This window comes from Amblyomma americanum, chromosome 5 (assembly GCF_052857255.1).
Source record: "Amblyomma americanum isolate KBUSLIRL-KWMA chromosome 5, ASM5285725v1, whole genome shotgun sequence".
Lineage (NCBI taxonomy): Eukaryota > Metazoa > Arthropoda > Arachnida > Ixodida > Ixodidae > Amblyomma > Amblyomma americanum.
This window is the reverse complement of record NC_135501.1, coordinates 209,960,202-210,102,263: the sequence shown is the minus strand read 5'-3', so window position 1 is coordinate 210,102,263 and position 142,062 is coordinate 209,960,202. Positions and strand designations below refer to the sequence as shown.

The 142,062-nt window shown below is 48.4% G+C and overlaps 6 protein-coding genes and 1 long non-coding RNA gene across 16 annotated transcripts; 2 read left to right on the top strand and 5 right to left on the bottom strand.

The window, feature by feature from the left end:
- Positions 1 to 32,414: 32,414 nt before the first annotated feature.
- On the bottom strand, positions 32,415 to 34,775 carry LOC144135549 (uncharacterized). Its single transcript, XM_077668190.1, has one exon. It carries the CDS (start codon positions 34,612 to 34,614, stop codon positions 32,626 to 32,628), a length of 1,989 nt encoding a protein of 662 aa, XP_077524316.1. The 5' UTR covers positions 34,615 to 34,775; the 3' UTR covers positions 32,415 to 32,625.
- Positions 34,776 to 53,233: 18,458 nt separating this feature from the next.
- LOC144135547 (uncharacterized) lies at positions 53,234 to 91,064 on the bottom strand. Of its 2 annotated transcripts, XM_077668188.1 has the most exons (17): positions 90,802 to 91,063; positions 90,677 to 90,722; positions 87,189 to 87,382; positions 86,182 to 86,229; positions 85,221 to 85,379; positions 82,466 to 82,504; positions 80,314 to 80,433; positions 75,962 to 76,021; positions 73,400 to 73,711; positions 71,800 to 71,892; positions 65,680 to 65,817; positions 61,969 to 62,210; positions 57,056 to 57,153; positions 55,358 to 55,487; positions 54,070 to 54,225; positions 53,546 to 53,656; positions 53,234 to 53,486 (listed from the first exon to the last, which is right to left on the bottom strand). In XM_077668188.1, exons 1-17 carry the CDS (start codon positions 90,809 to 90,811, stop codon positions 53,349 to 53,351), a joined length of 2,094 nt encoding a protein of 697 aa, XP_077524314.1. In that variant the 5' UTR covers positions 90,812 to 91,063; the 3' UTR covers positions 53,234 to 53,348. The 2 variants fall into 2 exon arrangements, with proteins under 2 accessions (XP_077524314.1, XP_077524315.1); XM_077668189.1 differs by lacking the exon at positions 75,962 to 76,021 and having other exon boundaries at positions 90,802 to 91,064.
- A 369-nt stretch (positions 91,065 to 91,433) lies between these two features.
- On the top strand, positions 91,434 to 122,807 carry LOC144133583 (coiled-coil domain-containing protein 85C-like). Of its 7 annotated transcripts, none has more exons than XM_077666775.1 (9): positions 91,434 to 91,559; positions 93,468 to 93,762; positions 96,778 to 97,029; positions 101,549 to 101,873; positions 102,992 to 103,071; positions 108,418 to 108,582; positions 112,793 to 112,843; positions 113,880 to 113,981; positions 116,254 to 122,807. In XM_077666775.1, the coding sequence occupies exons 2-9, from the start codon at positions 93,517 to 93,519 to the stop codon at positions 116,287 to 116,289; spliced, it is 1,257 nt and encodes a 418-aa protein (XP_077522901.1). In that variant the 5' UTR covers positions 91,434 to 91,559; positions 93,468 to 93,516; the 3' UTR covers positions 116,290 to 122,807. The 7 variants fall into 7 exon arrangements, with proteins under 7 accessions (XP_077522901.1, XP_077522896.1, XP_077522900.1 ...); XM_077666770.1 differs by having other exon boundaries at positions 102,992 to 103,080; positions 116,254 to 117,271; XM_077666774.1 differs by having other exon boundaries at positions 91,516 to 91,559; positions 93,465 to 93,762; positions 102,992 to 103,080; positions 116,254 to 117,271.
- On the bottom strand, positions 122,701 to 122,966 carry LOC144133587 (uncharacterized). The gene is made up of 2 exons (XR_013315074.1): positions 122,906 to 122,966; positions 122,701 to 122,799 (listed from the first exon to the last, which is right to left on the bottom strand). It is a non-coding gene; the product is annotated as an uncharacterized LOC144133587 (long non-coding RNA).
- Positions 122,967 to 123,344: 378 nt separating this feature from the next.
- Positions 123,345 to 126,144, bottom strand: LOC144133586 (uncharacterized). 2 transcript variants are annotated; one of them, XM_077666781.1, is made up of 3 exons: positions 125,856 to 126,144; positions 125,145 to 125,273; positions 123,345 to 123,624 (listed from the first exon to the last, which is right to left on the bottom strand). In XM_077666781.1, the coding sequence occupies exons 1-3, from the start codon at positions 125,898 to 125,900 to the stop codon at positions 123,508 to 123,510; spliced, it is 291 nt and encodes a 96-aa protein (XP_077522907.1). In that variant the 5' UTR covers positions 125,901 to 126,144; the 3' UTR covers positions 123,345 to 123,507. The 2 variants fall into 2 exon arrangements, with proteins under 2 accessions (XP_077522907.1, XP_077522906.1); XM_077666780.1 differs by having other exon boundaries at positions 125,823 to 126,093.
- On the top strand, positions 126,102 to 127,547 carry LOC144133585 (protein dpy-30 homolog). 2 transcript variants are annotated; one of them, XM_077666778.1, is made up of 4 exons: positions 126,102 to 126,241; positions 126,540 to 126,628; positions 126,751 to 126,911; positions 126,975 to 127,137. In XM_077666778.1, the coding sequence occupies exons 1-4, from the start codon at positions 126,232 to 126,234 to the stop codon at positions 127,066 to 127,068; spliced, it is 354 nt and encodes a 117-aa protein (XP_077522904.1). In that variant the 5' UTR covers positions 126,102 to 126,231; the 3' UTR covers positions 127,069 to 127,137. The 2 variants fall into 2 exon arrangements, with proteins under 2 accessions (XP_077522904.1, XP_077522905.1); XM_077666779.1 differs by having other exon boundaries at positions 126,103 to 126,241; positions 126,763 to 126,911; positions 126,975 to 127,547.
- On the bottom strand, positions 127,546 to 140,228 carry Polr3F (RNA polymerase III subunit F). The gene is made up of 10 exons (XM_077666777.1): positions 140,018 to 140,228; positions 139,785 to 139,902; positions 139,619 to 139,686; positions 139,489 to 139,556; positions 139,305 to 139,417; positions 139,053 to 139,196; positions 138,884 to 138,991; positions 135,041 to 135,250; positions 129,307 to 129,412; positions 127,546 to 127,615 (listed from the first exon to the last, which is right to left on the bottom strand). Exons 1-10 carry the CDS (start codon positions 140,074 to 140,076, stop codon positions 127,608 to 127,610), a joined length of 1,002 nt encoding a protein of 333 aa, XP_077522903.1. The 5' UTR covers positions 140,077 to 140,228; the 3' UTR covers positions 127,546 to 127,607.
- Positions 140,229 to 142,062: the final 1,834 nt, after the last annotated feature.

Below are 142,062 nucleotides of genomic sequence, written 5' to 3'. Positions count from 1 at the left end.
GTCGGGTTCGAACCCGGGTACTCCGGATCAGTAGCCGAGCGCCTAACCACTGAGCCACCGCGGGTCAAAGTAGTAGTAAAAACATTTATTTGGGAAGAGAAAAGTTCGGGCATATAGAATGTGGAGGAGAGATAGATTTGGAGCTTCAGTGTTTGGTCTTCCCTATTCCAGGACCCCGTTCGCCTCCGCCGCTGGCTTGGCCCTCGTCGCCAGCATAAGCTGCGTGAGGTTCGCCTCCATCGAAAAGCGGCAGCCGCGGTCGCTCCCAATGGGGTTGGGTTGTAGTAGATACCTTAGTGGGACGGTTGCTGCGCCTTTCATTTCCTCAAAAAATGATACGTTACAGGCTGGCACTGAATGTCTGAAAGCATCACGCACTCGTAGATCACTTTCAGAACACGCAGAGAAGCACTGTATACTCTCGTCTGTTTCCGCGCTCTATAACCTAAGAGTTATGGCACTGCTGTCCATGCTGAAAACTTGAGCCCAGGTTGTCGGTACTCGTATGCAATATATATATATATATATAGCCGCTCTCATTCTGTTTCGCCGGAGCACAGATCTCGCTGTACAGGCCTGCAGTGGAGAGAAACAAAAGGCGCGCAAAAGCAACACGGAAAAAACATACGGCGCAGAGAAGAGCCGCCACGCACAGCAGGGAGGAAAATAAATGAGGGGGCCGCCCCACGAAGAGTTCGGGCATTGTCTGTTCCTCCCGGCGGCTCTGCGAGACGCGTCGTCGCAAGAAAAAAAGAAAAAAAAGCAAAGCTTGGAGGAGGAAGGCGCGGACGGCCTGTGACGTCCTTCGGGCCGGCCGCTGCTGAGTCCAGGCGGGGGCAACATGGCGGTGCTGCGGGCCACCGCCGACGTCAAAACGGGCGACGATCCATCAGCATTAAGGCTGGCCCGTGGCAGGCATTACGAGCTGGTACACGCCCATGCGACGGCTAATGGGAACCCGGTGCAGCACGCCGCGGCAGCACCGATCGGGCAGAGCAGCGCTGTCGTCTGTCTCCCTTCTTCATCGAGGATCGTCCATACATCGTCCACGGTTACCTCCAAAGGTGCCGTAGATAAACCATCATCATCATCGCCAGCCTGACTACGCCCACTGCAGTGGAAAGGCCTCCCCCATGTCTCTGCAATTAACGCTGACCTTGGCCAGCTGCGGCCACCGAGTGACCGCAAACTTCGTAATCTCATCCGCCCACCTAACCTTCTGCCGCCCTCTGCTACGCTTGCCTTCTCTTGGAATCCTCTCCGTTACCCTTAAAGGGACTATGCAATAAATTATTTGAGATTACGTAAAGCAGGCGAGAGATAGGCATTTCATCACTCGTCACCCCAACGCAAGAATTTTTAAGCTAGCATCAATAACAACGAAGAAATAGACGATTAAAAATTACGCTCCTCATCTCCCCCCTCAACTCGTACACGCGGGGCACCAGAAAAAAAATAGAGAAAAGAGGTCTGGGACTGGGCCCCGCCCATGAACCCGTCATCCGCTGATGTTCGGTTTGCAACTTCGGTTGTCGCTCCTAGCACCCCAGCTGCAGCGTCGGCGGCGTGATTGCGACCCGCGTCGGGTTTCTTTGCTTGTCGTCTGTTGTAGTTAGCAGTAATGGACCCGGACCTCGAGGCGCGACTGCTCGCTCACACGGCCGCGATGGGCATCGAGCACTATGCGTTCACGCCGTACCGGCTGAACGCCAGCGACGACAGTAGCGGCTCGGCGAGCCACTGCGAGTGGCTCCGGAACTCCCGACAGAAGGAGGCGGCAGAGGAAAATTGAAACCATATGCGCGAAGGCAATGCCCTGGCTCGCGCTTGCCCGAGAGGGTAGCGCGGCGGCACGAGCAGACGATTTTCACGGCTACCGGAAGTGTGCCCGTGACGTCGTGGCTGCCGCGGCTCCAGCGAATGACAGCGTGTGGTGGCCTGGTGACGTCATGGGTACAGTGACGTCTTTTTTCGCGATTTTAGTTTAAAATCGGTCACTACGAGTACACCATTACCCCGCGAATATTGAAAAACACGGTTTTTAAAAATTCATAATTGCCGGCTCAGTTCTAAAGACTCATACTTGGTGTGAATGCTGCTTAGCATCATTTCTAAGCATTTACAAGCGACTTTTTATTCATTGCATAGTCCCTTTAAGGACCAGCGGTTATCTTGCCTTCAGACCAATTACAGAACGATCAGCTTACTGTCCGTTGCCTACATGGTATTTGGTAAGGTAATCGCTAATAGAGTAGAGACAACCTTACACTTCAATCCACCAAATGAGCAGGCAGGCTTTCGTAAAGGATACGCGACAATAGACCATAGTTTCACTATCAATCAAGTGATAGAGAAATGCGCAGAATATGACCAACTCTATATATTGCCTTCATTGATTACGAGAAAGCATTTGACTCAGTGGAAACCTCGGCAGTGATGCAGGTATTGCGGAATCAGGGTCTAGAAGAGCCTCATGTCAAAATGCTGAAAGATATATATAGCAACTGCTAAGCTATCATAGTCCTCCATAAAGTCAGCAATAAAATTCCAATAAGGAAGGGCGTTACGCAGGGAGACACCATTTCGCCATTTCTATTCACCGCCTGTTTACAGCGGGTGTTCCGAGGCCCGGATTGGGAACAGTTGGGGATAAGAGTTAATGGGGAATGCCTAAGTAATTTGCGATTCGCTGATGAAATTGCCGTGCTAAATCACTAATAATAATAAGAATTGGTTTTGGGGGGAAAGGAAATGGCGCAGTATCTGTCTCATATATCGTTGGACACCTGAACCGCGCCGTAAGGGAAGGGTAAAGGAGGGAGCGAAAGAAGAAAGGAAGAGAGAGGTGCCGTAGTGGAGGGCTCCGGAATAATTTCGACCACCTGGGGATCTTTAACGTGCACTGACATCGCACAGCACACGGGCGCCTTAACGTTTTTCCTCCATAAAAACGCAGCCGCCGCGGTCGGGTTCGAACCCGGGAACTCCGGATCAGTAGTCGAGCGCCCTAACCACTGAGCCACCGCGGCGGGGCTATGAACTTCAAAGCATGATAAAGGAGTTAGACAGGCAGAGCATAACTGTGGGTCTAAAAATTAACATGCAAAAAACAAACGTAGTGCTCAACAGTCTCGCAAGTGAACAGCACCTCACAATTGGCGGCGAGTTGCTGGAAGTGGTAAGGGAATACATCTACTTAGGACAGGCAGGGACCGCTGATCCGGATCATGAGAGGGAAATAACCAGAAGAGTAAGAATGTGGTGGAGCGCATATGGCAGGTTCTCTGCGCTCAAGAATTTCAGTGTACCAGTATCCCTGAAGAGAAAAGTGTACAAGAGCTGTATCTTACCGGTACTCGCCTAAGGAGCAGTAACGTAGAGGCTAACGAAAAGGGTTCAGCTTACGTTAAGGACAACGCAGCGAGCGATGGAAAGAGAAATGATAGGTGTAATGTTAGGAGCCCGCAAGCGGGCAGAGTGGGTGAGGGAACAAACGCTGGTCAGTGATATCCTAGTCGTAATAAAGAGGAAGAAATGAGCTTGGGTAGAACATGCAATGCCATAGAAAATGATAGTCTTAAAGAATTACGCCCAGATAGGGTCTGTACGTGTTTGCTCTTCACCGCCACCCATCTCCTTGAGCTTGCATTTAGGTATCTGCACGTATTTAGTGACAGGTATACATTTCCGTCTAGGAGTGCCTGTGCAGAGTAAAGCTCATTAAAATTTAGATCTATTCAAAGGAGAGCCCTGACATTTTGAACCCTAGTACCACCCAAACCGGCCTCTAGAGAGCAAATAGCCACGTAAAGGATTCACCACAATGCAGTCTTGAGACACGGTCAGCCAGAGAGCTTCCTAAAGTACGTGCAATGTAATTGGCCGATTTCAAACCCTTTTCGAAGGTGAAACTATGTCCCATATATGTTGCTCTTGTTGATGATCTTTGTGTTGCGTGCATACATCACGCATGATTTTCTGACGTGACTGCTGCCGTTTGTGGAGCGCTGCTTCTGCCTTCCATGCCCCTCTTTTTTCACTGTAGAGTTTTAGACCGGGAATAGGAAAGTTAAAAAACTGTCTTTTTGTTCGATTCTTTTCCTTAGAAAATTAAGAAGCGAAGGAATGATGATCGTGATGATGACATTTTTTAATTGGACCTAAAGTTGTTGGTCGGTCCCTCTATTCCGGGAGTCCACTGGATATTGCAGCTGCTCAAGCCCTTTTATAATCAGAATCAGAATTGGAACGTTTATTCACACGAAAAATATTACAAAAATGCTGCATAGTCATCTGGATCCTTAGCCGCTATGCCTAGTGATATAGATATTATTAAGCACAAAACAATCAGAGTATGGACCAAGCGACAAACAACAACATATGCTTTGTTTGGTGCCTTGAATTCCCTGCTGAGATAGTGCCGTTTTAGTGAGGACGCAAAGTTTGACGTTTGTTTCAAGTTACAGGGAATGTTATTTCATAATTTATGCCCCGGTGGAAGATATTGAGCGCCGCCGGTGTATGTTATGAGCTATGGATGAATTGAAGTTGTTGCGCCTGTCTAGTGTCACGTTTGTGAGAGATGAATATGGCAGAGGGATGCGGAGTGTTCGTGCTAATTGGCAGTTTTGTAATAGCTTTTGTAATAATGGCAGTTTTGTAATGGCTTTCGGTTAGCTCTTGCTGAACTGTCAGGTCTGAGCTGGACAACATTTCCTCCCACCGCTCAATCTCCCTCTGTTCTTTTACCCTTTCTATTGCTATGTTGCCTTGGCAGGACCATACCTAGAGGTACTGGTCCGTCTCGATGCCACAATGTGTGGCTCATAACCCTGTGGGTGGATTGCGTGAAGTTCTCTTTGGGCTTCAGATACGTGTTCGCTTGCATTCTTCACAGCGTGCATCTTGTCTGGTTCTTCATCTGGATGCGCGTGTTCCCTTCTTCCGATAAACGACCCTCGGGAAAACCGGTTTCCTGGGCTGCGGGGAGAACGTGGGGGAGCTTAATGCTCTTTTTTTGCGCCCAATGAAGTGGCACCTCTTTGTGAAAAATCCTGTAGGTACGTCTCTGAGCAGGGAGTAGTTGTGCTCGTTCACGGGGCCCGAGGTAGTAGTGCTCGGCTTCCTTCGCCTTCCTTGATGTCCTTCAGAGCCTGCCTTACCCCGCCCCACGTGTAATTCGTGCACGCTGCCTGCGACCATTTTATTCGCGCGTTTCTCGAGCTGCCTCCTCCGCCTCTCTCAACACCTGACCGATGAGCTGCTTCTTCTCAGGGTGCCATAAGTGCTGTGGGGTTGACTTGGGGAGATAGGTACGTTCTCCCCACTCAATCGCGGCTGACACGGTTCAAAGCCGCCCGGACCACACCCCGTGATCGCGTACGCTACCGAGCGCACGCCAACCACGGCGGGCCTTGCTCTGAGGGAACAAAGGAACGACACATTGGCTGACACAAACAGGCATTTATTGCTACAGCAACAATAGCGCCAGCTAGAAACAAGATATGCTAATGAATCGAGGTCGTCCGACTCATTAGCAAGGTTCCGAGAGAATGTTCGCCCGCGCTAGGGCAAGGGATACTCCGAGGCCTGGACGGGACGAGTACGGGAGCCAGTCTCCCCGCCGCTTCCTCGCCCCGCCGGGGAAGAGCGGCGCCGCGAGCGACACGTCCGCTCGCGCCGCCGATCCCAGCTCAAGAGCCCCCTGCCCCCTCTCCCGCGCGCGGGCTTCAACAGTCTCACGCGCAGCGACGCTGGCGCACTCCCTTGACAGTTAATGTAACTGACAAGGGAATGCGTTCCTCCTCGAGGTGAGGCTGCTGCTGCACGGTGCCACGCGGGAAAGCCAACACAGGGGATTGCAGGGCAGGTCCCCACAGTGCTGTAGCCATGTTGCGTCTAACCGACCCTGCGTGTGCATTGCGTGTTTCTCTCATTATTCCATTGTTGTAGAGCGACAGAAGTCAGAGTCCCACTCACCAATTTCGGCAGTGTGCCTGAAACCTGCTTCTGGCAGGCGGCACACCTGCTACGACGGTCGGCTGGCGGCAACCTGCCCGCCGTGGTTGTGCCAAGTGTTCATGTATACTTGGCCGCTTTTGATGGCCGCTGTTGAGGTCGCGTGACCTTGTGACGGGACAGGTGGGCCACCTGCTTTACCGCTCACGTACAACTTCGCCGCCGACAAGGCGACAACGCTATAACTATCCGCAGAACGGGAACCGTGACTGATTGCGTGCATAGAGTGACTGCGATAACCATGTATCTTGATGGTGATGATGATGATGATGGATTTTTATGGCGCAAGGGCATCTGTGACTAAAGGGCGCCAAGGCACAAGGTTTTTTTCTACTCAAGGCGGGGTCAAAGAACGATTTCCCAAGCATTTCAGCCTAAATTAGCCGAGCCTAAATAAATAAGCTCGTACCCATTGTATCACCGGTGGGTACCCGGCGGCACTGGGAATCGAACCCCGCACCTCCCGCATGCGAGGCGGGTGCTCGACCACTTGGCCACCGCTACGATGTGTCATGTATCTAACGTGATTCATCCATGTGATGCAGACACACACAACACACAGAATACTTGATAAGGGTCGCTGTTTGGGCGAATTGGCATAGCACGACGAGAAAAGTATAGCGCTAGAAATCAGTTGGAAGTTCGCGCATGGGGTGTCCTCTTCATTGGGTCCTGTGTTTCGAGAGCTACTTTTGTCGTCAACACAGAGCGCACTTACTTGGCATAGCACTTTAATCAAATAGCAATATCACGAATAACAAGTCATAACCACTATAGAGAATGCCAAACCGAGACAAACAATGGAAAAGAATGGTCACTCTGCGCTAGCGCACCCAAGTCGCATTTGACCGAACTATGCAAGTCGAACGTCAATCTTTTCTACGGCTTGAGCTCTGTCTTCTCCCTTCCTCCGTGGTGTACCTTTGTGTGTGTTCCTTCGCATGGTTTCTACTTGCAGTACGCTGTCCAGAACGCTGCGGGCCACTGAAGGACATTTCCAATGAATGACAACACGGGGATAGAGGTAAAATACCCTTCTCAACCTAGAAGGAGATTTAAGCAGTGTGAAGAGGTTTAGTATGAGGACATGTGCCGGGATCGATAGATAATCTGCAATACTCTGGTTCCACAAACTTGTCCTTATATTTTATTTTTGTCTACCACAGCTTCCTTTGTTTTTCTTGCTACATTAGATATATATTGTTATTAGATATATATTCTTATTAGATATATTCTTATTACCCTCCTCAATACCGGCATCATCGAAACATATGCCACGTGCTGATGAACAACTGCATAGGTACGCGCATCTACCCGTGCCCATTTTTTCCCTTTGCAGCGACCTTCGAAACGGCGACAGCTTCAGGCCGTCGGTTTCCCCTCATTACCGCGGCTGTTTTTCTTTAGCTTGAAGTGCCGCCATTAATTGCTCCTCGTCACCGCGGGAGGCCATCCTCCCGCCTCAGTGCGCCCTTTCGGATTCCCCTCGTGGGCCGACGCGCTAAGAGCTCGGCGCCCCGCTGCGGACCCTACGGCAGGCACATGCGGCGCGCTCCGGCAGCTCGCTCCTTAAACCATGCAGTGCTGTGGAGGGCTCTGAAACAGTCGGCCACTACAGCGTGCGGCGGTTAGCATAGCGCTGTGCACAGAGGAAACTGCAGCCGTAGTTGGTTCTTAACTATTAGACAGGAAATACCCAAAGGCCTCCTCACCGGAACAAGAGACGTGCAGTGCCTTCAGATGAACAGAGAACCCTGCACACGCATGGGATAATTTTTCCTGGATCCCGCGCAACAAAATCTAGCTGTCTTGGCTACAGATTCATTTTAGTGCGAAAGCCCTTCCTCACGACCTCTAAACGAGACAACGAGCTTCTGTGAAGCTTGACTTTGAGGATGACTTAGGCCTAACCACAAATAGACGATTAAACGAAATATCCATCCCCGCGACTCGAATCCGAACTCGCGACAGCGCCAACAAATCAGCTTGGCCACTGCACGAGGGCACTATGCTATCGCCGCAGCAGACCACGCCTCGTGTTACATTGCCATGCATTCTCCCGCTGTGCATCGTCGCACATCGTCGTCCTCATCAACTAATACCACTATCGAACCAACATCGTCGCCAGACGTGCCAATGACCCAGCAAAGGAAAAACATGCGCCAACCAGGCTAAACACATGCATGCCTTCGTACGTGCACTCGGTTTAAGTCCGTTACAACCCTACTACTTTTTTATGTATATTTATTTGCCCATGTGGGCTAGCAAGGCACTGTGTCAAAGCGCTTCTTTTTGGCGAAAAAAAAATTGAAGAAAGCTTCTAAAACTTCCCTGTCAGCCTAGGTATAAGGATAAACAGAGCTCGGAGAAACTTTTGCACTGCTTCTTGGCTGCTTCCCCGAATTTCGCTCTCACGCTGCGCGTCTCTGCAGTCGCTCACTCCTTCGACGCCGTGTCTCGATCGCTCATTCCTTGTGTGGAGGAGACGACACAGCCGCGGAAGAATGCTTGTCTGCACTGTGCCTAACAGCGGCGCCTTGAACTCCGCAATCCCTCTGTGCGAGCCTCCCTCTCCGCTAATGCGCTTTGTTCGCTTTCATCTGTTGCTTTCTCCTTGCACTGTCTCTTTTCTCTCTCTCCCCCCCTCCCCCCACCAGTGCTGAAACCGGTGTCGGCGTGCAGTGCGCGCTCGTCTACTGAGCCCGAGTTCTCGAGTTCGAACCCGACCGCGGCGGCCGCGTTCCGATGGAGGCGAAACGCAAAAGGAGCCCGTGTGCTGTGCGATGTCAGTGCACGTTAAAGATCCCCAGGTGGTCGAAATTATACCGGAGACCTCCACTACGGCACCTCTTTCTTGCTTTCTTCTCTCACTCCCTCCTCTATCCCTTCCCTTACGGCGCGGTTCGGGTGTCCACCGAAATATGTGAGACAGTTACGGGGTCATATCCTTCCCTCAAAACCAACTTTAATTTTCCGCGTAGCCCACCTACCCTTTCCAGCTAAAAGCCTGCCTCACTGCGAATGCTATGCGGCTGCAAGTCCGGCCGGTCGCCAGAACCAGCGCACAAACCCGTTCTTTCGTGTCACACATGCGTTTTGTCGCCAACTCAAGAGGTATCAAAGCACGTCACGCTACGAACAAAAATTGCTGGATGAAGCGCATTCTCGAGCACATTAAACGAGAAATAAGCGCGCGAAGGATGCACCGAAACTCCGAAACTGTGAAGAGTGTCTATTCTAGCCGTCCAGTTCGGTGGAGAGTTGAGCTTGCCGGATTTGGTTGTGCATAGAAATGGAGGATAGTAGACGGGCCCAACGTTGGGCCAACCCAACGCTTGAGAATGAAGCACGGTAGCTGCACGTTACCAGGGTTGATCCCGCGTACTTCTATCGCTCATGCTTATTTCTCCAAAAAATGATCTCTCTATTGCGGCCGCTTGAGCCGTACTGAGGCTCCTAGCATCCCACAGCGGTGCACGCCTTCGTTAAAAACAGAGCGATCAAGCGCGCATTCCTCGGCGTTGAAGCTCGTGCGCCGCTCCCTGCGCGTCCGTCTGCACTCGAAGCCCTCGGAAAGAGCTGCGCTAATAAATCGGCGCTACCCGCTGAGCGACGTCGATGCGAACCTCTTTCTCTGCCCATTCCCTCCCCGGAGCGATATGCCATTACATTATACGTCGGACCCCTCGAGCGACCGCCGGGGTCCGGTGTTCAACGTTCGGCGCACACGCAGGCGTGCTGACAAGTAGAAGGGAGGGAACCTCAGTAAGGAAAAACCGAAAACATATCGCTCAACTTAATTTCCTATCACTCATTGTTGCACTTTATTGTTTCCTTTTCTTTGGTGCAAGGTCTATTTCTTTTCTCTCTCGATGATTAGCAGGCCAAAAAAAAAAAAAGATCTTTCGACAGAGTTCCCCGACGAAGCTGCGGTCGGTATAGATGTGCAGAATGGGCGCGGAGGTGAACCATCGTCGGGCCCTCGCCTAAGCTTTAATCGAGAAGTCTCCACCGCTCTGCTGTTCCTGCTTTGCGTTCAGCGGAGAGGGGTTCCAGGTGGGGGCGCTGCGTGACCGCTGCACGCGCCATAACCTTCTTCAGATTGGCGCTTTTGAACACTTCACGGAGGGGCCACCGTCTATAGTAATGGCGGATCTCCGGGAGTTCTTTCTTTGCCTGCGCTGTTGCCGGCCGCGGAGGAGGTCGAAGGTGAGAGACGGAAAGCATCAATTTCTGCAGCACGCGCCGACGTCTGTGCTTAAAGAGCGAGGAGTACTTTGCACGCTCAGGAATTGTGGAGTTTTCAGCGTGCGTCCCATGAAACGCCTCCTGCGCTTTTCAAAGCCAATTTATAGCCGCAATAGGTTATACGCTGTTATTGCGTTGGTGGTGTTGCACATCTTTAGGGCAGTCCCATATGGTTCTCATCGCTCTTGGGCCCCAACTTTTCCCTTCCTCCAAACAGCGGGGCAAAGCTAAGGAACGCTTTCTTGCAGCTGTTGCTGAGTGGACGACTCTATGCTGGGGTTCATGACGCCTTTCGTTCACGTCATCGCAGCATGTTATGAGAAAAACCTACTCGCATTGATCGCCTTATGGTCCGAATTGGTACCTTGAAACTTGGGCCTGACTCGAACGTGGGGAGTGGCCAGCTGGAGCCCTGGGTAGTAGTCACTGGAGGACATGTAATCCATGACAGCCTGGCAGTGGGTGCACTTTTTGGAAACGAGAGGGCGAAAACCAGCCATTTTTCTCCCTTCTGGGTTCAGGTAGATGCCGTGAAAGCTCGGAAATGCCGGCCTTTGGCTGCTGCGCCCAACGTCCCGAGGTCGGATCCCCACCCCGCATTTCGATGGGGACCAATGCAAATCCACCCGCGTCGTGTGCGTTGTAAGCGCACGTTAAAAATAACCACAGATAGTTGAAATCAATCCGGAGTCCTCCAATACGGCAGGCCTAATATCCCGCGTGTCGCTTAGGGACCGGACGCGAAACACGGTTGTGCGTTCCGATCCCAACGGCGGTGTGGTCGTTTTTCTTCCGATTTATAATTAATTGTCTTCAAGCGACAGATTAATCACAGTGTTAATGCGCCATTGACCAACAACACAGATGAAAAAAACATTGAAACATTCCTATACGCACCGTGGTTTCTGTGGCTGTTGGCTTCCTTCATATGTATGTCAAACGAGCCCCTCATTTTCTCTTCTCTGGCGTGCTGCACATACCACGTGGGCATTGTAATGCAGCCGTAAATACCAGTGCAATAGTGTGATTGCAGAAATCTCCATAAGCCCGTTTTTCACGCGACAGCACCGTCACGGAGGTCGCGTCGCAAATAATCCGGCGTCGTTGGCCACGAGTGACAAATTCGCGAAAAATCCCCTGAGATGCAACCTTGTGGCTTTATCACAATCTGCCCCCCGGATTGTGAGCAAGCTGACCACCGTGGCAGGAGACAGTGGAATTAATGATTGAGTGCGAGAGATTGCTCGGGAAGAGCAACCAGGGTCTCACAAGCCCCAACGGTGGCAGCACCTGCCACCGCAGGGCGCACGTATGAGGACTCCCAGCGACCTATATATGAGTGTTAAGTAGAGAATGAGACTGAATCTGCATGCATTAGGCTATCGCGTCATACCCTTAAGGCGGAGCGTAACTCTAATTTTTGGGGAAGAAATGAGGCTCGGCGATCGAGAGTTCGGTAATGCCGCGAGTCCGCTTCCCGTTCACGCATTGTGCTGTTGCTGCTAAACTTCAAAATGCACGAGTATAATAGTGTGACATTTTGTTTCGCTTTACTTGAACGCTGAGCACTCGCAATAATTTATTTTGCATTTTGCCGCGGACGCTACATTAAAGGAGGCCAAGTGGAAGCACTTTGCTTAAAAATTATGCCTTTTTCTAATTTTCATACACACGTTACCCTGAAATAGAAACAGACCCACAGATTTGATTCAAAAATTCATTCGCACCGAAAACAATTTTTGTTTCCGAACCCATTTGAACCGGTTCAAACCGGACCGGAATACTGTTCCGGAGCCGAACGCGGAACAATCTGAAAAGCGGGGAACACGAACCCTAATCGGATCCGAAAAAAATCGGGTTCGATAACATGGTTTTCAGATGAGTCGTGTGACAGCTGCTCTTGGAAGCACACCCTAGCTTGAGTAAATTTACAGCCGTGGATGCGCAGCCGCACCCACAGATGTCGCTGCCATGCACGCGTCTCTAAAGAGTAAGAGCCCCATCTATACTGTGGAATAAAGTGAATCAATGTGCACGTAACGCAGTGACATTTAAAAGCAAAACAGTTCTTTGAGGCGCGGTCGCGTTAAGTGTTAACTTCGTGAGATCCTGCACGCGGGTGCAGTGCGTTAAAAGAGGACTTTCGACTTGCCCTCCGAGTGAAGGCATCGTGCCGTGGCATATGAGAATGAGAGGTCTTCACGGTACTTCAAGCGGACCATCGACATATTTTGAAGCACGGGAAATTTTTCCAAAACCATGAGCATGCACGCACGTGCTCGCTGTCCGACTGGCTGAACGTCGAAGATCATTAATGAACACCAGTAGGCACCCGTCCACTAAGCTCACATCCCCTAGGCTTATTTCCTGCAGTGGGATAATCCAGGTGGCGCCATGCAAACCACGTAGCTGCACCAGGCGGCCGCTTTTTGAAGCCCTTGTGAAGGCCCGCCACGCATTAGCGCCGCTAAAGGATTAAAAGATTCGTGCGTGAGCTTCGAGCGTACGAGACCTCCACGGCGGCGGTGCTCGGACAACCGCGCTGAGCGTACGCAGTAATTGCGCGCTAAAACCTCGCCGTCGTAATCTGCTAGTCGTGATCCATCAACGCGTGGATATATCCTCTCCAGGGCGCCACGGGGAGGCCTGTTTGTCGGTGGCCGAACGAAAATATTAGCACTCGCAACGCGGGGCAACAGAAGCAGAAACAGGGGGAAAGGGAGAAATGGTCTTGCCTTTCTCCTCTCCCGCCCAGTGTGGCTAAATTGAGAATTGTGCTAGATGTTTCCGTCACAGTGGAGAGCGTGCGATCGTTAATGAGCTTATGAGCAGTTCCTGCCGCACCTGTACATTGATGGCTTTTCGAGGCCGGCAGGCAGCCGTACTTCGATGGACCAAGAACTGGGTGCTCAGAAGTTCGACGCGAAGCGGGTTGGCCGTGTGGAATCAATTGTTTAAAGCGTTCATTCAGGTGTCCTTCGCAGCAAAGGGCAGAACTCAATATGCTGTTGGTCGCACAGAGTTTGCGATGCAGCATCGCTCGTAGTGCATTCGCACAGTTGCTGCGCTTTGACCGTGGAGCTCATAGTTCTCACTTGTAGGTCTCGTGTGGCACTCTCGGCGGGAGAAGCAGCTGTGGGGCTAGTGCTTCACAGTTCCCGGGTGTCAATCCTCAGGTACCGCGTAGAAAGAAACAAAGAAGGAAAGGAAGCAAGGAAGAAAGAAACGGTTACGAAGCAGCCACGGTCTGTGAGTGCACGCTTTTGCGGGGCAGACGGGGCACTCAGCAGCTTCCTACTCTTTCTCGCACGGAGAACAAGCTTCGCATACGAAGACCATTTCCTATGTCACGTGACCGCTTGCGCCGTGATGGAAGCACATGGCTCTTACTCGGGGACAATGACATTCCGCGTCGACAGAGCATCGTAGCGCGCCAAGGTGCCCCTTCTCGCTGGAGTGGAACACTCGCCGTCTCGGGGTGTCGTGTGACTAACGCTGGGAAGTGACCCATTCCGCTGGGATCGGCCGCTGTGGCCGAGGGGAAGCCGGCTCCGCAATGTGCGTAAGCGGGATCGCCGCACTAACAGTGGTGGACGCTCCTTACTGCGCCCATATTGCGCGGCGGCATTTCTGGCTACCGATGTCTCATTAGTCGGGGCATTAAATACGTGCCTCGCCCAGATGCGGCTTCCCTCCCGATTAGTAACAGCGTTGTTGTGGAGTGGTTGTTGCAAAGCGCGGTCGGGCCGCTGTGCCGCTCGCACTCCGGATCAGCCAAGTTTTCGGTCGATGGGCTCGATCGGGTCGAGTACGCCACGTATTCACCGCCAAGGTGTGCACAGCCACGACCTCCTTCTAGGGCGTGTAGTGCAGGTGTCGAGCACCTTTGGCAGTCGCCTTCTTCCCAAGGGCGCCATGGACCAGTCAGTCATGGACGGCCGGCCGCAGCTTCTTCTGGCCGAGCGGAAGCTATATATACCGCTGTCTGCGCTCTGAAATCGCGCTGTTCTGAGATTTTTTGCTTGCGTTCCGAAGAACATTTATCTGACATGTTCTCACGGCTACTGGAAGTCGTCATCTCACATGGCGCCGTCGCATGTACGCATGCATCGTGCCCGTGCACATGCCCAATTTGCGTCGCCCACGCAACGAATGCTCACTAAGTAAACGGCGAGAGGGGAAAGCAAGATTCGTTCGTAGAGTTGAAAACAGCAAGTTCATAATGCTACCTCTACATGGTCATTTTTGGGCAGCATTTTATCCGGCGCACGGGATACAAACCAGCGATTTTGAATGCATGCAACGAACATGCATTTTGCGCATATTCGAATATTATTTAGTTCAACGTTTTTTCTGCAGTCTGCTGATTGTCAGCATGAATTGCATTTTCGCTACCTGATACTTCTTCGCTGATACGAGTGGTAAAATGACGAACGAATTATTTCCTGCGAATAATGTCCATTTGCAGGATACAAGTCAAATCTACTCATCACTGCTGTGCGCCTCACCTCAAGTACAGTTCGAATTCGTTGACCTTTATATATATATATATATATATATATATATATATATATATATATATATATATATATATATATATATATATATATATATATATATATATATATATATATATATATATATATATATATATGTTACGAACGTAGGTTGCGTTGGCTCCGCAGAATAAAGATTTAAGAGAAGTGGGCACTTCTACAAAGACACTTTTATTTATCAACGTTTCGACCGCGGTGCGGTCTTCTTCCTGAAGAAGACCGCACCGCGGTCGAAACGTTGATAAATAAAAGTGTCTTTGTAGAAGTGCCCACTTCTCTTAAATCTATATATATATATATATATATATATATATATATATATATATATATATATATATATATATATATATATATATATATATATATATATATATATATATATATATATATATATATATATATATATATATATATATGCAGACGACACGGCCCTCATATTCACAGGTAAATCGGTTTCTGCGATGCAAGACGACATGAAGCAGGATTTAATGACTGTTTCCAACTGGTTCAGTAACAATAGATTAACATTGAACGTTGCGAAAACTAAATATGTCGTCTTCCATACAAGAAGAAAAAACGTTGATTTTAACCATATTTAACCATATTTTAACCTTGAACAATTGTATAATCGAGTCAGTTCCTTCATTTAAATATCTTGGTGTTATCTTTGACAATAACCTTAACTGGAAGAATCAAGTGAACAGCGTTTGTAATAGAGCTGCGTTTGGTTGCTACGTCCTTATTAAGGCTAGACAATACTTTCCTCGTAACATATTACGAAGCTTGTACTTCTCATTCGTTCATTGTCATATGAGTTATTGCTGCGAATCATGGGGCCACACATACTCAACTTATCTCACACCTCTGCAACGGTTACAGAAGCGAGCACTAAGGATTATAACATATTCTCCATTGCATCATCCAAGTAACAACCTGTTTGAAGAAGTTCGAGTACTAAAATTTTCCGCCCTACGTGACTACAAAATCTCCCTTCTAGTAAACTGCATGTTAACAACTAACTCTCCACTCCCGATGAGCTTATTCACTTTGCCTGTTCGCAACACAAGACATGCTGCCAATGGTAATTTTAATCTTCCGATCCATCACAACACATACGGTGAGAGATTAATTGAGTTCATTGGGACGAAAGTCTGGAATACATTGCCATTGGAAATAAAGCTTGCCAGAAATTTTAAACTATCCTCTAAATTATATTTCTTGCATAATCAAGTAATCATGTGATTTCCTTTTTGTGTTTCTGTGTTTCTTAAAATGCCGGTGTATACCTTCCTTGTACGTTTGCCAAAATGCCTTGTTTTTGCATGCGATCGGACATTGGATGCTTTTGCTATGTTAATTCGCTGTTTTCATTTTTTTCTCACTTTACATATTTATGTGGTTGCCTAAATGCCTAAATGACTTGATTTGTATTGGACCGGACACTAGCCATGTAGGCTATCGGTCCAAATATTTTGTACAATTTTTTTTTGAATTATGAAATAAAGCTTCCTTTGATTGATTGATTGATATACACTATTTGAGTAGAGCAACCGCGCAGTGTTTATGTGCGCCACCCTTGAAAGTCCCAAGGACACAGTGATGGCACAGTATCCGTTGTGTTTCGCCCTTTCTGTTTTTTGTTTCTCCGAATCTGAATGGGTGGACACATTCGTGCAGCCTGGGCCGTGTGTGTCCCATCAAATCAAACGTCGGAGGCACTAAATGCGCATGGACTTCAAGCCCGCAGCACAAGCCAGCGAGAGGAGGAAAGTCTTTCTCCCTCCCTCTCTCCCTCACCCGCAAAAACGATCTGTCGGAGAGTGAGGACGTATCTGCTCGCAGAATCTGGAGCAGGCACGATGTAAAACTGGCCGCACTGCGTGGCCCTGAAGCAAATCCAATAGACTCCGCATGTCTAACTCTGAGCCAGGAAGGACTGAAAAGTGGGCAGGAGGTACCCCTTTCGGGAACAATTACAACGAATTGCCACCAAATTTAGTCCCAAAGTTAGCAACCATTACTCCCTTCGAAGCTAACTACAGCAGGACATAGACACATTTAGTTCCTCCACGGGCAGACCTTTCACCGGGAAGACTGAGTGCTACGGATAGTACAGTGTTGTACATTTTTGTCTCAGTGCATAGCGTCTGGTAGAAGGAGAAAAACTTTAATAAATTACTCAGATCAGAGTTGCTGTTTCAAAAAGGCGAATCACACGCAGTGGCATGCGTAACTTACACAAGGTGCCTGCCTTGAACATGAGCCGAGGAGGAATCTTAAGATCTTTCAGTATGGTGCAGAAAAGGGTCTTTCGACAAGACACCACATTAGACTGAAAGTGTCTGAAATCCAGGAGGCAGGTTAGAAAAAAAATAGGAAAGAAAACATGCTCCATTTGGTGAATAGAGTTTTGGTAAATGGGATGCAACTCTTCGGGGCGTTGTGAGAGATATATTTTTTTTACTTCGCTGTCTACCTCGGTTTCAGAACTTCAGTGCACTTTTGATAGAACAAGTTTCTCAGAATTGCGGTCGACCATGGAAGATTTCCTGAGACTATGCAGTTAAGTCGGGATAAACATGTCTAGAAATACATAATTTAATCGAAGTGCTGTAAGGTGTCTCACAGTGTCATGCTTCAAAATTTATGAGTTTCTTCAAAGCCTTTTGTTGGATATCCCGTAAGAGAGTCTCATCTTTGCAATTAAGAAACTAGTGCTCGGCGGTTCACCGAATCTTACAAAGGCGGCAAATTACAGACGGCATAAAAAAAAAAAACCTTTTTCATGGCTTTACTAAGGGCGCGGTGTAATAGTATAGCGCAAAGAACTTCTTCGACCACACTGGAAGAGGCGTTTTACGCACCACTAGAACTACGCCATATCTTGGCAAGTCAACTTATATTGAGCGGTACATGGGCGGAGGAAAGAGCGTCAGGCTGTAATTTTTATAAACAGCATCCATTACACTAAGTAAAAAGTAAAATCTTGCCAAAGTGAGAACAGAAACTATCTTTCTAACAGTGCGATTGAACTGCCTATCTGTTCCTCCTAGATCACTCGCCCAGCCTAGCTTCCCTTCAAGTGAACACGTGTGCCAACGTGTTTTGAGTTGGGGGAGTTCTTTCGAATGAAAGATCTTCCACTGTAATAAACATTACATCAGGAAAAAGGACCTGATACGGCTCATAGGCCCTCCAATCGGCATTTCGCACATTAAAGGACCTCGTGATTGCTCTCATGGAAAGTTACAGCAAAAGTTATCTAGAGCTGTTCCAAGTGCACACATTACCCCCTTTAATTTTTCCCTCAAGTAAACTCATGTCAACTGTACACTGTGCAAAAAGGATACAGTCCACCCTGTGGCTGATACCGTTGGGGCTTTGCAGGATATTATTTAGCCAACGTTCAGAGTCAATTGGGAAATTAACGAAAATGTGATCACGGACTGATCACATTTTTCCTAATTAACAGTTATATTTTGCTGCATACTCCTCTCTCTGTGTTGTTCTCATTGGCAGAATGCATTATCAAGCTTTGAGATTTCCGTCGACATTTTCTGTAATACTCATTTCATTCCATCTGAGTCTGGTGCGCAATTCCTCGTGGCTTTCTTTGTTTCCGTTCTCGGAAGTTCACCACGGCGTCCAAAGCACTTCTATCGCTATAAATATTTACTCTCACCTTTGTTATTGTTGACATATCCATGAAGGGGGATTGGCCAGTGAGGAGCAGGGGCGCAGCCATGGGGAGGTGGGGGGGGGGGGGGGGGGGGTTTCGGTGTAAAAACTTCCTCCCGAAATCTTCTGAGCGCTGCATGCCACCAAGGTAATGCTCAGCTTGTAGAGGAACTCGCAGAAATCTCATACCTTGCCGCGACCATATTTCAATAGCGCTATTTTTTCTCGCCCGACAGCTCCGCGTTGAATTTCAAACAGTGGTCCTTATTTTTGTGGTTCAGTAACTACTCAGGAACGTTCTGATACATTTGCGCTTCCTGTTGGTTATTCTAAAAAACAACGATTGGTGTAGGTAGTTGCGGCTCTATAATAGAAAGTGGAAGTTATTGCAGAAAACAGCCACTCTTGTTCGCCATTCAACAACGCAGAAAATAGGATGCATGCAAAATCCGCAGTGGGTCTGACATATGCTTTGAAAAGAAGTATAAACGTGTCTTGACAAATTCCAAATTTCCTGTTACTTATTCGCAGTAGCCTAACAAGCACACGTTCACCTTTGTCAACGTTAGTCTTGATGTGAGGCCGCCAGTTCATGCTAACGTCGTAACGCCTAGATACCTCATAGATTCAATCCACCTGTGGTGTGCTGTCTGTGCGACAGTGTAACGAGACAGCTAAACGCTTGCTGGTTCGAAAACTAGCACACTGCTTTTCTGCGCTTTTAAAAGTGAATGAATGTTATCCAGCCAAACACCGAGTGCATTGAGGTAAGTCTGGAATTATCGATAGAGGGCATGAATATCTTTTCCAGAGGCGAAGAATGGTGTGTCATCTGCACATACATAAGCGGTCACATCAAGGTGAACAGTAATATCATGCACCAGCATATTGAAAAGGAGTGGTAAAAGCATAGAACCCTATGGCACACCTCTGGTCTGAGCATACGTATCCGAGGTAAAAAAGCCGTCAGCTTTCTGTTCCTGGTGCGCTTGGAACAGCTCACGCAGCAGTTTCGGATTCGACATCAGCATATCTGAATCATCTTCGGCTGCATCCAACTCGAATTTCACTCCTAAGCCTCTTTTCAGAAAACTATATGATAATAGTGAGCTTAATCAAAACTGCTTCCTGGACGGTAAACAGCGAATAAATTGGTCAATGAAAGCACACTAAATTACTTTCTTGAATGTGTTGACATTGATTGCGCAGTGCCCTAAAAAAGAAAGCACAATTTTTTTTTTAAGAAACATTTCACACGGCCGAATAAATATGGCAGCTTCAATGCTGAAATTAATCGCGTCGAGTGTAATGATAAAAGGACAGCCTCGTTTCCCTCCATTCCCTACAGGGTCAGGATGCTTCAGCTCAGAAAACGCAAAAACAGTGAGCCAATAAAATGCTGCACGTGTCGATAATGAACACTTCCTTAATTCAAATCTAATTTTAAGTGTTACATTTTTTTACCACATCTGTACTCTTTTAACAAATAGGATGGGGCGGACTTCCAGTCACCTTATTCTTATCAGTTGAAAGGGTTAATTAGCTGAAGAACTTATTAAACTGCAAAGAGTAATGAAAGTCTGACAATTTAATCCCTCTCTTCCTTGTTTGCTCTCATTTTTCAGCGCGGAACTAAGTAGGGATGACGAAAATCTCGGACCTCCATCTGCGCATAAATTGACAAGGCGACGGAAAGCTTGGCCTGAAACGCTAACGGCGACACTTCGCAATAACCGACGTTTAATGAAGTAGCGCAGTTCATTAGATATAGCGGGCGAAGCCGGACAAAATACCATTACACGGCGAGCTCACCCGCGAAGGCTAAAACGAAGCTGTCAAGCAACACAAAGCACACAAAGCAAGAGATAAAAAATTGAATAAAAAATAACGCCAAGAACCACGCTCAACGAACGAAATTCCGGTGATACGCAAAACACTCTTGCCCCGCCTTTGCCGTCCGATGCTTGGCTCTACTTCACTGGGTTTTTTTTCTTCATCATTTTGTGGCTCCTACGCATGGTAAATACGTTGTTCTTCGTGTTGTGCCCTGACGCGCACCTTTGGGTATCAGAAGTAAATAAACGACAGGAAGGAGTGCGCGGGCTGTGTGGAGGAGTTCTTTGCCTGCATGAAGAACAGCGTCCGCAGTGCGAAAAGGTGTTCGCAATAGCGAGTAGTCGTTATAAGAGTGCGGCGCCATTATTGGGCCTTGGGCCAAGTCGCATAACTGATCGTTCGAAACGCGATGGGCACAGCAGCATCCCTGACGCCTTGGGAGACGGTAGCGGCGGCGAGCTATTTCTCATTAACTTGGCGAAAATTGAAACCGCGCGATAATTACAAGGTGTAACCGAACGCCCTCGGAGACGGAGGATTTGTCGGCGGCGTCGTGACTCGTTAATAATGCGCGACGCCAAGCCGTCGCAGCGGACAGCGCACGGAGCACGTGGGGCGTTTTGTAAATATGTGAGCAAGCACTAAATATATCGCCTGGAAGCGGCCACGGCCGGTGTGTGCGTGCGAAGCTGCAGGCTGTTCCGCCTTCTTGCCCACTGGAGTGAGGGCATATGTGTATATCTCCAGCAGTGCACATCTTACGTATGCTGGCAACACTCCTGCTTTACGACGGCGTTTATGGTCTTTATTCAACGATTGTTTATCGCAGCATAGTGAAGTGAACACAACCACAACTTCCAATTCAACTTATGCAAGACCCGTAGAGCAGGACCAGTTCCAAGGGCTTCCGATAGTTGTAGCCAGAGGTTATTTATGCTTATTAATGCTTATTATGAACTGTTGGGTGGTTCGAAGCGAAGTGGAGATACCGGCCTGGGTGAGTTGGTTTGCGGTATACGGAGAATTGAAGCGAGCGCCGTTCTTTCGGGGTACGAGGACGTCCAAAAACGGCAGGGAGTTTTCGTGTTCCGCCCATATTGAATGTCTGGTTCTACGGAATTCAAACGAGATTGTGGATCTCAGATCTGAAAAAAAAATATCTTTGGTTGGGAGAGGAATGAGGCAAAGGCGCCATGGCTAGATTCGCCATGGCGCCAGATATGGAGGCTCGCATTGGCGTTCCTCTCGCTTGTCTGCAAAATTCTCCGTTAGAGGAGAAATGTGTGCTCGATAGGCACAGTTCCAGGAGGCGGCACACATCATTTACGTAAACTCAGCGCGGCTCGTGCGCAGAGTGTGTCATCGCGTTGTAGGGTGTCTCGGGTAGCGGTCACCGCAAGCTTTACGGTGATTTTTGGGAAAAAGGTCTTTACGTCGAAGGAGACGAGACATTCGTCGGCCTCAGAGGTGGTCTGGGAGACCAGCTCGATGAAGTGACTGGATCGACGTATGTGGGTGGCTGTTTTCCTGTGATTGGAGACATGAGATTGTAGACGTATCTCGACAACGGGCGAAGGGGGGAACACCGGAAGTCCACTGTCGGGCGCACAGGGATCCGCGGTTAGTGGACTTTGGGCAGGCCGTATAACGGTGGAGCCGATCTGTTCGTGCTTAATAACTGGAGGTAGAGGTCTCGGAAGTTGGGGTGCCTTTGGAAGACGTCTTTCAATGCTTTGTTTATACTTGCTTGGGTATTTGTTGTGGGGTCCTTCTTGAATTTCCCACATCCTTGACTGCTGAGTAAAGTGGCTATTTTCTCTTCGCAGTCCCGTCTGTCCCGAACGACTGCTGTGTTGGCTTCGTCCGCTGGGAGGATCACGATCTCTTGAGTTCTTCCAGAGCTTGCTATTCATCCGACGGTAGGTTCGCTTCTTATCGGTGCGCTTGCAATGAGTTACGTACGCCTATTTCTTTGAGCCTATTGAATTATTCTCTTCATTATTTGTTTGTTTGTTTTTATTAATGACAACCATTCATTTGTGTAGTAAATAACGGATCAGAGTGCCAGTGGCGTTGGTATCAAGTGTAGGCACACATACAGATTCAGTTTATTTCATGTTGCAAATGCAGTTCACGGTTTTGCAGCCAAAAATTAATGACATAGAGCAAAAGCATTTATTAAAACTGCCATGCATGGCCGGGTCCGCGCTCCTCAGTGTGTGGTGGTTTAAGCTCATTGACTAGAACGGTGGTGGAGAGGAACGCACCCAGAAGAGGTCTTCTGCAATCACGTGGTGGAAATTTAGGAGTACACTGGCCCTCCTCGAGATCCTTTCAGGGTCACCTTTGTGTTGAAACATACCAAGTGCTCGATTTCACAATACTTAAGACGTAAACGACACAAGAGGGCTCCTATGGTTTTAGCTGTTTACTGCGCCCGATGAGCCAGCTGTCTTTGGTCCACTAGGATTGCGCTGGACAGCACTGCTCAGGTTCTGGGTTTGGAATTTTCGGGCTGCCTGCATGCTTTGGCAAGCCCACGTAGTGTGGGGCGTTCCCCTCATAGCGGGCACGTGTGTGGGTATGATTTGAAGTGCATGTGCTGTTAGAGGCTGAAATTCGGGGGGGGGGGGGGGGAAGCTCTTTATAGCATAAAATGTTTTCATCATAACCGTCAACAATGGGACAGGATCAGAGAACACTCCTATGGTTACGTTCGGCGTTGCCCCTCCGAGAGCTCCTCCGCAGAGCCCAGTATTTGATTATATCTTGGGAACCTTTGGGACACGTCCTACCAGGACAAGACATCGGATACGTCGTACATTGTTCCCAATGTTTCCCCCGTCCTGTTAGCTGGCCCTCGCTGTACAGTCAGTGCTGTGCGTCCCTTCTTGGCGCGATTCGGGTGACCCCGGCAGAGGTGCCAAACGATTTACACTGACGCCCCTGTCAGGTGCAATCGGTGAGCCTCCCGCGAAGCCGCCGACACGCATTAATGCGCGAAGCGGGTACGGAGCCGTGCCTGCTCTCCGCAGGCATTCCAGCGTCCGCCTCGGCCCATTAACGCGCCACGTTGGCGCTCGCTGCGTGCACGCACTGCACATATATAGAGTTCAGTCGGGCGGCGCCGAACGATATCGGCCGGCAACCGGTCGACATTAGGTGCGCTGCTGCGTCGTTCGTCGCGCCCCTTGCCACTCTTTCTGCCGCGCCGTAATTAGACGCCGAGGCAGAGTTCATTAATTTTGAAGCACGGCCGCACGCAAACCCTCTGCATCGTGCCGCGAAAAGGGGGCGCCGATTCGATTGCGAAGCAGCAGAAGGGAAGAATTTCGCCAAGCGGCGCCCCGGGCGGAATCGGGGCGCCAATGTCCGGTCTCTGCTCGTGTGGCGGACACCCGAGGCGAGCTGCCGGCGGGTTTAATTAAAGCAGCGCCAGTGGGCACCGCCATAGTGCGTCTCGGCTCGGGTGCGTGTGTGTATATATACGAGCGGTGCGCAAGTGGCGCGGTTACACTCTCCGGCCACTGGCTTTGGCACGCGTCTTGCAAGTCGTCGTCAAATGCAACGGGCAGAATGCAGAGCGGCGGCTTCCGCGTTATCTCTTTCGCACGGCCTTCAGCAGGCGCCTCTGTCCCTTAAAGGTATACAGACGGAATATTTCCAACTGATGTGGATTTGCTTCACGGGCATGTAGCAAGTTTCAGCCGCAGACGTTGAGAGGGCTACATTTTAATATGATTTTACATCGCGAGGTCAAACCGGCTCACCGGTTTGTGTGAAGGTTCGAATCCTAATCGCGAAAAAGTTCAAGACGCGCACAGCAGGTTGCATGCGTCAGTAAAAACCTCAATCGCGCTTTCAGGCACTTGACGGTGGTGTCCACCTGCAATAAACTGTTTTCGCGCAATATGCCGTGCTTATAATAGCAATAATAAATCGCCAGCCAATTTTTGACCTTGTCCGAGCAGGCGTTTGGCGTTTCCCCCCGAATAGATCGGCGACAAGGCCCACGTACCCCAATTATTCTGCCGTCACAGAACCAGTGCTTGTTCACATGAACAACAAGTGCTGGAAGGCGACGCCGACGTCATGAGGGATGTGGTAGTCCAGGTTGGCCGGTCGACCGTGACGTCATGGTGCACAGCTTCGGCGCGGACCGGGACTGCAGGTACAAAATACTTTGCAGTTAGCTATTAACGCTGCGCGCTGCTGTTTTAAGCTGCTTTTTCATGATTGCTGGGCCCACAGGCCTCTTTCAAGGCAAGAAAGCCGACATCCAAAAACAAAGTTCCCGTGCGCCTTCAAGCATGTTCGTAGAGTGCACAGCAAGGAGCGGAAGTGAGAGGACTGACAGAAGGCTCGACAGTTGATCTTTAGTATACGCTAGCATTCAAGCCCGTGTTCACGGAAATTGTCCCTCTGGTCCTTTTTGCAAGTGGCCCACCTGCCATGGTGGGCAGGTGTCGCAATGTGTAATTTACCCGTTTTAATTGTATATGTACTCAAGCTAGCTCCACCGGTCGAGTGAATGGTAAATATGACTGCCTCACTCCATTGCATTTGTGTATGCGTTTTTTGTAACTTTTATTGCTTCAGTTAATTTGTTTTGTCATTTTTTTCCAGCCTTATACTACGCTAATACCATGCTCTATCCACTCTCGAAGAGTGGAATTTCATTGATCAGGGTGTATTGTGCACTGTGTGGTATTTACTTTTTAAAAAAATAAGTAAAGCCACTGTACCACTGTCTAGCGCTCGGGGGCCTGCAGCTCTGTCAAGCTGTCATTTATGACAGCTTTTATTGTCGGCCGCCTGTCTCATGTACACTGATGATACGAATAAACGTGTTATTAATATTATTATTATTATTATTATTATTATTATTATTATTATTATTATTATTATTATTATTATTATTATTATTATTATTATTATTATTATTATTATTATTATTATTCGCAGCTGGTTACACCCGCGAATATGGCTGCTAGGCATTTAACCGATGTTTGCCACCACGTGACTTGAGTGGCAGGTGGGCCAGCTGCTTTTTCGTCACAACGCCACCGACGGATTATCTGCCGAACGGGAGCCGTGGCTGATGTGCATGCACACAACTACTACTGCTTCATTCACGTAACACACACACACACACACACCGCAGAATACACTTTAATCAGATAGCGACACCGTGAATAAAAAAAATTGGCAGTGGCTTTGCTCCGCTATGCCAGGATATACGTAGCGGGAGGTACGTTTCCCTGGCTGAGCTTGTTGTTGGCACTGTATGTTTAGCAATGAGAGACATGTCCGCTTGAAACGTCCGGGTCGCAGACGCACTTTCGGAAACTCGAATGGCGTGATCAGTCACACGACGGGCCTTCACATCCTCTTCGGTTGGTTGCCGTTGACAGACGCCTTCAATGGGCTCCATCTCGGCGGCTGTGCGGCGTCTATTACGCTCGGCAGTCTGGCGTCTACTTTTGGCAAGGCGTTCCTCTCCCTGTTCGGGCGTCTCCGCTGCTCTCTTCGCCTTCTGACGCTCATTCTCTGTTTGTTGAATAGCCAACTGCCAGGCGACAACCTCAGGATCGGAAGAGTTAATGTTCTCTTGTTTATACCGCCGTTTAGCAGTGGCTGGACTGTCCTTCTGTGCATCCCTATCAAGCGTTGCGATACAGCCGCCGATTACATCTCCGCTTTTTATACACAATGCTGCGCATGCGAAGACGGGCGGTTCGGGTGAGCCGCGCGGTGTTACGTCATGCCATATGGCGCCGCGAGCGCGCAAAGCCCAGTAACCGCCTCACATATCTTGGTGGACACCCGAACCGCGCCGTAAAGAAAAGGATAGGCGAAAATAACGAAGCGCCGACCAAAAGGTGTTGTCAAGATGGAAGGACGTTTCGACTTCCACACGGAAGTCTTGTTCACTGATGGAAAAATTTCGCACACAAAGCTTAAGTACGTTGTGCTAATCGTCGCAGGCATCTAGCGTACGAGGGCGGTAGATTGCTGATGTTACGGTTGAGCGTCTGATCTGTTGTCTGGATAAACAGAGACTCCAGATATTGGCGTGACATCCAGTTTTTCTCACGGCCGATAATTGCCGCTTCTTCCCAAGCGATATCATGCTTCGTGTTTTCAACGTGTTCAGCCAGTGCGTTGGAACAAGCCTTCTTTTTCTTGACATCATTCTTGTGCTCATTCAGCCGTCTTTCAAAGTTTCCGCTTTCACCTATGTAGGAGTGATCGCAGTCTGAGCAGGGGATTTTATAAATTACTCCGGGAAACTTTTCCTTTTTTAGCTTGTCCTTTACGGACACCAACTCGTGACGAAGCTTGCACGCAGGCACGTGAGCTATATGCACATCGTAGGTGCGAAAAATGCGGGCCAATGACTCGCTCACGCCTGGCACATACGGTATTGCAGCTCGGGCACGGCAAGGTAGGCGAACGGGCTGAGCTGGTCTCGTTGTCTGCTGTATTACAGCGTTCACGAAGTGCTGTGGGTAGCCACAATTGTTGAGCTCGCGTCGCACTTGGCGTATGTCAGAGGCTCTTTCTTCGGGTTTCGAGCATATTCCTTCCGCACGACGGACGAGGGTAGAAACGACGGAGCACTTATGGCACGTAGGATGGACTGAATTAAAGTGAAGGTATTGGCCTGTGTGCGTGTCCTTTCTGTACACCTTGAATGATAGGCGGTCATCACGTCGCTCCACCATGACGTCCAGAAAAGGAAGACGGCCAGAAATCTCCTCCTCGACGGTAAACTGGATGGAATCTTCCATGCTGTTCAAATGGTTCGTGAAAGCAGCCAAGGCATTCTTTTTGATTATGCAAAAGCAGTCATCAATGTACCGCAGGAAGACCTTCGGGCGCGGCTTGAACGAAGCCAAAGCGCGGCTTTCCAGTGCTTCCATTGTGAGGTTTGCGGTTGTGACCGAGATAGATGCTCCCATGGCAGTGCCATGAACCTGCTTGTAGACAGTACCCCCAAAAGATGAGGTACGTGTTCTTCAAGCAAAACTGCAGAAGCTTCAACAGGTCCGATGGATCGATGGGTGTCCTAGCACTCAGTCCGTCGTCGTCTCGAAGCGCTGAACGGCATACCTCCACCGCCAGATCCACGGGGACGCTGGTAAACAGTGATCTGACGTCAAATGACACCATTATCTCGTCGCTGTCAATCGTGATTTCGCGTATTTTTTCAGTAAAATCAAAGGAGTTGCGTACGAAAGTCGGTCTCTTGCCAACGAGTGGCGAAAAAACTTTGTGCAAGTAGCCTGAAAGCCGGTACAAGGGAGAGCGGGTAAAATCCACTATTGGTCGCATTGGAACGCCTGGCTTGTGGATCTTCGGGAGGCCATATAAAGCAGGGGCAGATCCATTGTGGCAGAGGAGCGTGAAGTACAACGACCTGTGCTGTGGTGGAACAAACTGGAAGACGTCTGTCAAAAGCCTTTGCAACTCTCGCTCTACCTTGAGTGTAGGGTCCCGCTTGAGTCGCATGTACGTGCCATCATCCTCCAGAAGCTTCGTCATTTTCTCAACGTAGTCGCTGTGGTTTAGGATGACGGTGGCGTTGCCCTTGTCAGCAGGTAGGATTACGATATCCGTATTGCTCCGCAGGCTCCTGACTGCATCACGCTCCTGAGCAAGGAGTGGGGTGGGGTGCCGATGTGGCAGCTTGGCGAGTATGCTGATCGCACGGGTACGAGCTTCTTCTCGGCGATTGTTTTCCACACGTCCCACAGCCTGTTCCACGGCACAGATGATTTTTCTTGCGTCCGGAGCCGCTCTCGTATTGAAGTTCAAACCAAGCTCCAGAACGGCGAGCTCTGTTCGAGTAGGCCTATACGAAGACAGATTGTGGACGGTGGGGGTAGGTCTGTTGGCCGGACTCCCTTTACGGCCAGGCAGCAGTCTGATTAGCTTCTCTTTGTGTGTGCGCCCACGCTGACCAGACTGTAGACTAGCTACGAAGTTCGCGTGCAACTGGATGCTGACGAACTCGTTCGGACACTGGTGTTCAAGGCGGCGACGGGCAAAAAAGGCTTGGTTCTGAAGGTGCCTTATTGAGTCCTTGCACTCCAGGATTCTGGCTTGAAGCAACTGTCGTTCTGCTCTTGACACCACGCTGTGACCGAAGGGCGTATCGACCGGTCGTAGCAAGCGGAGGGACCGCGGGGTAAGGTTCCTGGCTTTACGTATGAGGTTGAATTCTAGATGAGCCTTGAACGCAGAAAGCCGGACGGTTAGCGGAACGAACTGGCGCACTTGAGTGATGAAATTCTGGCCATACGACCGTCGTAGCATAATGAAATCTAAGGTTCGACGAAATCTCGTCTGGTCGGGTGAATACATTGGCAAAAATAACGAAGCGCCGACCAAAAGGTGTTGTCAAGATGGAAGGACGTTTCGACTTCCACACGGATTTCGTCGAACCTTAGATTTCATTATGCTACGACGGTCGTATGGCCAGAATTTCATCACTCAAGTGCGCCAGTTCGTTTCGCTAACCGTCCGGCTTTCTTTTGTGCTTATTTGCGCTCACAAATTCCATTGACAATGTACCACCTTAATTGTAATAGTGTAATAATGGCGAAATTCATAAAGAGCACCTTTTTCCACGCCCCGTCTTGTTGGAACAATCAAGCGCACCCTGTGAACGAAAAGCGTGTAGGCCGCTATTTCTTTTCGTCCGATTCTATTCAATTCTGGCCTTCTGTCTTGGGGCGAAGGCAAGGGGCAAAAATGAGGAGCAAAAAATAATGAAACCAACGTATCAACCAAGCCCTCTTTTTTAGGATAGCAAGGCAGCGCATTGTCACGTAATGTTGACAGCGCCATGGACCACGGCGAATGGCACAGAATTCAAACTCTTTGCGGGGCTGACTTGCGCCAATACACAATTGTAGTACAACTTTGCTGCGGCGGTATAGCAACAATCGTGCCCAGCGTCGTCGAGGTACCGAATCCCTGCCGCTCTCGGCAGCGCGCAGTTTAACGCTGACAAGGGACATTCGCCAAAAGCAACAACAACCATCTTGAACGTTGTAAAAGCAGTTGCGCGTGGCTCTGACCATCCGAGATAAACCTGGTCTCTTCTCGCGTCACAAAGTGATAAAGGCATGTCTTTTTGAGCACGAGCAAACAACATTACCAAGCAGAAATGTGGGCTAGTTGGTTGTGATTCATATTAAACCTAAGGCTAGCGCTTATGACCTGATCCTAGAAAAAAAAAATGAGACAGGACGAGCGCTAATCGTCAACTTAATTTTTAATTCGACAGAACATAAATGCATACATGTGGGGGGAGGGATGCGCGCGCAACCCCGGAAAAGCACTCAATGAAACCAAGACATCATTAGTACAGACATGGCAGACTGTTTTCAAGATATAAAGCTCCTTTTTGCGACAAGGCAAGAAACGGTTTGGGGGCACAGTTCTCATCTTCTTTTCGAATGTGGAAGGCTTCGCTTATCTCACGCTGTAGCCTCTGCTGCCTAGCACACACGTGGCGTCGGAAAGCTGGCTTGCGCCCGCAACGCTTGCAATGTGTGGCAAGAAAACCTCCCACCCCACCCCCCCCCCCCCCCCCCCCCCCCCCCCCCCCCCGCAAACGAATCGACCAATCCTCTCTCTGTCGGTCGTTGACGAATCGTCCCGACTGCCCGACATAGCGCTTCCCGCAGGAATGCGGTGAACAATGTTAGCTCATTGGAAGGAGACATACAGCGGAGCTGAACGGGACAGAAAGAAAGGAGCGCACAGGACGAGCGCTCACTGACAACAAAAGGTTTACTCCAAGGAACCGCTGGAAGAAAAAGAGCAAAGCGCGTGCCCAGCCATACGGAGAAAGAACGTAACCAGAGATGTTGTGAGCACAAGAAGCAAATCAGGAATAGCACTACACTAGCAGAAAAATATCAAGCAGACGGCCGGACTAAGATTAAACCCAAAGGCATTTTAGCCTTCAGCGCTCGTCCTGTGTGCTCATCGTCTCTGTTCCGTTGCCCTGTGCTATTTCCTCTCCTAGCATGCTATACCAACAAGCCCAGACCACCACTTCCTTAATAATGTTAGCTCTGCAAGCCACAAACTTGCATTCGGGGCCAATACAGCAGACTGGCTTCTCTTCGTTTGCGGCTTTGCGCATGCGTACAAGCTCGTCGGGGGCGGTGAACAAAACGTCCGCGCCGCACTTCCCTCCGACTTTGTTGAGCCTTAGTTAAAACTGATGCACGTCAGATACACCTCAACCTTTTGCCGCCAATTTCGGCTCTCATAACTGAGCGCCCAGCTGTCCTTATCTCTTTTTATCGGGCACTCCGCCACAGCAGTCACCGTTTCCCGAGAGAAACCTGCCTTGGTCAATCACATCACTTGTTGATGCGTGCTTTCCGCCATTTTATGATGGCACATTTCAAGAGCACCGCACAGGCTTGTTTTCGCAATTCCTCGTTTAATCAATTTTGAATGGGCCGAATCAAAAGCTAAAATATCTTTTTCTGTTCGCGGCCGGTACATCCAACAAATGTGCCCCTTGTCAAAGTACAGACATATTTCCGGGAACTGGAGACATCCGTTCGACGGCACTTCATGGGTGAACCTTAGTTCTACCGAGCAGTTGGCAAAGGTTTGTAGAACTTGTTTAACAACATCAGGTTTTTTACCTTCTTTAGGGACATCCACAAAAATAATAAAATCGTCAACATATCTAAAACACTTAACTACACTAACCATCGTCTGTAAGGCGCGGTTCTACAGGCTTGTCGTATACAGAGCCAGAAAGATGTCACTGAGTGGTGTATATTTGGTTTTGGTTTGTCGATCGCCCCCGCTAAGGGCACCAGTGTCGCCATATGTATATAAGCATGCGTATCCTTGAATAAAGGGAAGTTGTTGTGCGGGTTGCTCGGCAGGCGCAGCCGCGTCTCGTTCATCGGCGTCTCACGCCTATATAACACTGAGTAATGGAGCAGTGCAAGAACCTATGCAAACATTAGGTAATACCTAATCAGTTTTAAAAATTCGGTTGATGTTTAGCGCTCGTCCTGCCTCATTCTTTTTATATGCCGTCGTCTTAAGCGCTAGTGTTGCGTTTAATATGACCATCACCATGCACGCATGCCATAAAGAGGCGCGTCTTCCAAGCACAAACGCCTAGTCAAGCACAAAACTCTCCTTGTTTGAAATGTGCCTGATAAGAACTACGCTCTCGTACTTTTCGCAGCGTTCCACTACAGCGTGAGAACTTCGTATTGAAGTCAAGCGGCACTTCGTATCCACGCTCTCTGCATTTCTCGCACCACAGAACTCGCGCAATGACACTTAGCGGTTCTCCTTGTTAGCGTACAAGTGCCCATGCAACAGCGCACCTGATAGTATAGTTTTACAGGAGAACTGCGATAACAACGTCGAAACGTGCCATTGAAGAACTAGCAATGCAGCAAACGTCGCGGTTCCGCGATCCTTCTTGGACCGGCGCCGCCGCAGAGTTAGCGTCTACAGAAGTATTTAGCATGACGTCTTAGCGGATGCGTATACCGGTTAACGGACGCCTCGTGCGCACTCGCCGCGACATGGCTGAGGCCAGGCGCCAGGTAAGCTAGTATGTGTCTCCGGTACACTAAGAGCGTCCAATTTCGTGAAAATATGAGCACAAAGGCGCGTGCTACGAAGGTAACGTCGCTTACACCATCAGCCGACAGAGATGCGCAATGGCGCGAGAGACATCGCAACCTCACATGCTCGCCACAGGGTCAAGACCCTTTCCCCAAGCAACACACCCTAGAAGATCCGAGCACCAGGCCAGGGAAATCTTGTAACGATGAAAACCGGTGGGTACTGAGCGGCACTGAGGATCAAACCCAGCACCTCCCGAATGCGAGGCGGATGCTCTACCACATGCTCGCCACAGAACCGTCGGCCGTGTGTGTTGGCGTAGTATCTTAAGCACATATGCTTAACAAAATAAGTGCGTGGGACGGCCTACTGTCCGCAATACAGAATGCCCGTTCATGAAAGAGCTGCAACGCCTTTAGTGCGTTTACTAAAGCTATGACTCGATACCAGGAAAGAGGAAAACTTTATTAACCTCTGGTTACAGCGTTACGAGCACACACAAAAATCAAGAAGAAAAAAAAACACTCAAAACTCCAACTGACACGGGAGTGTAGCTGGAAGCATCGCAGAAGGGCCTCAGAAGTGGCGTCCTTCGGTGGCTGCAGCCCAGGGAGAAGACTGCTCTGCATTCGGCTCTGCTGCTGCAGCTGGCCAATCAGACGGCGTGCGTCACCTGCTGCACGATGAAGGCCGCCACGACTCCGGCCAGCACGCTGAACAGGATCACGTTGACGGCGAGGCAAAGGTGCTCCATCTTGTCCTTGGAGGCCGTCCGCGTGGCTCGCTCGGGCAGCAGCGGCCGAAGCAGGGGCGTCCCCATGTTGCTCGACAGCAGGCTGCGGTTGTCTTCGCCGCTTGCCTCCACGCCCCCGGACTCCGCTCCGCTGGTGCGCGACTGGAACGAGCGGATGCTGGCGCCTTCGCCAGGCATGCGCACGGCCATTTCGCCGGCGCCGTCAGCTCCGCCTCCTGGGAAGGCCCTCTTCTTGTCATACTGTCCGGTTCCTGGATTCATTTGCTCCTGCTGCTGCTGCTGTTGATTCTGGAGCTGATGTTGCTGAAGCTGTTGCTGATATTGCTTTTGTTGCTGCAGCTGCTGCTGATGCTGCAGCTGAAGTTGCTTGAGCTGCTGTTGGATCATCATCTGTTGCTGCATGGCCTGCTGGTACATCGGGTGCAGAGGATGGAGCTGTTGCTGATTTTGCTGATAGTATTCGTAGCTTGGCAAAACATCCTGGTACTCTGCGTATTCCTGCTGAGTCATCTGCAGCGCCTGCTGGTGCTGCAGCTGGATGTGCTGGGCCATCATCTGCTGCTGAACAGCTTCAGGAGGGAACAGTGCCGCAGCGGCATCTCCGGGTTTGTTGACCGGCGTAGCCGAACCCGACGAGGACTCGGAGCCCGTGTCTTCATCCTCCTCCTCCTCGCCGCTGGAGGATGTGGAGTCAGATTCTTCTTCGTTCTGTCGTGCGGCGTCTTCGCCCAGCAAAGGCATCTCTGCAGCCTTCGAAGGCGGAGGCGACTCGTCGGCATCCACCGGCACTGGAGTGTCTGTGCTTGTCTGGGCATCGCGCACGTAGACATACATCGAGGACGGGTCATTGGCCGACTGCTGCTGCGAAGCATACTTGGAGAGTTCCCCGCCAGAGTCTCCGGACGACTTGATGACTGCGTTGTCTCCGGCCTCGCGGAACACTTCGTTCCTTCCAGTCTCCTGCACCATGTGCACGGCGTACTGGTGGTGGTGTCCTTGGTACCGATTGTCGTAGGTCCAGCGCTGGTCGCCCGTGTACGCAGCCCATTGCTTTCGGTAGTCCGCTTCGCCGTAGTTTGGCGGAGCCATCAGCCCAGAGTAGGGATCGTAGTAGCACTGCTCACGCCGATCGTCGTGGCGCTTGGGCTTGAAGGACGACGAGCTCGAGACCCTGCCGCCAGGATCAGCCTTGCGAATCACCTGCGGCGAGTAGTAGTGGTGGTACTGTTGCTTGTGGGGCAAGTCATGCAGGCACAGGGCGCTCCGTGACGGATAGTACGTGCGTTCACCCTCGTCAACCGGAAAATAAGACTGCTTCGGCAGGCTCCGACTCATGCCGTGGGGAACGGGAGCCCTGTTGTGGTCAATGCGTACGGCGCGCCCGGGATCTCCTTTGGCCATCGCACACTCCATGGCGAATCCCCCCGAGGAGTCGTCGCGCGGGAGCGCAGTTGAGCCCATAGAACGTGCCAGGTTTTTTGGTGCGTACCCGAAGCTCTTGGACTGCAGAGGGTAGGGTCGAGGCAGGGAGTCCGGAGTCTGTTGAAGAGGCTGCGGTGAATGCCCGTAGGCGGCCTCGTCGCTGCGGTGAGCGGCATCCGGGTAGCCAGCAGGCAGGGAGGCCCTTGCCGATGACCTCTTCTTATCGCGATGTTGAGCAAGCTGGTCCGTGGGGATGGCGCCCAGAGAGAATGACTGGGGCCTCTGTTGTGGCTCCCGGCCTCCGTGGCCCCTGGCGCCGTCTGATGCGCGTCCTGATGTCGAGTCAGCAGTAGTGGCTGCGGTATCGCGGTGCTGCTGCGGTTCTCCGGCGGTCGTGGTCGAGGCGGCGGCTGCCGCGCCGGTCATGGTCGAGTCGGGTGAAGTGCTGCAGTGCCCGGCCGGCTCCATCGAGGCCCAGTGGTCCTGCGCTCCCAGCCCGAGCCGGACAGCTGGGCGCGTCTTGCGGCGAAGGCGGTGGGCGACAGGGACTGGCAAATCGCGGGGCCTCTTGGGCTGCGCTACCGAGGCATTCGACGTGCGCGTGCCTTGCGCCGCTCGTGAGTGAGCGCCCTTCTTTGTTGTCTTTGCAGGGATTCTCTCGTGACCTGAACTGAGATCTAGTCCCTGAAAGATTGCGCTTTGTTTTTCACCTCAGTGATCGGCCATTTTGCTCCCGATACATGGTTCTCGGAAATCTTCAGTATCCCATAAGTGATGAAACTTCTCAAGCACAGAACAGAATTAAGAGTTTTTACTCCTCAAATGGGCGCTTTAGTGTGTAAATCGCACTGTTAGGAGTGTTCAGTGCTTAAATGTGATTTACCGCCTGTTGAAGTCACGTAAATCGGTAAAGTATGGTATTGTTTTTATATTGTATTTATTACAACCTAACAGGCCCCATTAAAAGGGTACTACATGAGGGAGTGGAGTTCAGGGCGCATGGTTGATTCGATGGATGATCTGAATGACGGTGGGCCGGAATGAAGTGCGACGGCGTTGGGCAAGTCGTTCCAGTCCTTTGTGGTGCGGACAAAAAATGATGACAGATGAGCACATTTCCAGGCAAGGGGAAGAAGGTAAATGGCCTTCTGGTGGCTCATGCAGCTGGACATGCGGTGGGCAGGGCTGATAAGACTTAAACATGGGATCATATCGTAAAACTTATGAAAAAGGCACAGTCTTGCAATAGTACGGCGGTCTGCTAAGTTCGTAAGAAGAGGTATGGTATGGTATGGTATGGTATGGTATGGTATGGTATGGTATGGTATGGTATGGAACTGTACGGTACGCGATACGTTACAGTATGGCACAGTACGGTATGGTATGGTAATGTACGGAACGGTATTGTATGGCACGGTACGGTCTGGTAGGGCATGGCAATGTATGGTATGGTATGGTATATGATGTATGGCAACTCAAAGTGACATGGGCTCAGCGGGGCGCCGTAGTGGATGCTAAAGGCAAGAAAAAGAAGGCAACGCTACGGATTAATTTCGACCACCCGGGGTTCATTAACAAGCGCTGACATGTTACAGTAAACAGGCGCCTTCAGTTTGGCCTACACCGAAGCGCAGCCACCGCGGCCGGGATCGAACCCGCGCTCTCGGGCTCAACAGCCGAGCGGGGCGCACGTGAATCCGCTTGGCCGCCTCTGTTTCTTTATTTTTGATCCCCACCGGAAAGCATGATCGCACTAACTCCCACGCCCCGCCGCGGTGGCTCAGTGGTTAGGGCGCTCGACTACTGATCCGGAGTTCCCGGGTTCGAACCCGACCGCGGCGGCTGCGTTTTTATGTAGGAAAAACGCTAAGGCGCCCGTGTGCTGTGCGATGTCAGTGCACGTTAAAGATCCCCAGGTGGTCGAAATTATTCCGGAGCCCTCCACTACGGCACCTCTTCTTCCTTTCTTCTTTCACTCCCTCCTTTATCCCTTCCCTCACGGCGCCGGTTCAGGTGTCCAACGATATATGAGACACATACTGCGCCATTCCTTTCCCCCAAAAACCCAATTATTATAACTCCCACCTCTTTCTTCTCTCAGTCCCTCATTTATCCCTTCCCTTACGGCGCGGTTCAGGTCTCCGCCGAAATGTGGGACAGAAACTGCGCCATTTCCTTTCCCCAAAAACCAATTTTCAATTTTTTTTACTCCCACCTCCTTGAGGGCTACTGAAGATGAGGCAAACAAGAGTATTTCCTCAATACTAACAAGACAGCACCAAATATCTCATAAATAGTTAAGACGCAACTTTTTTTCTGCGCTAAGCCTGTTTCCATGGTTTCCGCGTCCGCGATTGCATTGTCCAATATATTAGACAAAGTTCCCACTGCCCGGTCTCAGGAGGATGTACAATTCCTTCGATTGATTGGGTGGTTGACGAAATGTGTGGACTACAGATTTGTTCCCGTCGTGAACTGGCCAGGTACGCAAGTTTTTCTACGACGTCATAGGGTTAACTGTGATGAAGAACGTTGCGCTAAACGCAGTGAAATGTTGTTAATTTCTTTCAATTTTGGCAGGTACTGTGTATCGCTGCGAACTTCAGCTACCAACGCTCGCATTCCCAGACAGAAACTAACACTCCACGAAAAACGGGGATCCGGCCTCGCGAGGTGAAGCCTTAGCTGCCGTTACTTTCACCTCGCCCACTGCGCCCATCGACCGACCTGTAAGGCAGTCTCGTCAGTTAACCGGTGGCGTATGTTTCCTTCCCGGTGTTTCTTAGTCGGTCGCCAGAACTGTGCTAAACACGGTTTATTTCATGACCTTACAAAAATCTCTTTAGTGAGCAGCCTCTAGCCTGTCCACACACTTTAGCCAAAAAAGTCTATGGGCTTTCTATAGACAAATCCTATAAACTAGCCTATAGACAATATATATCCTATAGACCAATCATCGAGTTTTGGCCATACTTTTAGCGGACTTTTGTATATAGACTCTGAACAGACAAAATTAGATGTCTATAAGGAGGCAATAGACTCTCCAAGAAGTCTATAGACAGCCTATAGACCTACTAACAAACGGATACTGGGGAAAACTCCATCCAATTATTGTTCTGAGTATAATTGATTTTGCGGCTCTTCCTGGATATGTTAACGTTTTCCAGCAGGACAAAGCGCAATGATGGTACAGAAAACTTGATATAAAAATTTTCTTGCCACATGGTGCGAACTCGTGACGTCCTCATGGATAGGTTGCAACAGTCTGGAAGTGAATGGCGCTGCAACGTAGCCTCTGGGATCCGGAACCCAATTCGAAGTCGATGTGCGCAAATTCCTTGCGAAATCGACCGGTGATGACGACACCTGTATGCCTTCGTGGGGTTTTTCCCAGCTTATAAAGTGTCTCTTTGTGATTACGTAGCCACTTTAATTTGTCTTCAGTATCTCCTTCAGTACAACCACGGGGCAGCGACAGAGTAGATCTACAAAGGTCGGCGATACACACAGGCAAAAAGTTGCAGAAGCGTCGCACAAATTTCGAGGCCGCTGTCGCCCTGTGTGCGTGGGCAGACCTCTCAGCGCTGCACGGAAATTATTTGGGCTGAGACGACGCGGCGCTTCTTGTTTGCCTGCCCTCTTAAAGGGCGCGATTACCACTGCGACGATTGCGCGATGGCCCGCTCCACCCGCACCAGCAGTTTCCCTGCAGCAGATGCCAAGACAATGGTCGAGTCCGCCCCTGGAGTGACATTCTCTGGCACGCCCCCCTCGTTGACGCCGGAGAATGAACTAAAAATCAGACAGAGATAAGTGCAGCGCCGCTCGTGTTCTCGGCAACGGGCGCAACGCTCCGCGGTAAACACGGGCGGAAGCGGGGAGGGGAGCGACGCCCATCAAGAAAAGGGCAAAACAAGGAGCCGGTAATAACGCGGCAGGCGCTTTGCAGAGTCAACACCGCGTCTCCAGTGGACTGGTTTCCTTCTAATCGCGCAGCGCCTGGAGCCGACCTGCAAGACACCTTCGGTTTCGCGTCGACAGGCGGCGTCTCCGCCTCCCCGTTGAAGGTTGCCTCGCAATCTGGGTCCCTCCGCACGGCCCATTCGGAGACGCACCCTGATTAGTGAACCAACTTGGCGCCGTAGCACTTCCCGCCATGACTGCCGGTGATTGGTGGCCCCGGAGAAGATGGTGGCCATCCCTAAAGTCCGGTGGTATCGAGAGTTCAGCAGGAGCTGAATGAAAGGGCAGTTGTGCGGCTGCTATATCCAAAGGACTCCTGGAGTAAGGGGGGGCAAACACCATTACTTGTTCCAATTAAAATATCTGAGTCATCATCATAAGTTAATAGCACCCACAATGAAAGCGATAATTGTTTTTTTTTCTGATTGGTACTTATATGGGATTCAAGCAGCGTGCACTTCAAAGCGTTTTAACGCGATAGCGTCAAGGATCAGCGGCAACCATGGCGTCGGCGACGTATCGAGAGAAGCGGGAGGCCCACCGGCCACCTAGGTCACGTGAGCTCGCGACAACATCACAATTTGCCCACCGAACTGTGAGCAAGCTGCCCATCATCGCAGGTACCCGTTAGATTAATGACTGGCTGCAAGAGGTCGCTCGAGAAGAGCAACCTAGATCTAACAAGCCCCAGCGGTGGCAGTGTTTGAAACAGCCGATTCCCGGGGCTGTGGCGCATTGCTTAACCGCTACTGGTAGCGACCGCGTCTGCCAAGTAATGCGAAAGCAGAACCCCAGGCCGCTCAGACGAGCCATTACCGCTGTGGCGCCATGCCGCCGGGGCAGAACTTTGGCGCCCCCTCAAGTTTCTGTGCTATGCTTGACGAGTATGGTTGAAGTATTGCGAACCGTAGTGAGTCAGCCAAAGCGGGTAGGACAGAAGAGGGCACGAACATGAGGCATTGACTGCGCGCAGACGAACACTACGATTCGTCCTTTTGCGAGAGAGATTTAGTGAATATGCGCTCAGTCGGCGCAGGTTGTCGATGCAACTACCAGGCTCATGCTGTTGTCTGCTATGGTCAGAGCTGCTTTCAGAAACAGCTCATTCAATGCCATTCTATCCCTACTTTCAATTATGCTGCTGACCTAAGCATGATTGCTTAGACATAATGTCAAGTTGCAGTTTATCGCTCACTTTATACGTTACCCCCAAAGGGAGATGCTTGCCGATTTACCCCCCCGAAAAAAAAAAAGTGGCATGGCTTCTTCACCGCAAGGCGCAGAGCATGAGGAATTAGGCGAGAATAAAAGGCCTGTACCAATAACGCCACCTCAATCAGTATCGTCCTTGTTGCTCTTATATCTTCTTCGCGCGTAATTGCTGCCAACGCAGGGTCGGGTCGGCTTGCGCTTGCGTAAATATGGCACTCTGCTTGCGGCGAACCAGTTCACCGTGACTAAGCCTTCGGCGCGAAAATTTATAAAGCGCGGCCGCAGCAATCAACATAACCGCGCCCCCCGCTTGGAAACCGGACAAACCAAGCAACAAGAAGGGAAGGAAATGAAACTAGGGGGCAGAGAAAATAACCTCTTTCTGGTAGAAGCGCCGCGTAGCGTCAAATTACTTCGTCCTTCCTTCTCCCCCCTTTCATTGTCTCAAGTTCCGCTCTGGAAGTCGACGTCTGCGCGCGCTCCGCCCAAACTCGCGCGCCAAGCGCTCCTTCCTCCGCGGGCGAGGCCGGTGCGGACACGCAGCTGAGTGAGTTGTAAGAGTCGCGATAATGGCCCGAGGAGGGCGGACCGGGACTCTCAACGAGACCGCGGCGTGGCTTCCATCATTCTCTGCCCCCAAGGGCGGAGGAAGGACAAAGAAGAGAAACGAGTAACGTGACGGGGCGGACAGCAGCGTGCTCTGTTCACTCAACGCCAGCTATAGGGCCCCGATGATGCAGATGATGGTTCAACGGCGAGAGCGGGCGAACAGCACACGAAAAAAAATCGTTGATTTGGGTAGTTAGCTCAAATGCGAATTAGGTGCGCTAGCGCTTCGGTTTTCGGACCCAGTGTTCTCCGATTAATGGTCCTTCTCGTCTTTGCATTCCAGATCCCTGGGGGCCCTCATACCACTCCTGGCGCAGCGGTGCAGCGGTTACATACATACATACATACATACATACATACATACACACACACACACACACACACACACACACACACACACACACACACACACACACACACACACACACACACACACACACATATATATATATATATATATATATATATATATATATATATATATATATATATATATATATATATATATATATATATATATATAGGTGTGCGTGTGTGCGCAGGGTGTATTCTGAAAATATTGGGTTCAATCTAGCAAAAAAAATAGGTCTAGGATCACACTCTCTGCCCCAGCGCACATAAAATACTGCAAACCCCCTTTAATTATCCAGGTAATTAAGAAACACCCACTACATAAATTTTTAATTACCGTAGCTGGGTGGTTACTCCCAATTGGGAGTTTGATGCCGTGAACAAGACGATGTCATGTCAGTTTTTGAAACGAAGAAAAACTCAATTTCTAGAGCCCTGCAGCGCGAAGAAATCCGACGCTTTTTCCTGCACGCGACCGAAACTGAGCGCACGAGGAGCGCCGGAAGTATGGCGCAAGCGAAGCGTCCGCTGATGACGTGTCGTAGTGAATGCAGCGCCCGATTCGACACGCGTGTTCTAACATTCCTCGCTAGAGAACCTCGGCGCCCAGCTTAGGCCGCGGCCGGCGTCATCGACTGCTTCGTCGCTCGGAGTAAGGAAAACTATAGTCATCGTCTGCTACGCGGCCGTCGCTTTTGGGAACACTCACTCATAAGCACACCTGGTGCACTGCCTGTCTGGTTAACTCCGGAAAGAGTTATTCTTCTTAATCTTTCTTTTATTTCCGTCACTAGCTTCCTAAAAGGAATAAAGGTACTCTTCTCTGGCATTGTGCAAATTTCTGTTTAGCGTTAAACAGTGGCGGTATATCGACATGCTTTGTATTATTTCTGACAAGCGTCTATTTCTTTTATGCGGTATCGGCTTGACTGCTGCAATAAATGAGTATGACTTCGTAGATGAAAAGGTTTTAACTGAAAACATTGCAATTTTAGCACTAAGGTGTTCCGTACCGGCTGGCTCAATACGGTTGCCGTGTGCTGGATCAAACACGTCCCGTGCTGTAAGAAGTGCTAGTACTTAATTAGGAAACCTTGTCCGCAGACGTCTAGCACTTTCTAGTTGTATAACAAACAGGAATGAATGAAATTTGTACCTTCTATGGATGTAGTCGGCTGCAGCCCCACTTGGACACTCCAGGAAAGAACTAGTATATGGGATGAAAAGAAGCCGTTTTCACGTCACGTATTCAAAATGCTTGCTATCCATTGCGATGCACAGTAGAATGCGGTATTTGATGAAATTCACGGCAGAAATGAGCATCTCTCTGAGAATATTTTCAATCGATATCTCGATACGCTCCTTCAGGTCTTCGAGCTTCGCTGGCTATACGTATTAAAAACTTCGTTCTTAACGTATCCTGCAGAGGAATGTATCCAGCGGTGACAAATCGGACGATCTTGGAGGCCACACTCTTGTTCCCGCCCGCCCAATCCATTGGTTGGGAAAGGTGCTGTCCAGGAATTCCACCGCGGAATGAAAAAAATGTGGCGGGGCTCTGTCATCCTGAAATCACTTTTTTTTTTTTCAACCCGTCCAGTGGTAGCGCTGAGACAAAATCAGAGACGGCGCCTTTAAAGACGCAGTCTGGCATTTTTCCCCAGTTAGGCTTCCGTCGATGAAGTAAGGGCCGACAATACGGCCGTCATAAATGCCACACCAAACATTTGCTGCCCATCTTACTTGGTGCTTGTGCTGGCGTAGCCAATGTGGGCTCTTGTCGCACCATTAATGCGCATTGTGCAAGTTGGCATTGGAGTCCCTGCAAAATTAGGCCTCGTCTGTCCAAAGCACTTTGTGCAGGAATTCCGGGTCTTCATCACATTTAATTGGGCACCAGTTGCAAAAACCGAGCCGTTTCTGAATGTCATTCGGTGTCAGTTCCTGGTGAAGACACACATGATATGGGTGGTAGCTGTGTCTCAATTGTGACCTCCAAACTGATGCCGGGCTGGCTCCGCACGCGTTGGCGATTTCCCTGACACTTGCTTCTATCCTGACAGAAACTTGCTGGAGGACATCAATGCCAGAATCGTCCATTGCACTTCCCGGTCTCTTCCTCTTGTGAACATGAACTAATCCAGTAGACTTAATGCGATTGAATATCGATACGAACGTGGGACGAGTCGGCACACGACGACCAGGATGCTGTGCAGCATACAGTCTGGATGCCAGCTACGCGTAAATTTGCGCGCTGACACAAGCAATCACAATGTCCACCTCCTCTTCAGTGGAGTATTGGAGTTGCGTTGGCGCGGCCATTCCCGCAATGCGGCCTGACGTTTTAATCCTAGGCGGCCCTTCCACACATTCAAGGGATTTGAAACACTGGCACTGCAATGGTCTTGTGACACGTGCACCTCCAAGATAAGCACCTGAAATGCCGACGACTGCGCTCCGTTGGGAAACTGAAGCTAGCACACGCTAACACAGCCGCCAGAGCAACTGCCCGATAGCACACAGCCACTGCCGCGCAAGCTCTCCTCGCCACGCTGACAAAGCTTTTCTTTTTGTGGTTACTGATGCGCACCGGTTATCAGAAAACAAGATCAGCCCAGTGAGTAAATGAATTCTTGATGACGCAAGAAAAAGGAGCCCGTCGGGGCAGCCATACAAGAAGTGGCGCGCACAGACACACACAAAAAAAAGGCCTGCAGATGCGCCCATCAGGGCTCTCAGAATCGACGCTCCCCTAGCAGACGATGACTATAATTTTCCTTAATCCGAGCGACGAAGCAGTCGATGACGCCGGACGCGGTTTAAGCTGAGCGCCGAGGTTCTCTAGCGAGGAATGTTAGCGCACGCGTATCGAATCGGGCGCCGCGTTCATTACGACACGTCACCAGCGGACGCTTCGCTTCCCAACAATCCTCGTGCGCTCAGTTTTGGTCGCGTGCGGGAAAAAGCGTCGGGCTCTACAAGCGAAGTTTTTCTTCGTTTCAAAAAAGGCGCTGCCCCGGGCGGGAAGGAGGCTGGCCGGCAGCGTGGTATATAGGCGTAAAGGGCTGCGCTCGAATTTCGCATTACCGACTATCGTTATCGTGCATCAACTTTTTGCTCTCTGATTTTAAGAAACTACGTTTTCAAGAACAAACGCGGGTTAATGACATCCTAGTCGAAATCATCAAGAAGAAGAAATGGGCTTGGGCAGGGCATGTGATGCGATGTGATGCATGCGATAACCGATGGTCCTTGAGCGTAACGGAGTGGGTTCCAAGAGAAGGCAAGCGTAGCAGAGGGCGGCAGAAACTTACGTGGGCGGATGAGACTACGAAGCTTGTGGGGATAGGGTGACCCCTGCTGGCACAGGACAGGGTTATTTGAAAAGATGGGGTAGAGGCCTTTGCCCTGCAGTGGGTGCAGTAAGGCTGATGATGACGTCAGCTAGAGCAGCAACACGCGGCCCACAAGGCCTTATTGTGCGTCCTGCTAGCCTTTCATTGGGAAAGCTCGGCGCCGGTACCATCCCTATGTATTTGGTTTTCATTTTAGGGGGTTTAACGTCCCAAAGCGACTCAGGCTATGAGAGACGCCGTAGTGAAGGGCTCCGAAAATTTCGACCGCCTGGGGTTCTTTAACGTGCACTGACATCGCACAGTAGACGGGCCTCTAGAATTCCTCCTCCATCGAAATTCGACCGCCACGGCCGGGATCAAACCCGCGTCTTTCGGGCCAGCAGCCGAGCGCCATAACCACTGAGCCACCGCGGCGGCTCCTGTGTATTTCACATCATGTCTTATTTGCTGTTCGTGGCTTGAAACCAACCGGTTTCTCCCCGTGGCTAGGCATCGTTGGATGGAAATCAAAGGGTAGAACTTTAGAACTTTATCTTCACTTGGTCTTCATATCTCAGTCTTTGTTTCATGCTTGCTATGTCCGAAGAACTTAAGTACAGTGGCGAGCAGCCTTGTCTAGAGAGCGCCGACGGTGCTCTGCGGAGCAGGTCAGCGCCATCTAACGTTAGGCTCTGGGTTTGAGTTATGCGTCCCGTGCGCGCGCGCGGCAAAAACAGAGGGAAGTCTGCTCATCGTTTCCTTGTCGATCCCTCGTCTTGCGAGTTCGTTTCGTGCCGCCAGGGCCACACTGCCTCCATTTGGGACGCTGTGACGATGGCCGTGTAACCAGATGGCCAGGCAAGCAAGCGCGAGTGATAGCGGATGGTCCCGCGCTTCTGCATCGAAGTTCCTTGATCTGTACGAATGCCAAATGCGGTGTCCCTTTTAGCTGATAGCGCTGCGCAAGGACACGCCATCAAACAATACGCCTGCAACGCATGGTGCGTGTGGTAACGCGCAACCTTATACGGACGAGACGAAAGCAGAAAGCCAACTAGGCCTAGCTAGTTCTCGCACACGCAGTCTCATGCGTATTTGAAACGCGCGATCACCCGATGTCACTTGCTTGCTTAGCCGTCTCGTGATTAGCGCGAAACACGTTGGTTTTACGGTCGCTGTTACATATATTCAGTGCAGCCCTGGCGGCGTGAAGCGCAAGCACTGAGCGGGGAAGATGCCGAGAACCCCCGAGCAGGTACCGCTTTATTCCGGCCGTGCGTGCGCACGGGACGCATAACTAGGATCCAGAGTTAGATGGCGCTGACTTGCTCCGCTGAGCACCGTCGGCGAGCTCTATACACGGCTGCTCACCACTGTACTTGGTCGTAGGCGGCATGGAAGAATGCATTGCCTTGTATATGACATTGGTTCACTACCCGCCTGTCCAGTCTTGCGCAACTGCAGTGCCCTTTTTTCTTGCCGGGCACCGAGAGCAGGACACAAGAAAGGCAGCTAACGATGGAACAGAACCAGGTGCCGGGATCAACTTGCACTCAGCGCCAGCTCTTTGATATAGCGTGGTGTTGGGGAATTCACGGCTACGGCTTTCCTCAACACCACGAACTTCTAACCTGATGACCACCGAAGCGTGCCAGCGTTAATGCGCAGGCTATAGTACTCAGTGGAGCGGATTCCTTTGTTTTTCGAAAAAAATATATCCGCAATAAGGGAGCAAATTACTCATTGGCATCCACCCTGCGCAGCCACATGGCGACAAAGGAAAGCTATACAGCTTTCTCGGAAACCTAGTAAAAAACCTCGTCCCGGTCCGAGGTTCGAACCCGTGACCACTGCTTCACGGGAGCGGTCGCTCTACCGACTGAGCTAACCGGTACTTTTTTTTCTTTATTTCATGGAAATAGTGCCGAAAAGAAGTCTCCTTCCAAGACATCAAAAGCCTGGGAGGCACACACATGCATCTAGATAGGGGAGCCAACAAGGCGGCTCTTCCAGGGCAGCATATACTCCCCGCAACAAAACACATTGCTCAAGAAACAAAGATTTCAACGACCGTGGTGATTCGGCGCGGCGGTCCATCATGCAGCTCCTCCAGAGACTAAATAGCCTCTGCAACATAAATAGATCACATGGCACGACAATGTTTATCTCCACCGGCAGAAAACGGATACCTTTAGTGTGTGATGTCACTGTCCTTCCTAACTGTTCGTTGTAATATGCCCCAGAAAAGCATAGCACCAATGCACAGAATAAAAAAAATGGCGGTGGTTTAGCTCTGGTTAAAACTGGAGTGACGCGATAGCTACAGCTGGCCGAGTGGAACTCGCTCAGTCGAATTGCAAAGTCAGTCTTTCGCCGCTCCGTTTCGCTGGGCGTTCCTTCTTCATCTTCGTCCCTCTTGACATGGCGCATGCGCACAGCTGTTGCAATGTCGGTTTCGCCGGCGCGCCGCGCCGCCGGCAGCAGCAGCTGCTGCGCACCGCGTGACCAACCACGTGACCACGTGGCGGTGGCGGCGCCGCCACGGTCACGTGCCATTACTACGCTGAAGGCTCGAAATGCTACCGTAATGTAGCTATCGCCACAATAATGGTAAATTGTCTGTGGTGCATTGCACAGGCGGCAATTTACCGTCCATGGCGTAAGCATCTCCTTAGCATGAAGCCGTGCCTTCGCATACAGCGTGGATGTGTGCAGTTTAAAGAAGAGCGTTTTTGCAGCACAAGAAATGCACATTCGCCTAACATGTTTTAAAACCCTGGTGTTTGTTTTCCTTGAGATAACCGGGACGGTTAGCGTATCGTAGGGCGCGAGCGAATCGATCAATAACTCGAAGTGGGAACAGTGTTTGGGATGCCAGTGAGCATTTTGCTCCCTTGTTACAAACTTGCTCCAGCTTGGAGGTTTCCCCTAAACATTTCACCAAAATATATCCGTACTTTTTTTTAATTTTTAGCTTCTTGAGTTTTCCGGCTACTAGCCCATAGAAGGAAAACTGCGTCAACTCCGGCCGCTTCACAAGGCGGGACTGAATGATGATGGTGATGTGAATTTTATTCAGTACAGAGTTTTGCGCCCAAGAACTGTCTTTGGTCCTGTAGGCTTGATTGAGCTGGACAGCGCGGCCTCCCACTGCCACTCAGGTTGATGGGTTTGGGATTTTCGGGGCTCGAGTGCGGACGTGTGTTTTTCGGTAGCTACAGCTTCTTCCCAAGTGAGCTTCTTGTGCAGGGGTTAAGGATCTCATTGTGCTGTTACGGGACCGGCTCCTCCAGGGCCACTGGGTCTTCCTGCGGGGCCAAGTTAGTGAGGAGGAGGGGGAAACCTTATTTAACCAATGGTAGATTGGTAGCTGGTCACCATCCTATTCGGATGGTGTTTTTAGTCCAGGGCTCCGTTGGCTGTCGCTATCCTGCGCGCGCACGCTCGACCAGCTGTTGCGGAACTGAACAGCCTCCCGAGAGAGCTCGGGCTACGGCGTGTGATTACCGCTTGGAGACTCGGGGCCCGGTGTCCAATTCGTACAGTCTGAAGAAGTTGGCATTTTGGGCTTGCAGATATGTTGACATTTGCGTAATTTTTACGTGCCGCTTTGGCCTCTGAGAATGCGTGTATTCTGTCATCCGCGCAGCTTGAGGCGAGATGGAGACCCCTGCTCCGAGGGCACATCTTGAAGGTTCGGCTTGGAAATTCACACACGGAGAAAAAAAAAAGAAAGGGGGCGCCACACAAATAGGGCTGACTACCTTGCTGATTCTGAATATATACTCGAACCAACATGCTCAACTTTCAGCTTTGGAGCATAAAGGCCAAAGACTGGAAGTCAAGATGGAAGAAGCCATCTGAAGAACCGCTAAATCCATATGTAAATAGAGCAAAATAAACGTTTTTCACCACCACCACCACCAAAAACTGTATTCTAACACCAAGAATAACCGCCAGTATGTATGAGGGCCTCTGCTAACACGTTTAGGTCATATAGAGCTGTTCGGATGAATGCAACTGGAGGCACGCTGTTCTTCAATATGATGCCAGTTAAAGGCAGTTGCACTGAAGAAGTCTACTGGCGCAAAAACCTAATATCCGAGTTCATTTAGAGCAGAAGACGCCTGACGCCGGGAGGAAAATAGCCACGAGGAAGCCGGAAATACGCCACCACCAATGACACCAGAGGCTCCCAGGCCCCACGGTCGAACATCGCTGAGGGTCATCGGCGCCCAAGCTGGTTGCCGGCCCCAGAAGGCTAACGAAGCTCGCAGCCACTGCGGGGATCAGCCAAGAGCAGACACCACGATTTCTTCTTCCATCTTTCTTCCGTGGGTATACGGCACAACCAAGCCGAAAGAGGAATCTCCGCATAGATATCTATAAACAGAGGAGCGACCGAAACCAATCATTAGAGGCAGCTCGACCTTCCATTTGCGGGACTGCCCCCAAACCACTTCCCTGCCGTTGGCCACGACACGAGGCATAAGTCACTCGCCCCCTCTAGCGATGCCGGCAACCGATAAGCGACGACAGGCAGCGCTCATGTTTCCCGCCTCAAGCGAGGCAGACCTCGGTGACTCTCGGTGGCTACCGCGCTTTGCACGGCGCTGCTACGGACGGTGCATTCCGCTGGGATGGCTGTTGAACACTCGATCGGCGATGTTTCTTCCAATGTGTGCGTGCAGGCGAGATATGCATCTCATAACACGCGACTGAAGAGGTTACACAGCGACGCTGGACAGGACGTATGCGGTTCGCATGCGTAGGTCTGAATCAGGCCGCGCAAATGGCGTTTCTCAAGCAGCAGCCTTGGCGCCATCGGAGACGGCCACTTAGGTATCTCTGATACGCATAGATCACCCCGCGCCCCCAACTCAGTTCGGCGCACGTGAGAAAAATTCCGTACAGTGGTGGAAGGAGTCCGAATGCGTGCAAAAAGGCGTTGCGCACCTCACGTCCATGGCGCCGCGCACTTGCCAATGGACGCCAGTATTTTACAGCCTTTTTCTAAGAAACGCGTCAGTTGTGCACCGTAAGCGCCATTGAAACGTTGGAGAGTCTTCACTGTGCTCCCGTGTAGTCACCCTTGCAAAAACTGTGCGCCATTCGGGCCGCTCTGACAAGCCATCTAAGTTGCTTGTTTTGTCTAACCTCCTGTTCTCAGCGGCCGTACAACTCCGAAATTCTTCCCGCTTGATCATGATGTTTAAAACTTTGATAAAATCTAGATTAAGCTGCGCATGTGTTAAACTAAATGTGCTGCATGAGACGCTGCTGCCTGTTTCCAGGGCACAGATAAACTTTATAGAAATAATTGCAGCCGGTTTACCTTACTTTGCAAGATACGAAATATAGGCTTTAGTAGAAAGATCACTGAGTCCAACCAGGTTAATTTTTGAAAAACACAACGTTTCGGGACCGGCTCGGTCCCGAAACGTCGTGTTTTTCAAAAATTAACCTGGTTGGCCTCAGTCATCTTTCTACTAAATTAATTTTCCCAACCAGACTTCTGTCAAATGCTTTCTTTTGACGAAATATAGGCGCTAGCTAGCACGTTGCCTTTCATTTCGATATCGGTTCGGAACTAGGGTTAAATCGGTGACGGGAACCCAAGTGGTAGAGCACTATAAAATCGTGGGACCGTTTAACGAAACTTAACGAGCGGCGCACGGATGGAGGTTGATACAGACGACGGCGTGCAACGCAGAGAGCAGCAGCTAAGCACGTCTACCTCAAAGTGCCACTGCTATTTGAATGTGCAAGGTATTCTGCCCCACTCTCCTCCACCAGAGGCCAACAACTAGCGGTGACTATGTATGACGGGTACACGGGATGCGGCCTGGTTAAGTAAGGCTAGAAGACTGTCAAAGTGGTTGTGCTTCCATGCAATAGAGGAAAAAAAACTGCGGCGATAGCACAGTGCTCTCGTGCAGTGGCCACCGCCGCCGGTTCGAAACCGAGGCGCGGCCCTCCTGCAAGTCCAGTGGGCTTCAGACAGAGAACAGGTTTTTTTTTCGAGATTGGAAGACTTAGTGCTAGCACACTAAAAGAAATTTCCGACCGACGGCTGCTATTGTGGACTTGCGAAATAGGGCTTGCAGAGAGGACCTTCGCTCAGCTATGAAGAGAATGTAGGGTCGCGTTTCATATGGACTAGAAAGAGGAAGAGAGCTCTCATTATTGAAATTATAGTCAGCGAGTTTGAAGTTTCGCTTATTGCATGTTCAAGTTGCAAGTTACAAAAAGAGAGGAATACAGAAGGAGGTCCCAAAGTCAAACACCATGCCGCAATGGACAGGGCCAGGAAAGCAGCTTGGGCATGTTCATGCGCAGTGGAGACAGCGCCTGCCTCCTGTCCCATCGTTCCACCGAAAGTTCAACGACCTCGCAGCCTGCACTGCCGACTTTCCAGCTCGACTTTCCAGCTCCAGGCGCGCCTTGCTATCCCTATGGCGTTGCCAACCGTGTTTCCTGTAAACGATGGCCACTGAGCATCCCTCCTCGGTGGTAAAGAGGGAGACAGTACAGCGATGAGAACGCACGCGAACGGAGCCCTAGTTTTTCCTGCACAGCGCACAAAAACAGTGACGGACTCAAACCTGGGAGGCCTCCCGACGTGCTTGATGGACGTAATGAATCTTCGACGCCAGGATCTTGAATCCTGTACCTCTCGACCAACAAACTTGGGTGTACGCAGGCTGCAAACATTACTTCACTGCTGCAAGTCACTTCACTGTACTGGGTAAGCAGCAACCATGCGCCGCGCAGTGAAATAGCATCACATACGAGTGCCTTGATACTGCAGCAGTGCAAGTGTTTGAGCTCGTCACCACTACGAGTATACCTCCCAGTGTATTGGCTCGACAGCAGCCAACCTGAGAACGCCTATCCTTTCTCTCTCCTCCGAGCGATGCTGCTTCGCATTCGTGGGGTCACCGCACCCCACTGGTCAGTGCGATGTCACTAGCTGGCTTTGATTCAAAAGGCGGCACTAACATAGACGCGAAATGACGAAGCTTTCAACCTTTCCTTCTCCCTCGTCGGCATGTGACCTCCCGCCAGTTTCGTAAGAGCAGCCATCCCCAACCCACCTGGACTACGGGTGGCACTTCGTCGAGGTTGTCGCTGTTTTCGTCTGGTTTGTTGTCGCCATTGCCACTGCTCTCGTTGTTGTTGCTGTCGTTGGCATCGATGTTGCGTTTTACCCGCGCAGATGTCGCGACGTACCATGTCGACGCTGATGTCGATGCCGTCTGCCCAGGCGGCGGTTTTACCCGCAGCCCCAACTGCGGCAAGGGCATGCAGTTCCTACCCCACTGCACGCAATTACTCTCCCACATATTCCAACATCAACCTTGAAATCCCGCGGCCGCTCGCTGTAGAGCTACCGGGCCGGGACAGTATCGAACCTGGCCGGCCGCCGATGCGGGTCAAGTAATTAGAACTGCAGCGCATTGCGAAAGTGCCCCGTATACGGCGGCGTTTGAGAGCGATCAGTAAGTAGCTCGATGGGGCCTGAACTTGGCTCAGTCGGCTGCTGCGCGTGCGCGGTTTGGCACCCTCCGCCGACAAACCGCGTTTTATTCTACGGTGTTGAATGGGTGACCTCGGCTGACGCCTGGCGATGTATAACTGAAAAAGACAAATACTAAAATGCGCTGCAAGATATAGCTTGTTTACACTTCCACATTTAGCTACCGCATTTACTCGCACAATGAACGCACTCACTTTCCCAAAAGCCTTTTCTTTTTTTTTTTTTGGGGGGGGGGGGGGGTTCACTAAGCGGAGTAATATAAGAAAAAAAATTAAAAGCGGTAAAACTGGCGCAGAAAGAAGGCTGGCGGAATAAATACTTCATCCATTATGACTCAACTTCAAAATAAAACAAAGCGCGTTTTTCTGCACGCCTCGTTACTCGAGAGCAAAGTAAACTGTTGTAACTCGCGTACCTGTCCGAAAGAGCTCACCTAGATCTAGCTCAATTCGCTAAGTTCAGCGCGAAGCCCAGCTCTACAACCCTTAGTGGGGCAGCAGATCGAACAGAAGAAGCCTCTGTGACCACGCGTGGTTTCATCGTCAGTGGAAGACGCCGCAGCCTCACCCGCCACTCAACACGGAACGGGCACACGTCATTCGCAAACTACCTCGCCGCACTAATGCTCTGCAACTTCGGATGGCGTCACACAGTTTGCTTACTGTCCCAACTGTCCAGAGATGCGGGCAAGCACAGAACGCATTCTGTACTCATGCAACACTGCCTCTCCTCGTTGCCCTTACCCTCCATACTGGAGTGCTTCACTCGGCAGACCATGAGCGGGCCGTGGGCGGAGCAAGCGCTCTTCTTCAGTGGGCCTTGGTGCTGGCCTCAAAGAAAGTTTTCACTCCTCCTCCTACTTCACCTATTTTCAAATTCCTCAGGAAACATTTTTATTAGCTGTTCGTCCCGTAATTAGGTGGGGGTTAAGTAATGTCGACATTCGACAGATGGGGATATACAGCATTTCGCAGTTGTTTCGGCATTCAGTACAGGGCACCTGCTATCATTCACTACAGTCATGAGGTGACTTGGCGTGAAACCAATGCGGTGCGTTTATTACGCGGTACTTTTTCAGTGACAGGATATGGGATGCGTTCTTTGTGCAAGCGCGGTCAACAAGCGACGAAATACGGTACAATATTCTCTATTCGCATAAACAGTCGAGTTTATTTGGAAATGATTTATAACTGCCTAGAATGATTCGTTCATCGTAATAGTCCTCTTGCTGAAACCGCACTTCCAATAGGCTTATCCTGAAGCAAATATACCAATAGACGGATGATTGAAATGCGCATGAGCACATTTCTGTAAAGAAAGGCACAACTTACCCTGCATACCGTACACGATTGCTAATAAGCGGTCTCAATGAACATTCGCACACACTATCCTGTCGTAGTCGAGGGTTCCACAAAATTCCGTGTCTTCAGGGTACATATCTGAAGGTAGCCAAATTGCAGTCACGGATCAAATCAGTAGACTAAAATGACCTTTCCAAATCGTTAAGGATTCTTCATCAAATGACTACTCTTGCAACAGCTGACATGAACCGTGGGGGTTCCAAATGTCATTTTCATCCATAGGCGTGGTCAGGGACTGCAAGTTCGCTTCCTTCTGGCACATTGATCTGCGAACTTCCAAACCAACCTACAGCCTGCTTTAACTCTGCTTCAAAATTTTAGACGGCTTCTTAATTTTCATTATAGACTTTCTGGGGTTCTTTGGAGTTTTATAGCCTGTTTCCGGTGCACTTTTTGTATTGGCCGGTATGTGAATCTCTTCGCATAAATGACCTGCAGAGAGTACCAAAGGCTTAGATCTGAGCAGCCCAGAGGTGAGGAACTACTATGCTGTAGTTCTAAGGCAGTCGCAGCTAAATGGCTGTGCATACCTATCCCGTTGCCGGAGCTCATGCTAATTCGTGGGTGTATTAAGAAGCAGCGTATTGACATTGGCACGTGATGTTCTGCCTACCGCCTGTTAGAAGCGGGCAAAGGCCGCCCCTTACGCCAGTTTCGCGACATGTCCGATTGCAGACGAGTGCTGCAAGGAATAAGACAAGGGAAGCAATGCCGGAGACACCCACCGCTTTCATTCGTCACGACGCATAAACGACGCAGTGGCGGCGCCCTGCCCGCTTTCTCGTTGTTGAGGCATACACACACACACACAAGAAGAAAAGCGACGTCGGATCAGGAGTGGAGCGCGTGTCGCACGGCGGCCACTCGGAGGAAAGGCGAGCCGTTGTTGCACGTCCCGGAGAAGTCGTCCAGGTCGGCTCGGTAGAGGGACACGCAGGTGCTCGGACTCGCGTGCTTGGTCTTCTTCACCTGCGGACCGTGTCTGTTCGCAAATGCTGGCCAGCACAGAAAGGAGGCAGACCACGCACCTTGTTCACTATCGTCGTTTCGTCGTCGAACATGTACATCCGGGACTGGTCGGACTGCGTCACGGCTTCAGCCCACTCGTAGTACTTGAAGCTCGACTTGGACTGACAGACCTGCGATGTAATGGGGCTCTTTCCAAAGTCCGCTCACACTCGATATGCAGACCGCGAAGAACAAGGAGCCACGCCTCCGCCATGAATACGGTCATGAAGACACCCAGGTTGTTTTTCATCTACGCCACTGCTTCGCTGTAACCTCCCCACCCGACTCCGCCCAATAACGCTTGATGTTTCCTTTAAAGCATGATGGACCATCATCGTTTCGAGCTTTAGATAGATCCACAGCGTCACCTTGAGCTCATTTAGTCGAGAGACTATTTTGGTCTGGCACTGGCTTGATTCGGTTGTTCCAGCTACAGAGATTTTAGAGCGTTCTAACAACTTTTTGCCAGTCACGTAGCTGCGCTGGTTCCCTCTGCAGTAGCCTGCTATAAAGACGAGGCAAACCGCAGGAGGCATGCACTGACATCGGAGTAGGTGCACCAGGAGAAGTCGATGCAGTCCTGCGAAGGCGCGTGGATGAGGCCCTTGGGCACGATGTACATGAGCACGCCCATGAGGATGGAGATGCACGCCTTGGCGCGCCCCGAGGCAAACTTCTCCACGTACTGCAGCACCGGCCTCTGCGAAAACGACCACGCGGATAGATTAGGCGGGCCCCTAGATGAGGCTCCAGCGACAAGCTGAACAAGCTCACTGGACAACAAGAACTGGTGGGCGAGTTGGTCAGACATAGTTCTTTTAAACCAGCGCAACGGCTCGAAGCCAAACAGAAAGGGACAGAACACAGCGCTGAACGTATCTGCAGACGCCACCAGATTATCCTGAAGAAATTACCACTGAGTGAGGACATGCCCGGACAGTTTTAGTGGGACAGTACGTCTGCTCTTTGTGCCTGCCTACAAACGCTGGAACGATATGCTTCAGTGACACTCACGGTGAACCATTAGCATTAACACCAACTGCCCTCTAAAAGGTAATGGTCACACTGCCCGAGAATGAACTCAAAATCCAGATGCATCGCGCCCTTAGTAAAACCTTTTGAGATTTAAAAACAGAGCCCTTTCGACGTACTGACTTTTCCGTCCATACGTTTCACTTTCACGGTTCGCAGACCCAGACCCCATCGTCCCGGGGACCCGTTTGGCGCAATTAATTAACGAGCTTCGGGTGCTTTTCAGATGCTATGCAAGCCTCTCGCAAATTTCTCAGTGACGTCACCATGCTCTCGCATGACGTCAGCAGTAGACCATAAGACAGTGACGCCTACAGCAAAAACAACAAATGATTAATTTTTTGGGAATAAAGGTGAACCTATTGCGTGCGTTTCCTTACGAGTGCATGCTAATGAGTAAGCGTGTCCTTAGAAAGGAAGTAATCTTTAATGAGCCTCGCAACAGAGGTCACAATGAGACAATGCTTTCGCATTCTTACACGTAAGCTATCTTAATCACCCGTAATTTATTTTAATCTGTGGTGTTGTAATAGTGTAACTATTTTTTCACTTAGAGATAATTGATTAAAAGGCAGAAGAAAAAAGCACATACACGACCACTGAATTTTGCGTCCGGTGCTCTTTTCCCTTCCATTGTGTGCTCAAGAAGTGATCTCCGGGACATCTGGTGTTCGTTGTCTAAACACCGAGGCAGCGATATCATGCTATAAAGTCCCCTTCTGCGTGCACAGGCGCAGAAGAGCGCTTGCTCGCATTTTCATCGCATGCACTACCTACAACACGGAACATTCAGCGCGCACCGGGAACAGGTTGTTCTTGAGCTGGAGGACCTTGGGGTTTCGGGATGCGTTGAAGGCAGTGGGGAAGAGCGCGATGCACCTGTCGGGAAACTGCTTGACGTGCGTCTCCAAGATTATGTAGTCAACTTTCCTGCGAGGGGATAGCAGTTATAGCGCTCAGTGAGCAACACAAGAAAGATTGCACCGCAGTCTCCAAGGTTGCTGGGCCAACACATGGTTACATTTGGTTGCCTCGTGACAAGGCCTCCTGCTTACTGACAAGACTGGCACACTAACAGAAGCAAGAACTTCCATGTCCAAGCATAAAATCTTTTTGCTCAAGCGCTCCGCATCACCCATAATTCGAATAACGCCATGCCTCATAACTCCTTGTTAGAGATGCTCCTTATAAGCGATAACTCCTTACTAGAGAGTTGCGGAGAGGAAGGGGTCCGCGCTGTTTTTTCGGCGCCATGCAAACTGAAAAAAGTGTGTCCTTTACTGCAGAACAAAAAAAGAACCCACCACTAGCAGAAAAAGAACCACCAGAGCAAGTTCACTGAGTGCATTTCAGAAGTAATCTACGAAATTCCTCTTTCGTGCAGACGGACCTACGTAGGCCAAACTGGCCGTTTTTTTAATGAGCGTACTCTGGAGCACAGGCGGTCCCTATATACGCACTGGCACGGACAGCAATCTTGCGCTGCATTGTAGGAGATCCGATAACAACAACTGTCACCCTTATCTAGAAAAAACAAAATTCCTTTCAAAACCGAAATCAAAAACCGAGAGAGAAGTTATCGATGCGTTCTTCATCTCAAAAAAGGGTGACAACTGTGTTAGCTCGCCTTCGATTTCTCTACCAAGAAAAGGGACTGATTTCTTAGATGGTCATATCCGGGCTTTCCGGGGGTCCTGATCACATGTGGCTCTCTCGATACTGTCGTCGCCCGGCCTGCGCTCGCTGTTCTTTTTTGCTGCGCATGTACCTTGTTCGTCGTGCTGTTTGCTTTTATAAGCACCCTGTTTTCGAAAAATAAAATCAGTTCGAAGTTCTGCGCTTTGTGTGTGCGTCTTTGTGTCTCTCCTTGTCCCGTCGACTTCGCGCAGTTTTTTATTCGCATCAAGAGATGAAAAAGTTGAAGAAATTTTGGTAGCTCGAAAAAACGTTTTTCTCCTGTTTTTTTTTTAAATACGAAATTTCGGAAATAAACGAGAAGGCATTTCGATAAGCCCATTTACTTGGTAACTCAGAAATAAGTAATGAGTTGTACTTTTTGCACCAAAACAAAGTTGCTGCACAGCCTTTCCAGGAAGAGATGGCGACATACTGCGTGCGGCAGAACCGACGCAAATCATTGTGTCAGTCTGACCCGTCACCGCTGGGTAGGAATACGCTTGCTTCTGCGCCATTACCCTTGCTGAGGTTCACCTGCAGCCTGTCGCGCCGCTTCATGTGCCCACAATTTTTCACGTGACGCAGGCGATGGGAGAATCCGGACCAGCCGACATTGGTTGCTACGAAAGACGTTTCCAACACGTGGGCGGCTCCGCATGCTTAGCAAACTCCCAGACAGCTCTTTTAGACAAACTATTATAGTACGTAGGGGGGTGATCCTCTGCAGAAAACCTTGGTTCAGGAAATTTTCGCGGTTTTGTCCTTATTCTGGCCAATCAGCGAAGATGAATAGGAAGCATTCAGCGCATATCTGTACGCACGAGGCAATCAGTCTGAGCGACGGCTGCAATTCCTGCAGCTGACCCGAGGAGAATCCGAGCACCAACTCCAGACCGTCAGATGAGACCTCTCGGAATCTCTGTTTGGAGATAGAAGACAGCGAACACAGAAAGCCGTTACCGAGTTTAGATGCCAAAACAGCAAAACTATCGTTTACTAAGCACTAAATAAAAGACCTTTAATTAAATTATTAGCCATAAAGTGTTATTGAAATAATAAATCGAATTATCATAAATTTTGCTTTTAAGAATACAATGCAATACAATGTTTATTCAGCATCTCAGGGTTGCGTGGGCCACGGGCAAAAAGCCATAAGAAGGCTTGAATAAGGCCCGTACCCCAATACATGGCAAGCAATGTGCAGTGGTTAAAAATAAAGAATAAAAAATGGATGCGATAGGAGTACACACACAAGTCAAACATGAGCCTACATGAAAATAAAGCACACTGGAATGAAATTATTAGTTTAACATGGTGAAGCGTATACAGGTTTACCCATACATACAACATGATCCAAAGACATCAGCAATAAAAACACAGCAAGAAAAGTAAATGCGCAAACGGTTTCAGAATTTAAAACATGGTGGCATTTCAGTCCTATACATAGTTATTCCGCAGGCTCTTCAATGAAATAGACTCAAAATCTGTAGTACTGTCTCTCGCAAAATCACTGAGCAATGTTGGCAGTCTAAATTTTAACATTTGCTTTCCGTATCCCGTACCGTATTTGCTCAATTTCCATTCTTCTGTGTTACGCATCGTGTACATAGGCGAGTGTTTTTTCAAGTTTTACCAGTAATTTCAACGTGTTATTCCATTTGGTTCTTTCTAATCTGTATTGCTTAGAAAGTCTATAGTTATACATATATTCTACGCTGAAAATATTTAGCTGCTTGTACACCTCTTTCGTGTGGCTTAAATCGGACGCTTTGCAAATTATGCGGATGGCACGTTTTTGTAGCAAATGAAGCTCATGAATATTGTCTTTCGTAGTGGTTCCCCAAACAAGTCCGCCGTGGTTGAGTGATGGTGAGAATAAACGGTTGTAAAGCATTATTAGCTGCTCTTGGAACCGTGAAACAATGTCGGCGCATGAGACCTGTAGTTTTCGACAGTTTTTTGATGAGGTCATTTATGGGAGCACCCCAGGACAAATTTTTAGGAAAAAAAAAACACCGAGAGACTTGAAACCTTGAACAACCTCTATTTCTATGCGCTCAATTATTTTCTGGGTGGAACATGAAAGCCTTAGCTTTTGAAGTATTTAGCTGTAGTTCTTGCTGCCCAGGTGCTAACCAGGTCAAGTGGTCGATTAGCATGACAAGACCAATCCGGACCAGAACTACCTGAAAAGAATAAACTTGTGCCGTCTGCGTAAAATATGTACTTGGCACTGAGGTCAATGTGAACCATGTCGTTTATATATAAAACAAGTAGAAAAGGACCTAGGATGTTCTTTTGCGGAACACCTATTTTAGCCGGTTTGACGTAGAACAGTGTCCAGTTCCCAGTTACTACAATGCACTCTATAATGTATATTAACACTTTTTTTTTGCAGCAACGCCCGTTTACGCGCCCCAGGATAATTTCGGTCATGTGGGGAACTTCAGCGGGCGCCGAAAACCCGCTGCATAAGGACTGCATTCATCGGCTCCATAACCACTAACGTGTGGCTCCTGTGCGGTTACGCACAGTTCCCAGCTGTAGTCCTTGTTTTCAGTTTATTGATTAACCACTATATTAAGAAAGGAACGCTGGCTTATATTGCTTCATCGCTCTTACTATGCTCACAGTCCTGCAGGAACTCCATCCACTCATTATTCCCAGATAGAAATCCATCCTCTGGATCTTTCCTACTTATCCGGCGAGAAAGTTTTGATCGAAACAAACCTTCCCTCCGATTAATTGGAACTCGTGACGTCCTCACCTAAAAGGACCGGTTGACTCCGTCTCGCTACGAATTGCTGTGTATAGACTCCGGAATCCGCACCTATTTCACTTGAGATATCGCCCGGTGATGGCGACGCCTGCATTTTGTTTTGTGGTATTTTCCAGCGTGTAATAATAATAATAATAATAATAATAATAATAATATTAATAATAATTGGTTTTTATGGAAAGGAAATGGCCCAGTATCTGTCTCATATATCGTTGGACACCTGGACCGCGCCGTAAGGGAAGGGATAGAAATTTCGTTTTCAGCGAGAGTGGTCCCTTTGTGATAAGAACGCGGCACACCATCGATACAGATCAAACTATTTGCTCCCATGTCAATTCCATTCGTGATTAGAATGCCGTACTCTGTTGATACCGGTCAACTCGTACTTCTACCCAGCGTGCGCCCTTTAAGCCTAGTCTTCATATTTACAAAAGGAAAAAGGGTCAGTTATGAGGGATTGAAGGCGCGGTAACTGTTTCACTTCTCTATTGGGACCTCAACCATGGAGTGAGAAAAGAGAGGAAGGTGGGAGTGAAAGAGAGAGAGGTGCCGTAGTGGAGGGCTCCGGAATAATTTCGACCACCTGGGGATCTTTAACGTGCAATCACAGACGTCGTAGAGTACACGGGCGCCTTTTGCGTTTCGCCTCCAACGAAATGCGGCCGCCGCGATCGGGTTCGAACCCAGGTATTCCGGCTCAGCTTCTGTGGACCCCCGTGCTTTAAGCTTGCCTCAAATACGCGCGTGAACGGGAGGCGGAATTCCAACTCTGGCATAATATCGACGCGCCCGGCAGCTGGCGGCCTCTTGTGAAAGAAGCACGAACTTGTCGCGTCACTGATTGTTGCGCGGATTTTAAAGCTGTGGATGTGGAGACAGTTTTCCCCGTAATCAACGCAATGATCATAGTTTGCCGTAACCAAAAGCTATTTCATTTACGTACTGGCCACCCGCCGCGGTGGCTCAATGGTTAAGGCTCTCGGCTACGGATCCAGATTTCCCGGGTTCGAACCTGACCGCGGCGGCTGCATTTCAATGGAGGCGAAACGCTAAGGCGCCCGTGTGCTGTGCGATGTCAGTGCACGTTAAAGATCCCCAGGTGGTCGAAATTATTCCAGAGCCCTCCACTACGGCACTTCTTCCTTTCTTCTTTCACTCCCTCCTTTATCCCTTCCCTTACGCCGCGGTTCAGGTGTCCAACGATATATGAGACAGATACTGCGCCATTTCCTTTCCCCAAAAACCAATTTTCAGTTTTCGATTTCAAACGCGGGTGTATATTACCTCTCCCCCTATCCTCTCTTCCTGTTCCCTCACCTCTTTCATTATATTTCTCCATTCTGCCTGCTATCCTTTACTTCCGCTGCCACAGCTCAGGTGCTTCAGTATCGATGAAAGATGCCATGGCCAGCAAAACTCGTTTCCTTCATTTTTATTTTTATTTTAATAAAACCACTTCTACTACTACTACGTTCAAACGCAAAAAAGCGTCCATGTGCTGTGCGATGTCAGTGCACCTTAAAGATCCTCCCAGGTGGTCGAAATTATTCCGGAGTCCTCCACTACGGCACCTGTTTCCTTTCTTCTTTCACTCCCTCCTTTATCCCTTCCCTTACGGCGAGGTTCAGGTGTCCGCTGATAGAGTGAGACAGATATTGCGCCATTTCCTTTCCTCAAAAAACAACTTTCTACGTCCTGGCCCATATGAATCTAATGTGAATATGAGTCACAGTAATAATAATAATAATTGTATTTTTTGAGGAAAGGAAATGACGCAGTATCTGTCTCATATATCGTTGTACACCTGAACCGCGCCGTAAGGGAAGGGATAAAGGAGGGAGTGAAAGAAGAAAGGAAGAAAAGGTGCCGTAGTGGAGGGCTCCGGAATAATTTCGACCACCTGGGGATCTTTAACGTGCACTGACATCGCACAGCACATGGGCGCCTTAGTGCCAGCCGCCGCGGTCGGGTTCGAACCCGGGAACTCCGGATCAGTAGTCGAGCGCCCTAACCGCTGAGCCACCGCGGCGGGTAGGAGTCACAGTAAAAAAATTGGTTTTGGGGGAAAAGAAATCGTAACATCTCACAGCACACGGGCGCCTTAGCGTTTTTCCTCCATAAAAACGCTAAGGCGCCCGTGTGCTGTGCGATGTCAGTGCACGTTAAAGATCCCCAGGTGGTCGAAATTATTCCGGAGCCCTCCAGTATGGCGCCTATTACTTCCTTTCTTCTTTAACTCCCTCCTTTATCCCTTTCCTTACGGCGCGGTTCAGGTGTCCAACGATATATGAGACAGATTCTGCGCCATTTCCTTTCCCAAAAAAGACATCATTGAAAGAAATGGCGCAGTATCACTCCCAAATATCGTAGGACACCTGAACCGCGCCGTAAGGGAAGGGATAAAGGAGGGAGTGAAAGAAGAAAGGAAAAAAAGGAAGCCGTACTGGAGTTCTCCGGAATAATTTCGACCACCTGGGGATCTTTAACGTGCACTGACGTCGCACAGCACACGGGCGCGTTTTTTGCGTTTCGCCTCCATCGAGGCTTAACTGTCACTGTGCTTACCGCCTGAACCGTGCCTCGCGGGAAGAAGAGAGAAAGTGGCGACGGAATGGCCACCCAGTCAATGCGCGCTGACATCGCACAGCATCTTTTGTATCAAAAACGAAACATTTTGACAGATTTGCCTGTCTAGTTGGGTTTGAAGACTTAGAATAAACGGCACATCTCCAACAAAAAAACTTTAATTGTAACCCAACGTTTCGAAGCCGACTCGGCTCCTTCATCAGCGGTGACTAAGGACAGTAGCTAGCTAGAAAGAGGCTATAGCTACTGCCCTCAGTCACCCCTGATGAAGGAGCCGAGTGGGCTTCGAAACGTTGGGTTTTTTGGTTGGATATGTGCGGTTTATTGTAACATATTTTGTATGGCATGGAAAAACGACCCCGAGCGTACCGAGAAGAAGTTGACGTAGAAGTGGGCGTTGTCGGGCGTGAGCACGTGCTCGACGAGGGCGAGTCCCGCGAGTCCCCTGGCCAGCAGCCAGGCGGCCATGTCGCGCACCGCCTCACTGGCCGACGAGAAGCGGGGCTCGTTGCGCGCCACGAAGGCGGCCGCCAGCGACACCAGGTAGCGGGGTCCCGCCGAGTTGTTGGCCCACTTGGACTCGCTCCGCAGGAACGACGTGAAGCTCAGGGCTAACAATGCAAGGCAAAAGGCGGCTTGCGATGAGTGTATGTGTGCACTGTACACACCATGTGGTTGTCACAGAAAAGCGCAGAGAGACGTGGTAGTTTCAAAGGCCCCGTTGTCCAGAAAATCCGGCGTCGGCGTTTCGCGCAAAAAATCACGAGCGTGACTCCGCTAGGTGGTGCCCAGAGTAGAGGGCGACCTATAGGAGGCGGGTGGGCCGCCTAGGCCGCGCGAGTTTGCAGCGCCATCACAACCTGGCCACCGGATATTGAGCAAACTGCCCACCGTGGCAGGCGCCCACTCAGGAACAGCCACTAGGCGCGCACAAGGCTCGCCGATGGGAGCACCTGCCATTGCAGGGCAGTGGCGCATCGCTGCACCAGGAAGGGACTCCCAGGTAATGTAAGGTAGGGAATGTCCTTCTGCATATGTGGAAATTAACCCAATACGCTATCGCGTCATACCCTTAAGGGGGAGCTTAAGTGCCCCCTGCAATTTTTAATAACGAATTTCATTGCCCCATTTATCACCTAAAGGGGCCGCTGCAGCGCCGCCGTACTATCTGCTGAGAGACACGAACGAAAGGCTGAAAATACATTTCTCGGTGGCAAATGTAAACATTCTGGCAATAACATTTTTCGTAATAAAAAAAAATCCACGTTTTCCTCTGCAGTTCTGTGAAAACCACACCGAGCTACTGTCGGTACTTTTGAATTGAATTTTTTTCATTTCCTTTTAATTTTCGATCACCATGTTCAAGCAGCAACCGAGTGTGTGTGTGTGCATATATACTTGTGCGTAAACGTATAGTGCTGTGCACGGTTAAACGGAGTGACTTTTGACACTGCCCGCATGAACCGCTGGCACGCAACCACTGGTGAAACTGTGGCAACTCATGCCTCGTAGCAAGTTCGTCAACGGTGCTTACTTGGCACGCATGGTGCAAAGCCGTAATCGTCTGCGCCGAGATCGCCGAACCGAGAGCTGCCAACGGCGCCATCGAATCACCTGCTCAGCTTGCAACGCACGATTCGGCGGTGCATTTCGCCTTGTCGCGCTTTACTCTGCAGAAAACAGATGGCAGCACCGCCTCTCTACGACAGCAAGTATAGTGGCGGTTTATTTAAAATAATTATAAAAAGGAAGAAAAACATTCTTGCTAGCCCCGGCATTACTGATCCGCAGTTCCAGGGTTCGAACCCGACCACGGCGGCCACGTTTCGATGGAGGCGAAGCGCTAAGGCGCCCTTGTGCTGTGCGATGTCAGTGCACGTTAAAGATCCCCAGGTGGTCGAAATTACTCCGGAGCCCTCCACTACGACACCTCTCTCTTCCTTTCTTTTTTCGCTCCCTCCTTTATCCCTTCCCTTGCGGCGTGGTTCAGGTGTCCGCCGATATATGAGACAGATACTGCGCCATTTCCTTTCCTTAATGATAATAATAATTATTGGTTTTTGTGGAAAGGAAATGGTACAGTATCTGTCTCATATATCGTTGGACACCTGAACCACGCCGTAAGGGATGGGATAAGGGAGGGAGTGAAAGACGAAAGGAAGAAAGGGGTGCCGTAGTGGAGAGCTCCGGAATAATTTCGACCACCTGGGGTTCTTTAACGTGCACTGACATCGCACAGCACACGGGCGCCTTAGCGTTTTTCCTCCATAAAAACGCAGCCGCCGCGGTCGGGTTTCCTTTCCCTAAAAGCCAATTTCCAATTTCCTAGCCCCGGCATCTCCTATCGCTACGGGAAGCACCTGAGATGTGGCAGCGGAAATAAAGGATAGCAGGCAGACTGGAGAAATGAAATGAAGGAGGTGACGGGACAGGCAGAAAGGATGGGGGGGAGAGGTACAATATATTGAATTTACCTTCTAAGATATCTACAGCCGTCCTGATTTTTAATGATATAGCGTGAGCAACGACCAAACTGCCGGTCAGCGCCTCGATAAGCGTGCAGCACTGCTAGAGTTGGCGCACGCGCGCGAAGGGAGAGCGTCGTCTGCTACGCTGTTCCGATCACGAGAACACACGCCCTGCCACAATATATATTCGCAGTAAACCGGCGCCCAGTGGAGCACATGTGTGTGACTAAGCTGTGACACTGAGAGGTTTTGAAGCTGCGATGCTTTTTTTTAAACCGTTTAGGCACTGAGATACTGATTAAAGAGCAGGATGGTGCCTCTTTTATCATGTTCTACCTCGCAGAGGGCTGCTCAAATCAGAAGGTTCGCATTGCAGGCAATGGTTTCCACGTGCTGCTGTAGTTCCTTCCTTTTATTTTTTCTTAACTCTGCTTCGCCAGCGCGGCCTCCCGTAATAGAAAAAAAAGAGGGAAAGCACGTCTCAGAGTCACATCTTGGTCATGCACACATGTGATCAGCTGCCCGGCGGTTTTTTACCAACAGACATTGCGGCACGGGGTGTGTCCTCGTGATCGGAACAGCGCAGCAGACGACGCTCTCCATTCGTGCGCGAACTCTAGCAGTGTTGCACTATTGTGCGCGTCGTAAGGCGCTAGCCAGCAGTTTGGACGACGCTTGCGTATATCATTGAAAATCAGGAAGGATGTACAGCAACCCGGCGCTGGAGGTTTTTCGGCTTGTCGATTTCGGCGCACACGATGGCGGCTTTTCACCATGCGCAGCTGAACCAGGTAAGCACCGTTGTCTCAAATATACTTCACTGCACAAGCTCGCGTGCTCAGTCTCAGTGCAAACGAGCCGCTTTTGAGGGCAGAAAAAAAACTTAAAAGCCGCTACGATAAGGATGCACAGCTGTACATCAACGCATGCGCGTGGTGCATAATTTGAGGGCGCAGTTATCGCAACCCATTGTCAAAATTTCTAACATTCGAACTGCTGTTTTTTTTTTTTCAAGAACTCGCATATATACAGCGTGTTCCGCAATTAAACGCGCACCGAAGAATGCACTTCACCGCTACACCGGCGAATTGCTCGAGCTCAAATTTCGCACAGAAATGGCATTTGGTCGGCACAGTTCTTTTATACCACATTTGTTCGGGGTACTTGCCTGAATCAATGAGAAAAAGTCGGATATTTGCATCATCTGCGGAGACGACGAAACGAATCGGGCCGCTTTCTCAGCATACATGCACGGGTGCAATGTGTTCTTGCTTCCGTGCGTTGTAGATAAGGCTATCTGCGGCCATATGTTACATTTTTAATTATCGACATATACATTCCCAACTATTTCGCGATACGCTTCGAGTTTAATATATCGTTCCTTCCGCTGCATTGCGTATTGTTCGCCAAGCTCTCGAGCTGTGCACTTTTTGGCTGGTGTTGTTTGCTACCTCCTTTGCTAGCCGCCCTGTTAAAGCATGCCAGCTGTTGTAAATGATGGATGCCCTCCCGCAAAGCGACGCTCTGTCTCTGGCTGCCAGGATCGAGTAGTGTTCGATGAGCCTTTTGGAGCACGTATCTTGTGCAATCGCAGCCCGGCGAAGTCACTCACAGGCCATGGGCGCGACGAAGCTCTTCTGGGCAAAGTCGAACTCGGCGTGCGTGTAGACGATGTGCGTGCAGTACTCGTGCGGGTAGCGCAGCTCCTCCACGGCCAGCGACGACACCGTGCACAGCAGGGGCTGCGACACTGCACGGTCGGTGGCCATTGCATCAACAAGGCTACAGCTGGTGCACGTTCGCGAGAGAAGCGCTCAAGGAGCTAGCTGGCCATTGACGGGGATTTATTACAGCGTTCCTGCGATCTCACCTCAAAACAGAATTTTTAACGAGTCACCCGCCGCGGTGACTCAGTGGTTAGGGCGCTCGGCTACTGATCCGGAGTTCCCGGGTTCGAACCCGACCGCGGCGGCTGCGTTTTTATGGAGGAAAAACGCTAAGGCGCCCGTGTGCTGTGCGATGTGAATGCACGTTAAAGACCCCCAGGTGGTCGAAATTATTCCGGAGCCCTCCACTACGGCACCTCTCACTTCCTTTCTTCTTTCACTCCCTCCCTTATCTCTTCCCTTACGGCGCGGTTCAGGTGTCCAAAGATATATGAGACAGATACTGCGCCATTTCCTTTCCCCCAAAACCAATTATTATTATTATTATTAACGAGTCAGAAAAGACAGCAAAATCAAACCCTAGTAGCGCCACCGACCGACACTTTCGCAATGCAACTGCCACTATTTTTATGCCCGGATCTCCGAAGCTAGACCACACCCGCACCGCCATCCACTTGCAGGTGGCGGTCACGGAGTTCCTAAATCGCTAGGCATCGTCACCGATGCCTTGAGTTTTGAATAGAGTGGCGCGAAAAAAGTTCCCTTCCCAAACTCGAGACTTCGCACCAATAATTGCGCTCTTTTGTTGCCGAACGAATCTCAGCACAGCCAAGAAAATACCAAAGACGGAATTTCGTTACGAACAGGAACTGTACGTGGCTGTTCTCACATTCGATTTTCGTTGCGCCGAGAGCAATACGGAGACACGACAAGATGCGGACGGCTCAAGGGTTGCTTCAAGCTACGTCAGATGGCATGGCAGCCACTATATTCCCACCGAATGGCCTCAGGCAGCACCAAAGGACGAGGCGGTTGAGGTTGGCACACGCGCCCTGGGGGCTTTTCTGGGAACGCTGCCGGTTACAATACGCAACTGATCGTGGAAGAGGCAGGGAAGAGTTTGAAACGTGACATCCACGAAATCAAACATACGTCCCCTGGGCATTCTGTCCAGAAGAGGGAGATCAGCGGCGTCACCTAGCAGTGGATTTAGTCTCCTAAATTTCATTTTCAAAGATATTTTCGGCTCAAGGCAAGATATTGGTGCTCGTTGAGGGCAACGCACTGGCGAAGGGTAACGGAAGGCGGCCGCGGCTGGACAGTGTCATTTGAAGGGCCGCGGGATATGCCTCTGTCCTGCAGTGGGCCTACATACTCAGGTCGATGACGGTGATGACTCCGTTTCTACAAAATACGCACAGCCTCGAACACACGAAGCGGGCCCATTGAGTGCATCCATCCCGAAATGCTGCACATTTCTGGCCTCACTCTTCAGACAGGCGCCTTTACTGCCGACATGCAGTAGTGGCAGCTTACGAGAAACATATATCGTTTCACCGGTGTTTTCGTAAAAGTTTGGAGCGAATGATACTTTCCTAGCTTCGAAAATTTCTTAGCAAATATTCATTGATAACAGATTGCCAGTATAGATTCAGATCGAGAGAACATACTCTGCTTGCGCTGAAGGTATACACACTTAGCTGTTCTCAAAAACAGCTTTTCGCGCTCGTTCTTTCGTCGACCTTAGCAAAGCGTTATCATACATATAGGCTCGAGAACTCAGCACGTGCAGATTGATCGCTATTACTCTGACATGTCGTGTATGATAACTATATTCCTAACATAAGCGACAGAGCGCCACACATTATATGCGCGGACGGCACCAGCCTTTTCTCTCTACCTCCGAGAGCATCCTTTCACCCACTGACACCGCTAGCCAGGCGGTTTGCCATAGAAACATGGCCACGGAATAAAACTCTAAAAACAGATGACTAAAAACTCCAGCCTTACTTTTCTACCGTAGAAGAAAGCACGTTCTAAATCCGCCCGCTAGTTATTTACACTATGATACGATCACATGTGCAGATAGTTGCAAACATGGGTTTCTCCAGGAATAGAAATTAGGGGAAGTGCCCAGATTTCTAGAGTGGGAAGGGGTGGCTGTTGAAGGTAGAGGGCAAGCAGTGTTCATTTTTATTCTTTTTTTCGTTCCGTCGACGTGTGGCTTAGGACTAGCAATGGTTATGACTCCAACATCGATGACAAGGCGACAAGAATTCCCCGTCGTGTGTAAAAAGAAATCGGGTGCCTTCAGAAAAACAAGAGGTGGGGGGGGGGGGGGATGTGTAGAAAAATTGCTGGTTTCAAATCTCTTGGCATACTGCTTACGTCAACACTGACATGGGATGCCCATATCGCAGCAGGCTCGTTTCCACTTTCTTGATCTATCGCGATTGTTTGCCGTCATAAAAATATTCTACCGTTGCAAGTGAGCTCTAATGTGTATGCATTTTCCTGTTTGTCTTTGAGTTACTGTCTGGTTGCGTGGGGAAACATGACAGCGCCAAATATTAGCGAGCTTTCTGTTCTGAAAAAAAGAAAAAAAAAAGAATTTTGCGTTCTGTTGCCAATGCGCTATATAACTCACCAGCTGGACCTATATTCTCTGAGAGCAGGACTGTGCGCGTGAGAAATTCATTTTTTAACTTAAATGTTTGCATGTTTCTATAGATTAATGACATCCTAGTCGAAATCAATAGGAAGAAATGGGCTTGGGCAGGGCATGTAATGCGAAGGCAAGATAACCGCTGTTCCTTAAAAGGTAACGAAGTTGATTCCAAGAGAAAGTAAGCGTAGAAGGGGGCAGCAGAAAATTAGGTGGGCGGATGAGATTAAGAAGTTTGCGGCCATACAGTGGGCGCAGCTGGCTAAGGACAGGTTTAACTGGAGAGACATGGGAGAGGCCTTTGCAATGCAGTGGGCGTAGTCAGGCTGATGACGATGATAGAAGAACGATATAAAATGGTGACAGCTACTTTTTAATATTCTAACATTTATTCCGCGCCGCTCCCTTTACGAGGTTACAAGCCTTGACTCCTATTCAATCCCCCCAAAATGGACGAACTATGGGTTTATGATGCCCAGGTCTCCATTTCCTCGGTTTCTAAACTCATCGCCATCTTAAAGGGGCTGTGAAAGGGGCTCTAATAAGGTTACGGTATACCTGTGATATTAAAGCACGCCGCTTCACGAATATTGTCCAGGAAGAATTTTTTAATCCGCTTTGTAGAAACCATGTTATCTGTAGTAAACATTTGAATTTCTGCGTTCCGCGCCTTTCCCTCTCCTCTCGTCACTTTTTGCACGCTGGAAGGTCGGCGCTCCTCCGCCGGCCCCACCTCCGAGGACAGCTTCCTGACCCGCCGGAGCTACTAAGCTTATTGGCCGCGGCCACGGTAGCTGCCTGACGTCTGAAAGTATCTAACCAATAGCCATCTCTCAACATGTATATGTAGATGCGAGCGACGGAGGACGGTGAGAGCATGAAAAAGTCGCCGGGAAGGGCTCGCCAACTTTCGCGCGTGATTGTGGGTTCTCTGTTGCGTGCGGAAGTGTATTATTTGGCTCATGACAAGGTTTTCATGACAACGCAATGCAGTGATTGATCGAGTTGATGTGCTCTCCTCGGAAGGTGTTTCAGAGCCCCTTTAACTTTGTTCCGTCTTCCATTCATGACCACTAAACTCTGCTGTGAGCTAACATATCATTCGGTTTTTGTTGAAATGCACCATTCGTGAAACTGACGCTGCGCTGGAGCGTTGTGGCAGACGACGCTATCTGCACTGTCGGGGACAGACGCCGGCTCAGGTGCGTCCCCACCTCTGTCCTCCATTCGAGAAGCAGCCCGCAGAATGAGCCGGAGCAGCTTTAGCATGCCGTGCTACCGTTACCGTAGCACCGGGAGTCCGCGCGCCGTCACTGCCCAGATCGCCTAGAGGCCGCCAGATGGCTCCAGGTACCCGGCAGCTGCGCGCAAGCCTTCTGCATCGGGACCAATCCGAGTATGCTTATTGCCGGTGGGCGGGGTTCGGGTACTCCGGTCACAGTAACGGTAAACACGGTATGCTAAAGTTGTCTAATGACGCGCTTCCTGACAACTATCGTTTCTTACCAGCAGCTCGCTGCTGCGGGGCAGTGTTGCTTCGCATAACAAGGATTGGAACACCGTTACGGGATCATTTTCAAACAATAACCTCTCCTACGTTTCTTTTTTCTTTCTTTTTTCGCGGGCGCTCGCGCTGTCTGGCCACTTCTGCCTCCAATAGTGCATACACTCCAGTTCTTATTCTTTTATTCTGAGGACTGCAGCAGCGCAGTAGCAACGCGGACAAAAGAGACGGGCGCAAATGCAGCGCCTGTGTTTGCGCCCGTCTATTTTTGTCCTTGTAGCTGCTGCACTGCAGTCCTCAGTATGATGAAATAACGATCCCTGCTGTAAAAGCAGTACATGTACCAATGTCTTCATATTCTGTCACGCCGAGTTTTTGCTGAATGTTGTTCTAAATTCAACTCCTGACTTTCTGTAATAGAGTCATTGTTGAAACTTTTTGTGCGTCTTATTTCTTGTTGCCAATACTCAGGAGCGGCGTCAGACAGAACTGCAAAACTTCTCTTTTCTGGTCGTCCTCAGATTTTTTTTCTCTGTACTTCTCTAAAGACTCAAATAAATATATGAAAGGAATTAAAAAAAACTGGCTGCGGTTTAGCTCTGGTTACACCCGGAGTGACGCGATAGGTACAGCTGGCCGAGTGGAACTTGCGCAGTCAAATGCAGCAGCAGCTGCTCCGCACCAGGTGGCTAGTCACGTGACCAACCACGTGACGAACCACATGATCAGCCAATGCGCCGCTCCGCCAGCAGCTGCTCTGCACCACGTGGCAAACCGCGCTGAAGGCTCGGAATGTTACCGTAATGTAGCTATCGCTACAAAAAGAACTATATAGTCTCTCCCGTTTCTGCTTGTACATGTATTGGCGAAAACTCGGTTTCAAGTAGCCCTGTCCGTGCCTTCAGGTAGTGCTAACAGCAACGCAACGAAATATATTCCATCTGTCGGTCGGCATATACCTGCGTGAGCTATGTCTATTACATGTAGCGCGATGTTTTCAAGCTGCTTATCGTTTTTTGTAGCGGGAGCTATACTAGGCTACCAGTCGAGCATTTCGCGGTGCATGCTAGAGCCCAGTTGTGCGCATGCGCCGTTACCATTGCAACCAAGGAGGAGGAGTGGGTGCACCGCGCGCTTCGTCGCCGCTCTTTCTGCGGGAGTCCCTCCTTTATCCCTTCCTTTATGGAATGGATAAATGAAAATTAAATGGCGCAGTACCTGTCTCACTGTATCGGCGGACACCTGAACCGCGCCGTAAGGGAAGGGATAAAGGAGGGACTGAGAGAAGAAAGGAAGAAAGAGGTGCCGTAGTGGAGGGCTCCGGAATAATTTCGACCACCTGGGGATCTTTAACGTGCACTGACATCGCACAGCGCACGGGCGTATTAGCGTTTCGCCTCTATCGAAACGCAGCAGTCGGGTTCGAACCTGTGTACTCCGGATCCTGGACCGGAAGGATTGACCTTGTGTACCTGAGAGAAAGTAGCCAGTCTAAATACTGTTTAGGCAGCATTGAGACAAATGCGTGTTACTTTACCGATCAACGGGCAGTGTTTATCTCTGTTAAAACAATTTAATAAACAATGTGTCACACCGAATACTTCTTCAATGGTTCACATTTTAGTCACAACAACAAATTCGACAACATGCGTAACCAGCGGAAAACTACAGCTTTCGCTACGTATATCCTGGCATAGCTGAGCTAAGCCACTGCCAATTTTTTTTTTTTTTTTGTGCCTATGTGCGCAGCACATCTTGTTCGGGAGGGCACTGGAGAATAGAGCGGAACGCAGATTGCTCCGAACGGAGCCTCCTGTTTCAGCACGCTCGGTGCCGCGGTGATTATTGCAGGCATGCGCTGTTCAGCTGCCAGTGGAGGAGCTCGACCCAGCTTACATTCCGGGAGCCTTCCGCTTCCAACGCTGGCCACTTTCTCTGCGCTCGTTGTGCCCACAGTGGTCGGCTGTGACGTCGGGCGCTCCGTTTTGGCTGTGCAGAGAAGGAAAGTGAATAAGTGAGGATAGCAGTTATTATTATGTCTTTGCATGGCGCCGAGTTTTTTGGGTCAGAGAGCCCCATGACACAAGGTATTTTTCTTACACAATGTGGGGTCAGCGATCCCGTAACAAGAATTTCACCCGAGCTAGAAACCGAGCAGTTAACTGGTCAGGAGAAAGCTTGTACTCATTGTATCACCGGTGGGCAGCCGAGGACAGTGGGGATCGAACCCCGCACCTTCCGTATGCGAGGCAGGCGGATGCTCAAACCACTGGGCCACCGCTGCGGCAGTGAATACGTTCATTGTGCAGTACATTCTCCTGAGAGGTTTTTCTAGATGAGACAACGCATGAGCGCGCACTGAATCCCCCCCCCCCCTCCCCCACCCCCAAGATATCGCCGTCGTTGGCATGAAACGACGTCATCCCATCACAAGGTAACAACATGACCCCCTGTCGTCACACATGACGCATGGGATAGGTGCGACTCGTTGGTCATGTGAGAAAAGGGTCATAGCCAACCCAGTCCAAAGAGACTGTTTGGAGGTGCACATCTTGAAACAAGTGGAGTACAACTGCTTCCACTTGGTATTAATTAGTGCCACTTATGTTTTATTAGAGCGCAACTCTTAGGCGCCCATTCCTGCGTTCATAGTCAGCGTAATCGGCTTAACAATTAAGCCCCCTGACAGGTGGCGTGTTGGCAGGCAGTAGCACAGCGATGTGCCACGGGAAGCTCCCGGAGGGTGGCTAGGAGCGTAAAGTGCCAGTGGTGGCAGCTGCCATGCGAAGAGCTGCGATCAAATTTCGCAATATCGACTACCGTAATCGTCTGTCAATTTTCTTGGAAGTTTCAAGTGGCCATTTTAGACCTTTTAATGTGGTTAATTAGTCAAATAAACCCCTAGGGTATGCTCCCTCATCAAGCTCTCTCCACATCGTCTTAGTTAATGAAGCACTGAATTTGCTTGGCACGCGTCGGAAAGAGTGAGAAAGCGCAAAGGCAGTACAGGAGAAAGAACTGACACACACAGACGCTGATTCTCGGCCATCACTATTGCCTTTCGGGAAACCAACAGACACTGTCCACTATTTACGATAGGCCAGTTCTTTATCCGAGACCTGGATAGATGGATGGCTGAGGCATAATTATCGCATTTTTCGATTATAACGCATAGTTCGCAAATTTCAGAATTTTGCACTGCAAAAATTGCGCCTGCGTTCCAAGACTCGAAGGATGTCGCATTATCAAACACTACAAAAAGCAGCGAACTCGCTCAGTTTGCGAAGCATACCATATAATCAAAAAGTGGCTTATCTTTCGCTTACTGCACAATCGCTTAGTGTACAATCCTTTTTAATTCGCCGAAAGTCCGCAAAGATAACCGGTTGACAGCCATCGCCTGTGGTGTGTGTCACTTCTCTCTCTCTCTCTCCGTGCTCCATCCTCTTCTGATGTCCGCGCTACACTGTGCCTCTTCAAGTGTTACGCAGCTCACCCGACGTTCTTCGGGGGCTGAGCTTGCTGCGGGACTTTGTTACGGACCGTGTCGACGGCACACGATTGCCACTGCGGTCCGGGGCGGGTTCCTCGGCGGGTTCCTCCACAGGTTCCTGGGCAGGTTCCTGGGCAGGTTCCTGGGCAGGTTCCTGGGCAGGCTCCTGGGCAGGTTCCTTTGCAGGTTCCTCGTCAGGTTCCTCGAGTGGCTGCTCGTCAGCGCTTTCCTCCTCTCCTTTGCCGCGTGAGTGCGCACGGCCTTTTGGTGTGACCGGTGGTTGGGGAGGGCGTTCCGGATGCTCGTCGGTGGCCACTGCAGTGTGGCGCCGCCATACATTTTGTTCTGATTCCTCGTGAATTTAGCAAAATTCAAATATACATAGATGGAACTCAGGTCTCGGAGGTAGAAAACTTCCGCGTGTTAGGGCTACGAATCAACAACAAAGGTAATAATGCCATAGCGATTAAACTAAATTCCACGTGCAAGCAAATCAGTAGGATGACTGGCAGGGTATCTGGCAAGCACGGTGGACTCATGGAAAAGGAGACATTACGCTTGGTGCAGGCTTTCGTCATTAGCCGAATGACATATGCTGTGCCCTACCTCAAACTGCGGCAGAGCGACAAGAAGAAATTAGACGTAATAGTCAAAGCGGCCATCAAGAAGGCGCTTGGACAGCCCTCCAAGACGTCCACTGATCACCTTCTCCACCTAGGAATGCATAACACGCTGGAAGAGCTACTCGAAGCTCACCAAACAAGCCAAATAATGCGGTTATCGACGACCAAAGTTGGTAGACGAGTCGTCGAGGATCTGCACATAGCGCTGCCAGCAACAACAGAAGACAGAGGGGACATTCCCAAGGACTGGAGAGAGAAACTACTAGCACAATCAAGGTAGGAGAGAAGCCAGAGGTAGAGCGATACAGAAGTATTACGGGAGCAAAAATGGCACCTATTATGTAGACGCGGCGGGCCCTACGCAAGAGGGCATCTGTACCGTCACGGTCATACACGAAGGAAAGGAGGTGGATGGACTGTCGGGGAAAACTATTAAAGTTGCGTTAGTCGAGGAAGTGGCGATAGCGCTGGCAGCCACTCACTCCGACGCCACGCACATAATTTCTGATTCTCAACACGCCTGTCGAAATTATATAAGAGAAAGAATAGCGCCGCTTGCCAGCAAAATTTTAGCGAACGCGCAACATAGCTCAATGCAGGGAGCAAAACAATTGGAGTGGGTGCCCGGACACCATGGAATAGAAGGGAACGAGGCTGCTTAAACAGCCGCCCGAGCGTCTCTTCCCCGGAGTTCCGCTGAAATCCTAGACTCTGTCGGGGCTCCTGTACCGAATCCGCTTACCGCATGTGCGGACATTAGTACAGCATATCTGCGCCTCAGTAGGCAGACGTTCCCAGAGCCCGCCAAGGGCCTGGATAGAACTGAGCAACGACACCTCAGAAGGCTGCAAACGGGGTCGTTTCTAAGCGCTGCGATTCTAAAACACATAGACCCGACTTTTTCGGGGTACTGTAAATTATGTGAGACGTGGGCGGACTCATATCATATGGTATGGGCCTGCCAGAAAAATCCGCAAATAGAGAGAATAAATAAGCCGACGAGAGAGGGCTGGGAGGCGACCTTGTCCGGCTGCTTGGACCTGGAGTCCCAGAGGGCTCTGGTCCAAAGAGCGCGGACAGCGGCTACCGCCAATGGTGTCCCTGAATGAGGACTACCACCCAGGCAAGGGAATGGTGAAACCCTCCACTCTCCTCTAAAACCCGCCCCAGTTTCACCTTGACCATTTCTCGTGACGAGTGTTCAGAGCATCCGACCGTCCTCAGACTTTAGGGTGCTGAAACTTTTGCCGCTCCCAGCGGACTTGACGAAGCAGCGAGATAAATTGCGCTGAACACAGGAATGCAGTGAGCAACAGCTATTTTCGTTCACGCTGGTTTTATTTGTACGCACTGCGATCCGCTCCATGAGATCAGAGCATGGCGGTTACACTTTACCATTCGCCGCAGCCAAAGCAGAAATTGAATTTATTACATCAAAGAAACCTATAGTTAGAGTGCCAGAGTATACTTCCCTCGTGTATGCATGTACTTATTGCTATATCTGGCTGCGCTAAGTGTTTACTGTCGGACAATGGTTCCTGTTGGTCGATGCAGACCCCTCTGCCACTGGTTATCGCCCGCTGCTCGTGCAACGTTATCTCGGGCTCGCACACAGGTCCGTGCCACAGCGGCGCCTCTCATTCACACCTGCGAGCCGCGCAACCGATTTCGGCAGCACAAGGAGAGCGGGTAAGGAGCGAACGTCAGCCTCCCTGCAGTCAGCTCTTTTTCCAGCCTGCCAGGTGCCGCCTCTTCACCCAGTTCAGTTGGGGACCCTGAACGGCTTAACGCCTCTTGTATTGACTGAAACACGTGCTCTGTTTTGAGACACTCTGCAGAACCTGGCGGTCACGGTGAACGCTGTTTTTCTTTTTTTTGGTAAGGCGCAATTTAGGCTTGGCCAGCCTTAACTACAGTGAGCATGTGCAATGAAGCGCAGCACCTTCTTTCCGTTTCCCTTTGGTGCTGCGGCCCTTGGTCGTCGCCCGGCGGCGGGTAGTCGCTGCAAAGGGAAACCAAAAATTTGAAGAAATGATTTTAAAATGGAAGGAAATTAAATACCTCACTTTCGCTTTGTAACTGTTATTTTTCATTTTATTTGAGCAGAAGTGGCTTCGATATACGTCCGCTACAAGGTTTCGGTGCATTAAGTAGCGCATGATCCCTACGACGTGCGTGTTTTAGAACGCAGCTCTTAAGCGCTCCTTCCCGGCTTGCGCAGCGTCTGCGTGTGACTGGCAGGGCTAATAGAGACATTTAGAAAAAGGTGACGCTATCGGTTAGGTTCCGGAAAATCTGCACGAACTTAATGTGGGAATGTACAACTACATCCGTATCTTCCTCACCTGGAGAGAGGCACACATCTCTCCTTAAAGGATATCACGCTTGGCAGCAAGGGCACCCCGCCAGAGTCGGTGTTGTCTCGGATCCTTTTTAACACAGCCATGATAGGCCTCCCGAAGAGACCCGAGAAGATAGAAAGCGCCTGTATGCAGACGACATCACGCTCTGGATAGACAAGGGCAGCGACGGGCATATTGGGGAAGCCTCGCAGCAAGCAGTGAACGTGATAGAAGAGTACCTAGAAAGCAAAGGACTGCAGTGTTCGGCGGAGAAATCGGAACTGCTAGTGCTAAGGCCCTCCGGACAACTGCGGAGGGTGGCAGAACCCAAACACGATATACCGGTCGGGGGAGCCAGCATTCCCAGGGTGCAGTCTATACGCATTCTGGGACTCTGACTGCAGGAAAACGGAAGAAACACTGAGGCTGTTGCGAGGCTGGAGAGCAGCGCGCAGCAAGCATGCAGACTCATTCGGCGCATAGACAGCAAGGACGCTGGCATGAGAGATGCAAATCTCCTCAGACTGACACAGGCATTTGTAATCAGTCGCATACTGTGTCGTAACTGAAACCCAGCAAAGAAGAAAACTGGGTGCACTCAACCGCAAGAGCACGAAGACAGCACTGGTACTGCCGATATCCGCGTCCACCGAAAAGATGAAGAAGCTTGCAGTCTGAAACACACTCGACGAATCACAGACAAAAACGGGAAGGGGTATACTGGACAAGGTAGGCCTCACAAGCGAGTGCGAACAGGGAAGAAGAGCGGGCATTCTCGGTGATATAGAAGACAAGATCAAGATTCAGCCACTTCCCAAGAACATGAATCCGGCCTTCCCTGAAGGGAGGAGAAGGGATCGAGCGGAAGCCTCGCAAAATAAGTGCGGGGGATGGGCGGGCGTGGTGTATACGGACGCAGCCGAGTGCCGGCATCGGAAGGCTGTGGTGGCAGATGAAGACAAGAGCATAAAAGCTGAACTGTAAGCGGTGGATCTCTTGTCGCGGCATAGGAGGTTGCGATAGCTCTTGCGTCAGTCCAGAAAGGAATTAAATTGGTTATTAGTGACTCGAAGAGAGCTCTACACAACTTCAGCAGAGGCAAAGTCTCTGCAGAAGAGGTTAGGATTGTGGAGGCGGGAAAATGGTCTGGACACCCGCCCATCAAGCCCTGCGAGGATATGATGGATCACACGAGCTTTCCCGAGGACTCACTTGCCGGACGAGCTCAAGCTCTCCTCCAAACGAAGTGATAGCAACACAAAAGGATAGGATGCTCACCTATCGCGAAATCGCGCAATACTACAGATTGACTAGAAAGGGATATCCGCAAGCGGATAGCAAACTTGGTAAAAATGAGGAGACACCTTGGAGGTCGAGGCATTTCCAAATCCATGGATTTATATAAAATATATATCCAGGGTAATTCAATGCTAGATGCAAACACTGTGACGGATGCGTGAGCATGGTACACATGGTCTGGACATGCCCACGTTACAAAGACAACACACGCACACCAGACTCATGGGAGGCTCTGATCCACAACCGAGAAGGCCAAAGAAACATCGTCAGGCCGATGCCTAGCTAGAGGGAAGAGGACAAAGTCCTGAGACCCTTCGATTGATTGACACTGAAATAAAGTATTTTCATCCATCCATCGAAGCGAACAGCAAACACAAAAGAGGACGCCGCCAAGGTTTGCATCGCGCCGCTGTACGCGTCCGTTCAGTGCGACAGCCTTGTGCGACGAAGCGGCACAGTAGCTTGAACGGTAGCTGAAGCATCTTCCAAGTTTTATGCCTCAAATCAAGCTGCGCTCAAATTTCGCATTGTGGAGTAGTTCGTTAGCGGCTCTTCCGAGGTGCGAGAGTCCTTTCCCAGAACATGTCTATTTAACGCAAGAGCGCTAAGGGTCCCCTTCAGCGGAGAGCCCGGCGTCGTATAGTTGGAGTTTAGAGAAAATCCGGATTGGTCGAGATGTCATGAAGTCACACAGAGCTGCTCAATCCAAAAGTGACTGAAACATCAGGTAAGCTGTGAACATAAGTAAGCAATATGACTCAAACGTCATTGCGGCATGTAATGTAAATTAACTACACCAAAAAGAAAATTGGGGTACTTAGGTGCTGTATCATGAACTAATCACGCGCACAACCTGGACATATTTCTTATTGTGTAAATAGTTTGTGTGTATTACTTCTCCCCCTATCCTCTCTTCCTGTCCCCTCACCTCTTTCATTTCATTTCTCCATTCCGCCTGCTATCCTTTATTTCCGCTGTCCCAGTTCAGGTGCCTCAGTATCGATGGCAGATGCCGGGGCTAGCAAAAATGTCATCCTTCCTTTTTATTAATATTTCAAAAAACCACTACTACTTGGATGGGCCAGCCCCCTTGGCGCACATTCGTTCGGCTTGGCTCAAGGGAGGCCTCTTGTCCGACAATGTCCGCGAAGTGGAGCGCTACGAGGACCCCTAGGAGCGGAAGGGATCCACTAACGACGAATTTTCGCACTATAATGCTATTTTCTCACGTTGCCACGATGTAGATGTGCACTCTTGCGTCTCTAGTTTCAGCTTTATTTTGACCTGATCCAATGCCCTTTGTGTTCAAGAAAAATCACCCTCACCGCCGCGTACTTCATGCCCACCTTACACTTTGAGCAATGAATGTTATTTTCTTGACGCTCTGTTTTTTATTCGGCCGTCAGTTCTTATGGCCTTCCCTGCGCTCTGTCTCTCTCTTGTTTGGCTTGTTGGAGACCTCCACTGCGGCACCTCTTTCTTCCTTCACTCCCTCCTTCCTGCCTTCCCCTATGGCGTGGTCGGGTGTCCACCGAGGTACGTGAGACAGTTGATGCGTCGTTTTCTTTGCTCAAAAAACCCATTTGAAAAATTGAAAATTTGTCTTTTGAGGAAACGAAATGGCGCAGTAAGTATCACTTAGCTCGGGGGACACCCGAACCGCGCCACAAGGGAAGGACGAAGGAGGGGGTGAAATAAGAAAGAGGTGCTGTAGTGGAGGTTGGTTGGTAACAACTTTATTCAAAAGTCCTGCAGAGCTTTCGCAGACGGGGCCTTAGGTCTCCCACGTGGGGACGTCGAGGTGTTGCCTCGCCGTCGCCTCGCGGGCCTGCTGGACGGCCCAGAGTTGGTCACCGAGACTGGGGCTGCGCAAGGCAGCGGCCCACCGCGGCGGGAGGGTTCCGGAGTTAGCACCGTCAGGGTTTTTGCTACAGTCCCAGAGCATGTGGGGTAAAGTTGCTATAGCAGTGTGGCAGACCTTGCATATATTCGTCGGGTATGTTCCGGGGTAGAGTCTGTGGTATTGTGCCGGGTTGGGGTACGTGAGCGTCTGCAGTTGTCTCAGGGCCACCGCGTGCGCCCTGTCCAGCTTGTCGTTGGGCGGAGGGAAGGTTCGGCGGGCCAGGCAGAGGGCCTTGGTAATTTCGTTGCATGTGGTCAAACAGTCTTTGGTGCTGTCCCATGGACGACGGCCGCCGGCGCGGTTCGCGAGCTCGCGCGCCTTGGCGTGTGCCGTCTCGTTTCGGTTGCGATATGTGTTGTAGTGGAGGGCTCCGGAATAATTTCGACCACCTGGGGAACGTGCACTCACATCACACAGCACACGGACGCCTTTTTGCGTTTCGCCTCCATCGAAATGCGGCCGGGTTCCACTCGTACCGTTTACTTTTGCTTTTCATTCCACTTTGCGTTCGAGCAGTAAGACCGCGTCGTTGCTCTGGGATAACGCCGGCTGATACATATCGCTAGTTGATTCGCAGTGTAAAGCCGCGCCCACTCGGTGAGGGAACAGCGCGGAGACGAGACAACACTGAAAGTGTCTGAACTCCGATCCTAGCCTCCGTGTGTGTCCTTCAGTGGTCTCATCCCTGCGCTGTTCCCTCACCATGCAAAAGAACCAGCCAAATTCCCATTCCCCACAAGCACAGCTCACGTTCTGCTGCCGTCGTCCACCCTTCCGGCTCGTCGCTGACCTCTTCCTCCGCCGCGGTCTCCTCCGCCTCAGCCTTGGTCGTCCTCCTCCTCACGGGCTTCGTGATGCGTGCCGCTTTCTCTGCCGAAAAGAGGCGCGTCATGGGCCACAGACTGAGTTCTGGCCACACACGGTGCCGACCCGTTTCAAATGGTTTACGGCCCCGAGCATCGCCGCCGTCGTCATTATTCTCAAGTCCTACTTGGCATACTTCACAGGGGCTGAGAGGAGCCGTATTAATTTCGACCACTCGTTGTTATTTAACATGCACTGACATCGCACAGCACATGGGCGCGTTTTGCATTTCGCTTCCATCGAAATGTGGACGGGTACCATGACACTTCCACAGCCACCGCGGAAAATGATAGGGCTTAAACTAAACACCGAGCTAAATTGGGCAGTAGTGGACGACAGCAAAATGAGACCATAGTGTTGGAGCAAAATAAATCGACATATAGTGAGGAAAACCAGGTCAACGACACAACTTAGTCGGGGGTAACTGAGAAAGAACACGAATGATTTCAAGAATTTCATACCCGTACAGTAGCCCCTGGATTGACTAGCACGTGTTAGGTGGCGCTGGTCATCGAACCGGTAAAAAGAGCTGGCCGCTACGTATCATTATGGTATATTGTTGTTTAACGTCCCAAAGTGACTCAGGCTATGAGGGACGCCGTAATGAAAGGCTCCGGAAATTTCGACCCCCCGGGATTCTTTAACGTGCACTGACATCGCACAGTACACGGATCTCTAGAATTTCGCCTCCATGGAAATTCAACCGCTCCGGCCAAGATCGAACCCACGTCTTTGGGGTCAGCAGCCGAGCGCCATAACTACTGAGCCACCGCGGCGGCTTGTATCATGATCATTGCGTATCTCACTTGGTCACCGTACGCACGCGCACCAGCATGACTCGACAACAAAGCAAGGTGACATCAGATCGCACTGGCACTTCCCCCAACAACCTGCGCCAGGCAGACCATGTGAGGAGAAAAAAGCACGCATTGACGTGTAAGCGCATCCTCCACTCAATCTGTGTACATTCCAACAAGAATCCCTAAGTAACCAGTCCGTTACTGAAGACCAGAAGATCTCGGAAGGGGAGGGCAAGGGTTCTCCTTACGGGACGGCTGAGATGCAGCTAGGTTGTTTTTTTTTTTTCAAAGACGTTTCACTGTATGCCCTCAAAGGTAAATTATCCTTGCTGCGTGTGACGCGACGGCCTCTCTGTTCACTTCCTTAGCAAAGATTAATTTATTCATTTTCCTCAACAGAATAAACATCCCGCACAGATTGTAGGCTGATGTTCGCGTAACACGTGAAAATATTGACCGACATCACTTCACACCAATGACCAGCATTGCAAAGGTATCTAATGTCAATTTTTAGGCATTTATTTCAATAATGGTTTCTTCTGTGACGTCGAGCACTGTCGCCACTGCAGTCAACATATTCATCGTGACGCCATCAGCTACAATGAGCCAAAAACATTGACGTCACTCCATTTTTCTTCTCTTCACAGCGACCTCCTTCACCGTCAACACAGCACGCATGCGTGTTTTCTAAATGTGCAAAAAAAAAAAAATCACGCCAGGCGACATCTATGAAAGTGATGAGCCCACTGCTACCGTGCATTTCATAACGCTCCGTGATGAAATGGGGATAGACGAAATTCTGCAAATGCGCTTTTGTCGCGTAACACTGGGCGCCGTATAACTATATAGTGGTCGACCATGCGTTTCCAGCTGCAACAAAGTAGGCAGGACTAGTTTCTCGTTTGATTCTCGCGAGACACGTTTCGTGCATTCCATCCACGCACTCGGCGCCTGTCCTGCAGCCCTCGCAGTACTTGTATCTATAGAGACCTCCGCCATCTTTGTTATGACAGCAATGTCCACCGAGAAAGCACACGTTTAGAATTTCGCATATCCCTCCCCTATAGGGCGAATGAATGAATGAATGAATGAATGAATGAATGAATGAATGAATGAATGAATGAATGAATGAATGAATGAATGAATGAATGAATGAGCTGTTTATTTCAAAAGGGAGGCTCAAGGCATTTTCTTGGGGAACTGGGTATAGGGCGAATAAAAAATAATTTTTTGCTTACTTTTGTTCGCTCGCCTGGCTTCTGTATGACGCCCTCTCGCTGCGAACAACAAAGTTGTTTGTTAGAGGCATGAACGTTTCAGAGCCTGCCTTTGCAGGCCATCATCACCATCATCAACCTGACTACACCCACTGCAGGGCAAAGGCCTGTCCCATGTCTCTCCAACTAAACCTGTCCTTTGCCAGCTGCGGCCACTCTGTGCCTGTAAACTTCCTAATCTAATCCGCCCGCCTAACTTTCTGCCGCGCCCTGCTACGCTTCCCTTCTCTTGGAATCCACTCCGTTACCCTTGAGGACAAGCATTTATCTTGCCTTCTCATTACATGCCCTGTCCAATCCCGTTTCTTCCTCTTGATTTCGACTAGCATATCATTAACCCGCGTTTGTTCCCTCACCCACTCTGCCCGCTTCCGGTCTCTTAACGTTACACCTATCATTGGCTGGCTGCGTTGTCCTTAACTTGAGCTGAACCCTTTTCGTAAGCCTCCGCGTTTCTGTCCACACCGTTAAGATGCAGCTGTTGCATGCTGTTCTCTTGAAGTACATTCTCTTGGGGCCATGGTTCGCCTCAAAGTACGTGCCAGAAGGAACAAAGATTTGGCTTCAGCCAAGCGCAGGAAAATAATGCTGTGAAGCAAGCTTTGGCGAATATTTAAGATCGGACACCACTCTCGAAGGGAAAATGTTTGGCTGATGAAATTAAGTTTATTTTACTATTTGGAATTGTTAGGCACAACATGTTAATATCACCAGTGGGTAAAAAGCTTCGATAAAATGTTTTGTGATTTATTAATCGTAACGTCTTTCCTTGAAAAGTGGTAAGCTTGCCTCTTATGCCATCAGTGATAACTCGCCAAGAAAATTATGCACAGTATAATGCTTTTGAATGTATGCAGGTCCACCTATTAGCACTACAGAGAACTGAAAAAAAGAGGCTGTAAAGAGGCTGTAATAGGTTCGCAGGCAGTTATCGCAGAAAAGCTGAAGGCGTATTTTAAAATTGGCGTTTCGAAAGCATGACCATTCAGATAACATGCCACAGCATCAAAAGTGATCAGTGGATTTCAGTAATCCTAGTTCATTGCATTCCTTGGCATGTAATAAATAAGCGGGCAAAAATGTTCCCTGAGTGTAACTACATCGAAGTCGGGTAGCATTGAAAAGAAAAAAATTGCACATTTGAGATTACAAGAATCTATATACACAAGCATCTATATACACAAGAAAGCAAATTCCCAGAGAGCTAAATTGCTCCACACCTGCAGCACGGTTCTCCTTGAGCGTTTCCTTTGCCTTTTTAGGGCATGTAGCAGCTCTCCTTTTTCTTTGTTTTTTTCTTTCTATTTCATCTCGCATGGTGCAGGTAACAATTCCGCCCGTAAATTTTTGAACGTCACTATGTAGAATTATGTTTCTTTTTTTACAAAAATTAGAAGAATGTCTGCGGTTATAAAAATAAATAAAATTAAAAACGTCATTGTAGAAGAAAATTCGCAATTCAAGAGCGCCGGTATACCTTACTCGAGAACGCGACCTCACATACATTTATAAGGTGTTACTGCTGGGGCACAAAGTGTCATGTGTCTTAACCTATAAAAAAAAATCATTAAGAAATAATTGCTTTATATTTATATTTTCAAGTGATCTTTCATTCATATATTCAGACGGATTTGTGAGCCTAGCTGTGCGCAATGAAATAGCTTGCCCGTGGTTAGCTGCATAAGTAAAACTAGTTTTTGAATTTGGCTTAACATAATAACCGCCAGACATAACTGGAAGCCGCCGTATATATTGTAAAAAGATGTTCCTGCCCCTCCTTCATCTTTTCCCCCAAATCCGATTTCCTTCGATATATTCAGATCAATGTCTATTTTGTGCGGAATACTCGCATATATTTCATATGATGTGGATATGCCAAGATACACCGGGAGCCATCAGAAAGACCACAACTGGGCAGCGGGAGGGGATGCTGACCAGCTCACGCCTGGAAGACCGAAAAGCACTGGTGCAACGGGAGAAACAGGCGGCCATCTCCAATGGGATCGCGGACTGAGGAATCCACTCGCTATTTTTTTTACTCATAAAGTTTTATTCATTCATTCAACTGCGGCGCTCGCTTGCCGTGCGCATCCTAAGGGCGCATGACGACGGCGCCCTATTTTTCTTGTCATCGCTGGGATTTTCTGTACTATCTGCGAGTACACGCCGCCGGCTCTCCTCGTAATGAAGCTAGTAAGGCTTTCGCCTTTCAGAAATTCGTCTCCCAAACCCGGTAAGAATGCACCACATCAACCCAGACGAATTCGAGCCCGACTACTCAAAATGTGGCCACGACGGAACGCATCTTTCGGGACGGCCCCGCACACTCGCATAAGCGGGAGACCCTGCTGGCCAGCTCAAATCCGTAAGTACAAGTCCGGGTCGCGGCACGAGCCCAAGAGGTCGCCTTCAGCTAGTGACTCAGGGCCATCAGGTGGGGTCGACATCACTCTCAGTACCGATATTACCGAAGCTTTATGAAGGTCCGCCTTAATGGGTCCCTTCAGTGACCTGCATGCAATCTCCTCTTTGCATATATCACTTCGCAGACACGGATTCTGTCTTTTATCCTGTAGTATTATTATTTTCAATTATTTTTTTATTTTGTTGCTTCTAATCAATTTCATTGTTTAAATCTTAAAATTTTCGGCTCCATTCTTTCTATCATGCCAACTGGTCAAGAGACATCGCCCAACGGGGATTTCACACCACGCACGTGGCCGGGTGTTCCTCCGCTCTTCGGCCCTGGTCTCCGGCGTGTCCTCGACCCCCGCGCCCAGGTTGGAGGGCCGCTCGTGGTCGTGCGACGACAGGGGCGGGTCGTCGCCCCTGCTATCGGAGCCGCCGGGCATCACCACGGGCGGAGAGGGGCCGTCTGCGCATGCGCAGTGGCGGAAACTCTCCACTGGCGCTCCAAGGATCGCAGCTGATCGAGGGCAACTATTGCAGCTGTGGTACATTTTACCATGAAAGCATGCGAGAGATAAAAGCCTACTCGAACGATATTTAACTTGTATGATTGATCAACCCTGCCCATCAACATCCATCGCACGTGAGTGCCGATTAACTCTTACTCCTTATAGTCTTCTTGCTTAATCCTCAAGGACCGCGCTAAAGTTCCTACAAACAACGAAACAGGACGAAGACACAACACACAGCGCGAACTGACAACTGATCTTAAATGGAGCAGGATTCCTTTTTTACAGGGGGTATTTTTCCCCCTTTAATCATTCTATACCCAACAGGAGGCACTTGTGTACCCGCTTTAAAAAAGGGAATCGCGCTCCATTAACGATCAGTTGTCAAGTCGCGCTCTCTGTTCTGTCTTCGTCTTGTTTTGTTGTTCGTAAAACAGTTTCTTTTTTCAGAATCTGCAGAGCCACTATCCTTGGAAAAGCAAAGCCATACAGCGAAGGCAACTTGGCGTTACCGCTTAGTAAGGTATGGGTGGGGGCTAGCTTGTAATGTATTGTAAGACGAAAAGCGCGAAAAAAAACACACGGCGCTTGTCCTTCGTCTTTCTTGCGTCCGTGTTTTTGTTTTTTTTTCGCGCTTCTCGTCTTAAATGGCATTACCGCGAACGGTCGATTTTTTTGATGACATTGGGAACATGCCTCGCCTTTTTTTTTTCTCTGCTGCTAATAGATGCGCGCACGGTTCCGGCTCGCAGCACTCACCGTCGTCTTCTTTGGCGAGCGGCAGGCCCGTGCCCAGGATGTCCAGTCCTGCGATAGAAACGAGCTGCATGCTACCGGGGCAAGCTGCAGTGACGGGCTTCGGGTCAGCGTCGACCACCGTTTATACATAGGGCCTGAGCCGAAGTCTCGTCGCACGAGCGTTCTCGCATTGCGGCTCGCCTCCGCGGCAGTTGTCCAGCTCTCGCGAGGGCACCCATGCCGGACACACTGTTCTACGGCTACGTTGAGAGGATACACCTGCTGGGGTTCCCGTTTAAACATCACCGCCTTTTTCATTACTGACGAAGTGAGCCTGTATTGAATGGAGACGAGTCAAAGGACAACTCAGGGACGAGCTGAAATGAGCAGAATGCGTGAAACTAGCAGGCAACACACACGAAGCCTTTTCGGGCTGGTGTTGTAATCGCCGATTAAGACAGGCGCGGCATTCAGGACAAGCAGCGCAAAGAAAACGGGGACAATGGAAAAGACAACACAAACACTTACTTGTAAGTCAGCGCTTGTGCTGTCTTTTTCACACGTCCTCCTTTGTCGATCTGCTTTTCGCTGGAGAAAAAAAGGAACCAACTAGCCCCGACCGCTACCCTGACGGCTTTCAGGCTTCTCGGCAGCGCACAGCGCTGTGTGTGTGTGGTGTGTGTTGGGGGGGCTATCATAGTCATAGGACTATCATAAACTATCATAGTCTACATCCTACGGACAGTCTATAGAAAAGATATTGATGACAGACTATGTCTGATCTATAGAAATTGTGTACAGCATGGAAATTACCCCGTCCGATTAGACGAGCAAGGAGCCCCTTCCTCTGCCATGCACAGCAGACGAGATGCTGGATAACAAGACGTATGCATGGGTTGCACTGACGTCACTGTGGCTGCAGAACCGAAAGCGCGGCGGAGATCCACGTGGCACTGTATACAAGCGACGCTTAGCGCGTGACGTCAGCTATACACGAAAGGCCCTCCCTGAGAAGGGGTGGGACGCACGCGACGTGGTTGTCCTGAGCGCGATGGCGACGGCCAAGATGCCTCCGACGACCACGAGCGCCACGAAGACGCCGCCCACGTAGATGGCCGAGTCCGGGATGACCGCGTCCTGCCGCCGCTCCCCGCCGCCGCTGATGCTGCTGCCCAGCTCCTCGTTGGCGACCGACGAGTCCAGCAGCTGGGTGTCAGACACCCTGCGGAGGGAACGAGGAAGAAACGGGGTGCGCCATGCTTCGCTTCCCCCCTTTATTTTTGTTTAACTTTGTTGTCAGTTCTTATTAAGATACGCCATTTTCTTTAAATACGTTTTCCTACACCTTTAACCTTATATGTCACCGCTCTGCTTTTGAGCCACCAATCTTCCAATCGCCTTTTGCTAACTTAAACCGCAGATTATCTCTAAACTGTAGGGCCTCCGGAAGAGTGAATGTGCCTATCGCCTTTTGCTAACTTAAACCGCAGATTATCTCTAAACCGTAGGGCCTCCGGAAGAGTGAATGTGCCTGTATCGACAACCGGATGGATACCATCACATTTTAGTATGAGGTGTTGTTCTATTTTTTCTACGCATTTGCGACACGCGGCACATGTGTCATCTTCGTTAAATTTCTTTTTGTAGCTGCGCGTTCCAAGACACCCTGACCTAGCTTCAAAAAGGAGGGCACTGCCTCTTGAGTTATTTTAGAATGCTCCCTTCCTGATCTGCTTTTTCCAGTATCCATAGTGTTCTATACTATGCTTTTTTTCCATTTAATCTATCCAACTTTTGCCTGCCGCGTTTTTAACCTATCGTTTAATGCTCTTTCTTTCTCCGTCCTCGTGTCTGGCATACTTACTGGTTAGTTTCCTATTTTTTTTCCGCCATCGTGAGTCAACGCTCTATCTGTATAGACATTTAAATACCTTGGCTGCCCCCCTGTTATTGTCCAATTTCCTCAGGCGTTCTTCATATAGAATTTTACTCTCAGCTTCCCGGGCTTCGAACGATGCCCAGCCCACATCCCCCTGTACTGCCTCGTTTGTGGTTCTCCCGTGGGCACGTAGTGCTAATCTTCCAATAGCTCTCTGATTTACTTCCAATCTCGCATGAACTTTGTCCTTAAGCTCAAAACCGCATTCCCGAAAGTAAGCCCCGGCACCATTATTCCATTCCAAATACCTCTCTCTACTTCATATTTGTTGCACCTCCATAATGTCCTATGTTTCATTTTCCCGGCATCTCTTCGCCCTTTTGCCATAATAGACTGTTCGTGCTTTTCCGTGTACATCTGCCCTTCATTTAGCCATGCTCCGAGATATTTGTATTCGGACACTCGGGGTATTTCATAGCATTGTATTGTAAGCAATTGATTAACCAATTAACCAGAGTTTGCAAATCTTCCTGGCTACCTGCTGAACAGTACGATATCATCCGCATAGGTTAAACCCGGTAGCCGTTGCTCAACAACCTTTTCGCCTGATCTGTACGAAGATTGCCTCCTTGTAGCCTTCTTTCCATATTTATCATATAAAGCATGAACAGCAGCGGTTATAGACGACAACCTCGCCTTAATCCTTTGTGCACATCGGCAGTTGCACTTTATCTCTTCCCATGTAATCTCAACATTATTTTCTCGGTATATTTCCCGTAGAAAATCAATTACCTCATGACCGATACCTACATCTTTTAATATGTTCCACAGGAGTTCTCTGTTCACGTTGCCGTATGCACCGCTTATGTCCAAGGAGGCTAAATACAGAGGTCTGTATTGTCGACGTTTCGACCGCGGTGCGGTCGAAGAAGTGCCTACTTCACTCAACCTTTTCCCTGCGGAAGCCGAAGAACCCTACTTCCGTAACGCCATATATAGAGTTTCTTGGAGTAAGTGAAAAATACAAGAATTGCACAGATTTCTACACAGATGGATCTAAGACAGCACTCTATGTAGGGAGCGCGATAGTGCAAGGGAAATGGGAAAAAGTAGTCAGGCTGCCTCAGTGCGCTTCAATCTTTACAGCAGAATGCTACGCCATTGCTCTAGCTGTAGAACAAATATTGAAGAAAAACATACAGAACAGTGTTATCTTCAGTGACTCCCTCAGCGTAATTACAGCAATAAACCCCAGAACTGCAACTGAACCCTTAATAGGAAACATAATACATAATGTAATACGAGCTGATTCACAAGGACATACAATAAAGTTTTGCTGGGTTCCCAGTCACGTGAGCATACCGCATAAGGACTGCATCAAGTCAGTCCAGAATAAATTGAGAGAAAAATGGCAGGCTTCTTGGGACAACGAGGTTAACAACAAGCTGCACTTTGTAAAACCTGTCCTGGGTGAATGGAAGACCTGTAGGCACCAGGAACGATTTATTGAAGTAATTTTATGTCGTCTCCGCATTGGACATACACACATTACACATAAATTCTTACTAACGAAACAAGACAAACCTCGTTGTGAAAGATGTGGAGACGAACTAACAATAAACCATATTTTATTCTCTTGTGCAAAACTCGAAAAACTAAGAAATAAGCACTTTACGAAGTTTTATAATGAATACATACCTTTACACACAGCGCTGCTTTTAGGCGAAAATGCCATTGTTAACATATCCTCCGTTTTTAGCTTTTTAAAAGAAGCAGGTGTTCTTCAGAAACTGTAAACTTTGATCCACAGCTTTGCTTTAAAATAAGATGCATTTCAGCCATTTTCTCATTCCATGAGAAGAGGGCTGAGGTGGTTATTTGAATGGTTGGGAGCCTCAGGATCTTTTCCCAGCCAGGGATGGCTACTGAGGTTATCTGACCTTCTTGAAAGCGTTTATTTTTAGCCATTTATAAAATTTCTTCTTTCTCTTATTACTACCAGAACGAAATAGCAATTTAAGTCCTCTACACAACCATGTTTCCTCCCGCCTACAGAAAAGTGTTCATATACCTTGAGCCTGGCGCATGATAGCCTTAGCTGCTTATGTGCCATTAAACCCAACACACACACACACACACACACACACACACACACACACACACACACACACACACACACACACACACACATACACATACACACATATATATATATATATATATATATATATATATATATATATATATATATATATATATATATATATATATATATATATATATATATATATATATATATATATATATATACGGCTTTCTGATGAAGGCCGTCCCACGGCCGATATTTAACGAAGTACTTAACAAAGCAGGAGTCACAAATACCTTCACATTTTTGTTCGACTGTTTTTTTAAGTCACTGACATGATGGCAGCCTACTTTCAGTTGCCGTAGTTTGTTCACCCACGCTGTCGAGTGCGATGGAAAACTCTAAACGTGCTAATAATTATCTTGCAACACTGTCGCATGCTTTCGACCGTGTGACGCTCGTTCAACTTCTGCGCTAGTCGTGCACAGAAGCTCGGCACCCGTCGCCTATCGCAGAACGGAAATAGGTATACTAGTAAGCTGAATACTTACGCTGACGCTTGTGAAAGCTGCGACTGGGATTGCTCGGTGGACTGCGCTGAAAGGGAGAGACAGAGCGCCATACGCAACGGGGAACGCTTCGTGAAAACAGAAATGAGGGCCCCTCTGCCACTTACTGTCGTCCATGGCATCAAATGGGCCGCCGCACTCGCAGCCTCCGCGATCGAGCACCCGGCAGCTCTTCGTCTCTCTCTTTCACGATCGACACCGATCATTCAGCTTTCTCTTTCATTTCTTTATTTTTTACTCCGATTATCCGCAGTAATTACGTCACGACCGCTTTTTCAGCATTGTCCTTGACAAAAATCAGCGGTGATTTAGCGCGCTGTAGCGCGCGAAGGATGTGCGAAGGATGCGGACCCGCCTGCAGCGGCTGGCGGGGAAGTGCCGTTCGGAAGTGTGGTGCATGCCGCTTCTCTAGCTTTTGGACAGAGCACCCACGAAGTCCAGCGCACGATTTATCGCAAACTGGGGCTTAAGTTGGACGCCCAAGGCCACACGCTTCGATGACGGCGTGACCCCAAGTCAAATTGCCGGGCTCTCGCGAAGAAAAAAAGAAGAAGAAAAGAAGACGCCATGTTTGCCGTTCTGTCAGCCACAGCCACCCCCTTGCAAAGAAAGAGAAAACTATTTGCACAAAATAAGAACCAGTTTTTGTAAAAACAGTTGGAAATATTTTGTGTGCACTTCTAAAATGAATGACAAAACATTCTGTAAGAACTTATACTGACAGACGAGGGTTAATGCTGCACGCTGGACGGAACAGCTGCATACCTTCGTTTTTGTTGTTTACGTTTCGTTGCCATGTTGACCGTATGTAAATACACGAATAGGATCGAAAACCTCACGCAACCGCGGGACACTTCAGAGACACGTAAGTCACGTGTAGCTGTCGATCGGCGTTGATTCCAGTGCGCACGCTTCGAGTACTTGGTAGCGACCTGATCGTGCCTGTTTTTTTTTCGGCGCACCGTTCGTGACACGTTGTTGTGCCGCCGCCGCTCTCCCTTGGCGCGCGACGAGATTTTTCTGCTCGCTCGCTTACTACCTGTTGCTGGCTGGCACAACTCGTGGTGGTCGCGATCACTGTTTATTGCGGTTTGTGCAGCAAACCTCACGGCGACATTGCACCCCCCCCCCCCCCCCCATCATCGTTGGCGAGGTGTCGCGTTCTGAAGGCGCGGTCCTCGGTGTCAAAAGTTCCCCGCGTCGGGGCATAACCCCCACCGTTCAGTTCGGCGAAGCGGGCTGCGGAGAGCGTGATCGCTTTTGCTTTTATTTGTTGGACTTACTATTTCAAACTCGTATGCTGCGCGCTGGTTCCTCACGCTGCCGGGTCTCCCTGACCTATTTGAATTTGGAAACTGTGGTACACGCGATGTTGAAAACCACGATGGGAGAGATTGTCGCGGCGAAGCTGTGAAGAAGCAATAAATGTACCGGGGGTTCCAAGGAGCAATTACGCCGAGCCGGCGGCGGTGCGGCAAGTAAGTACGCGCGTGTTCGCAAACCTGAACCGAAGTGACCTGTGCCGTCCGACGCGCTCTGCTCGACGACCGCGGCGTCTCCTGCTTTCACGTATGCTTTTCACAATATCCGGATCGCCGCTTTAGGCCGTCTGCCCCATGTGTACTGCAAAAAACGCGTGACAAAGGCCGATTTCGGTCCCTTTCTGAGGTGTTTGCCAGTGAACTGTCTGCCGCTACTTTCGCGCAGTGACAGCTGCGTCGAGTTTGGTGCCCTCGTTACATTTGTACCTTTCACAAAAAGTTATACGTACAGGATTTGCTTGCTCGCGGGTATACCATCTAGCACGTGATTATCGTTTGTAGAAGACTGAGGAGAATTACATCTTTCTCCTGTTCATAACGTTGCGAACTCTGTGTATTACACCTATATTTTTCTCAGGTCTCGCATTTCTGTGCGAGTTCATTTCGTGACGGTAAATTTACAAGTGCGATGTAGGTTAGTAAACATTGGGTACACTTAACTTTACTGTTTAGCTCCCTGCAGCGTGCCTTCACCAGTACACAAAAATCCGAGGCAACTGAAAGCTGTCTGCACCTGCTAAAGCGTGGAGTGAAAAACTTTGCAGTGATTGCATACAGTAGTTGATGCTGCTTGGTTCTGCTGTCTTGAGTTATACGCTTGTAATGGTGACTTGGCATGAATGACTAACAAGAACTGTTTATTTATAACACTTGCAGAGTCATTTGTTGAAGCTCTTTGTCATCACAGTGCTCACAAAACACGCCACTTGTTTAAAGAGAAGTTATGTGCTGAATGGCACAAATTCTTGCATTTTCTTCTTACCATGTTGCTGTCATAACATGACAAGGGAGCAATTCCTGATTATTGCAAATATATTCCACCTTGGGAGATTCCCCTAAAACATAGACCAACACTGTCGTAACATGTGACCCACACATATGATAGTACCATATGCCTATCATAGAAGCTGGCCTGGTTTCAGAATAAAGATTACCCAAAATTCTTCAGCCATGGCAGTTGTGACATTTTATTTTGAAATCTTGACATCTTTCCTGTAACTAACTGGAGGATTGCAGACACAGCTACCACATACAAGATCTGGCGTCAGCTGTCAGTAGTGCCCTATGCCTTGTAAGGAGTCCTGAGCAGTTCTCTTGCCAGCTCACTGGTGACTCCACAATTTGCAGGCTTCTAAATTTCAGGGGCTTTGCAGCTCATGATTGAATGGAAGTGCATTAAACTGCACAGTAGCCCGTGTCTGACACAAGCACCCAATTCTTTTTCCTAGCAGCAAGCTGCGGCTGGTAACTAACCAAACGGTCTCCAGCTCCAGACCATGAATGATCCGGAACACAGCCAAGGGTCCAGAAGGTTGGGACAAGCCGCCAGCGGCCAAGCCATTGAGCGGCCCCGATCCGCAGGGCATGGCCACCGTGGCGACACCTAGGGGTCGACCCAGCAATGAAGAACTACTCCGCAAACCACCCCAGGAGATCCTCCGCTGGCTGCAGAAAGTTGAAGCGGAGAACCTCAAGCTTATGTTCGACCACGGGGCAATGATGCAGGATGTGAACCGCCGCATGCAAGTGAGCACAGGGTGCCTTGGTATCATGTGGGTTGGAATGTTGTTGCATTACTGAATGCATTATCTTGCAGTTCTGCTATCAGTGCAGGCAAGGCAGTGGTGGCAAAAGCACAAAGACTAGGCATGAAAAATTATGTTAATTTATAGAACAGGGTGCCATAGATAACGGTGGGCCCTATGTACTTACCCTGTGGTAGTAGTGCAAAATAAGATAAAGAGTTGTTTCAAGCATGGATTGCTTAATGACATGAGATGGTTGCTTCTTTATGGTTTCTTGTCTATTGCGTGAACAGCTGTTAGTGTATCCAGTGGTGCAGTGTATTCGGCGATGGTGCTTCATCAGGCATATGCTGAACACCTTTCCTCGTCAACTTTGGCAGTACCTTGTAAGCTATCAGTGACTCTTGCTCTTGCATTGTGCATACTAGTTCTGTCAGCATAAACAACTAAACGAACAAAGATGGCATCAGATTGCTTAGGTACATAAGGCTGAAAAATCTGTTAATTCCTGCCACTCCCGTCCAAGTTGCAGTGAAAAAATGTTCCTAAAGGCAGGTTCGGCGATTGGACCAGAAAAATAGCGCATCATGCTGTGAGCCACGACTGAGAATAGCTGCAGGAATTTTAGTGCAATTCAGCGAAATCAAATTTATTTCTGTGTTTTCTTGCAGCATAGTAATACATTTATTGAGTTGTATATAAAGGGAAGTCCCAGGTTATGAAGCACTGAAGTTAACAATTGCAACAATCATGGGCTTAACAAAATCCAATTTTCTTTTTTTTGTTTGCATTCCACCAGACAGCATTGCGTGATTCCCTGCTTCTGAGCCTCTCGTGCCTTAGAGCACTGCACGGGCCCGGACCGGGTAACACAGATTTTCTTCGGGCCCGGGCCGAGCCAGGGCCTATTGGAAAGCCCGGCCCAGCCTGTTTTTTCTGGGCCCAGTTGGGTCCCTACCCACTGAAATCTTTCTCGTCACACCAAAGTCCCACTTTCCTTCATGTCGGTGGCCCATTCAGAGGTGAGGGGAGGAAATCAGTCGACCACGCACTGCTTCCTCCTAGTAAACTTACCCGTGTATCGGGATGATTCTGCCCATTTCGCATTTATTTATTTTTTCCTCTAGCTCTTTGACACCCGAGCGGAGAGAGTATTTACTGCTGCGGTCAAAAATGTTCAGGGGTGAGGCGAGTGTGAAGGTGGTGACAGAAGCAGACCACTTGGTGGACACAGAAACGGGGAAAACAGCTTTTTTTTTTGCCCATCCCATCTGTGTGTGCTTGCATGCGGGTGCAGCTTTCAGCCACCAAGTGCAGTTGTCGGACCCTTTGACAGAATTTCCCAGTGCCCCTGCTGGAGGCAGAAAGGAAGAAAAGGAACATAAGAGGGAAAAAAATGATGGCAATTGCACGTGGTGATGCAGATGATGAGTACTAGCTATGGAGACACAGTCCAATTTCAGTTCCAATCATTCATTGTCACTACCACTCATGCAGGCTGCTCGGGCTTTCCTCCGTGTTTCTCGTCCTCTGCGCATCTGAATTCCGCGAAAGCCAGTGCGCGGGGACTCAAGATAACAGGACAAGAGCTATTTTCTGCAGAGCTTTCCAATGTATTCTCTCAAAGCCAGCCCCCTCCCCCTGCCTCCAGCTGCTCCCACCCCTGCAAAGGCCCCGTACGGGCGCCTGCCCGCATGTATATGGTTACACGGACCATGCACCACGGTTGGCAGGCACTCTTACTCGCAGATGCATGGTGGCAGTGGCGGCAGCTTCGAAGACCACGACACTTGGTGTCCAAGCCCGCAGCTCCCTGCTAGGTCCCTTGTCATTAAAAGGGTCGTGGGCACTCTTTTGCCAAGTGTGTCAGGAGTGTTTTATAGCTTTCGTTCTCAGTTCTTCAAAGCCTGTAGCATTTGCGCGCCTTTCCTTTGCGTCGCTGTTTAATGGTTTAATGGTAGTGGTTTACGGGGTTTAACGTCCCGAAGCAACTTGGACTATGATGACGCCGAAGTGGAGGGCTCCGGATAATTTAGACCACCTGGTGTTTTTTGACGTGCTCTGACATCGCACAGTACACAGGTCTCCAGCATATCGCTTTCATTTAAATGTGACCGCTGCGGCCGGGGTCAAGCCCGTGTAATTCGGGTCTGCAGCCGAGCACCATAACCACTGAGCCACGGCAGCGCCACCTTGTACATTGTACACTATGCAAGAGATATAGCTGGATAAAATTTTCTTGCTTTATCATTGAGATTTCTGATGGCTTGTACCTCTATAAGCCACTCTGTTGCAGCTTGAACAGTATGCGAGGAATATAGATTTACAGAATTATCTTGCTTTATTATTGAATTATCTGGGTGTAGTCAGGCTGATGATGATGATGATGATGAAATCGCTATGTTGCACCTTTTTGTGGTTTTTGATAAATGGCTGTAGATAAACTATTTGTACTTAGTAGGAGTTATTATGTTCACTACACATGTGATTTCATTTCTGTGTATATTATGTGCATGTGATATTTTCCAAATGTGAGTCTGATTGTACACAGAACGCCTTGTTGACCAAACAGGGGCAGTTGCCTCGTCAAGTTCTTCTGACAGCAGCTTTTTGTGGCTGTCCCCTCCTTTCTAAGAAAATAAAATAATTAATTTGACTGGCCAGAATAAAGGCAACATAGTCTCTTGACCCTACATGAGATACCCTACAGTCTTTGGTTCTCTTCACCCGTGATCTGACGGGGTAGTGAGAGCTATGTCTCTATGTGGCCAGGTGCCCTTTGGCACGTGACCCGGCTGTATGGAACCGATCCGGGCCTACAGCGGCCTCCTGTAGGGCTGGGCCTGGGCCGGGTAACATATGGAGTCAGCGGGCCAGGGCTGGGTCGGGCCTCGAAAAGTAGGCCCGTGTAGTGCGCTATTATGCCTACTCTTGATGGTGGGGGTATTGGTGCAAGATGGCTACTTTTTGAATCATATCTTTCTTCTCTCTTTTTATCCGATTCTCCTCACCGAAGGTTCACCTGATGGAGATCCGCAACCTACGCGAGGTAAATGAGCGGTTGCAGCGCGACAGCCAGGAGCTGCGTGACCTCTGCTGCTTCCTGGACGATGACCGGCAAAAGGGGCGCAAGCTTGCACGTGAGTGGCAGCGCTTTGGGCGGTACACGGCGTCCGTCATGCGCCAGGAGGTGGCCGCCTACCAGGGGAAGCTGCGTGGCCTGGACGCCCGCCAGCAGGACCTCATCAGGGACAACATCCAGCTCAAGGTGGGCTCAAAGCTCATGGGAAAAAGCTAGCAGAACAGACTGCTTATTGACTGCGCCACAGGCGGTGTCTTCTAACTAGAGGATAAGTGCCCGCATTCTTTTTCCTCGCGCCTTAGAGATATATGGCCACCATGGCCCAGAGTTGCCAAAACGCCAAGCTTCTGCTCGGCTTTCCTCCAGGACCAGCATGCATGCTGCTTCAGTGAGTTATGACAATTCCCATTCACAATATCTACAAAGTGAGTTATGCCAACTATGCAGAAGATTAATTTATCACTTATTATAACGACGTGGATAAGATACACAGGGAACCACAAATGAGATTGCAGCACTGGGAACGTCAGTCATGAAGCTTCCTAATCCTGTGTCAGGAGGATCGCAATACTATGAAAACTTATATAGTGACTCTACCCCTGAACAGTTGTAGACGCCCCATTTTAATGCCTTGTCTAGCCTGCCACAAACTGTGCCACAAATCTGTAGCGTCTTGTGGCATTGATAAGAAATTTTTACCGTGCTCTGAGGGCATAGTGTACAAAATACCTCTGTCCTGCGGTCAAATTTACATTGGTCAAACAGGACGGTGTATTAACACACGACTGAAAGAACATCCTAACTCATTAAATTCTAACCGCTCCACGAATTTAGTTCATCATTGCCGAGAGTGTCAATCATGTTTTCGTTCCTTGTACTATAGTGACATATTGTATAAACACGCCGATCAATTGACCAGGGAGATCGTAGAAGCCTACAAAATGAAAAAGAAACCAAGATTGTGCGTCAGCAAACCATCCCCGCTCCTGCGTGACAGTGAGGTTGCCTATCTTGACCCAACATAGTGCACGTGCCTTATAGTTTTAATGTTTGGTTGTTGCCTGTTTGCTGTGATTAAACTTTAGTTGAGAGTCAGCACTTGTCCTGTGTTTTCTACCCTTGAAGTCTCCGTTTACCACGCTGTTATGTTTAAAAATATATATCACCAACTTGCCCGCCTTGCAACCTATATCTATGCCAAAGAATAACTGCGTTGCTATTATTAACGCTTTTGTGGCACCAGTCACTCATATATGGGGGACGACTGCTACTTCAATCGCCCACGGAAGTGCAGGGGACAAGAGACCTCACTGCACACATTGCAGCAATGAGAGCAGACGACGTTGCTCTATGTATGCTCTGGTGATGTCACGATAGCATTCAATATGGGGGTCACTGCCGGTGGGAGGAATTTCCCGTTCTCAATTTTGATCGCATTTTTTTTTTAATATAGAGCGCGTCCAGGGCAGTTAAATTTCGGAAACTGACTTATAAGCTCTTGTATTAGTTACTGAAGCACAAAACTGCAATATGGAGAATGACCATGTCATGGCCCCTTTAAGGACAGCACAGCAAGCCATGGAAAGGAAAATGATAGGTGTAATGTTAAGAGACCGGAAGCGGGCAGAGTAGGTGAGGGAACAAACGCAGGTTAATGACATCCTAGTCGAAATCGAGAGGAAGAAGTGGGCTCGGGCAGGGCATGTAATGTGAAGGCACGATAACCGCTGGTCCTTAAGGGTAACGGAGTGGATTCCAAGAGAAGGCAAGCATAGCAGGGGGCGCCAGAAGGTTAGGTGGGCAGATGAGATTAGGAAGTTTGCAGGCATAGGGTGGGCGTAGCTGGCAAAGGACAGGGTTAATTGGAGAGGCATGGGAGAGGCCTTTGCCCTGCAGTGGGTGTAGTCAGGTTGATGATGATGACGATGAGATGGATGATATTAGGTCTCCTCGACTTGGCTGCACTGTCTGCACCAGTTCAGGAGGTGCAGCACTGTTGTACTCGATTTGACGGTGCAGCTAGCACCACCTGCACTTCGGCACTTGGTTTGATTTCGTGCTGCACGAGTTCTTCTGAACTTCTGCACTAGCCTCCCGACGAGTTCTCTTCTCGTGCAAGTACTGCAAGGTGCTTGGCGTGCTCCATAGCAGATGGCTCTGTGGTCATGCTTGTTTTAGTGAGCAGCGCTGAGACCATGGTTGAGACTTCCGCGTACCCGTGATAGACGCAGCATCTGCGCGATGTCCTCACAAAACGGCTGAGATGGCAGTGCGCGTACGTGTGTGCACACGCGTGTGTGTGCGTGTGTGAGTACACGTGTAGGCGGTGGATGACAGGCGCACTGCGTAAGAGTTCTCGCCTTTCTGTCCCACTTGCTTTGCACCATTTCTCTTTTGTGTACAAATGTTATTATTACAGGTAGCACGATGGAGTGTTTGCATAAGAGGCAGATGGTGAGATGTTTTTAATAAATGGATGATCACGTTTGTGATGACTTGCTGCGAGGCCGTCGTCAGCCCATGCCTTCGCCTGTCAAGTCAGTCTCTGATAGTCACTCCGCCTACGTCGTTTGCCGACAGTGAACGCAAGTTGTTGAGCTCAAATAATACCCCATGTTGTCAGGCAACTCTTTCGTTCAATTTACAGACAACTGCAGTCACTTTTCAGACAGAATGGCAGCAGCCTGAATCTCACGTATAAACTAACCTAAATTGTTGTCTCGAGTGGAAGTCTGAATAACCTCTTGAATTCAAAGTTTGTTGCCTCTTCAAAGGACCTGTTGACTCGGTGATGTTCAACCTGCGCCACTTTGCACAATGCAAAAGGTGGTATCAATTTTATCACTTTTGGAATAACAAATTTCATAGCTGCTTCACAAGATGCGCCACTTCAAATAAATGCACAGCGTTCAATACAACTAGCACAATCCCACGCATATTTCAAACCGCACAGCAAGCACCGGCACACGGCTGCAGCAGACGATCGTTTCTGCACTTTTTCACTCGATTTAGCCGCTCCACCGAGAGCACTAGTGTCAGGCTGCACTCGCACTGCAAGGACTGGCACTGCACTGGCACGGCACTGTTGTGAACTAGTGCAGAAAGTGCAGCCAAATTTAGGAGCACTATTGTATTCAGAACACGCCAAGTGCACTCAACCATGCTCATAACGGCAGCGAACCACTTTGGCAGGGAAAACATGTCTTACTGACGGGCACCTGTTGGCAGTCTGGGCTGGCTGAGCGCATTGTTGCTGTATGAACTGAAATCAGATAAACTGATGTCGCCTACAGACATGTCGCATTTGCTTTGATCGACAAAATGAATAGTTGATGCAGCTTAATACCAAAATAAGTGACATTTCCAAGCTGGGCCAGTGCACGACGATGGCGTCCTACTCGACAGTCACTCTGTACAGAGGCAGTTCGCCGCTAAAAAATCACCCTCTCGCGGGGGATACAAACACTGAATTGGAATTTGAAGAATTGTTTCTTGGCTACACGATAAACCATGTTAATTCTCCAGAAGCGGCCTAGATCACGCAGAACATTTATTTCGCACCATTATTGAAAGTGAATGATTTGAATGGGCGCGGTAAGTAGAGCTAAATCCAAGATGATGACTTTCACTGTGGTGAAGGGCTACTTGGTTGTGACAGCGAAGCCCATTTGCATTTGTATTGGGCTGAAAAGACTACCTTTGTCAAGAAATCATCCTTGATAATATTGTTGGCGTCTCTTTCAGTCCGAAAAATCACTCTCTGACTGCAATGGTCCAAACTACTGGTCATCAACAGTATGTATGTGTTCTTAGGTGCACTACGCTTCTTCAGTAAAGTACGAAATATAATGGAGGTTCGAATAATTGGGGTCCGAATAACCGCTCGGCTAATGTTCTTCTCCTGAGCTTCTGCCCCGTGTGGAGCAGCTGCATGTTAGCGCCCTCCACAAAGCAGCAAACTTTCTTGGTACAGTGAAACCCCATTAGGACTAGCCATCATTGCTGTGGAGCTCAGCTGTTGAGCCCAAGGTCGCAAGATTGAATCTTGGTCACAGTGGCTGGTTCTGACTGTTCATAGTACAGTACAATGAAACATGCACTGAAGTGACTGCTTCACAGTGAGTATGCTGTCTGTGCCTCCTTGAAGCTTGTCTTCAACACGTTCACAGTGTCATGGGTCTCCGGCAAGTCTTGTCATTTATCCATGCTGTGTGGCCTCAAATACTGGGCCACAATTTAAAGCCGTGGGACCCAGTATTCGTGGCCACACAGCATAACAAAAATGGCGTGACCGACTGGTGACCCACGTAGTAGGGAATGTGTTAATTAGTACAGCCTTTTATGTGACCCCACCAGTGCCTCCCACATGCTGTTCAAACTAAGCTCTTGAGACCTGTGCCTGTAATGTACACTGCCCTACTGGTGCAGTCATTCCTATACTTGGGTTTGGTGCTCTGCTATTGCCATAGTTCGCTCATAACTGCTGCTTTGTTTAAAAAAACTAGGCATAAATATGGCATCTGCCATCATACGTAACTAGGTGGCCACTCTTTCTGCTAACACCAGCACCTTAGTTAGATTGACTAGTTTTGTTCTCGACTTTTGAGCATAACTGTTTTCAGTAAGTGACTAGTTTGTGTTTGGCACATGATGACCCGAGTTGGCGCTGCCCTATTAACCCTCAAATACTTCTCCTGCTGACCAGGAGCTGTGCCTGTACCTGGATCAGGAGCGAGCACAGACTTTATGTGCAAACTGCAGCGGCATGCCCGAGGGCCGCCGCGATGATGGTGATGGGAGCTCCTCCTCGACCATCACCACCCAGGATGAGCTTCCCTCGCCTCTGCCCCCCTCGCCATCCCTGCTGCACCCCCTGGGTCTTCCCAGCGGGGAAGGAAGCAGCGGCTCCCATGTTCGATCACCGTCGACAGTTCCGAATGGAAGCCGCCTGCCCAGCCGGGGTGCCATCCCGCCTGTCAGGGCACCTGCCATCAAGGAGGCCATTCACCGGCACCGCAGCATCATCAATGGTAGGCGAAGGAGAAGTTTGCAAACAAAGGTGCAGAGACCATTGTGCAGCACATTTCCACTCCTGAGAGGGAAAATAAATTCAACATGCACTCCCTCCCGGGCTCAGTCTTTGGTCTAGGACTAGCACACTAAAATGTAGGGTTGTGCGAATGTTCAAACACTTCGAATATCGAAGTGAATAATGTGGTATTCGATTCGGACTTCGAAGCAAAAAACAGCACGTTGTGCATGATCTACAACCGCGTCGCGCTGTCTGGTATTGGTGACATGAGGTGGTGCAAACATGACGAAAACTTGACTCTTGCTTGAATACTTGAATGTGATCGATTGCAAGCTGAACATTGGAAACGGTGAAGTTTGTGATTTTTGAACACGGTTATTATTATTATTTAGAAGAATACTGCTGGCCTGAGTTTTAGGCAGGCGTTGAACATTTCATACGTGGTAGCGTAACAAGTCACCGTAAAGACAAAGCAGCACAAAGCAGCGAGCTGTAAGTTAATTGTAAAGCAAAAGACATATTGCAAGACAAGGGAACAAACATGAAAAATCAGAATAAAGGAAATGCTACTTGACGCCATGTTCTGAACCAAAAACATCTAAAAAAGTATTAAAGAGCATTTCGATGTCCTGCACATTGTACAACATAAGCAAGGTGATTTTTCATGCTGTTTAATTATTTTGACCATTTCCTGGGTCTCGCCGAGTCTGAAAAATTGATTGGCGACTGTATTCGCTTCTAAATTATTCGAAAAAAATTACTGTTCCCTTCAAATTCGCTTCGAACGAAAAAACCACTATTCACACAGGCCTAGAAACAACACATTGCATAGTGTGTACTAGTAATCCTTAGCACTTGGCCTTGATTTTCATATTCAGTCTTTCCTGTCTGTAGTGCGAAGCTCATTTCTTGTTCTGGTCTTGAGGTTCATTGTGCACAGAAATTATGTGCTCAGAAGAATCAGAGCAGTTTCTGCGATCCAGTCCTTTAAATAAACAGTGCTGCTGTCACATCATTGTGCCATTTCTTGGATATTGTGAACTTTGCTGTGAGTGTTTTATGCCAGGTATTGTTTTCCTTGCCTTTATTTTCTACTTGTTTGTTCTTTTTCCCCAGAACAAGTTTTGCGCTACATTCGGAATTTGGAGAAACGCATTGAGATCCTGGAGGCTGAGAAGGGCATCGTTAAAGACATTGTGAGTGATGTACTGTGCCTTTTCATTACCCGTTTGGCAGCACTGCAATTTCAGAATGGCCTTTAATTACCTATTAATGCGAAAGCCTTTCTTGCCTCATGAGTGGCGTGGACAGGATGTGTCACCACGAGCTGTGGTCAGAAAGTGTCGCTAGAGCATGTCCTCATGAACTGTCGATCATCCAGTGAGAGTGTAATTATAATTTGTAATGATTAATAATGATTGAATGGAAAGTTTAAATGACCAAATTACTAAATAAAACAATTGATTAAATAAGCCAGTTAATTCCACTAATTGCTTGATTGATTCACAAATTTTGTGAATTACTAGTAATTCCTCCAGAATTGAATGAACAATAAAGTAAAAAATTAATTTATTGTGATTAATAAAACAAATTAGCTATTCAGTAGTAACTAATTATTGATAAATAATTGGTACCTAATTAATTATTTAATGGCAATGAATGATTGATTACTAAGCAACAGGAAGTAACGGAACTCTAAATGCTTTCGCATTTCGGCACGTAAGGAGACTTGAGTGCACCTTTAATTTTTTTTGGTTATGTTACACACCTCGTTCTATTTTTGTGTGTGCATGCCTCCTTCAACCTATTTGTGTCATTCTTCTCTACAGGTCCTGCACCAGTTATTTAAACATTCACTGAGGACAAATAGAAATTGGCCTGTATCAATAGGGTGCCACGTTTTAATTGCAAGAAGACCACTGTCGCCAAAAGCTGAGCTCTTACAGTGAAAGTTCGATACAACGAACTTTATGGAACTGTGAAAGTTCAATACAATGAACTTTATGGAACTACCAAGAATCGTTCGTTGTATCGAAACATCATAATAATGAAAGACTTGGAAATTGAAGCTAGTACAGCAAAAGCTTGTTCATTTCCTTCAGCCTTCAGCGTGGCACCCCTTGAACTCCGTGGTGGCGCCGTGGCTGGTCACGTGGTGCGGGGCAGCTGCCGGCGGCGCGGCGCGCTGGCGAAACCATGTGGTGGGGGGGGATAGGGGGGAGAGAGTGAATCCGCGTCCGGGGACGAAGATGAAGAATGAACGCCCAACGAAACGGAGCGGCGAAAGACTGACTTTGCAATTCGACCGAGCGAGTTCCACTTGGCCAGATGTAGCTGTCATGTCATTCCAGGTTTAACGAGAGCTAAACCACAGCCATTTTTTTCACGTTTTCATCAATGCTTTGTTGTGTGCATATTGTCAGGTGCATCAAAACAGAACTGCTTCAAAATCGTAAGAGCCTTCCATATCCTTCACAGTGCTAGGCAGTGAAGCTATACTGCTACCGCTTCGCACCCATCATTAAGCGGCACCGTCACAAGTTTGGAGGCTTCATCGCACAAACATGACATGACACGCAAACAGTACATGACGAGCGCACAGTTTCGTCATACTGGAAGAACGGAACCATGCGGTCAGAAGCATGGGCATTGAGACATCCTACAAGAAACGGCTCAGTGGTGCCAAAGTGGTGATTAAAAAAAATGGAGAAAGAAAACGCCAGTAGCACACCATTTAGCGTCCAAAACGATGCTCAGCTGGGTTTAGTTGTCTGGTAGATACTGGCTGGTCGAGCCACCGTCGCTGCAGGTTGGCGCGAAGCTCAGCAAAGTGAAACCAAAACTAAGTGGTTGGACTATGCTTGGAGACAGGGTCATTCCTTCGTCATCACGCCTTCTTTTTTAGCGAGAACTGTTGTCGCTTGTTCCTGATGTGGTTACCAGCAGAACTCGTAGTGAAGCACTCGTCTCAGCACGGCATGAAACTTGGCCGCACAGTTGAGCACATGTGATAGCCAAAGCGCAAAGAAAAACAAGGGCTTCATTCCCATCTCATTCTTTAAAGAAAAGTGGAGGAAGTGATGCAGCGACCCGAGCGGCCAGCAGTGGCGAAATGCTGAAGAGGACAAAAGGTCGCTAGCATGCGCTGGAGAACACAGGACCTGGGTCTCGGCCGGACGTTGGCACTGCCGCTCTGCTGCAGTCTCATCTCAGGCAGCCCTCCAATAAATGTGGCTGCGGTCGCCTTCGTGGGCGACCTCCACATCGTGGTGACCCAGCAAACCACCCCTTCTTCCCTAGCGGCGTTCCAGGATGGCAGGATCCCGGCTTCGATCTGCCGCTTCCAGCGTTCCGGTCATAGGGCATTGGCGGGTGGTTCGCTCAGTTCGAGACTGCACTGTACTGTAACGGCATCACCTTCCAGCCGTTCAAATACGCAGTCCTCTGCGATGTCCTCCCACCCAACCTGCTATGCCATTCGCCTGCCCTGCCTTGGGCTGCCGGCCATACGATGAGCTGCGCACGGCCGTCTTGGCGGACTTCGGTGCGTGCTATGTCCCGCTGCTGCTCTACGACACTGCGGACCCGCTGTCGCCACCGCCAGCATCTGGCCCCGCACCAGCCTCACTGTCGCGGACGCAGCCTCCGTCAGAACACTGCCCACCCTGGCAGCCCCTGGTTGCCTCCCCGCCACTCCTGCCCAGCATCTCCGGCCCGGCCGTCCCTCTCCACGACACACCAGGTAGGCTCAACACGAGCTTGGCCGCATGTCCTGCTTCCACAGCTGTCCTCTGCGTGTCTTTGGACCTGCCTTATTGCGCTCCTTCGTGTCTGCCCGCGACCACATCGAATGATGTCCCTGCTACGGATTATTGCATTAGTTCCCACCCACAGACAAAATCTGCCGTCCCCACCACGTCACCCTTCACTGACGTTGTCGCCACCGCCTACTGACAATAAGGAACACTCAACAGTCTCATCCGTGTCGCGACTTTCGGCATTATCATCTGCCTCGTCACAATGGCCACCAGCTCAACAGGCCTCTGCAGCGATGTCGCGGCCGGCTGATGCTCAAGAGCTCTCAACAAAGCCCAAGCCTGCTAGCCGCACACCCAGCCCCTCCAGAGGTCCACAACGCACTAAATGTCACACAAAACAGGATGAGAAGGTCAGACCGATGACAGCAATACAGAATATGGCAATTGTCAGCTGCCCTACTTTGCCAGAAAATGACCCTGAAGTGGTACCAGCACCTGTCCTCAAGCCAAACCAGGCCACTGATGTGGACCCTTCTTGCTGCTCACTTGGGTTAGACTCTTACAAAGAAGCCTGACACCACCGGCTTGGCCGGTGACAAACGCAAATTCAGTGGGCGACCACAGCACACAACCTCTCGTCCACAGCAGATTCTGGTTCTAACCACGCAGCAGCTTCATCAGCCACCGTCCAGCAAGATACCCAGGCTGGCCAGGCCTGCAGACGTGCCCCCGGTTGCCGCTACCTCGCCAGCACCCTCTTTCCTGAACGGCTCGGCATAAGTGGCCAGGGTGCCCCTCGTGCGTCCCCCCATCACGTTCAAGCCAATCAGCCCATGGACGGCTGTGCGCATGTCCCAGCAGCCACATGCAGTCCACCACAGCCATTCCCTCGCCTTGGACCTCGCTGCGCCTTCTGTAGCCGGCCGCCTGGGTACTGGCCAGCTCGGCCCTACAACAGTTGCACAAATCGCACGACCCGCAGCACGCCTAGCTCCCTCTGCTGCGCCGTTCGTCGTGCACCAGCCGTTAATTGCTGCACTCGAACTGCCTGCCCACATAGCAGGCCGACCCACATCCCTCACCTGCCACTACACGCCCCTCAACATTCTCCGAAAGCTCTGCCACAATGCTGCAGCGAGAGCCGCCCGCCTGAGCAGCGCCTTTGGACCCCAGACACCCTGCACGATTATTTTGATGACTTGGCCAGCGATTTGTGGCAACCTCTTTGTGCATCGCTGATGCACATACTTGCTTCACTTACCGACGAATCATCTAGGAGGGGGGTCCCCGGGAGCCCTGTAGCGGCCCGCACGGCCAGCAATGGCGAAATGCTGAACAGGACGAAAGGTCGCTAGCTGAAGAAAGCTCGGGACCTAGGTCTCAGCCGGACGCTACCGCCGCTGCTCTGCCGCAGTCTCTTCTCAAGCAGCGCTCTAAACAACGTGGTCACGGTCGCCTCCTGGGTGACCTCTACAGTCACATTGTTTGATGTTCCATTGTCAACAATGCCGCACCCAGTTTCTGCTGCAAGACTATTGATGGTGACAGCTGTCAGCCAACAGGCACACCATAAATTGAGCACCTCAGTAGTGTTTACAGTGCCGTTAATCCGGAATAGGTTCGTTATAACAAAGCGCCTTTACTATTGGAGACCAAATGAATTATGCACGTTATTCTGAAATGTTCAATGTATTGAAATTCATAATAGTGAAATATATTTATATTGAAAATAGAGGCATTTGAGCAGGAATTTTTGAAAGTTACGCAAATCTGGAAAACTTGTTAAGTGAGGCTCGTAGGGATGAAAGTTCACTGTACAAGCTAGAAACGACTAAAAAGCTAAACAGAGGTGTCATTATCACCAACCAGTTTTTCAAAGAAAAATGTGTGTGTTGACATGAATTTTTGGGCATGGATCCCATAGGCTATGCTGCATCTCCATTCAGTTCAAAATCTGTCCTGTCTGGAATGTCAGTAGGGTCAGAACAAGCCAGAGAATCAATTTTTTCTAGGAACAATAATTGGATGCAGTTGCCCTTCGTGTGACCCCTTAAAAGCCATTAAAAATCCTTTCTTTTCCAGGACAGTATTTCAATAATATTAGCTAATTTAGTTATGAAACTCTTCACATGTCGTTGCCATCATTGCTTCACACATTGCTTTACTGTTCATGATAATCGCACCAATTTTAACTTCAGGTTGTTAATATTCTATGTTCTGTTGGTTGAAACTTGTATGTTCATGCCATTTGAGAGTGTTACATTTTCTGGTGAGGCATTTATCCCTGCTGGAAGCCTCTATCTGTTGATGTCATCCAAAAGACTTTTAGGAACATTGTCTTAGTGAGGAGCGAGCTTCTGTGCGTACTAGAAGTTTCCTGCTGTTCTCCTCTGTTTGCCTTTTCCTTGCCTGATTCCTTTTTGTATTTAAATTTACATGAGCTATCTATCTATGTCTGTCCTTCGTGCCTCATTATTCTGTACTGTATCGAGCAAATATGTTTGTGATAGAGGACCTGGCTGCTCAGATAGCATGAAGACAAGCCATTCATTAATCATTTAAGTGTAAGTTCGTGGCAGTGGTCATTGTAAAACTTGATGAACTGAAAATAACACTGCTCTCTACGGATCAACACAGATTGGCTAGGGTGGCGGAATGGCTGCTAAGTTGGGTTTGCTTGCCTGTTTATTCATTTGTTTGTCCATGTCTCCGGGGAGGTTAAGGGCCTTTGCTCAGAGTCCACACGGTTCGTCGATTGTGAAACATTTTCAACTTGTCGTGCAGCCTGCAGAGGAAGTTCCACTCAAGCCACAGCCAAGCAGCGTAGACAAGAAGTACCAGAGCGGGATCCCGCGTGCACCGCACTACAGGAAACCGGACGACGCCGGCCACATCTTGCCACCGCCACCCACACTGCACAGCGCAAACAAGTCCACCTCAGGAAATTCAGTCAGTATACACAGTGCAAGCTCCTGGCAGTCTCTCTTTTTGAGTGGAAGTGTGACAACTTGCGTGAACTAGAGTCAGACTGTGAATGTAACCTCATGCGTCACATTTTGTGACCCGTTTGCTTTACTTTTGCACATCTTTTCTTTTGTAGCGATAGCTACATTACACTAGCATTTCGAGCCTTCAGTGTGGCACCCCTTGAGCTGTGTGGCCACCCTTGAGCTCTGTGGCTGCGCTGCCACGTGGTCACGTAGTTGGTCACGTGGTACGGAGCAGCTGCCGGCGGCGCGGCGGCGAAACCGAGTTTTTGAGGGGGGGACTGAATTCACATCCAGGGACGAAGATGAAGAAGGAACGCCTAGCGAAACGGAACGGTGAAAGACTGACTTCGCAATTTGACTGAGCAAGTTCCACTCAGCCAGCTCTAGCAATTGCGTCACTCCAGGTTTAACCAGGGCTAAACCACACCCATTTTTTACGAGTACACTAAGATTTTGTAACGGGATAGAGCGTACAGCCTATTGCCATCCGAGTGCCCTGCATTGACCAAGAGGAGGTGCGTAGGGAGGCCGGGGAGCGAGCGCGAGAGAGAGAGCGATGACGAATCACCGCGGCCGTTCGTGTTTCTCCTTGTCTTTTGGGTCCTCCTGTGGATTTACCTGGACGGGCCCGCTGTCCTGCTACAATATACTTGATTTTCCTCTTTTACCTGTTCACTGGGGCTTCTTTCTCTGATACGAAGTGCCTCCTTTCTTGGAATAATGCTTTCCATTGCCAAGTGCTTGAGTGATGTGAGATTCTGTAGCAAAGAGAGGGCATTTCTTTATGTTGAGGAGAAACCTGGGTGTCAGCAACCAAAGAAAAAAAGGTCTTTTCAGGAAAGGAAAGAGCGCAGTACCAGTCTAATTTCTGGTGGACACCTCAACTGGGCTGTGAGGGAAGAAAGAAGGTTTGAGTGAAAGAGGAGAGAACTGAGAAGTGCCAGAGTGGAGGGCTCAGAATAATTTCGACCACCTGAGGACCTTTAGCATGCACTGACATTGCACAGCACATGGGCACCTTTTCCCTTTCATCTCCATCTAAACGTGGTCTCCACGGCCGGGTTCGAACCTGGGAACTCCTGTTCAGCAGCCAAGGTGCATAATCAACCAAAAGGCTGTAAAAAACGGGGGGGGGGGGGGGGGGATTTTTATTTTTCATGATTTATTTTTGTGCATTATAGCATCCCAAAGGTGTAATTCGTGCATGTGACCCATTAAATTGAGGTCAGATCACCCCAAAATTTGATCGCCCACAGTTCGAGAATATGCGCTCTGCCAGCACTATTTTTGGTCTCATTTTAAGATAGTGGTTCAGGCTGTTCTCCTGTATGAGAAAGCAGTGGACAAGCTCACCATTGTCATCACCAACCAACCAGACAGGTCTTTGCACTGATGGGCAATCAGCACTGCTTTGTGCCGGCCACAACTGCCCTACTAGCAAGCGTCCTTCTGAAGGGGTCGACCTCTTGGTGTCACTCCAAGAGACCATTGGTTATCTGTTTATTTCCCTTTCTCCTTTTTTAACTTGCCAGTATACAGTTGACTCCCATTAATCCGAAGTTCGTGGGGACCGCAACAAAAATTCAAATTAAACGAACTTCCAATTAGCACAAAGCACCAAACAACATCTTTATTAGTCACGAAGTCGAGTTTCTTAAAAAAAATAGTCAGTCATCTTGCTCTGCTTTCTCTTGCTCAATCGCGCAGCTGAGAGCAAGTTCTACGAGCTGTAGGTGTGCCCTAACGCTTCTTTTGCATTACCTTCAGTGGCAAAAAAACTCTCTGTGGAAGCAAGGCCTGCAGCTGCATTGCCAGCCGTCGGTTGTGGCTCGTCTTCAATGTAATCATCGATGTCGCTTTCCTGACTTGTCATAGGGTCGAACAATCTCGAGAATTTCGCTGTCCGTCAGCGCACCGCACGTTTCAGCTGTGGTGTCTGCGGCGACATATTCTTCAAAGCGGATGCCACCGAGAGCTTTGCTAAAATCTGTGCCATCAGGCTCACTCGGTTGCACTTCTGCCAGTGAGCTAGCAGAGGTAATTTTGGAAGTAGTTATCACAAAACTGCATGCCCTGAAGCAATTGGCGATGGTGTCTTGTTTGATGCAATCCCATGCTCGCGCTAGCATGTGAATGGTGCTCAGTAGATTCACCTCGTATTTCGAGGGGTCCCCGTACACAAAATCATGTGCTGGAGAAGGTGCTGCCTGTAGAGGACCTTAATATTCTTGATGATGCCCTGGTCCAATCGGATGCAAAACAGATGTGTTCGCAGGCAAGAATTCTGGGCTTATAGCACTCAAGGCTGGCACGTTCACGAGTGCACTGCATTGGTCTGCTAGAAACTGCAAGCAACAACACCTTGCAGTTTGAGGAAGCAAACCTGCGATTACCAACCCTTGAAGGTTTCGGATGTCATTCACACCTTCTTGTTAAATGCATAATACACAGGAAGCGTCTACACACCTTTGAGACCTCTTGGCCTGGTGGCTTTGCCAGCACCAACACCTTCTCCTTGCTGCCTCCAGCACAGTCATCATCCCTGGAAGTCGGGGTTTTGTCTGGTAGCAGCCTCACCTGTGTTGAAGTTGTCTTCCAGCTTTTCTTCTTTCCACGTTGCACATGTTTCCTGGTTTACCGATGCCTTTTCTGCACACACACTCAGGTCATGATGACCTTTAAAGCATGTCACCCATCCATTAAAGAAACAAAAGTCGTCGATCCCCATCATTGCTGCAAGGGATTGGGCTTTCACCACAACGACATCACTGCTGAAAGGAAGTTTGTTTCCGCGCTTCTCTGATTCAAACCAGCAGCGCCTTCTCCAACTCTGGGTAGGTGCCGGTGTACATTCATTTCTGAGACACCTTCAACTCGTCATGCATAAAGTTGGAAAGCATGTTTGGCTTCATCCCATAGTTCCGCGCAATGTTTAACTTGGTGGTGCCTCTCTTTTTTTCTGCTTCTTTCAAAATCTTGATTTTCGTTGCCAGGTCGAGCGTGCAATAAGAGCCTCGAATTGGCATGATTAGCATTGCAACTGCAATCGAAATCTGAAGCGTGGAATCATCTGCAAGACAAGCAAGCCAACGCGCTGCTGACACTGCAAGAAAGACACTCGATGAAAGTGACGTGGCTGGCCTGCTTCATTTCGATGCATGCTTCAAGCCTAATCTCGCCACTTCCAGTATGCAATGCTGCAGGCACCTATGGCAGCTGTATCAAGGAATAATTTCGCTGCTTCAAAAAAGGTGGCAGTTCAGATTTCACACTGAAGTCGTCCTTTATGAGTTGAGAAAATTTCAGCTTGCGCATAAAAGGGGTTTACATTTTTCCTTACACACTGGCTTACATTCCAGCACACAATCCGGCTTACAATCTTTACATCCCCCAACAATGGCCAACCAAATGAAAGGGTTTCGACCCTGAGAGAAATTTTCCATGTTGTTTTAACCATACATAGACATAACGTCCTGTCTGACCTATGTAGGTCTTGCCACAGGAAACGGGCAGCTCATATACCACACCCATTTTGTAAGGGATGACCCCCAAAGTATGGCATGCCTTATACCTTTTTTTTTTTTTTTGTCGCCTCCAGTTCCCTATTATTCTGCTTACTAGGCCGCACACTTTCTTGAGCATGTTCGTTCACCTGAATACCAGGTATTCAATTCATGAATCGAATAATTCCATAGCTTGCTATTCGAGTCGTATTAGAGCATATTTGCACACACCTAATGTAAAACTATCATACACAATGGACGTTAAGGTAAGGAGTCATAGTATGTTAGCGTTTTTCCATGCATTTAGTGCACTTGAGGTGGTGAGGTACCAAGGTTTACCAAGTACTCTTCAGGCACAGTCTCTCTGCCACCTTTCAGCAGATCATCTGTCACGTGAGCTTTCCTTACTGCCTATTTGATCACCACCGCAATTTCAGTTTCTTCCTTGTCACTATGTCTATGATTAGTACCATGGGTGTTTTGGCTGCTGTACAAATCTTCATTCCTCTATGCATTAGAGCTTCGTCACTCATTTTGTGTTATACTTCTGGATAGATGATCATAAAGTGAAGAAAATGTCATTTTATTGAGTTGCACAGCTTGGCTTCCTGACAACATCTTGCAATCTGTGCAGTGTGTAACCATCTTTGACATTGTCATCTCCAGGAGACGTATGTGGGCGTAGCAAGGCCGGAGGCAGTGGTTCACGCCATGAAGGTGAGGAGATGCTTTTTCTCTTTCCTCATGGAGCATAATTGCAGCTGAACCAGGTTATAATGAGACTGAAAAAGTTTGCGATTTTTCGTTGCATCCAGGTTTTTGTTATATGCGGTTTAGCATGAAGACTCTGAAGGAAATTGCAGAAAGGAAACCAAAATAAGAAATAAATATAGGTGAAATCACCTTCACACTGTTTACCCCCCCTTCCCTCCTTTTTTTGAGATTATAAACTCAGAGAAATGTTCCACGATCGCTCTGACAGCGCACCGCTGCCACCTCTGTCGCTCGCGGCTTGCATAACGGTTGCAACTGGTGCGGGGGGGAGTCGGAGACATCACAGACGGGCTAGAGGAGAGAGCACGCGGTTACACCGCCGCTGCTAGAGCCAGACCGATTGCAAAGCCACATGCTTCGCGCATGTTCCTGCTCTTGGTCTGCCCACACCACCTTTGCCCCAGGAAACAAACTCTTTGCCTCCGTTACCGGCGAGCCGATGCTGCCCCATCACACTAAAATCACCAAAATACCCACACTTGGCGCCTTGGGCAGTGCAGCTATGCGCAGTGGGTGCAGCACCGGCATGTCTACTAGAATAGCATTTTCACATGTAATGATGTGGCCTCTCTTAAACGCTTTCCTGTATTTGGCGATAAAGTCACTATCAGCAGTATTAGCAAACTTCAAGCCTCTGCCCAAGGGTGAACGAGAGGTGGGCGACAAAGCCATTGCGGCCCACTGTGGAGAGAACCCCGCTGAACAGATATTTGATTCGATATTTGAAGTCATTTATTCTTTATAGTTGCAGTGGATCTATATTTTTGTAAATTTCAGTATTTGCCCGCCTTTAGTTTTCATACATCTAGCTCGCTATCCCAGCAGGGCAAGAAATGCTTTAATCATTGCAGCTTGCGCAATCTGGTTTTGCATCTTGTCCTGAAATAAAGCCAAGGTAAAACTGTGCAATCTGTGGGCCAAACCTGAACAGGCAACCATGTGGCTGTGTGGCCGACTGTAGGTGCATTCTGTATTGCAGGTCCTTGAGGTGCACGAACAACTGGACAAAGCGACGGACAGTGAGCTGGAGTTTGAGGAGCTTGCCGAAGGGGAGAAGGCACTGGTGCGCGAGATGTGCAACGTGAGTGCCTGACGCCACTTTGCCATTTTTGTTGAAGACTCTGGTCTGTAAGCAGCTCTGGGGACCAGAGCTAGATGTGTTGTGGCGAGAGAAGGGTGGGTCTCTCAACTCAGTGTGACAATGGCCAAGACTCACTTCACGGTTTCGACAACAAAAGAGACAGCTCATTCCGTCAGCGAGGCGGTCACCCTGGCCATGCATTACTGTGGCTGCAGCATAGCACTTGAGAACTTGAAATGGGGGCTTTTGAAATATTGCTTTAGTTGTTATGAATTGAACTTAACACGAGTACACACAGGTCCATGCAGTTATGTGATGAAGCCAAAAACTTAAAAGTAGGCCACCTTTTGTAACGAAAAATAAACTGACATCCTTTTTCTGCAATTAAGAGTGCATCTAGAATGCTGCAAGCTGCATCACATACATCTTCATGGACACGGATAGGTCTGCATAGAACCTATTTGATAGTCAACGCTGTAGGCACTTCAAACCGTGTTTCAAGCTTTATTTTTATATATTTTTAAGGTGCCCTATGGCATAAATGAGCTGTGAAAAACATAAATTCATACTGAGTTCTGTGAAAAGGCCAAATAGTGACGATTTGCAAGGCCCCTATGCGCAACAATGTGAGGCATGACCCACTATTCTTAAGAAAAGTGCACAGTGATTGCAGTCTGCACCACACCTCACATCACTAATACCAAAATGTCCGACGCAGCCATGAGTCAAGCCACAAAGCATGCCATGAACCAGTTCTACTCTAACACGGCGCAGTGCCTGCCTCTTGTCATGCACCGCATGAGGCAAGAACAGAGTCCCTTTTCCTGGGCAGCCATGCTCTCAAAGACGGATGGGGAAAAGCAAGAGCCTTCCGCTGCAGCCCCAAGCGCTGGTGTCGGAACCGCAGAGGACACTGCCATATCACATTTGCGCACTGTTCTGTGTTGCCCACCGTGAGGAAACAAGAGGAGGCATGCCATGAACTCTGGTGGCAGCAGGAACTGCCAAGCCTTTATCAAAGGCAGTCCATCTGATTAAACCTGTTTGAATTCAAAATTTCACATTCCACAGCGACAGAAGAATCAGCTGGTCATGTCGGCAGTGTTTGCATGCATCTGTTAGGTTGCAAAATTGAACTTTCGGACTGCGCAGAATTTTGCTGGTATCTATTTTAGTTTAAAAAGTTGAAATTTTTGTTGTCAATATGTACACGTTTCTATAAAGCATGCAACAGTTCCTCAATAAAGACCAAACTATCAGAGTTCAGATAGCTGGTCGGCTATTTTTGTATCCTGCAGAGAAGTGCCACTCACCGAATTAATCAGTCACTTGCAGTTGATAGACTGTACACAGAAGAGCAGAAAGGTGCCTCACTCCGTGCACCTGATTTTTAATGAGCTAACCTTTTTCTTTTTGTGCGAAAAGTTTCATGTTGCATCTAAATTTGTGTATCAAAGCACTGTTCTTAGCACTGTGGTGTAGATAAGCAGGGTGTGAATAAAATGTTCATCCTTGCTGTGAGTGCCACAGAAAGAGATGTGACTGAACCAGTTTGCCAGGACAACACATGACATTGTGGTGAGCCAAGTACCCAAAATGATTCACTCTGGAGGACCCTGGAGTCGTGCAAAGCACTCACATTTTTGCAATACGGACTACATTCCTTCACGTGCCTGTTTTGTTATCAATTAAGTGTAAGAAATCAAGTGTAAAAGTGAGTTGAGGGGTCATTCTTTGCAGGTTCACAAAGGGTATCAAAATTAACTGTCTGAAGGTGTTCTCGTAGTCAAGCCCATTGGGGAATTTCAGTTGATGCTGTGCTATTTTCATGCGAATTCAGCTAGCGGCTGGTCTGTGCAGTCGCTGTTGATGATGTGTGCTTAATTCCTCTCCCCACTCTGATGCTTATGCATGTGGTGGTAAGGGTTATCCTTCGTGCAGTTTTTACCGCAACAAGAAGTGGATGCTGCCAGACGCTACACTGAAGACAGGTTAAGTAGAGTCACCTTTTTTCAAATGACAAAAGAGGTTGCCTGCACAAAATGCAGAGCTCTCACGAGCGAGAAATGAAAGATGCCACCATCAGCCATTTCCACAAGTGCATGGCAGTGATATCCCAGTGAGGGTTCCAAGTTTCTTTTGCTGCCAAACAAGTGTTCATGCAGTGATGAATGGCTGTCAGGTTCTGCCGAGAACAAAAACTTTTTGGAGCTGCCCTCAGTGTCCTGCTCTGCCTGGACAGTGAGTCTCATCCTTTGCCTGTTTTGTGCAGGTCGTCTGGCGGAAGCTTGAAGATGGACCAGTCTGACACAAGAGCGAAACACGCAGCACGGTATGGTGCAAGAGAGGAAACGTCTTCAGACTTGGCACTTGTTCTTAACCGGTGCACTCTTGTTGGGAACTGTATCAGGTCAGCACTGCATTTACCTGTGCTGGTTATCACCATTGTGCTGTGAGGTTCTTTGTTTCTGTTCAGCTGTCCCATGACTGCGTAGCTGTCCCATGACAATGAGTCAGCAGTTAAAAGTAGCAAAGATATGCAGTATTGGCAGTCATCGAGATAGCGTGTAGCAGCTCCAGTGTGTGCTGCTAGGGTTCTGTGATTGGTGTACTAGGTATGATAAGATAAGCAACAACAAAATAGGAACAAGTATGGAAGCTGGATGGGCTACTGATCATTTCTGTTTCAAACATTTGTCCAAAAATCTGAACTGCACAGCAACAGGAGACATTATTTTCATCTTATTACTGTTTCCCTCTATCGCTGATAAAAAATCATGGTCGACCTTTCCGACATACAAACTTTGTTTTGTTTCATGATGTAGTTAGTGCCAAAAATGGCTTTATATCATGCGTTTTTTTCATTAAAGTTTTAGTTGCGAAATAGCGCTCATGTTGTGTCTTTCTCCCACCTTGGTGCTCGTTTTTGGCACTAACTTCATCATGAATCAGATTCAACTAGCCCAACTTTCCACCTTACTACTTTGGTTTCTTTGTTGACTTCTTTAATTTTCCATTTCTCGAAGTTTGGGGGCCGACCTATGCAACGCATCAACCAACATATGAACAAAATGATGCATCTTTGTTTCAGCATAATATTTCATTATAACTCACACTACATCTGAGTAAATACTGTATGTGCGATTGTTAGCTCAAAATGTCTGAAACCTCTCCGAAGTTACCTTTTAAATTAACAGAAAGGCATGGCATACTTTTGAGGAATACTAACTAGCACAGAAATAGTATTGTGCATATTTATCATAGAAAGGTTAACCTGTATTAGAAAAGGCAAGAAGAAGAAAGAAGAAGAAAAGGGCCCTGCCCGTACCGTCAGTTGAGTAACATTGACAGCGGTACTTACCTGGTTTAGCCATGCATGATTCAAGCATGTACTAATCGCCTGCGCCTAAATCGACCCAAAGTTGCCGCCGAACGGCAGCTGAGGAAAGCGGCACAACTTAAAAAGAGCCAAGGTGAGTGTTGCAAGGTGCATGGATCTTTTTATGGCGCCCTGCCGTTTGCAGCTTTCAGTTCATCGATCTCGGCGCAGACTGCTACGGGTTCACATCATGTGCGACCAACCTAAGTAAGTTCTGTTGTCAAACTTGCTATGAGGCAGAAGTTACAGTAATGATCAAGCTCCATGCGCAGTTTTACAGCAAATGAGCCAGCGGTTGCGGCAGGAAGAATTTGAAGTCTCTGCGGTGAAGATGCGCAACACTGTACAAGAAGCTGAAGAAAGGCTCGCCTCTCATCGGTCCACTGCTTGCACTAGCTAATATCACTCAAACGTCATCACTTGTCACATCTAGTTTTAAAAAAGTGGTATTTTGGCATTTATGCTCTTTTGGTTTTTTCTGATTCTAACATTTTTGGTTTGTTTGAAAAAAAGCCAACATTGAACAAGAATAAAATATTTAGGTGTACATGCCTTCCCACATTTAGGGTTTTGCGAGAAGCAGGTTTGAAAGTAAATCTGCAGTGGTCTGTGCCAGGATCTAGCTCATGTGTTTGTTTCCTTATCTCGGCTACTTTTCCTTTTCCTCCAGAAAATGCCTACCTGTGCTTTATGCAGGACAGTAGGTTATACTAGCTGTATGTACATACACACCTGTGCACTTTTTACTGATAATTTACCGCATCACTATAATGCTTTTCCACATTTTTTTTCTTTTTGATGACTCAGTGCCACAGTATTGGTCATTCAAATCATTGTTATCATTCTTTGATGCATTTTTCCAATAAGGGCTGAGTAGAAACCTGTGCTCTGCTTGTTCCAAGGGGCCAGGAACAGTTTTTCTGTGTGGTACTTTCACAAACCACTCAGTTCAGCTCAATTGTGCATAGGTGTAGCCTTAATTTTCGAGTAAAGCTCGATTTTACCTGACCCTTACACCCCGATAAGGTTTCTTAAAAATCGGGACCTGATTTCTACTCGGAAATGAGCTTTCTAGAGTACATACGTTTTCCAGTGCACCAAGCTGAAGGCACGGCACAAAAATCAGTGGATATGTTGTGCTTATTCTAGGGGAGTGCTTTCAGTCATCAGGTGATCTTAAACTTCTTTTAGCACATGCTGCAGCTTAATTTCAGGATAAGTTCACCAAGTACTGTTTATGCTCATGTAATGGACTCACTTTTTTTCAGAAATGTTGACATCAATCTGGTGGGAGGGTTCATTACATGGGAAAAAAGTATTGAGCAGATTTTTTGGGAAGAGTCAAAATTTCATATCATACGTCCGTCCGTCCATCGTCAACAAATGCACTCAGTCAGACGTGTTTGCGTCGGCAGTGTTTAGCATCGCTCACTTCGGCACGATCCAACGATTTTGTGGTAGCCGGCGGCAAGATAAAGCGAACATGCTGAACACTGGCTCTGAAACTTAGGCCCGCATTTTTCGCACGAGGTTTGAAAAACTCTCAAGACGGTTACGAGTGTGTGATGCGAATGTTTAGGTCTTAGTTGTGGTGATGCTGGTAAGTGGTTAGGTACCTTCGCTCCTGATCTCAAGCTCACCAAATCGCTTGGGGTTACGAAGGTCCTGCTTCCTCCATAGCATTTCAGTATAGAGGATGTTTTATTGCATTCTGGTTTATTAAACTGCTACGCTCCTCTCCGATGCTCAAGTGCTCGCCGGCTCTAATCATGCAGCGGCGCAGCCAGATGTATAGCAAGCCGCCGCCGCCGCCGGTGCTTGTGTCGAGGGCACACAATGTCTTGGTGATCTGCCAAGTTCGCTGAGCGCGCCTTCCCCCCAGCCCCCTGTCAGGAGCTCTCGTCAAAAAACAACCGTGCCGTGATGTAATTGATGCGCGACATCTTGGCGCACTGCCAAGGTCTGCACTGTGGACGGCGCGAAAACTGAGGAACGTGCTACAAAAAAATTCTGAGGACGATTACGATACTTCCTAATGCGAAATTTGAGTGCAGCTGTGTAGGTGTTTTGATTTTGTGATATATTGTGCTAAAGAATTTGAGAGACCCATGTAGGCTTGTACAGTTACAAAGCACTCTTTATTTTCCACACACACTCTCTCTTCAAGCAACAGTCCTCTCCCAGTCTTTGATTGTTGTGAAGGTGGCTTTGTGGTCAGAGAAATGGATGGAGATAAGTTCAGCCTGCTGCAGCAGCAGGTGGTTTATACTACGAAGACAACGCTGTGACTGGTGTAGCCGACGGAGGCAATTTATTGCATGCAGCACATTTTGCAGCACCGCTCGCCAGTGGACCGAAATGTGGCACGACTGCCAGGAGGGGGGAACACGTGGGTGCAGATGCCGCCACAGGCAGGCCTCCTCTCTCCTAGCCATCCTACCTCTCTGCTCATGCAGTGCATGGCGGCATGGCTCAACCCACGAGCGGACACTTAATAGCTGCGCTCTAAAGAAGAAAAAGCTAACTGTTTAAAAGAAAGTAAATTCTCAACGACAAAAGGGGGGGATGGGTTCATTACGTGAGTAATACTTATGTTTTTGAAGCGAGAGGCCAAAACACGGGCACTGCTATCCATGCTAACGACGTCCTGCTCCATGATACTTACATGTTTAAAATGAGCACTACAATGGTGAACGAATATTTTCACAGTATACACAGGTTGGCAGGTCTTGTACAGATGCAGAAGTGCTCCATAACAGATTGGTAATGCACTCGACAAAATAGCGAATATGTGAGAGAAAGAACCCTGATTTGGCAAGCAGTTTTTAGTGCAACCTGCCTGTATGCTCTCGAAATAATGAGCAAAAAAGGGCATTTTCTGTCCCGCTCAGAAAACAGCAAGAAAAGAGTAAATTATCTTTTTGTTGCAGCAAAGGACCCGAAAAAAAAAAAAAACATTTTGTAAGCCCGATTTGTACCCGAATTTGAGCTCAGGAAGTATCACCCCTGTTTTTTCCCCTCGAATTCCAATAAACCTGAAAGCAAAGGGCCCTACGTATAGGCTAGGCTGCCACTGACCTCTGCAGTGGCTCTAACACATTGAATAATCAGTATTTTTAAGGGAACAAGCATTGTTATTGTGCTGTCACGATTCCTTACAGCAACGGACACTAGCGAGATGCCTGGCAGTTTTATTTTTATTTCATATCATAGTGAACCTCACTACAGTCTCCAAGCATGTTCCATGGAGTAAGAGACTCGTACCATCTCAGCTGCCAACACTTCTCTGCTTGTAATACTTGCTACTACTATCTATAGTGTTGTTTTGTTGCATTTCTGCTCGTTTCATTCCATTTTACAATAATCTTTCATAAAGACTTATGTACTCTTACACATTACTCTTCAAAAGCTTCGATGATAAGAATCCTGTCCACTGGCACTTCTGTGGTCATTTCACTCTGCACTGTGCCGAGCTTTTTCACTTGCGACTGTTGTCATGCAGATTCACTGCTTGCATGACTGCAGCTACCTGCTTGCAATCAAAGAAATTGAAGCAGCCTCAGATATTGTTTTCCTATTTACACCTTGTTTTTCGCCACATTCCCTCACATGTTGATGTGTCATGAAAACTGCTGTCCTTTGCAGTGGATGCGAGAACAATTTCATTCTGTATTTATGACATGGTAATGGAATAGCATTTCAGCATTTGCTCGAAGCATACCGCAGGTGATGAAGTTTATTGTTGCCCATCTGTACTCATGGTTTTAAAGTGCGTGCAGCGAATATTTCTCATTAGCATTCATGCTACAGTGTGTACCATGATCTCCATTGTGATTGAAGTGATCAAATCTGAATGTATTTGATGAACACAGCCACACCAGGTGTGGAAATTGTTAAGATTGAGTTGCAGTCGTTTTCTTTTTAATCTTGATGCAATCACTGTTTTTATCCCTGTGAGATGAAGAAGCTTTTAGGTTTGTATTACTTTTTTTGCATTGTTTTATTGGGTATGTGCAAGTGCCTTTCAGCTACTGTATTGTAAAACTGTTCTGAGTGTCCCATGTAAATAGGTACGTATAGGTTGTGAACTACAGGTTATATCGGAAGGCTTTAGAGAGAAAATCAACCAGGGTATACTTGTAGTGCTTTTCAAGGTTGTGTGTCACATCTTATGTAGCCTGTTGTCATATTAAATGTGGAAGAGAAAAAAAAGTGCCTTGAAATGCCAGTGTGCCATGGAAAAAAAAAAGCCTGCGCAATCCTCTTCAACTGTAGATGTGGTGTCTCAGCTGACTGTGTTAGAAGGCACAGTTCTCTTTCCAAGCTGACGACGACCACAATTTTGCGTGTAGGGGCTAGATGTGAAGCGAGTGGTCCATTTGTCGTCTACTTGGCTGTTTCGAATCAAAGCAGTATTAAGGAGCTCTGGAGTTTATTGTTCATCGCAAGCCATCAAACACAGACTGTGTACAGTGAAGGAACTTGGTTTTTTCTGATTTCACAGCGTTTACTGACACTAGGAACTCGGTAGAAAACCCACTCCAGCTGTTTGCCTATATTTGTGCGGTCACATGCAAACAGACTGAGGAGGGAGAACCGAAGTGTCACTGTATGCCTGCCCCGAGCTGGAAGTAAATAGAGGGGACAACTTTAGTTTTTAAATTAGGAAATTGTAAAAGGAATCACACAACTTTCGTGAAAAAGTTAGGCTTTAATGGTCTGTAATTACAATCACTCCAAGCTTGACGAGGGCGCAAGCTAATGGAGGAAGAGCAAGAGGAAAAAAAAGGTTACTTTCTGGAACTTGCTCTAGCAAATGTCTTTTCAAAAGAGTCCTTTCGAAAGGACATACAGTTTGCAGTGCCTCGCTGCTTTTGAGAAGCATGACACATCCAGTATGATATGCAAGGGTTCCTGTGTAGCTTTTTGAAAGAAATGCTATGGTTTTTAAACTGTCAATATTTTTGAGTTTTACTACCACAAATGTCCAGTTTTATTGGTCATGGTGGCTCAGCAGTTGCCTTGCAAGCGTTTGCTCCTTGGAGCACTGTTGTAAAAGTGTGTTTGTCGCTGTACTTGTAAGAATACATTTCCGAATTGGAAGTTTGGACTGGCATGACGTCATTTTAACTATGGCCAAAGATCAGTGGAGCAGCATTAAATGAATGCCAGTTCATGTTAAAGTACCACTACTAACTGCTAGTGGCATCGTCAAATGCTCTTGATGTGCAAACAAAAAGCCTGTCTCTGGCGTTAATGAGGTGTGATGTAGGCACTGCACTATGCAATGCGTGAAACCTTTTTCACTGTAGATGTTGCAGTGAACATAATTTTCAGTAATGTAAATACATGTGCAGATATGCATTCTTATATTTCTTTTTGTATACATACATTTATACACACATGTGCCACATGATAAAAACAAAAAGACCCTTGTGCCTTATGTAGCAAATGACCATGTATCTATGCATTCTTATATTTCTTTTTGTATACATACATTTATACACACATGTGCCACATGATAAAAACAAAAAGACCCTTGTGCCTTATGTAGCAAATGACCATGTATTTTTGTTGTGTGTTATGCCATAGAGTTTAAGCTTGTTCCATTGCATCATTTTTTTTTTATGGAGACTTTGCAAGATAGTATATGCAATACTTAAGTGGTGGAATGTACAGACGATGGTGTACGTAACAGGAAAGATGTTTTCTCATAAAGTAAGCTGCAGATTTTGCTCTAGAGTGACTTGCATTGGAGCAGGTCCTAAAGTATGATAGCTATCTGAACTACAGCATAGTAGCATCATCCTGTTCTTTTTTTTTTTAGATGGGTTTAGCTTCCTCACGCTTTTAATGTCAGTCAGAACAGACATAACAAATCTCACGATTTCCTTCCTAACAGGGACTGGCAAATCCACCCACAAATCTGCAGCTAACTTTTAGGATGTTGGGATGGGGGTCTTTGTTTTGAATTAAATCACATATGCAAAGAAAGCATGTATTGTGACGGCTTTGGAACACAGAGAATAAAAGCTGAACAATCATTGTGTGTCATCAGTGCATTGTTTAACACAAAGAATAGAAAGGTAATAAATATCCATCTTGGCAGCAGGAAGATCACAGAAGGGCAGTGCTTCATTCAGTCAGCTACTGAATCTTCTGCACAAAGGCATCTATGTTAGTCTGTACTTCTTTGAGAATTTGCTCTTCCGTTGCCCTTGGGTTTTTCTTCACATAGTCGGCTATTGCAAGCAAGGCTTCATTCTGCAGAAAAGGAAAGCTTTCATTTCAGCCTATGCTTTTTTTTCACCAAATGTTGTAACACTTCAGAAAGCTTGCAGCAATCCATAGAAGTTGCATGACACAAATTCAGAGAAAAAGCTTCCATGAAAAGCCACTTTCCATCTTGTGCAAAGAGCATGTCTGAAACTGGATTTAGTGTATGCACTTTTTTCTTTTTCCAATTAGAAACTTTGCCATAACTCACCAAGCTTTAAAAGCCATGTCCTGTTATTGAAAAGGAGACTGGGCTAAGCAAGGTGAGCTCACAATATTTGTTGCAATTTTACATACTTCAAATTTTTCCATAAGCACTTCAAAAATACACAGCCATTTAAAAGCAAGCTGCATATACTTTATAATCACTACTGATTTTTACATGCCAAAGCCAATGAAAAAGCTATGAGGCACGTTGCAGTGGAGGGAATTTTTCTGCCTCCTGGGTTTCTTCAATATGCACCTCAATATGAATTTTTTTTCTACTTCGCCTCAAAAAAGCGCTGCCATCACCAGGAATGAAACCTATAACCTTGCGCTCAGCAGCAGAATGCCACAGCCACTAGCCATGGCAGCAGGTTCTTATCCGCTTTGTAATAAAATGTGTCAAACACTTGGAAGAGGTCAAAGAGATGCAATGTGGTCCAAAATGACACACAGTGGGAGAAGTGTTTAAAGAGCTAGACAGCAGATTGTGTTACAAGGGATATCTCGTTGGTGTTCAAGTAAAGATTATTACAATGTGTTACTGAATTTCTTTTTCAGCACATTTTCGTTCCTTCCGTGAGAAAAAAAAAGTGGCAACTCTAACTGCACAGCCATGACAAATCATTGTCGATTACAGTGCGACAACAGTTCCAAGTTGTAGCCACTGCATCATCAAACTGAACAGAGTTTCATTGAACCTGCTTTCCGAAGGCAATTTTTTAATACATAAATGATGCAACAAAAACCTCTTACGTTAACTCTTAAAGCGAGTCTCAGTGGAGACGGTTCACCTTAACGCTCCTTTAAGTTTAATGACATGTTTTGTCTATGCTGCAGTTTTTGTGTGCATGCCACATTGTGGCACTAGCACCAACAGAGTAAAAGCCCACTAATTTTCATGGACATCTGCATAAGGCAAAGGTTTCACCAAAGGAAAGGTAACCCCAGCTTCAGAACATACTCGAGAGGGTTGCAGATTTGTGTGCATCCTACTTACTGTATGCAACTTTTTATTGTTTAGAGTTGGCACTTAAATCTTCCCTAAAGCAACATACCGTAGTCTCCTGGTTGGTTTTGGGTGCAGACACTGCCCTGGTATACGGTTAAAAATCCAGAAAGTGAAAACACCAAAATAATTTTTCAACAACTATTCAAGAGCTTCCACAAAACCAATAACGTACGTGCATTTTGTAGCTTCCAAACTATGTTCACGTGAAAGTTCTAACTTTAGTTCACAATACTTAGTGCTACTACAGAAATCGGGTGGCAGCAGCGATAAGCACTTGGAGCAAGATCTGTACCCTGTGGGCTTCGATCTCATCTTCCCTGGTGAGCTTCTTCCAGAGATGCTGCAGAAGTCTCGCACCAACAACAGTTTTGTAGAATTTCTCCGCATGTTCTACTTTCTCCAGGGACAGGTACAAGCCAATCTGAAGGGTGGAGGGCATGGGAATAACAAGACGAGCATTTAGGCAAATACGAAGGTTTAGGGATAGAATAGGGATCGTTACAGTTTTCGCCACAGTTCGCTTTTTATGCCGGTTCTGTGAAACGAAGATCTCGACATATCATACCGGCGAAACTGACAAAAACCAACTTTCGGCCAAAGTTTTACACTCGCTTGAAATCGATCAATGTAACAACTACACAGATAGTGGAGTCGGGAATTCGCCCCAAATATGCAAGAACAAGCATACGAAAAACAACGCAACAGTCACGTCGCGCGGCACATCTCTACGAGCATGCTCTGCACATTTTGGAGATACCGATAACGCATGCTTCGGCTACGTCTAATCAGAAAGTCACGGGACGACAGAGACACGAAAGAAAGATACAGGAAGCAAAACAAAAGGACACAAATGCAACCGGAGCAGCAGTGCTCTAACAGCGATCTGGTGCCGATGACGTCCATGCATCGCTCCGTTGCAAGGATGCTTAAGCAGGCTGAGAGGGAAAAAATGTGGTACTCGCTGTCTGACCTGTTCTAGCAACTCAAGATTTTCAGCGCTTACTTGCTGCAGCAAATCTCCACCGTCTCTTAGAAACGGTGAACCCATATTGGAGCGGACGATACCGTCACCAGTAACGCTTCCTTCGAGCAAAACAAGGCCTAAGAGAAGACTGCAGGTTAAGCTATCTCAAAGGCCACCTCTTCACGAGAAGAATCTAGCAGAGCGGCCTCAACGCCGCACCCAAACAAACCGCAGCTAACGCGAATTTAGCAGTGGGGTGCGGTCGGGACGAAACGACTTGGTAGCTACGGCTGAGTACGGCTACGAAGGCGCAAACAAATCAAGAGGTCCCCTCAGAAATCCAAATCAAGCCAAATCAAAGCGTCTAAGCGGTGGTTTCCGGTTTCGTGACGCTTCTTCCGCCTCACAGTCGATTATGGCGGAAGGTGGGTTAGCGCTTTCGCCTCGGATGTTTTTAATACAAACCAATTTCGTTTGAATTTGGCTATTATCCTGCGAGAGCTTACAGCCAAGCACTCAAACGACCTGGCGTGTACGCGTTGCAGCGTTGTGGTGCACTTTGAATTGTCGAGCGACTAGTAAATGGCCGAGTTAAAGAAGGGCTTATTGTTGGTGTTAAAAAGAGCGACGAGTGTTGGTTCGGGCGTTTGTGAGAAGAAAAAAAATATTTTGCGACGCCGTCAGAGTAGCACTGTAATGAGATGCCCCATTTCTTCGTTCCAGATCAGAACAGCGCGGCCAAGACTGAAGTGGCCGACGAGGTCCGCGCTGCTGCCGACACGGTGGCTACCGGCGCATCGGAAAACACTCAGGTGAAATTGCCCTGCACGCCATTGCAGACAGCTAATGGTTTGCTGGCACACGCAGCGGTGCCGATTGCTTACTGCACGCGTTTCTTTATTTCTCGTAAAGCGGGAGGAATGCCCGAATGCAGTTTCACTTGCAGGCGAGCGCCGACAAGGAGAACATCGGCGCCAGCTTACCAAAGAAATCTAAAATGGACACCGACTTTCACTCCCTACCAACGAGGCAGTACTTAGACCAGACTGTCGTCCCGATTCTCCTGCAGGCATTATCGACGCTTGCCAAGGAGCGGTGAGTAGTGCTACGCTGTGAGTGAGAAAGGCCCGTTTATGTTCCAACTTGGCTCCCTTGCAGACCCCCCAACCCGATCGAGTACTTGGCCAACTACCTGATGCGAAACAAGACGCAGTTCGAGCACGCAAGTCATTCCGTCAACGGACAGAACTGAGGGGGGAGAGAGAGAGAGAGAGACTTGTATATTTTTTTCAAGTCGTTATTTACATGTGTGCGAACACCACGTCTGCTTCACCGTGTCTCCGCAGTTATACCTGCGTTTGCAACGGAGCGTTTTGCCTGCACAGTCACCGCTCATTGCGCCGATTGCAAGACCGGTTTTAGCTGGCGAGACGTTCAGTTAGCTTACTTTATGCACTGCACTGCACTACCAGCGTGCACTGCCCATTATCAGTCATAAGCTCAAGTGCTTTTGGAAATCCCGTGGAGACCTGGTGCTTTTCTGACCATGCAGTGCGCAGGAAGGCAAAGGCGGTGAGCACATGTGTGCATGTAAGGTTTGTTGCAAACTGCTCGCCTGCAAAATGCATTACTGCTGTCACCCTGTTGATGTTCTCGCTCGCCGTTAGCGTTTTCCAAAAGCCTTGCAGAAAAACTGACATGTTGTCAATAAAACAAGTTAAGAGACTCGTGCACAGTCTGTGTTTGAAATTTTATTTTACTCGCTGTACAAGGTGCTGCGGCTCCTGGACATCAGAAAACTGTAAAAAGAAAAATTCCGCACAATCAGCAGTTGCCCGCAAAACTGCTTTTGCAGAATGGCATTCGCATGCAGCTGAGAGCAATATGGTTCTAGCATTTTTCAAAGTTGACCCAATAACTGTTTGCACCCGTGTCTGATGCATTTCAATAGTTCTTGGGGCAACTTGTAACAATCGCTCGGTTCAGCAATTGGACTTGACATTCTGCCAGAACTGTTTGAAAGTGTTTCAAACCTACACGGAGTGGTCTGTAAATGTGCAACTACATATGCACAGGAGTTTCATAACTTGGCATGCTAGCATTTACATCTGCCAGTTGTCTACTGTACAGAAAGCGGCTCAAAATTTTCCAGCTATCTGGCTTTTAAGTACTTTCCTTGCAGCACTATGGAAGCTGGAGACCTCCCCAACCAAGTGCTTTCCTTTGAGACTCTCCGTATGCAGATATGGTTGGAAAGGGCTGTCCAAGTAGTGAACACTGCAGGGACAACAGGTAGTTTTAGCAAAGCATATGCGTGCTTTCGTAGGCTAAATGCAAGAATTTAGTGGAACTTTCACTGTTCGTAGCATATGCGAATGATGCGATCCTAGTGGTTTTTAAAGTAGAAACCATTTTTGCCAACAACCTGACATTCTTCTTTATGCTCGGGAGCGGCAGAATCGTCACTATAAATAAAAAATGAAGCAGACTTATCACTCGTGGATTTTGTTTGCTCTAAGCGAGATTAGACAAAACAAAAGCCCGATACCCCATTTGACCAATGAACGTACTAAAAAACCCAGTTACAACAAATAATTCACACCGGAGCAAGGGAAAGCGCGCCACCATTTTGGAAAAGCTATTTTAGTGTACAGAAGAGTCGTGCATGCTAAACTTTGAAAAAAGAAAAAGAAAAAGCTTACATTAAGGCTCGATTTGAAATAATGTTTGTCGCACGTGCAGTTTAAAGCATGCTATGTCATATGGCCATTTTATACTGGCACTACATTCTGCAGTGTCAACATCGCCTCTGCATTCGTCTCGGCTTTGGTAGTGCTGCAAGGAATCGCTGACATGCAGTATTGTTCACTTCACTACACTTGAGGCCAAGTGGGAACATAGTGTGTTCTGGAAAAGTGAGATTCGATTTTTTGCTCGTGCACTGAATTTTAGCTTATTCTGTACACACAAAGTGACACCGAAAACAGCTTCAAGCTGTTAAATTCTGCACTGTACAATATGTGGGCAACTGGGCCCTAAAGGGTAGCACAACAAGCACCAGTACGATGACGCACAAAACAGCATCGGCAACAATTTTGTGCAATACTGCTGATAATTGTCAACATCCTTCTGTGTGAAATCCGCACATTTCTGATAACCCATTCGTTATGGTACGACATCATGTCATAATAAACGATCAGAGACCTGCAAGCTTGTCTGACCACTTGCTCTGTTCATCATTAAGCCACTCAAAATTCAAGCAGGAACTAGTCATAATGCACGGCACAGCAAAATTATGTGCGCAGTAGCAGCTGAAATCTTGGTATAGTACTACGTTTACTGGCTTGACAGCTGCTGATCAAACAATTTGTGTTACTACTGCCTTGGAAGAAGACAAAGAGGGAGGAATTCTTATGGAACAGTAAGTCCTAACAAAAGACATCCTTCAATGGTAGTAATCACAACAGTTCCCTCCAAGCGTGCTACCTACCGTCTTCAAACGATGCATTCTCGTCAAAATCTTCTGACAGCCATTTTCTGAAATACTGGCATGTAGACGGGGACACAGAACCACCCTCGTAGCAATTTTGCTTCACCTGCAAGATGGTGCCACAGTTTGCTGACATGCTTGCTTTTTATTCATATACCGTATTTGCTCAGTTCTAACGTGCACTTTTTTCCGGAAAAACTCATCTATGTATGACATCCGAATTAGAATAGAGTACGAAAATGAAACTATGCCAGCAGCGCCCTATTGTCATCGGCACTGCAAAATTGCAACTTGGTACTTGTGTGTCGATGCAGTAAAAGCTTGGCTGCCACAGTGGCCAAGTGGTTATGGCACTTTGCTGCTGACCCAAAAGACGCAGGTTCGATCCTGGCCGTGGCGGTCGAATTTCGATGGAGGCTAACTTCTAGAGGCCCGTGCACTGTGTGATGTCAGTGCACGTTAAAGAACCCCAGGTAGTTGAAATTTCCAGAGACCTTTAATATGGTGTCCCTTAGCCCGAGTCTCTTTGGGACATTAAACCCCATAAACCAAACCAGTAAAAGCTTGTTGATTTGACCCTGTTAATTCGGAAATCTGGATAATTTGAACAGGCGGCGCCATTTAAGTCTATGGCATTGGATGCTACGCGTCTCGCATAGATTAATTCCAGCAGCTTCATGAAGGGGGCGCCACGTCCAGGTGCAACCAGCACGGCAAGCGATTGTCAAAATAGCTCTACTCAAACCTGAATTGCATGCCGCAGAGTTTTCAGCACATCTCAAACATGCGCACAACAGAAGACGTGATGAAAAACAGTCAGCTCCTGCCTTGGGGGAACGGTCCGACCGCTTAGTTTCAGTTTCGCTTTGCGCCAGCTTTATTCGCACATATTCTAACATTACAGACTCTCCCGCAGAACTTACTCACCACATCACAAAAAGTTAGGCAGGGGTTAACCACCGTTATACCCAAAGGTCGAGCGATAGCATTTTGGCAATGGCCCGGACCAAATTTGGAGGTCACCATCGTGTTGGGTATGGTCAATTATGGTTGGACATCGATTTTTGTCCATATCAGCCAAGGACAATCTGTCAGTCCGTCTGTTATGCCAAGTTCAAACAGAGATAAAAAGGAAGAAGGAAGTCTGGGATGTTAACCAGAATGTCGGATCAGGCACGGAATGGTGAGCCTCCTGACGCGAAGTCTGGGCTAACACTTTCCCCCATCTCACGTTTAGGCAAACATTTCACCCCACACAGTACCCCCAAATTGCCCTTTTCGTTCAGCGCTTGTGGTGGCTCCCCTCTTGTCTTTGTGTTTTGTTCTTTTTGGTGCTGGTTTACATCATGAGCATCCTCTACCATTCTACACGGGAATGCCCCAATACTTCCTCAGTGCCCCCAAACCCCACCTTCCAGTTCCAGTGGGAAGCCATTGTGTTTAGCACAGCCCTGGACGACTAGCGTGACCTGATCACCCGGGCCACCAAGGTACGGCAAATGGGGCCCTGGATTAATGGGGCCTCCCTCCAACCTTTGCTCATAATAAAAGATCTCTCTCGGCAACAGCAGTCATCGGCCGCGTATTAGCTAGCCAACCAAACACAGTTGCATGCTGTTTAGGACGCTGACTGGCACCTCTGCGGGTTTCTTTCATCCGCGGGATTCTTCCAGTGCTCCAGAACTGCGCGCTCGTCAAGTGTCATTTGCTCTCTGTACAGGAGGCTTGAAATCTGGTGCGCGCTACAATCGAGGGCGCATTCATAATCATCATCAGCACGATTACACCCTCCCATTAAAGGATACCTGAAAAAGGTGTTTGAGGTTGGCTGTAATATGCTTGCATTATGTAGAGTACCAGCCACCAAGTGTTCATGCCGCATACAAGACCCCAAACGCGAGCCAATCATTTCAAATATAGTTTTAAAAATCTCCGCCTCTACACCTTCCGGCGACCAGTAGTGCCGGGCTCTCGCCCAAATCCGCGCGCAACGCATCATGCAGGACTCATTGCGGGAGCAGCGGAGGGCTATGATTTGTTCGCCGTGCCAACTCTTTCTGATGTCATGCAGCTAACATGGCCGCGGCCAGAAACTCTGGCCCCCAGGGAACTCCCGCGCGCGCATCAGCAGCTGCAGCTGGTGGAGAGGCGCCGACATTTCAGTGTGCAAAAGTGACGACAGGAGACAGAAAGATGTGGGAAATTCAAATTTTAACTACAGATAACTCAGCTTCCACAAAGAGCATTATAAACTACTTGCTGGAGAAAATTTGTGAAGCGGCGTCCTCTAACATCCTACGCATAACACAACTTTATTGAAAGCGCGGGACATCGTCGCGGGACTGTCACAGGACATCACGCTTGCCGCATGGAATTCAGGCCAATTCCCGCATTTGTGTTTAAAAACCTTGGACCCTGATCTGAAACTTCGGCTTCCATCCGGCTTACCACGACGTGAAGCAACTTTATAGTGTCGCCTGTGGCTTGGTGTAGCTTTCACCAAGCACTACTCCTTCTTAATAGGTATGGCTGACAGCCCTGCATGTGCCATCTGCGGGTGTGATGAAACTATAGCCCACATTCTTTGTGAATGCCCTGCCTACAGCGCCAAAAGACAGTCTCTCTGCCGTGCACTGGAGCATCTAGACCTGCGACCACTGACTGAAACAAAGATTCTCGGCCACTGGCCGTGGCGGTCGGCGGCGGTGAAGGCCTCCAAGGCACTGCTCCGCTTTTCGAAGACTTCTGGCCTGCACGACAGGCTGCGACTTTACTGAACACTGTGACTTTGCATAGTGACTTTAATTTCCTGCAACTGCCTTTTCTCCTTCATCTTTTTCTCCCCTCACCCCTTTCCCCCCGTGCAGGGTAGCAAACTGGCTATTCGTCTGGTTAACCTCCCTGCCTTTCCTCCTCCTTCTATTGAAAGCCCCTTTCAGAGCCCTTTTAACTCTGCCCTGTGCCAGCTACGGCCATCATATCCCCAGAAATTTCTTAATCCCATCTGCCCACCTAACCTTCTACCACCTCCTGCTACGCTTTGCCTTCTCTTGCTATCCAGTCCGTTATCCTTAAGAACCAGCAGTTATGTTGCCTTCACATTACATGCCCCACACAAGAGCACTTTTTCCTCTTGGTTTCGACTAGGTTGTCAATAGCCCACATTTGTTCTTTCACCTACTCTGCCCTCTTCCTGTCTCTGGACGTTACACCTACCATTTTTCTTTCCATAGCTCGCTGCATTGCCCTTAACTTAAGCTGAACCATTTCCTTCGTCCCACCCCATTTCTCCCCCAAAGGTGAGTACCGGTAAGATACAGCTGTTATATACGTTTCTCTTGAGGGATATCGGTAAACTGCCATTCATGATCTGAGAGGGCGCATTAGAATCGTGTAAATATGGTATTTATTTTGAAAACTTTTTATCACTAAAGTGAAAACGCCATATTTAGCCGGGAGGCCACGGAAATGTAATGACATGCTGCAAGCATCGAGCTGTTCATTATGGAGCACACCAGAGAAACAATGTAGAAAGCCTCAGCTCTACCCTATACTGAGACCACTGTGTTTCCTACTGTGCTAAAATTGTGTATCATCTAGGCTTGCATAAAATGGGCAATGAAGAATAATGCCAGTTTGATCTTCATTTCTTGTGTGTTGTGCGAGTGTGTTCTCCCAGCCATGGCCTTCCATTTATACACTGCAGCTTCAAAATTTGCTGCTAAGCCTAGTTAACAAGTTCACCCACATTACTAAGGACAAAAGTATCGACAGCTACACATTCATGCATGCAGCTGGCAAGTAGTGTTCAAGTCAGCATGCGTATAGCATTACCCAAATTTTAGCGGACACCATCCCCTTCCCATTCGGAAAACAAAAAGTGGCATTCAAGCAGTTCCGACTTAGTATCAGACTCATTACGCATGCTGCCTGGTGTCTTCTTCCACTGGAAAGTGGTATGCACTAGATGGGAGTGAATGCAATAACCAGACATCTTTGTTATCACTGATGGGCAAAGTTCTAGCTACAGCAGCAATGAGAATGCTGTCATCTCCATAGGTGTCTATAACAGAGATGGGTAACATAGTATAGCTGCCACGAGCACAGCATATTTTTTTCTTCTTGCAGCAAAAGCTACACTGGGCTAGTCAGCAGCGCATTTCAGATGGTCCGTGCTAGTCACTTCTGCGCAGGCGCCGTAAGCATGGCAACCAGCTGCGCAGAGTCGCAGGTGTTCGCTGCAATGGTGCAATGGAAGAAGACATGGCTGCTGGAAGGTGAAGACGCTTGGCAAGGCGTTCTTCACGTACGTCGGGCGTCTCAGACATGCACTTAGCTCTCCGCGCTTCATTCTTAAGCAGACTGGTAGCCTCACGCCAGGCAATGACTTCGGGGTCGGTAGAAGCAGCTTCCGGTTGGCTCTGAAGATGCTGCTTGCTATGCACGCGGACACCAGCCGCATCTTCTTCCATTGCGCCTTCTCCGAAGGCAAGCAGCCGCGCTGTGGCTTATATCCTCCCCCAGGGTGCAGCCGCTAAGAGCATAGCGCATGCGCCCTTCCTTTCCTTAAATCATCAGCGTCTAGAACATTGTCAACACCAACGCCAATGAACAGAATGAATGCTGACAGCTTTCACTTTGTATATCCTGGATTAGCTGAGCTAATCCACATTCATTTTTACAGCACCAGCTGTTATACCCAGAACGCCTCTCCCAAGATTTTGAGATCATCATCCGCACGAAATGACATCATCACATACGTCAGGTGACCCACTGGTCCATTGATTTCATTGTCACACATTCTCTTGTCATGTTCTTACTTTCAAATCCCCCTTGGGTCACATTACATCAACCAGGGGCGAAAATAAGGGGGGGAGGGGTTAGCCCCCACACCGATAAATATTTTTTCGGAAAACCGTGAAAAACCTTTTTTTTTTTTTTTGACAAACAGTGTCCAAGAAATATACTGCTCAAATGGGATCCCCTCTCCAGTAATCACCTTCCAGGCGTGACCCAGAAATCTGCCCATGGCGCGAACGGCCAATCAACACCTTTTCGCTTCATTTTCTTAGGGCAACAACAAACTTGAAGCAATCTGCAGAGTAGTTTTCACCAACTGTAGTACGCTGTAATTACTTTGGCACCTCAAAGCTCAAGTGTGCCAGGCTTCCTTCTTCTGTACACTGCTCTGTCAACAGACAAAGATGCCTCGAGAATTTCGTCGTCAGCAGACAAAGGTCTGAAGCAGTAAGGCGGTCAGCAAAACAACACAAATGACAAGAGAAGAATTAGGTGGCAAGTTGTGCACAGCACTCAACTCGTCTTGTAGGTTTTCATTATTTTACGCTTGTTTTGCTCAAACATCAAAGTACACAAATTTGTCCTACTTTCAATTCTCAAGACAGCCAAGATTTAACACCGAGAGTGACAAGGACAACAAGCTAATTGGACAATGAATAGCAGACCTCTCTGAACCATGATGTACGTCATTCAACAGCCAAATTCAGCCGGGGTCAAGTGGCTCCCCTTGTGAAAGAGTACAGCCACAAGCATACCTGTCTAACATGCAGCAGCCGCTCGCTGCAAAGCAGAGAACGCAAAACCTTGTTAAATTTCAGCAAATACTTCAAGTGCAACCATGACAGCATTAAGAATTAACATGCAGGCAATACCCAGTTATTTTCATTAATGGCAAAAGCTAACAAGTGAAAGGTAAAACAAAAAAATTCCTCACCGGACAAGTCCCACATGGTATCCGCATCAGCCCAGCGCTTTCAACCAGAGGTTCAATTGCACGGTAGACATTCAGGAACTCTTCATTGGAGGACGAGCTTTTCGAAGAGTCACCCAGACCACTAGAACCACAGACAACTGTCTTTTCTGCTTTTCCATCATAGATCAGTGTATTTAGGATAGTCTTGATGTCTTCAAGAGACAGCTGGACCTGTCAGTAAGAGCACCTCGTGAGTAATAACAGAAGGATCAATTTATGACAGATACCACTAGGCTGAAACAGAGAAAGGTAAACACAAACTGAAGACAACACATCGTGCCTTACGTTGTTGGCTTCAATTTGTGTTTCTGTATGCCAGCAACGCAGTACTCAAGGGGAGATGCAGCTTTCAACAAAAGTTTTTTGCTTCTTGATGTATTTACATAACATTTCTTGAGCATATTTGAAATAATTTTATGACTACTCTCACAAATTGTTTTTTCACAAATATTTTGCCCCTGATTCTTGTGAAAAGGCTGCAGAGTTTAAAAATCTGGAAGAAGGCTGGTTCAACATTCATTTCAATCCTACTGGCATGCTACAGGTCAACACATTAGAATTTTTTTCTCAAAGCACAAATTTTGGTCTTGAATTTTTGTGACACAGTGTCCACTGACATATGTACTAAACTGAGGAAAAAATTCCGTTAAAAAATTTAAAATACATAAATGTGAAAAAAAAAGAATGACTTGACCTGCGCTATAGTCTTAGGAGTGCAACAAAACAAATAAGGTCAAAATAGATAAAACAGTCGTGAAGAAATCTGCTCTGTAAGGTGAGTATTTAGGCAGAAAACCACAATGCAGAAAAACGCACATTGCTCGAGCGCTTCCCTGCAATGCAGATGCATCACGGCTCACAGAGCATATTATTTAGAGTACTTCCAGGTCGATTTCAACAATTAACTTCGAGACAACATAAAAAACAAGGCATACAAGCAGATGCAACAATTTTGTAAAAATCAATTTTTTGGCCATTTTTTTTATTTCAATGCCACGTTCCCGATTAAAATGATCCTGGTGAGTAACCTCACTGCCTTTCTTTGTGTCCACTACTCTGGAAAGAATCTGGTAGCTATTCAGAGGGCATGAAAAAAAATCTCAACAGGTATCTAAGCAGGCAAGAGTAAGGAGATTGCAGGCTTGCTAGGATGTACAGTCCTGGCCATAATATTACGGAGCATGCTTCAGCAATCCAACTCTCCTCACGTGTTACCTAACGAAAGTTAAGAAGTACACTTAGAAGTGCTGGTGCACTTGCGCATGAAACCAGTAAACCATAATATCTTCTCTACGGAACGCGCAAAAAAAATCCAAAAGCCGAAGCATGTTTCGTAACACTTTGGCCACACCTGTACAACAGAACGAGCTTAGTTGGCTTTTAACGCGAAAGCGTGAGGTTCCCGTTGTGGAGAAAATCCGGCTGCATCGGCGTTGGCACCTTGAGCGAAAAATCCCCGAAGAAGCAACCTAGGTCATGTGACCTTATGATGTCGTCACAACCTGCCCACCAGATTGTGAGCCAACTCACCACCATGGCAGTTAAGTTAATGATTGGTCACAAGAACTTGCCCAGGAGGAGCAACCTGGGTCGCACAAGTCCCACTGATATCAGCACCTGCCATCGCAGGGCCATCGATTAACCGCTTCACCAGGAGTGGTAAGATGACTCCAAGAGATCTATGAATGTAAAGTCGAGAATGACCAATTCTGCATATATTGGCGCTCATTCATTAAAGCTACTGCATCATACCCAAAGGCGGAGTGTAAGCGTCCCCTCCAATGTTTTTCACATGAAAGGGTATCGAAGCGTGAAAAGATCGTTTAGGCAACAGACTTGTCGTAATAATGGTCCTGAGAAAGGAAAATGCTCGTACAAACGTCTTGGATGCAGTTATGGACCGTGATGACTGCAGTAACACACAAAATGCAAAGGTATTCCAAAATGTAACAGAATCACCATCATCATCATGCCAACTACATCCACCACAGCTCAAAGGCCTCTCTCGATATCAGCGATTAGCCTCATCTCTTCGTCCGGCTATCTGCCCCCACCAACTATGTTTTCTTTCTCTTAGTACCCTGTTACAAATAATAGACCACCTGTTCAGTGCAAAACATCTTCTTTCAAAGTCTCCTCCTCTCAATATCAACTAGGATGCAAATAAATATTACCTCTTCTCTAATCCACTCTCTTTTATATAACTGAATGTTGCTCCTGTCATTATCCCTCATACACCTTGGCATGCTCTCTTTACTCATATCAACCGCAGCCTCCAAACTCTGAACCGACAGGAGAGTACAGATAATAAACATCAGTTACATATGCTCCTTCTAAATGACACTGCTAGCCTACTATTCACAACTCGAGAATCCAGGCAAATGTACTCTATGAATGTAGCGCGAACAGGACGAAGGACAAAGAAAGGTACACAACACAGGCGCTTACTTCTGACAGAAGGAAGCCTAAGGTGGCCAAGGTGAAACGGAACACTAACAAGCAGGTGCATGCGCCCCGAAAAACCGGTGACAGCAGAACAGGAGAACGAGGCAAGTCAACTAAATATTTACGTTCTTTAAGATTGCCTGCTCACTTTTCGACAAGGGGATAGATGGCTGGCTAACACATTTACCTTCCAATGCAGCAATCTGTGCTGCTTCAAGGATTTCACAGGTTGACTGACCACTGTGTCTGGCCATGATCGAGCACTTATCCAAAAATGGAACACAGCCACACTCTTTACAACGCACAGCCAGATTACTACCAGTAAAGGTTTTTCATGTTGTTTTTGTGTTGAGGGCATCGTTTACAACATCCCACATTTCGTGGTAAGCAGTACGTTTATCAATCCAGGCACTGCTTGAATGATAGGCTTCATGAACGCAAAAACATGAAAACCTTTGCTGGTAGTAATCTGGCTGTGCATTGTAAATAGTGTGGTTGTGTTCCATTTTTGGATAAGTGCTCAATCATGGCCAGACACCGTGGTCAGTCAACCTGTGAAATCATTGAAGCAGCACAGATCCCTGCATTGGAAGATAAATGTGTTAGCCAGCCATCTATCTCCTAGTCGAAAAGTGAGCTGCCATTCTTAATGTAAATTGCTGAGTCGTCTTACCTCGTTCACCTGTTCTGTCGCCTTTTTTTGGGTGCATGTGCCTGTTCGTCCTTTAGTGTTCCCTCTCGCCTTGGACACATTAGACTTCCTTCAGTCGGAAGTAAGTGCCTGTGCTGTGTACCTCTTTCTTTGTCCTTCGTACTGTTTGCACTACACTCATGGATCATCGTTACCGACTCGCCCAACTTTCAACCCTTGTGAAATGTACTCCAACCTGTTATCCTGCTAATTCCTCTTCCATGACTTTGATATAATGCTGCTGCTTCACCAAAAGAGATACTCTGTCACTACTTAAACGTTTACGCCTTTGCCAGAGTGCCGAAGGTTACTTCGGTTTTCCCCGTACTAATTTTTAAGCTTACTGAATGCCTTTATTATGTCATATGCTGTAATTCGTTGCCACTTAGCAGGTCATTGTCATCAGTAAGCGTTCCCAACTACCGTATATTAGCTTTCTCACTCCCGCCATCTGAATACTTTTTGAAGACATGCCGTGCAGAGAGGTGGTGTTCAAAAATGCAACACATCAAAATACTCTAAGCTGCAGGCCTTTTAAGTGTCAAGGATGAAATGCTCGCAGTTGTGCTACGTAAAACAGAAGCAAGACTGCTATCCTAACATACCACGATCGCCACGCGTGAAAACCAAAGTAATTAAATCGTATGTTCAAACAGCCATGCACATACCTTACTGATCCCTAGCTTCTTGATGAACTCCCAAACCTCTGTTGAAGAGGCAAAAGAAGCATTCTTCTCCAAAATAGGGTCACTCGACGTTTCCTTGGCAACTGTAAGCTGAGAAAACGCCGATCTATGAGCAGCTTTCGAAAGAAATATCTTAATGCATGATGATCACCTTTTTCAGAAGAAACCTGTGGCACTGCTGATTCAGCACTTCAACAAACTCAGACTCAAACTCCTGTTCACTGTACCACGCACCACCTGACACAGAGCGATCAGGCTCGAGGTTGTACAGCATGTAAACCTTCTTTTTGGAGGCCTGTAACGAGCATTTCACAAGAACACGATGAGAAATACATGGCAGCTAAACCGCTACAAAGCAAGTCAAATGGCTGGAAGGAGAAACGATGGCAAAGGCGAAGTTTACCGATACAGATTTGACGGCTTTTATCAGTTTCTTGCTTTCGAGACTTTTCAAAATCTTGTTGAGCGACGTCAAAACAAGGCCGCTCTTGTTCCGAATGTCACGGATCCAAATTCCTGTTGAACAAAGCAGCTCAAAATCAGCACTGGAACCACAAGGCGAGCTGCGACGGTCGATTTAATCGCACCTTTGTTTCCTGCTTCTTCGACAATCTTGTACACAACTTTTTCTTCTCTGTCTGAGCCCTTGCACTTTCTGTAAAACAAGCAATAGACTGTTGACCAACGTGCTCTCGTCTCATACGCGTCTCAACTCACTTGTCTGCATCGCCGTCTTTCAGGCGGTACAAGAGCTGGTTCTTTTGCTTGAGAATCTCAATCTTCCCCTACAAACAAAATGAAGGGGGGGGGGGGGGGGGTTAGACAGAAAGCTCTGCATTGCGAAAAAAGGGGGACGAGTTGGAAGTACAACAGAAACAAATACCTGGCTAAGCAACTTGTTAAAAGCTGCGACCCTAGCGCTGGGATCACCATTGGGAACGTGCATTTGCACCAGCTTGTCCGTGATGCCTGCCGGGTTTGCGGAGCACAGATCGATGATTCTGGAACGAAAAGTTTGTATCACTTGTCCCGAGTCTCCCCATCAAGAAAACACGCCATCAGTTCGAACACGGACACTGGTGTGCAACAAGAGCACACACATGGTAACGTGCTTACTTCTGCTCGATTTCGGCAGCATCGAGCTTCTCGATTTTCACCGTGACAGCTTCTGCCATACTCGTAGTTTACGGTGGGGACGCGAAGAAACTGATTTGGAGAAGCCAACACGCACAATCCGGATAAAGGTGAAGCGAAAGCTGACGGGCACCTCACGCCGGCATCCCGTCAAAACTGACCATGCGCCACATGGAAAGAAAACAAACTCTATGCTAGTGGATGGATGAATGACTGAGTGGCGGTAAATGCCACCAAATCGTAGTTTTTTTTCGTTTTAAATAATTTCCAGAATATCACAAAACATATACTACTACGTGAATTGCGCCAGCAAGCAAATAAATTATTTATATTTAATTTTTCTACGTTGTTTTGTTTTTGTTTTATTTGATATTACTACGGCGGCTAGATCACTATGCCGTAACCTACACCCTCGTAGGTATGCAGACCACTGAGGACTGAGGTACGGTGAACTAGTCCACTGTAACCAAGGGGATTAAAGATAACCTCCTTGACGGTAACTGAGATGGCTAGATGCTGCATTCCCGCCCATACAGTTTCTTATGAGTCCCGCTTTCCGAAGCGGCACTAGTGAAACCACCAGAAGTTGGACGGCATGTTTCAAATAGAGCCCCTAATCAGTTTAGAAAAGCTTGTGAAGGGACTTTAGTTTCAAAAGTCATGTGTCTGCTGCGTAGTTGAGTGTAAAAAGTCGTGTTTTTCGTCCTTAGTTCTGTTTTTTTTTAAATGCGTAATCATTGTATGGCTATGTTTGCGGTTGCGCGTCATCACGAGCTTGTCATCACGATAACGTTCGAACGAATAGAGTTATGAGAAAAAGAATTGGCTGCATTGGATAGAACCTCAAAAAGTCTCGCACGCGAAATCATGAGGTCCATATGGGGTAATTATATAATTAATTACAGCAAAAAATGTCCAAAAAGTGGGCAGGGTCGGAGCAAATGGGGCGCCAAATTTGAAAACACCAGAAGCGGACGAACCTAAAGCGTGGCGCCAAATTTGACAACCCAGAAGTGTGAGCCGTGTGGTGGTGGTGGTGGTTACAACTTTAATGCTACAATATGGAAGGGATTAGTTGGGGCTGGGGCAAGTTCAGGGTGGCTTCCAGTCAGGGGCGACCTCTTGAGCTCGCGTGTTGAGGGTCAGTTGCGTTGTTTTTCTGAACTGGCTTGTCCCATTCCTCCGCCGAAGGAGCTGGCAAGAGTGTGAGTGTCGTCGGAAGAGGTTTGCTAGCGCATTCCCATAAAATATGGTCTTGGGCGGCCCCCGCCGTGCGGGCATGCGAGGTCATATTCACCGTTTGTGATTAAACATCATCGGTAGTGGCTAAGAATTGCCTTTGTAGGCGTCTGAGTGTCGTGGCTTGCGCCCTGTCCAGGTCGGCGTGAGGGATACGTGCATCTTACCTCGCGATAAACGTTTGTAATCTCCGCGTACGAGTGAGGCGCCTCGGCGGGGGCCTCCACTCCCGAGAGGCCTCCCGTCCCCCTGTTGGTTAGACCTAAGGCTAGACGGTCGAACCCCCCGTTTCCGGAGTTAATCGCGTGAGCCGGAACCCATACGTGATTGATGTTGTGATCGAGAGTTCGGTTGCGCAGAGTTCGCATTGCGAGCGCGCTTACCGAGTTTATGGCGAAATTTTGAATGGCGCTCTTAGAGTCGCTTAGAATAGTTCTGGGGCGGGGGCCCGCGATGGCCAGTGCGATAGCTACCTCCTCTGCCTCGCGTACGTATGGAGCTAGCGTGAAAGGTTGTGGCGTTAACGAGGGCTGACTTTGGAGTGGCCATACATGCCACGTATGATCCGCCTTTGATGTGTTGAGCTGCATCCACGTACACTGCACGTGGTTCATTATCGTACTGTTCCTCAGGGGCCTGCGCCCTTGTTTTCCTGCGTGTGTCGTGTCTGCCTGGCAGCATGTTCCTGGCTACAGGTTTAACAACTAGTCTACTAGTAATGTCGACTGACAAATGTGATGTTCCACATACCTCCTCAGCGGAGTAAATGTGGAGTTTGTCGAGAATTA

Bases quoted from the DNA above. Each gene is read 5' to 3' on its own strand.
- LOC144135549 (XM_077668190.1), bottom strand. From the start codon at position 34,614: ATGGAGCCGGCCGGGCACTGCAGCACTTCACCCGACTCGACCATGACC.
- LOC144135547 (XM_077668188.1), bottom strand. The intron at 87,383-90,676 runs GTAAGTATTCAG...TTCCCTCCGCAG, and splicing joins CAGCTTTCACAAGCGTCAGC to GGTGTCTGACACCCAGCTGC. The intron at 80,434-82,465 runs GTAAGCAAAAAA...TCTTTTCGGCAG, and splicing joins AGCCAGGCGAGCGAACAAAA to AGAAAGCGGCACGCATCACG.
- LOC144133583 (XM_077666770.1), top strand. From the start codon at position 93,517: ATGATCCGGAACACAGCCAAGGGTCCAGAAGGTTGGGACAAGCCGCCA. The intron at 97,030-101,548 runs GTGGGCTCAAAG...CCTGCTGACCAG, and splicing joins GGGACAACATCCAGCTCAAG to GAGCTGTGCCTGTACCTGGA. The intron at 112,844-113,879 runs GTGAGGAGATGC...TCTGTATTGCAG, and splicing joins CAGTGGTTCACGCCATGAAG to GTCCTTGAGGTGCACGAACA.
- LOC144133586 (XM_077666780.1), bottom strand. From the start codon at position 125,900: ATGGGTTCACCGTTTCTAAGAGACGGTGGAGATTTGCTGCAGCAAGTA. The intron at 125,274-125,822 runs GTCAGACAGCGA...TCCACCCTTCAG, and splicing joins ATCTTGAGTTGCTAGAACAG to ATTGGCTTGTACCTGTCCCT. The intron at 123,625-125,144 runs GTACAGATCTTG...CCTTTTCTGCAG, and splicing joins ATGAGATCGAAGCCCACAGG to AATGAAGCCTTGCTTGCAAT.
- LOC144133585 (XM_077666778.1), top strand. The intron at 126,629-126,750 runs GTGAAATTGCCC...GCCCGAATGCAG, and splicing joins GCGCATCGGAAAACACTCAG to TTTCACTTGCAGGCGAGCGC. The intron at 126,912-126,974 runs GTGAGTAGTGCT...GCTCCCTTGCAG, and splicing joins TCGACGCTTGCCAAGGAGCG to ACCCCCCAACCCGATCGAGT.
- Polr3F (XM_077666777.1), bottom strand. From the start codon at position 140,076: ATGGCAGAAGCTGTCACGGTGAAAATCGAGAAGCTCGATGCTGCCGAA. The intron at 139,418-139,488 runs GTGCGATTAAAT...TTTGTTCAACAG, and splicing joins CGAAGAAGCAGGAAACAAAG to GAATTTGGATCCGTGACATT. The intron at 138,992-139,052 runs GTGATCATCATG...GCGTTTTCTCAG, and splicing joins ACAGGTTTCTTCTGAAAAAG to CTTACAGTTGCCAAGGAAAC.